Genomic DNA, 144,179 nt, shown 5'->3' with positions numbered 1-144,179 from the left:
ACTCTGGCAGCTCTGGACAGGAGGGAGACTCTGGCAGCATTAGACAGGCGGGAGAGACAGCCTGGTGCAGGGGCTGCCACCTGAGGGCTGGTGCGTGGAGGAGGCACCGGATAGACCTTACCGTGGAGGCGCACTGGAGGTCACGCACCGGGCTATGCCTGCGCACCAGGGACTCTCCACGGTAAGCACAGGGAGTTGGCTCAGATCTCCTACCTGACTTAGCCACATTCCCCGTGTGCCCCCCTAAGAAATATTTGGGGCTGCCTCTCGTGCCTTATGCGCTGCCGTGTACATGTAGCCAACTCCATTCTCCTGTAACCCTCCTCGCACTGCTCCAGAGAATCCCAGGTGGGCTCCGGCACTCTCCCTTGGTCATTTGGTGGTGCACTCTCCCTTGGTCATTTGGTGGTGAGTGATTCTGTAACGGTTGTTGTAGGTGGAAGAAGAGGAGGACCAATGCGCAGCGTAGTAAGTGTCCGTATTCTTTAATAAAATAATTGAACACTGAAACAAAACAAAACAAAAAAACGACGAACGAACAGTCCTGTATGGTGCTGAAAAAACACTGAACAGAAAATAATCTTCCACACCACACAGGTGTGAAAAGGCTACCTAAGTATGATTTTCAATCAGAGACAACTAACGACACCTGCCTCTGATTGAGAATCATACCAGGCTAAACACAAAAACACCACATAGACAACCCACCCAACTCATGCCCTGACCATACTAAAACAAAGACATAACAAAATAACTAAGGTCAGAACGTGACACTGCGTCGCTTCCTCTTGCAAATAATGGGGATGTTGGCCCTGCCGGGTGTTTGGAGAATGTCGTGTGCGTCTTGTTTGTTGAAGAAAAAAATCTTTGTCTAATCCATTACATTCTCAATCCATTACATTCTGTACCATTACATACTGCATCCATTACAATGTGTATCCATTACATTCTGCAACAGAAAATTCTGAACTGTATATTCTGCACCATTACATTCTGTATCCATTACATTCTGCACCATTACATTCTGCAATCTTACATTGTTTTTCCATTGCATTCTGCACCATTACATTCTGCACCATTACATTCTGTATCCATTACATTACGCACCACTACATTCTGCATCATTACACTATTTATCCATTACATTCTGCAAAATTACTTTCTGTATCCATTACATTCTGCACCATTACATTCTGCACCATTACATTCTGCACCATTATATTCTGCGACATCACAGTTTGTATCCATTACATTCTGTATCCATTACAATCTGTATCCATTAAATTATGCACTGTTACATTCTGTATCCATTACATTATGTATGCATTACTTTCTGCACCATTACATTCTGTATCCATTACATTCTGTATCCAATATATTCTCTATAAATTACATTCTGAACCATTACATTCTGCAACATTACACTCTGCACTATTACATTTTCTATCTATTATATTCTGTATCCATTACATTCTGTATCCATTACAATCTGCACCATTACATTCATTACAATCTGCACCATTACATTCTGTATCCATTACATTCTGAATCCATTACAGTCTGAACCAGTACATTCCTCACCAGTACATTCTGCAACATTACATTCTGCACCCATTATATTCTGCACCATTACCTTCTGTATCTATTACATTCTGTGTCCATTACATTCAGTATCCATTGCATTCTGCACCAATACATTTTGCACCATTGCATTTTGCACCATTACATTCTGTATCCATTATATTCTGTATCCGTTACATTCTGCACCATTACATTTTGCACCATTGCATTCTGCATCATTACATTCTGTATCTGTTACATTCTGCACCATTACATTTTGCACCATTACATTCTGTATCTGTTACATCCTGTATCCGTTACATTCTGCACCATTACATTTTGCACCATTGCATTCTGCATCATTACATTCTGTATCTGTTACATCCTGTATCCGTTACATTCCGCACCATTACATTTTGCATCATTACATACTGTATCTGTTACATTCTGTATCCGTTACATTCTGCACCATTACATTTTGCACCATTGCATTCTGCATCATTACATTCTGTATCCATTACATTCTGAACCATTACATTTTGCACCATTACATTCTGTGCTATTACATTCTGTATCCATAAAACTCTGTATCCACTTGCATGTAGAATAGGATATTTCTGGATATTTCAGATACATTAATGTGATTATCTTGTGATTTTCTTTGAGATAATATTGTAGCCAACAACCTTCAGTGTCTGACATACAGTAGCACAACATTACCAGTAGCCACTAGAGGGCACTAATAATTATGACCCATCCCTCTATTTACGACTAAATGCATATCTCTAAAAGTGTCAGATACTGAGATGATGTCTAACATAGGTGGAGATGACAGGGAGTTGTTTAATTTTAAGCCTCGAGTTATGTTGATTCAAAGTCAAGGCTATCATTATTTTCATAAGGATAGTTATTTATATCATTTTGGTCATGCCCCATGTCTCTTGATTGAGTCCTACTCACACAGTTCACAAGCAAGAGTTACATTTGAATCAATGAGGACAAAGGTTTAAAGAGAGCATGTAGAAATCACTCCCACAAACCCATGGCTATTGTGTTGGTGAGAGAGCTACATATCGATGAGAGGCCAAACCACACAGACAGTAAGATTTGCTGCAGCTGTTCTCTATGTCCCCATATTACTCTAGAATGAGCTGTGACTTCATAAACATATTACCTACTCTTAACTTTCATATCCTGAAGTAGGGATATATTTTAATAATGTCATATGCTGATGTATAATGTCACACGCACACGCACACGCACACACACACACACACACACACACATACACACACACACACACATACACACACATACACACACACAGACGGATAGACAAGCTGCTGTCTGCCCACCCTCATCCTCCTCCCTCTCCATACATCCCCTTCCTGGCCCCTGAGAAGTCAGACTGGACCACATTAATCTACCTAATCATGATTCCTGCTCCACAGGATAATGTATTAAAACATTGTGTAAGACATTCTGGTATCGCCTGTGATCAATATGAAACATGGTACATGGTATTAATTTCCCTGCCCTGACCTGGACAGCAGTTGGAATCCTGAGGCGTGAGCCGCAGTAGCCGGGAACTCCGGGAGACGGAGTCTCATGAAATGCACACACAGTCACACACAGACACACAAGCACACGCACACACACATATAACACCGAATGACTAGAATGATTAGATATCTATATTACAGAAATGTATGATTAGAATAAAGTGGTAATTTAAGTTTCCGAAGCCACTTCTTAGGTTTTGTGTCGAGGTAGTAACAGGAAACAGAATCAACAGTTTTAACTGTAATAGTATAGCAACTATTTAGCTTTGTCAAAACCAATGACAAATTAATGAAACGTTTGGCCCAAAAGGCTACACAGTTTGTTTATGTGATGTGTTATTAATATGTATTTTCAAATGTTTATTTGTGAGTGTGTATATTGTATTTCTATATGTTTGTGTTTGTATTTGTGTGTGTGTGTGTGTGTGTGTGTGTGTGTGTGTGTGTGTGTGTGTGTGTGTGTGTGTGTGTGTGTGTGAGTCACTCTTTCAGAGGGCTCATATGAGTGTGAGCCAGAGGGAGTTGGGGGTCAAGTGATTTGCTCTGGGGTCAACTGACTGCGGCTACTCTAAGTCCCAACCATTAGCCTGTATCCCATAGAGAGTCCTCCATGGCCCTCTCCCTGAGATCAGACGGCTCATTGTTAATACGATATGAAGACCCTCAAATTTGTTTGTTGTAGATGCTCCCCCATTTTAATGGGGATGTATCATCTGCCAAAGCAGCCAGCGTTTTGACCTCTTTATTGTGATTGGGGGCCTTTTTTCCCTCAATGGATTTTCTATCCACTTGTGTTTTTCTCGCTTAGACTGAAGGATTAATGAGCTCGTAGAGCTGAGTGGGAGCTATGAGGAAAATGAGCATTTTGCTTATGTTTACCAATGCATGTAAAATATAAGGATTATCTTCTCAGCTTTTGATTTCAGCTGTCACCTCAGAGAAGAAGGCTACAGTGATACACACCATTTGTGCTCCCTCCAGGGGAGTCATGAGGGGACACAAAGTATGTGAGGAGGGCTAGGGCCCACCGTCCGGAAGTTGGAGAATTAATTTTTTTCCTGAGCCACAGTCATTGTACTTACTTCTATGTAAAAAAAAAAAAAGTATGTTTTTCTGAATATCTAATCATACCCCATCAGTCTGTATCCTCCTGACTGGTAGTTCTTTTTTTAAAGAAACTAAATATGCTTCTCTGCATCTCCGCTCAAATCTGGGTAAAAGATTGAAAGGAATATGAGTCTTATTCAGTGCATTTAGATATTGCTTGCTTTGCCAACCTTACCAGCAGGCATGCCAGCTAAGCTACACTACATACAGTTGAAGTCAGAAGATTACATACACCTTAGCCAACTACTTTTAAACTCAGTTTTTCACAATTCCTGACATTTAATCTTGTAAAAATTCCCTGTTTTAGGCCAGTTACAAGCACCACTTTATTTTAAGAATGTGAAATGTCAGAATAATAGTAGAGACAATGATTTATTTCAGCTTTTATTTCTTTCATCACATTCCCAGTGGGTCAGAAGTTTACATGCACTCAATTAGTATTTGATAGCATTGCCTTTAAATTGTTTAACTTGGGTCAAACATTTTGGGTAGCCTTCCACAAGCTTCCCACAATCAGTTGGGTGAATTTTGGCCCATTCCTCCTGACAGAGCTGTTGTAACTGAGTCAAGTTTGTAGGCCTCCTTGCTCACAAACACTTTTTCAGTTCTGCCCAAAAATGTTCTATAGGATTGAGGTCAAGGATTTGTGATGGCCACTCCAATACCTTGACTTTGTTGTCCTTAAGCCATTTTGCCACAACTTTGGAAGTATGCTTCCATTTGGAAGACTTACTTGTGACCAAGCTTTATCTTCCTGACTGATGTCTCGAGTTGTTGCTTCAATATACACACATAATTTTCCTCCCTCATGATGCCATCTATTTTGTGAAGTGCAACAGTATCTCCTGCAGCAAAGCACCCCCACAACATGATGCTGCCACCCCCGTGCTTCACGGTTGGGATGGTGTTCATTGGCTTGCAAGCCTCCCCCTTTTTCCTCCAAACATAAGGATGGTCATTATGGCCAAACAGTTCTATTTTTGTTTCATCAGACCAGAGGACATTTCTTCAAAAAGTACGATCTTTGTCTCCATGTGCAGTTGCAAACCATAGTCTGGCTTTTTTATGGCGATTTTGAAGCAGTGGCTTCTTCCTTGCTGAGCGGCCTTTCAGGTTATGTCGATATAGGACTCGTTTTACTGTGGATATAGATACTTTTGTACCTGTTTCCTCCAGTATCTTCACAAGGTCCTTTGCTGTTGTTCTGGGATTGACTTGCACTTTTCGCACCAAAGTATGTTAATCTCTAGGAGACAGAACGCGTCTCCTTCCTGAGCGGTATGACGGCTGCGTGGTCCCATGGTGTTTATATTTGCGTGCTACTGTTTGTACAGATGAACGTGGTACCTTCAGGCTTTTGGAAATTGCTCCCAAGGATGAACCAGGGGTCTACAATTTTTTTCTGTTGTCTTGGCTGATTTCTTTAGATTTTCCCATGATGTCAAGCAAAGAGGCACTGAGTTTGAAGGTAGGCCTTGAAATACATCCACAAGTACACCTCCAAATGACACAAATTATGTCAATTAGCCTGTCAATCAGAAGCTTCTAAAGCCATGACATAATTTTCTGGAATTTTCCAAGCTATTTAAAGGCACAATCAATTTAGTGTATGTAAACTTCTGACCCACTGGAATTGTGATACAGTGAATTATAAGTGAAATAATCTGTCTGTAAACAATTGTTGGAAAAATGACTTGTGTCATGCACAAAGTACTTGTCCTAACCGACTTGCCAAAACTATAGTTTGTTGACAAGAAATTTATGGAGTGGTTGAAAAATGAGTTTTAATGACTCCAACCTAAGTGTATGTAAACTTCCGATTTCAACTGTATATGGATACCTGCTCGTAGAACATCTCATTACAAAATCATGAACATTAATATGGAGTTGGTTCCACTTTTGCTGGTCCAACTTTTGTTCCTCCACCAAACTTTACAGTTGGCACTATGCACTCGGGCAGGTAGCGTTCTCCTGACATCCGCCAAACCCAGATGGTGAGGTGTGATTTATCACTCCAGAGAACCAGTTCCACTGCTCCAGAGTCCAATGGCAGCGAGGTTTACACCACTCCAGCCGACGCTTGGCATTGTGCATGGTGATCTTAGGCTTGTGTGCAGCTGCATAGCCATGGAAAACCATTTCATGAAGCACCTGACGAACAGTTATTGTGTTGACGTTGCTTCCAGAGACAGTTTGGGACTCGGTAGTGAGTCTTGCAACAAAGGACAGGCGATTTTTACACGCTATGCACTTCAGCCCTCGGCGGTTCCGTTCTATGAGCTTGTGTGGCCTACCACTTCTCGGTTGAGCCACTGTTGCACATAGACGTTTCCACTTCACAAAAACGGCACTGACAGTTTACCGGGACAGCTCTAGCAGGGCAGAAATTTGACGAACTAACTTGTTGGAAAGGTGGCAATCCTATGAAGGTAACACAATGAAAGTCTCTGAGCCCTTCAGTAAGGCCATTCTTCTGCCAATGTTTGTCTATGGAGGTTGCATGTCTGTGTGCTCGATTAGCCAAATCCACTAATTTGAAGGGGTGTTCAGATACTTTTGTGTATATAATGTAGTTAGATAAGCTAGCTACTTTAACTTGATTTATAGGTTCCCTCCATATGTGAGTAGGACCTACAATTAATGTAATATGTAATATGTAATGTAATATATTGTAATGTAATGTACTGTAATGTAATATAATGTACTGTAATGTAATGTACTGTAATGTAATGTAATATACTGTAATGTACTGTAATATAATATACTGTAATGTAATGTAATATACTGTACTGTAATGTACTGTAATGTAATGTAATATGCTGTAATGTAATGTACTGTAATATAATGTACTGTAATGTAATGTAATGTACTGTTATGTAATGTAATATACTGTAATGTAATGTACTGTAATATAATATACTGTAATGTAATGTAATAACCTGAACTGTAATGTACTGTAATGTAATGTAATAGACTGTAATGCAATGTACTGTAATATAATATACTGTAATGTAATGTACTGTAATATAATATACTGTAATGTAATATACTGTAATGTAATGAACTGTAATGTACTGTAATTGCTCAAATTTAGATAATGTCAGATGCACACTTTTTTCAAAAATTTGTGCTACTGATAATTATAACAATAATAACAGTTAATGAATAGTATGTGTCTTGTAATCATAAGCAATTTGCAAAACTATGACTACAATGAAAATAAATACCCCCCCCCACACACACACACACACACACACACACACACACACACACACACACACACACACACACACACACATCGGCAGACACAAACAGCCCAGTGCTATATTACAAATACATAAATCATAATGTTTCAACAAAAGCAGAATTTCATTTTCCCTCTCAGCTGTTATCTTGGTTGGGTGGTATATAGCATGCATTGGCCTAGTAATTTATTACTCTAGCTGAATGGATAATGGCAGGCCCTAGTCTATCACCCAAAGCTTTGTTAGAGCCCTAAATGCATTCTGAGGATCTATAGTGGCCCAAATCTCTTAAAATCTCTAGTACTTACTTATACAACGCAGGTCATTATTAAATGCCACAACAAAATGTTATATTTTGGAGATATGACATTCCACGTTTCAATTATCTAATCTAACGGTTATTCTGATAAAAATGAGATCACAACAATTAGAATTACTTTTTTTTCCTAATTTAGGTTATAGAAGTCCCAACAATCAGAAAACATTGTTTTTCTGATCACGAGAGGAAATAAAATATGTCAAAAGTAGCATTGAAGAACTCTACACAGTAGAATGGAAGAAGTCAATGAATTTGACCAAAACCATTAGTTAAATCTCTTGTATTTTGTTTTAACTCTGCATTATAATTGTGTCAAGAGTTTAGAGCAATTGTTATTTACTGGATCCATATTACAATAAAACAATTTTGATAGCATCCAATGTATTTGACATTGATTTCAGTATGTCTTGGGTCAGGAGTCGGACAAGCATATGATTGGCTAGATGTACTGTCATTAGGATGAAGTCCATTAATGCATATTGGCATTCTGCTTTTGAATGAGTCCATTAATGTTTGATAACTGATGGATTTCAGAATTGCACCAATTTGATATGTGACATTGATTGTCTCATAGCAATCCTGCATGTTGATGATATAGCTGTTTAGTTTGCATTGTCCTGCTGATAACATTATACCTGTATATCTAATATGTTTTGCCTTTCTTAAATACTCTGTTCAGAACAATCGATGGTTATGATGTGTTATGATGTGTTATGATGCTCATAACATTTCGGTACTCGTCTTTGTTATCCTATCCTGTGAGCATTGTGGTGTATTCACAGTGTGTGTTCCACTATGAGCCATGTTGTGTCTCTGGGTAGTCTAAATCTGAGGAGCTCAGAGCAGGCCCAGGAGGAGGGTGATCACAGGGTAAGGCCAGGCCAGAGGTCCCTGCTGCAGCCACTGACCATGCCAATGAACTGGAAGCCTGGGATTTCTGTCATGTCTCCCTTTACAGTTCAGCAGCTACGCTAAAAGAAACCAGCCAAGCATGGCCTTTTATAGCAATATTGGAATAAAATGGCTGCGAGATTCAACTTTCATCCACTAAAAGAAAAAAGCTATTACATTGCTTTTCTTTTGTTGGTAATTTCAATGTGACATGCTCTGTATAGGGTTTTAAATTCCAAAGGTTGGCAATGTGGAGAAGAAATCTTTTTAAATGCAGATACGTAATTAATTCTTCATGTTTAGTGAATTAAACATATCTTGGAACGCAGACCATTGGGCAAAGGTTGTAATTTCATTATGTAGTAGATAAAAGGAGGAGTGTGACCCCCTCCCCTCCTGCCCTACACCATCACAAAACCTCACCACCCAGGCCATTTCATTTTGGAGGGAGAAAATGTAAAGTCTGTATGTTAATAGAAAACAATAAGGACTACTTACTTATTCTCCGAGGCACTGTCTGCAGTCAGCATTCTATGCCGTACCAGAGGAGTTAACTCAAAGCAATGCTTTGGAAACAAAGAGAGAGGACAGGGGTGTGTGGTGGCACTTATATTTCAAAGAGCATCTTATTAACCCCACATCTACACTGCTGTGTTCCTCTTCTGCACCTAGATAGGTGCACACTGAGGAGAGGAGGCAGTCTGGGAACAGCCGGGGACATTATATATTCATGTTATATTCAGGTTGTAATCATGTTATTAAAAGAACAAGAGGAGATTGAATGGGGAGAAAAACCCATTACAATAATTATTGCAGCATATCTTATGGAGGTGTACCACGAGCATTGTACTGTGTCCTTCGTGAGTTAATAAAGAGAAAATGAAAGTGTGAGGGTTTTCCCCGTCTACAAGGCTAATATGTTGTAATTGACTCTGCAATTTTCTAATTGTGATTGCCATTCTAATTTTACTCTTGACTGTGCAGCTAACAGTGTATAGTAATTAAAATGAATTGCTTATGTCGCACCTGTATGATTCAACCAACCTTGCACTTGAACCATAAGTTAGCAATCAGTACCCTGTATTTTGTGTAGTTTTGGAGTTCAGTATTTGATTGTGAAAGAATAAAGTTAGCGAGTACATACATAGGACAAATAATCAAAAATAGGGGTAGGGGTACTGTAAAGCAGTCGGCTACTGTAAAAATGTAGCACGTTTTGCATGCCATTTGTGCCCCATGCCACATTGTACAAGACGAACCAACTTAAAATAGACAGTGTGATATAATCATTGATGTATACTGAATTAAAGTGGCAACTAGTTAGACCTGTTCAGAATGAACTATTTGTAACCCTCAAAATGTCAATATTATACATTCAGCGTACAAAAAAAGAGTGCACTTGTCTTTTCCTACTAGCAGTGACTTTGCTGATATTTTTATTTAACTTGGCAAGTCAGTTAAGAACAAATTCTTATTTACAAATGACGGCCTAGGAACAGTGGGTTAACTGCCTTGTTCAGCGGCAGAACGACAGATTTGTCAGCTCAGGGATTTGATCTATTAACCTTTCAGTTACTGGCCCAAAACTATAACCACTAGGCTACCTGCCACCTACTTTGTTGAGGGAAAATGTACAGTACTTGCTATGATTGTGATATGTTGTGGTCTCAACTAGCTATCATAAGATGAATGTACTAATGTAAGTGGCTCTGGATAAGACCGTCTGCTAAATTACTCAAATGTAAATGTGACAGCTGTTTGACCCTACACAAGAGAACGATTCATAAACCTGATATAGCAGAAAAATCACTGAGCCTTCCACTGTCTAAAAGAGCAAAGCTGCTTTCCTTTTCTTCATTCTGCAAAGGCTTGTGGGCGTTTTGCACCGGACAACTGTGTTCTTCAATCATGAAAAAGGTTCCTCTCTTGATTTTAAGTGTTTGACCGAAGTGGGGTAGACACATTCTAATTTTCAGAAAATGGTTCCATTACCTTTTTTTCCGGGGTGTTGACTCATTTTGTCTGGTTCTGTGTTCTTGGCCCTCGAGTACAGACAAATGTGTGTCGTTTACAACCCAACTCTCGTAATTAGCTGATAGACATCGGCTGAGATAGCTGTAGGGCTGCAGTATTAGGACAGGGCAGCACATTCATCTTTCCAAAATTAAAATCTGTGCCACCACGTTTAGGATTGAGGCCACCATGGTGCCGAGCCACCTGACCGCCAGTTTTGATAAAACTGTTTAAGGAGAGGGGAGATTTAGATAAATTGCCAGTGGCCGTACTATAAGCACAGTGGAGAATGGGAGAGGGTGGGGGTTTGGAGGGGGTCTGTTAAGCACAGACACATGGATACAAGCAGGCTGTTTACATCAACCCTGTGGGGGGAGGGGGGTCAAGACCACACCACGATAACCTGCGGTTATTGATGTCAGGGACCACAAAGCTACACTATCTGAATGTGGTGCATATCCCCCTGGTTGGTTGGTTGCAATGATGCATGATACTATAAGTGCATGGGGTTGAATTCCTTTGCTTCCTCTCTGTGGCTGACTATGGATGGTGTGGTGGTGGTGGTGGGGTGGTGGTGGGGGTGGGGTGGTGTAGTGCTGGGGGTGGGGGTGATGAGGTGGTGGGGGTGGTGGTGTGGGGGTGGTGTTGTGATGTGATGTGGTGTTGTGGTGTGGTGGTGTCGGGATGGTTGTTGTGAGGTGGTGGTGGTGTGGTGAGGTGTGGTGGTGTGTGGTGGTGTGGTTACATGTGTGTGGTGGTGTGGTGGTCTGGTTAGATGTGTGTGGTGGTGTGGTTACATTTGTGTGGTGGTGGGGGTGGTGGTGTAGTGGTGGTGTGGTGTGGTGGTGTCAGGATGGTCGTTGTGAGGTGGTGGTGGTGTGGTGTGGTGAGGTGGTGTGGTTGTGGTGTGTGGTGGTCTGGTTAGATGTGTGTGGTGGTGTGGTTAGATGTGTGTGGTGGTGTGGTGGTGGTCGTGTGGTGGTGTGGTGTTGGTGGTGGGGGTGGTATGGTGGTAACCTTACAAGCACTTTACTTAACCAAAAAATGCAGTTTTAAGAAAATACCTTTTAAAAAAGTATGAGATAAGAATAACAAATCATTAAAGAGCATTAGTAAATAAGAATAGCAGAGCTATATACAGGGGGTACCGGTACAGAGTCAATGTGCGGGGACACCAGTGTCGAGGTAATTGAGGTAATATGTACACTACCGTTCAAAAGTTTGGAGTCACTTAGAAATGTCTTTGTTTTTGAATGAAAAGCAAACATTTTGTCCATTAAAATAACATCAAATTGATCAGAAACACACAGTAGACATTTTTAAAGTTATAAATGACTATTGTAGCTGGAAACGGAAGATTTTTAATGGAATGTCTACGTACATAGGCGTACAGAGGCCCATTATCATATATAATGGGAGGCAACCATCACTCCTGTGTTCCAATGACACATTGCGTTAGCTAATCCAAGTTGATAATTTTAAAAGGCTAATTGATCATTATCAAACCCTTTTGCAATTATGTTAGCACCGCTGAAAATGGTTGTGCTGATTAAAGGAGCAAAAAACTATCAAACTGGCCTTTAGACTAGTTGAGTATCTGGAGCATCAGCACTTGTGGTTTCGATTACAGGCTCAAAATGGCCAGAAACAAAGAACTTCCTTCTGAAACTCATCAGTTTACTCTTGTTCTGAGAAATGAAGGCTATTCCATGCGAGAAACTGGCAAGAAACTGAAGATCTCGTACAACGCTATGTACTACTCCTTTCACATAACAGTGCAAACTGGCTCTAACCAGAATAGAAAGAGGAATGGGAGGCCCCGGTGCACAACTGAGCAAGGGAACAAGTACATTAGAGTGTCTAGTTTGAGAAACAGACGCCTCACAAGTCCTCAACTGGCAGCTTCATTAAATAGTACCCCCAAAACACCAGTCTCAATGTCAACAGTGAAGAGGTGACTCCGGGATGCTGGCCTTCTAGGCAGAGTTCCTCTGTCCAGTGTCTGTGTTCTTTTGCCCATCTTAATGTTTTATTTTTATTGGCCAGTTTGTGATATGGCTTTTCTTTGCAAAAGGCCAGTTTTATTGTTTCTTTAATCAGAACAACACTTTTCAGCTGTGCTAACATAATTGCAAAATAGTTTTCTAATGATCAATTAGCCTTTTAAACTCTGCCAAATATTTTTAGTCTCCTGAGGGGCAATAGGTTTTGTCATGCCCTCTTCACGACTTTCTTGGTGTGCATGGACCATGTTAGTTTGTTGGTGATGTGGACGCCAAGGAACTTGAAACTCTTAACCTCCTCCAACCTGCTGGTGGTGTGTTGTGGTGTGTGGTTTGTGGCTTGGCTGTGTAGCAGTGTATAATTTCACTCCTGTGAGGATAGATGCAGTTCTGCTGAGAGTTAGCCTCCACAGCTGAAGGACCCCTGTACTCAGTCACTCAGGACAAAGCCGTGAAGCCTTTCACCCATGGTCTGACACATGAAGTGTGTGTGACCAATATACATGTCACTCAAACTGGATGACAATCTGACTGTAGCTTACAATGGGCTCCCTGATCCCCACTCACCTAGCTGGAACTACTCCCGTAAGCTGCTTAAACTCTAGTCTATCACACCTGTCATAGGCACTGAATGCCCTTACCCCTCCCAGACTGCTGGAGTCATTACACCTCCCAGGCTGCTGGAGTCATTACCCATCCCAGCCTGCTGGAGTCATTACCCCTCCTAGCCTGCTGAAGTAATTACCCCTCCCAGCCTGATGGAGTCATTATCTCTCCCAGCATGATGGAGTCATTATCTCTCACAACTTGCTAGAGTCATTACCATTCCCAGCCCGCTGGAGTCATTACCTCTCCCAGCCTGATGGAGTCATTATCTCTCCCAACTTGCTAGAGTCATTACCATTCCCAGCCCGATGGGGTCATTACCTCTCCCAGCCTGATGGAGTCATTATCTCTCCCAACTTGCTAGAGTCATTACCACTTCCAGCTCGCTTGAGTCATTACCTCTCCCAGCCTGATGGAGTCATTATCTCTCCCAACTTGCTAGAGTCCTTACCACTCCCAGCCCACTGGAGTCATTACCTCTCCCAGCCTGATGGAGTCATTATCTCTCCCAACTTGCTGGATTCATTACACCTCCCCGGCTGCTGAAGTAATGGATCACATGTATATCTCTTGACCATGTTGACAATGTTCACTTTCATATTTTGGTTTAATCATTTCTATCCATTAATATGACAGGTAAATATTCAGGCACAACAGTAGTGGTTACACTTGGCTAAGGCCCAAGTCTAGTTGCTCAACTCTGATTCAAAATGATGTCACCCACTGTGACTCTCCATGCTACACTGCCTCCCCCTCCCTTTCTCAGACCACACAGTGAGGGAGTGGGTCTCAACATCCATCTATGTCTGCCTTCCAACCCTTCCAACCCTCCATTGTGCTCAACACAGCCAACACACCCAACTATCCACAATTCTACAAAACAAGTATGGAGGATATTCTACCAAACACTCCTTGCTAATCTCCCCAATAGGCCGCCGTGAAATTGACATTTGAGAGTAATTGTGCACCAACAACTATCCAATTCCGCAAACTGCATTTCGGATCGGAGGGGCATAATACAGCTGGATTGTGTTCATTCGTTCCTGTGGGCCACAGCTGATCGGTGTGGCTTGGACGCCGCTGCCTAAAGGCTAAAGGAGGCAGATAACCGGCTGTCCCGGCCAGCAGAGAGATAGAGAGGAGCAGGCTCATCTGAATGTCTTATCTGGGATGGACAGAGCTGGAACAGCACCCTGCGACCATGACTGTCCCCACACCTAGTGACCTCTCCTCTCCTCTTGTCCCATAAATAACCAATTACCCAGCCAAACATCTGTCAGGGGCTATGATCAAATCATTTAGCTGGAGTGATGGGGCCTTATTACAGGTCAATGTCACTCTGTTCGGCATGGTGGTTAGGGGTTAGGGTTACGGTTAGGCATGGTGGCTGACTCAAACTGAAGGACAGTGCTTCAAGTTTTTTAGTTTTTTTAAAAGGGATGACATTGAGACCTAGGTTTCTTTTTAAAATGCGCCCTGTACATGTATATACAACATAAATAAACACATTATACCATTTTTTGTACAGTTGAGGTACAGCTGAAGTCGGAAGTTTACATACACCTTAGCCAAATACATTTAAACTCAGTTTTTCATAATTCCTGACATTTAACAATTCCCTTTCTTAAGTCAGTTAGGATCACCACTTTATTTTAAGAATGTGAAATGTCAGAATAATAGTAGAGACAATGATTTATTTCAGCTTTTATTTCTTTCATCACATTCCCAGTGGGTCAGAAGTTTACATGCACTCAATTAGTATTTGGTAGCATTGCCTTTAAATTGTTTAACTTGGGTCAAACGTTCCGGGTAGCCTTCCACAAGCTTCCCACAATAAGTTGGGTTAATTTTGGTCAATTCCTCCTGACAGAGCTGGTGTAACTAAGTCAGGTTTGGAGGCCTCCTTGCTCACACACACTTTTTTAGTTCTGCCCACAAATGTTCTATAGGATTGAGGTCAAGGATTTGTGATGGCCACTCCAATACCTTGACTTTGTTGTCCTTAAGCCATTTTGCCACAACTTTGAAACTATTCTTCCATTTGGAAGACCTACTGTCGACCAAGCTTTAACTTCCTGACTGATGTCTTGAGATGTTGCTTCAATATACACACATAATTTTCCTCCCTCATGATGTCATCTATTTTGTGAAGTGCAACAGTATCTCCAATTTTTTTTTTTTACAATTTTTTTTCTGAGGTCTTGGCTGATTTCTTTTGATTTTCCCAGGATGTCAAGCAAAGAGGCAGTGAGTTTGAAAGTAGGCCTTGATATTCATCCACAGGTACACCTTCAATTGACTCAAATGATGTCAATTAGCCTATCAGAAGCTTCTAATGCCATGACATCATTTTCTGGCTTCTTTAATGGCACAGTCAACTTAGTGTACTTCTGACCTAACTGAAATTGTGATACAGTGAATTATAAGTGAAATAATCTGTCTGTAAACAATTGAAAGTCATGCGTCCTCCGATACCCAACCTAGCCGCACCAATGTGTCGGAGGAAACACCGTGCACCTGGCAACCTTGGCTAGCGCGCACTGCACCCGGCCCGCCACAGGAGTCACTGGTGTGCGATGAGACAAGGACATCCCTAGCGACCAAGCCCTCCCTAACCCGGATGACGCTAGGCCAATTGTGCGTCGCCCAACGGACCCAATGGCACAGCTACCTGACACCTTAGACCCACTCCTTAACCACTGCGCCACCCGGGAGGCCCCAAAACTAGTTTGTTAACAAGAAGTTTGTGGAGTGCTTGAAAAACAAGTTTTAATGACTCCAACCTAAGTGTATGTAAACTCTCAACTTCAAATGTATATATACAGTAACAGTCAAAAGTTTGACACACCTACTCATTCAAGGGATTTTCTTTATTTTTACTATTTTCTACTTTGTAGAATAATAGTGAAGACATCAAAACTATGAAATAACACATATGGAATCATGTAGTAACCAAAAAGTGTTAAACAAATAAAAATATATTTTATATTTGAGATTATTCAAAGTATCTCTTGGCATTCTCTCAACCAACTTCACCTGGAATGCTTTTCCAACAGTCTTGAAGGAGTTCCCACATATGCTGAGCACTTGTTGGCTGCTTTTCCTTCACTCTATGGTCCAACTCATCCCAAATCATCTCAATTGAGTTGAGGTCGGGCGATTGTGGAGGCCAGGTCATCTGATGCAGCACTCCATCCCTCTCCTTCTTGGTCAAATAGCCCGTACACAGCCCGGAGGTGTGATGGGTCATTGTCCTTTTGAAAAATAAATGATAGTCCCACTAAGCGCAAATAAGATGGGAGGGCGTATCGCTGCAGAATGCTATTGGAGAACCATCTAATGAGTGAACATGATGTTCATCTGAAACAAAATTGCAAAAAGTTTAAAAACAACATGTACTTCGTTTTACTGGTATTAAGCACATGTTTTAAATCAGCAAGGGATTCCTGCATAGCTATAAAATCTGACTGTAGATTTGACACTGCCAGATCAACAGCCTGGGCAATTGCATACATAATAATATAATCCGCATATAGATGAAGTTGAACATTTTTAACAGATTGACCAATGGTGTTAATATAATAGTGAAGAGAACAGGTCCCAGAATTGACCCCTGTGGTACACCTTGATGTACTTCAAGAAACTCCATCAAACACAATGGCCTGAATTCTATCACTACGATAATCATGAAACCGTGAACAGGCGTCAGAGGTCAGGCCTATCGAGGGCAACTTATTCAATAAAATAGCATGATCAACAGTATCAAAAAGCTTTTGACAGGTCCACAAACAAAGCAGCACATTTCATTTTAGTGTTTAAAGCCATTGACAAGATCATTAACAACTGAAGTGGTTGCTGGCTTGAACCCTGACTAATTTGCATTCAAAATACATTCCTCAGATAAAAAAGAGCAAAGTTGTACATTTACCAAGGTTTCAAGAATCTTAGCTAGACAAGGAATCCTTGAAATGGGGTGATAATGATGAAGATCACTACTATCCCCGTCCTTATGGAGTAGCTGCACAAGAGCTGATTTACATACTTTTGGAATATTTTCTGTAAATAGATTATGAGAAACGCTTGGACTATTTCTCTGATTATTCAGTAAGTTTCCACTATCAGCATCCAGCCTAATATCATTGTGAATAGGCTTAGAGGTTCTTTCAAGGAAATAGCCCGCTGATATAAAATGGGGATTAAATTAATCAATGATGCCATTTTTTTCATACACATATAATATCAATATCGAGAATTCATCTGCAAAGTACAGATCTTGATTCAATCCAGTTTAGGAAGTAAGCTCCTAATGTTCAGCTGCATCAACCCAAGTCCTTTACAATGTTTTAATGTAACATGTAGTCTCAAACTCAAACAGGCTACGTTCAATCGGCGGTTGCAGACTGTGTGATATACAGTGCATTCGGAAAGTATTCAGGCCCCTTGACTTTTTCCACATTTAATTATGTTACAGCTTTATTCTAAGATGGATTAAATCGTTTTTTCCCCGCATCAATCTACACACAATACACCATAATGACAAAGCAAAAACAGGTTTTAGAAATGTTAGCAAATGTATTACAAATTTCACATTTAGGTAATAATTAAGACCCTTTACTCAGTACTTTGTTGAAGCACCTTTGGCAGGGATTACAGCCTCAAGACTCCTTGGGTATGACACTACAAGCTTGGCACATCTGTAATTGAGGAGTTTCTCTCATTGTTCTCTGCAGATCCTCTCAAGGTCTGTCAGGTTGGATGGGGAGCGTCGCTGCACAGCTATTTTCAGGTCTCTCCAAAGGTGTTAGATCGGGTTCAATTCCAGGCTCTGGCTCTGGAGCTCTGTCAGAGTGACCATCGGGTTCTTGGTCACCTCCCTGACCAAGGCCCTTCTCCCCCGTTTGCTCAGTTTGACCCAGGTGGCCAGATCTAGGAAGAGTCTTGGTGGTTCCAAACTTCTTCCATTTAAGAATGATGGAGGCCACTGTGTTCTTGGGGACCTTCAATGCTGCAGAAATATTTTGGTATCCTTCCCCAGATCTGTGCCTCGACACAATCCTGTCTCCGAGCTCTACGGACAATTCCTTCGACCTCGTGGCTTGGTTTATGCTTTGACATGCACTGTCAACTGTGGGACCTTATATAGACAGGTGTGTGCCTTTCCAGATCATGTCCAATCAATTGACTTTACCACAGGTAGACTCCAATCAAGTTGTGGAAATATCTTAAGGATGATCAAAGGGTCTGAATACATACATAGATACGTTTAAAAAAAAATATATATATACATTTGCAAAACTGTATAAAAACCTGTTTTCACTTTGTCATTGTGGGGTATTGTGTACTGATGAGGAAATAATTGAATTTAATACATTTTAGAATAAGGCTGTAACGTAACAAAATCTGGAAAAGGGGAAGGGGTCTGAATACTTTCCCAATGCACTGTATATTCCTCAATAAGCTAATTTCCACATTGGAAATTTGTCCGGACAATATTCATCCGGAACTGTGCAAAATAGGTACAGCTCCTACATGGGATGAAACGTTCACCGTATTCTCTGAAGATGGTAGCTGCCAATCTAGAAAAAGTCAGTTTTGTCTATGGAGGAAAGTGGGAGATGCCAATTTGACAAAATTATGTTAAAATCCACACAAATAGAATAGGTTGGTGAGGAATCATCTAAAAGTCAATCAATCCACACAGTGTGATAGTTAGTTAGATTGAATCACACAGTTTGTAGGATCACCACAGTTATAGGCAGGAAGCCAGGACCCAACCACAGACTAGAAGCCAGCCAGCACTAGGACCCACAATAAACACAGCCAAGGCACAAAACTCGCCAGCATAACAACAGCAAGGAGATAGCGGTGACTTACTCAATGTGATTAAATGCTGGGGCCCATCAAAACAGCAATGCAATGGAGGCCGTGTTACCAGTATGATAGCCAGGAGAGAAGCACCTTGGGGGGGATGTGGTTTCCAGTATAGGCCGGTAGAAGCCAAATCAAAGCAAATCAAATTTTATTAGTCACATGCGCCAAATACACAGGTGTAGACCTTACAGTGAAATGCTTACTTACGAGTCCCTAACCAACAATGCAGTTTCAAAAAAATACAAATCAGAGTAAGAGATAAAAGTAACAAGTACTTAAAGAGCAGCAGTGAAATAACAATAGGGAGACTATATACAGGGGGGTACTGATACAGAGTCAATGTGCAGGGACACCGGTTATTTGAGGTAATATGTACATGTAGGTAGAGTTATTAAAGTGAATATGCATAGATGACAACAGAGAGTAGCAGGGGTGTAAAGAGGAGGTGAGAGGGGGTGCACTGCAAATAGTCTGGGTAGCCATTTTACTAGATGTTCAGGAGTGTTATGGCTTGGGGGTAGAAGCTGTTTAGAAGCCTCTTGGACCTAGACTTTGCACTCTGGTACCGCTTGCCGTGCGGTAGCAGAGAGAACAATCTATGACTAGGTTGGCTGGAGTCTTTGACAATTTTTAGGGCCTTCCTCTGACACCGCCTGGTATAGAGGTCCTAGATGGCAGGAAGCTTGGCCCCAGTGATGTACTGGGTCGTTCGTATTACCCTCTGTAGTGCCTTGCAGTTGGAAGTCGAGCAGTTGCCATACCAGGCAGTGATGCAACCAGGATGCTCTCAATGGTGCAGCTGTAGAACCTGTGGAGGATCTGAGGACCCATGCTAAATCTTTTCAGTGGAGGGAGCCAGGAGACCAGGATGGAGGCAAGCACTACACCAGGCCACGGGAGAGTCAAAAATAGTCAATCCAAGTAGGCTAAACCAGGTGGAGTTCAAGTTTGTTAACAACAAGGCACAAATGTCAAATGGAAGGATGAAAGCAGCAGTAGGCAGTTGTCTGTTCTAATAATTCTCCAGGACAGGCCCCAATGCCTTCATTTTGCTGGACCCCAGGAAGAGTAGCTGCAGCAGCTAATGGGGATCCATAATAAATACAAATACAAATGCAGATTAGGATTCCCAGGTATATCCAAGTAGGTTCAAAAGTTTCAGCATACTTGTTTTGTATGACTCCTTAAAAACTATGCAATGTTTCACTATTGTCCAATTTGTTCACAGCCAGATGAAACAAAGCTAAATGTGGCATGATCAGGGATTCTGCCTGTGGTATGATCGGGATCCTGCCTGTGGTATGACCGGGGATCCTGCCTGTGGTATGATCGGGGATCCTGCCTGTGGTATGATCGAGGATCCTGCCTGTGGTATGATCGAGGATCCTGCCTGCGGTATGAATGGGGATCCTCCTTGTGGCATAATCGGGGATCCTGCCTGTGGTATAATCGGAGATCCTGCCTGTGGCATAATCGGGGATCCTCCCTGTGGCATGATCGGGGATCCTCCCTGTGGTATGAATGGGGATCCTCCCTGTGGCACAATCGGGGATCCTGCATCTGGCAAAATCGGGGATCCTGCCTGGGGTATAATCAGGGATCCTGCCTGTGGCATAATCGGGGATCCTCCCCGTGGTATGATCGGGATCCTGTCTGTGGTATGATCGGGGATCCTGCCTGTGGTATGATCGGGATTCTGCCTGTGGTGTGATCGGTGATCCTGCCTGTGGTATGTTCGGAGATCCTGCCTGTGGTATGATCGGGGATCCTGCTTGTGGTATGATCGGGGATCCTGCATGTAGTATGACCGGGGATCCTGCCTGTGGTATGATCGGGGATCCTGCCTGTGGCATGATCGGGGATCCTGCCTGTGGTATGATCGGGGATCCTGCCTGTGGTATGATCGAGGATCCTGCCTGTGGTATGATCGGGGATCCTGCCTGTGGTATGATCGAGGATCCTGCCTGTGGTATGAATGGGGATCCTCCTGTGGCATAATCGAGGATCCTGCCTGTGGTATGATCGGGGATCCTGCCTGTGGTATGATCGAGGATCCTGCCTGTGGTATGATCGAGGATCCTGCCTGTGGTATGATCGAGGATCCTGCCTGTGGCAAAATCGGGGATCCTGCCTGTGGTATAATTGGGGATCCTCCCTGTGGCATAATCGGGGATCCTGCCTGTGGTATAATCAGAGATCCTCCCTGTGGCATAATCGGGGATCCTGCCTGTGGCATAATCGGGGATCCTGCATGTGGTATGATCAGGATTCTGCCTGTGGTATGATCGGTGATCCTGCCTGCGGTATGATCGGTGATCCTGCCTGTGGTATGATCGGAGATCCTGCCTGTGGTATGATCGGGGATCCTGCCTGTGGTATGATCGGGATCCTGCCTGTGGTATGATCGGGGATCCTGCATAACAGAGAGGCTTTGTTGCTCTATCTTTAACCACATAGAGGATACCAAGACAATCAATTTTCTCTCGAGGATTACATGAGTTACTCTTGCACCCATGTTGTATAAGGTGAGAATTGCATTTCAAGTAAAGCTAGAAAATGTTATTGTTAGGAGTGAAATTATTCAAGTTCTAATGGAAAAACCCCAGCCATTAGGTATCCACAGTCTCACCAATTCAGCTAATCTCAAGAGTAAACACTCTCCCAGCCGTGATCTTTGCTGCCATCTAACCTTGGTCCAGGTGATGATCAGATCCTGATCTAATTGAACGTCCATGGCAGAACGCTTGTCTAGTCATAGGGCAAAGGAATCTTGATATACTCCTCAAGAGGCATCATTGACATGAGGTGTCAGTCACTGAGCTAGAATTGGTTTACGGTGTATCGGTTTATCTTCACCTTTTCAGCTCTACAGCTTCTAACAGCTGGACAGTATGTTGACATCCAAGGTCCAAGCTGCAGCAGAACCACAGATGTCTGTATTTGTTGATAACCGTTGGATCATTGTTGGGTTAGAAAACCAAGAGTGAAGAGTCCAGGCTGTGGTTTGGGAATTCTAGCATCACATGTCTTCCTTTTATTCTTACTTCTTGTCTTTTTGCCTTTAAATACAAAAGACAAGTGCCTCCAGCCAATCTCTACCTTATTATGGTAATAATTAGGGGCCTGATTTTTATCGTTGTCCCTACAATCACAGTCCGAGGCAATGGCTAAATAAATAGCCAAAGTCCTTTTGTCCCCATGGGCTGTTCTGTGTAATTAAAATCAATAGGTTCCTCTCAGGGCCTCTTTAACCCACTAAGCTAAGTCTCCTCTATTGTTAAATAGCTTGTCCGCTGCTCTCCTGGTGGCTTCCATCTAGGTACTGTAAAAATATATATTTAGTCTGGAATATGGAATATAAATGCCTGATGATTCTGCTCATTTGTGGTTCATCTATTCTAACACAAGTGACATGTTAGAAATGATGGTCTCCATGGTTATCTGTAGACCCAATCATCATGTCAACAAGGTCAGTGTGACCTTGGTGGTGGCTGTCCTCCTTGTTGTTGCGGAAAAGTCACAATACTCCATCCTACTGTACTCAGAGCTACTATGGGCAAAGAGGAAAACCGATGGATATCTTTTGGTCCAAGTGTATGTTTTGGCTATATCTTGTTATATTCCATCCATCAGCAATGGATCTTCATCCATCTACATCTCCAAAGTATATCGGCAAATGGGCACATTTATCAAACGAAGTCTGTGTTTTATGGCGGCACCAACCTTAGCAACAGAAGCTTGTTTCTGGCCTGGCAGGCGGATCACTTTGCAGATCCTCCTGTTGCACAGATGACAGCATTGCACCAACACGCACACAGAGATTCTAATAGGTCTGTGCTTGACATAGTCTGTCGTAATGAATCACAGAGCTTTTCTCAGCTTTTCAGACTTAATTTTCTGAAGATTGCTTGCCCATTCGAGAGGAGAGAGACCTGATTCTTGCTCCTCTCCTGGAGCCGCTGGCCATGATGAGATGTCAGTATTGTTCAGCAGATGCCCTGGCATGAGAGCTTAACTACTAGTGGCTGCTTTTAAGACATTGCCTCGAATTACTTGACTGGCGAAACTAAGCAGCAATTAGACAGCTCGCCCACCAAACGGAAATTAGAAATTTGCTGTTTGGTCTTAAGATAAGGCTGGGTTCTGTTCTCTCCATTGGAAGACTTTCAGGCCTCCCTACCTCTATCAAGACTCAGTCTTCCACTGCCTGCTGTCTCAAACATAATCTCTCTGGGCATTTTCAACAATGAGGCTTTATTGTTTCTGTCCCAGACAATCCCCTTGTAGCTCAGTGACTGTTATTTTAGTGGATTCCTGTTCATGCAGCCATAGCCACGGGAAGTTGTTTGGGGGTGGTGGTGCTGCAATTTTTTTGCGGAAGTAGTTTGGAGGGGGACGCAGAAAAAAAATTCCAGCGCTGAAAACATTTATATTGGTCCACCAATATAGGACTAGTAAAGGCCCAGTGCACTACTTTGTGAATCATTTTTTACTGAATGTATTTGAGTGTTTAACAGCATTTGTAGCTTGAGTCTGATAATTATCTGTACAAAACAGTTATTGTGATCATACTTGTCGAATATAAAAATACTTGCTTAATATGTTTTCCAATTTCTTGAAATACTTTGCAAATGCAATTTATTTCTATGTGAAAACTGAAATGGTCTACTCATTCCTTTTCCATAGACACTTCTTTCCAGAGCAACTTGTGCATACATTTTTTTACTGGTCTCCCATGGGAAATCAAACCCACAACCCTGGCATTGCTTAGGGGTGGCAGGTAGCCTAGTGGTTAGAGCGTTGGGCCAGTAACTGTAAAGGTTGCTAGATCAAATCCCTGTGCGAACAAGGTAAAAATCTGTCATTCTGCCTCTGAACAAGACACTTAACCTCCTGTTATTGTAAATAAGAAATTGTTCTTAACTGCCTTGCCTAGTTAAAAAGAAATAGCAAGCACCATGCTCTACTAACGGAGCCACATCATCACATCACAAACCACTTGATACCTCAATTACACTGTATTATGCATTGTTTCTCTTCATGGTGAAAGTCTACAGGTACAAATCTAGATGACCAGCCTATGTGCAATACAGTAATATACATTAAGTGGTTTGTTAGGATGGTAAATTAATACTGCACAAAAAGTGGCTGTTTTCCATATTATTTGATCAAGACATTTTATTTTATTTTATGTGGATGTTCTGTGTTTTTGCCCATAACTTTGCATCTTTTGATGACAATTAGAATGACAATCGCAGAGAAAGGGACAGGGCAACAACTCTTACAATTCCAACTATTGAATCCTGCAAGATACTGTAGTTAATTATATATCTATATTTTAAATAAGCAGAGATGCTGAAGACATGTTTTGCCCATGCTACAGACACCAATTTCGGTCCGCTTCTACTAATAAAGGCCCAGTGCACTAGTTTTGTGCAAAAACTATTTTTCTCACATTTTATATATATTTTTTAATTATTATGTTTTTTCAGTGGGTGCTACAGCACCTTCAGCACCCCTACTTCCCGCTCCTATGCATGCAGGCTGAGGATCCCTGGGTATTCTGAGAAGCCTTGCACTTCAAGAGCCCTTCAGCAATGATGTTTACTGACAGACGTCTTTATGATTTTGGCTGGATAAACAAATTCCCATGGAAACAGAGAGAACTCTTCTCCTTCTCATCATTGCATCTGTTGGCTGGCAGGATTTAGTTCTGTCCAAGCGTCTCTCGACTAATCACTGATTTGCTAAATGAGAAAAGGGTGAAAAGCGAATATGATCTTTTGTCACATCACATCTCTGTCTGTGTCACTCAGAAATCATAGTGGCGTTAGGGAGCTCTGCTGAGGACCTCATTGCACCTTTTTATCAGTATTAATTTAATGAATCATCACTTTCTTACTCTGGAAATATTCAGCAAGAAGCAAATCCCAGATTTGATCAGACCAGCCACATGTCTGTGAGGATCTTGTATGTAGTTAGAAGAATGAGGGACAGGTTCAACCTGTCAGAACCAATTAATTCTCCTTCTGATTCGCCTTCAGATGCATGTTAGTCTCAATCTCACTCTAAATGACCACATTTGCAAAAAGTTATGCATCTCAGTTCAATAAACAAGTTAATTAATATTATAGTTTGATTTAGCCAATTTATTTAATCTTGCTGATTATCTCCTTCCTCTGGATTCCATGTATGTTATACCTTTCCATTCACTCCAATCCAGCCATTATTATGAGTTGTCCCCCCTTCACCAGCCTCCTATGGTGTCTCCATACTGACTCCCTCACTCTTTCACACACACACACACACACACACACACACACACACACACACACACACACACACACACACACACACACACACACACACACACACACACACACACACACACACACACACACACTCACTGTGCAGTTCAGGAAAGCATTGTTATACTGTGTGACACTAACAACGGGACTGTGGATGGGTTGCTGCCTGGATGCAGAGCTCCATCCCTGTACAGTGTCTGTCTGACTGTCCCTGTCTCCCTGTGACAAGGTGCTGCCATTATGTAACTGTGACAGAATTCTTCCAAGGGCAATTTCAGAAAATATTGAAACAATGTAACAAGTGAAATGTCACTATTCACTAATTATGTTTATGCTAATTGTTAATTAGGCTCTTAATGGGGACGATCTTAATTAACAATGGCTGTGAAACTGTGCGCAGGGCAATATGACCATAAATGAGGCCAGTAATTGCCAACCTCCAGTGATTAACATGGATTTATTGGGCTTTTACTGCGTTTGCCCACTCTATGATGGATAGAATACATTCTCTCTATAAATATATTCAAATATAGAAGAGCCCCATGGCATAAGATCATTTATCCTGCAATTAAACCATTTTCTTTCTGTCTCCAACTGTTCGACAGCCATAAAGAAGTGAGTCCAAGAGAGTGGATGCATTGTGTTCGGGAGATGTTCATCGGAAGAAATCAAATATCAATAATCAATCATAAATAATCAAGAATCAATCATCAATCATCAATAATCAATCATGAATAAGCAATACCATATCTGTCTTCTAAATGGTTGCTACCACTATTTGGTGTGTTTTTCCTCTGCTCCATATGTTGGTCGCTGAATGTGCTTGGAGCCCTGATGTATTACATGGCTTCTGCCCATTGAATGGATTGCATGGAAGGTTGCATGGACACCACGGACTATCACAGTGAAGGTATCGATAGCTTTTTTGCTGAGGTGTATTTAGTTGCACATACACTAGACCAACTCTTAATACTGAACGTTCAATACATGAGCCAGTACAGATGGATAATATAACCTTTTGAAAATGTCACACGGAATACATCCGTGACAGACTAACCACCGTTGCCTTGACTGACACTGATATGCAGAACCCAACGGAGTCAGAATGTTGTATAATTGTTTCAGAGTGGAACATCTTGTATTAATTATCTGCGCTTAAGGACTTGTAATGTTGCTCTTGCCTGATTAAATTTGGCATGAACAAGAGGGCTGATCATTGCATGGGAGATGACAACTCCTCAGCGTTGATGCTTCTGCTCGCATCTGACTCCAAAAATAATCATCCACCCTAACCTCCCTGGCTGCATGTCTTAGTAGTCGTAGACAGTATTGGGTTGTTTTGTGGACTGAATATGACACGTCATCAGATGTACACTATGTAGATTTTTGCGCACAAAAAGGGGAACAAACCTATAACAACAAAAGCCTACTTGGTACAGGTTTTCCCTAAGCAATGTATCCCTCATTGACTTTTCCATATACTTTTGGAACTTTTAAGCAGGGCAGGGACGATACCACTATCACCATAGTATCGTTGCAGGGAAATAAAACATGAAGCGGATTTAACTTCTTTAGAAAAAAAGCACAAATGTTGGAAACAAACATAATTATGTTGTCTTCAAGTCACATTTATTTATTTTCCCAGCTATAGCACACAATATTTTACATAAAGCAGGTTTTAAATGATCAAATAATTAGCTCTACTTCATGTTTTCATCATTTCTGCCAAGGAAAAAATATTGCAATACTGGTATAGTCACGGCTGTGTAGCGGTATAGTCTCCCTGTGCAGGGTTATAGTCTCCCTGTGTAGAGTTATAGTCTCACTGTGTAGGGATATAGTCTCCCTGTGTAGAGTTATAGTCTCCCTGTGTAGAGTTATAGTCTCACTGTGTAGGGTTATAGTCTCCCTGTGTAGAGTTATAGTCTCACTGTGTAGGGTTATAGTCTCCCTGTGTAGGGTTATAGTCTCACTGTGTAGGATTATAGTCTCCCTGTGTAGGGTTATAGTCTCCCTGTGTAGAGTTATAGTCTCACTGTGTAGGGTATAGTCTCACTGTGTAGGGTTATAGTCTCCCTGTGTAGGGTTATAGTCTCCCTGTGTAGGGTTATAGTCTCACTCTGTAGGGTTATAGTCTCCTGTGTAGGGTTATAGTCTCCCTGTGTAGAGTTATAGTCTCACTGTGTAGGGTATAGTCTCACTGTGTAGGGTTATAGTCTCCCTGTGTAGGGTTATAGTCTCCCTGTGTAGGGTTATAGTCTCACTCTGTAGGGTTATAGTCTCACTCTGTAGGGTTATAGTCTCCCTGTGTAGGGTTATAGGCTCACTATGTAGGGTTATAGTCTCCCTGTGTAGGGTTATAGTCTCCCTGTGTAGGGTTATAGTCTCACTCTGTAGGGTTATAGTCTCACTCTGTAGGGTTATAGTCTCCCTGTGTAGGGTTATAGTCTCAATATGTAGGGTTATAGTCTCCCTGTGTAGGGTTATAGTCTCCCTGTGTAGGGTTATAGTCTCCCTGTGTAGGGTTATAGTCTCACTCTGTAGGGTTATAGTCTCACTGTGTAGGGTTAAAGTCTCCCTGTGTAGGGTTATAGTCTGCCTGTGTAGGGTTATAGTCTCACTGTGTAGGGTTATAGTCTCACTGTGTAGGGTTATAGTCTCACTGTGTATGGTTATAGTTTCCCTGTGTAGGGTTATAGTCTCACTGTGTAGGGTTATAGTCTCACTGTATAGGGTTATAGTCTCACTGTGTAGGGTTATAGCCTCACTGTGTAGGGTTATAGTCTCCCTGTCTAGGGTTATAGTCTCCCTGTGTAGGGTTATAGTCTCCCTGTCTAGGGTTATAGTCTCACTCTGTAGGTTTATAGTCTCCCTGTGTAGGGTTATAGTCTCCCTGTGTAGGGTTATAGTCTCACTGTGTAGGGTTATAGTCTCCTGTGTAGGGTTATAGTCTGCCTGTGTAGGGTTATAGTCTCACTGTGTAGGGTATAGTCTCACTGTGTAGGGTTATAGTCTCACTGTGTATGGTTATAGTCTCCCTGTGTAGGGTTATAGTCTCACTGTGTAGAGTTATAGTCTCACTGTGTAGGGTTAGAGTCTCACTGTATAGGGTTATAGACTCACTGTATAGGGTTATAGTCTCACTGTGTAGGGTTATAGCCTCACTGTGTAGGGTTATAGTCTCCCTGTCTAGGGTTATAGTCTCCCTGTGTAGAGTTATAGCCTCACTGTGTAGGGTTATAGTCTCCCTGTGTAGGGTTTTAGTCTCCCTTTGTAGGGTTATAGTCTCCATGTGTAGGGTTATAGTCTCGCTGTGTAGGGTTATAGTCTCCCTGTGTAAGGTTATAGCCTCACTGTGTAGAGTTATAGTCTCACTGTGTAGGGTTATAGCCTCACTGTGTAGGGTTATAGTCTCACTGTGTAGGGTTATAGCCTCACTGTGTAGGGTTATAGTCTCCCTGTGTAGGGTTATATTCTCCCTGTGTAGAGTTATAGTTTCACTGTGTAGGGTTATAGTCTCACTGTATAGGGTTATAGTCTCACTGTGTAGGGTTATAGCCTCACTGTGTAGGGTTATAGTCTCCCTGTGTAGGGTTATAGTCTCCCTGTGTAGAGTTATAGCCTCACTGTGTAGGGTTATAGTCTCCCTGTGTAGGGTTTTAGTCTCCCTGTGTAGGGTTATAGTCTCCATGTGTAGGGTTATAGTCTCGCTGTGTAGGGTTATAGTCTCCCTGTGTAAGGTTATAGCCTCACTGTGTAGAGTTATAGTCTCACTGTGTAGGGTTATAGCCTCACTGTGTAGGGTTATAGTCTCACTGTGTAGGGTTATAGCCTCACTGTGTAGGGTTATAGTCTCCTGTGTAGGGTTATAGTCTCACTGTGTAGAGTTATAGCCTCACTGTGTAGGGTTATAGTCTCCTATGTAGGGTTATAGTCTCCCTGTGTAGGGTTATAGTCTCCTGTGTAGAGTTATAGTCTCCCTGTGTAGAGTTATAGTCTCCTGTGTAGAGTTATAGTCTCACTGTGTAGGGTTATAGTCTCCTGTGTAGAGTTATAGTCTCACTGTGTAGGGTTATAGTCTCCTGTGTAGGGTTATAGTCTCACTGTGTAGGATTATAGTCTCCTGTGTAGGGTTATAGTCTCCCTGTGTAGAGTTATAGTCTCACTGTGTAGGGTTATAGTCTCCTGTGTAGAGTTATAGTCTCACTGTGTAGGGTTATAGTCTCCTGTGTAGGGTTATAGTCTCACTGTGTAGGATTATAGTCTCCTGTGTAGGGTTATAGTCTCCTGTGTAGAGTTATAGTCTCACTGTGTAGGGTATAGTCTCACTGTGTAGGGTTATAGTCTCCCTGTGTAGGGTTATAGTCTCCTGTGTAGGGTTATAGTCTCACTCTGTAGGGTTATAGTCTCCCTGTGTAGGGTTATAGTCTCCTGTGTAGAGTTATAGTCTCACTGTGTAGGGTATAGTCTCACTGTGTAGGGTTATAGTCTCCTGTGTAGGGTTATAGTCTCCCTGTGTAGGGTTATAGTCTCACTCTGTAGGGTTATAGTCTCACTCTGTAGGGTTATAGTCTCCCTGTGTAGGGTTATAGGCTCACTATGTAGGGTTATAGTCTCCCTGTGTAGGGTTATAGTCTCCCTGTGTAGGGTTATAGTCTCACTCTGTAGGGTTATAGTCTCACTCTGTAGGGTTATAGTCTCCTGTGTAGGGTTATAGTCTCAATATGTAGGGTTATAGTCTCCTGTGTAGGGTATAGTCTCACTGTGTAGGGTTATAGTCTCCCTGTGTAGGGTTATAGTCTCACTCTGTAGGGTTATAGTCTCACTGTGTAGGGTTAAAGTCTCCCTGTGTAGGGTTATAGTCTGCCTGTGTAGGGTTATAGTCTCACTGTGTAGGGTTATAGTCTCACTGTGTAGGGTTATAGTCTCACTGTGTAGGGTTATAGTCTCCCTGTGTAGAGTTATAGTCTCACTGTGTAGGGTATAGTCTCACTGTGTAGGGTTATAGTCTCACTGTGTAGGGTTATAGCCTCACTGTGTAGGGTTATAGTCTCCCTGTCTAGGGTTATAGTCTCCCTGTGTAGGGTTATAGTCTCCCTGTCTAGGGTTATAGTCTCACTCTGTAGGTTTATAGTCTCCCTGTGTAGGGTTATAGTCTCCCTGTGTAGGGTTATAGTCTCACTGTGTAGGGTTATAGTCTCCCTGTGTAGGGTTATAGTCTGCCTGTGTAGGGTTATAGTCTCACTGTGTAGGGTATAGTCTCACTGTGTAGGGTTATAGTCTCACTGTGTATGGTTATAGTCTCCCTGTGTAGGGTTATAGTCTCACTGTGTAGAGTTATAGTCTCACTGTGTAGGGTTAGAGTCTCACTGTATAGGGTTATAGTCTCACTGTATAGGGTTATAGTCTCACTGTGTAGGGTTATAGCCTCACTGTGTAGGGTTATAGTCTCCCTGTCTAGGGTTATAGTCTCCCTGTGTAGAGTTATAGCCTCACTGTGTAGGGTTATAGTCTCCCTGTGTAGGGTTTTAGTCTCCCTTTGTAGGGTTATAGTCTCCATGTGTAGGGTTATAGTCTCGCTGTGTAGGGTTATAGTCTCCCTGTGTAAGGTTATAGCCTCACTGTGTAGAGTTATAGTCTCACTGTGTAGGGTTATAGCCTCACTGTGTAGGGTTATAGTCTCACTGTGTAGGGTTATAGCCTCACTGTGTAGGGTTATAGTCTCCCTGTGTAGGGTTATATTCTCCCTGTGTAGAGTTATAGTTTCACTGTGTAGGGTTATAGTCTCACTGTATAGGGTTATAGTCTCACTGTGTAGGGTTATAGCCTCACTGTGTAGGGTTATAGTCTCCCTGTGTAGGGTTATAGTCTCCCTGTGTAGAGTTATAGCCTCACTGTGTAGGGTTATAGTCTCCCTGTGTAGGGTTTTAGTCTCCCTGTGTAGGGTTATAGTCTCCATGTGTAGGGTTATAGTCTCGCTGTGTAGGGTTATAGTCTCCCTGTGTAAGGTTATAGCCTCACTGTGTAGAGTTATAGTCTCACTGTGTAGGGTTATAGCCTCACTGTGTAGGGTTATAGTCTCACTGTGTAGGGTTATAGCCTCACTGTGTAGGGTTATAGTCTCCCTGTGTAGGGTTATAGTCTCACTGTGTAGAGTTATAGCCTCACTGTGTAGGGTTATAGTCTCCCTATGTAGGGTTATAGTCTCCTGTGTAGGGTTATAGTCTCCTGTGTAGAGTTATAGTCTCCTGTGTAGAGTTATAGTCTCCTGTGTAGAGTTATAGTCTCACTGTGTAGGGTTATAGTCTCCCTGTGTAGAGTTATAGTCTCACTGTGTAGGGTTATAGTCTCCTGTGTAGGGTTATAGTCTCACTGTGTAGGATTATAGTCTCCTGTGTAGGGTTATAGTCTCCTGTGTAGAGTTATAGTCTCACTGTGTAGGGTATAGTCTCACTGTGTAGGGTTATAGTCTCCCTGTGTAGGGTTATAGTCTCACTCTGTAGGGTTATAGTCTCCCTGTGTAGGGTTATAGTCTCCTGTGTAGAGTTATAGTCTCACTGTGTAGGGTATAGTCTCACTGTGTAGGGTTATAGTCTCCTGTGTAGGGTTATAGTCTCCTGTGTAGGGTTATAGTCTCACTCTGTAGGGTTATAGTCTCACTCTGTAGGGTTATAGTCTCCTGTGTAGGGTTATAGTCTCACTAGGGTTATAGTCTCACTGTGTAGGGTTATAGTCTCCTGTGTAGGGTTATAGTCTCCTGTGTAGGGTTATAGTCTCACTCTGTAGGGTTATAGTCTCACTGTGTAGGGTTATAGTCTCCTGTGTAGGGTTATAGTCTGCCTGTGTAGGGTTATAGTCTCACTGTGTAGGGTTATAGTCTCACTGTGTAGGGTTATAGTCTCACTGTGTATGGTTATAGTTTCCCTGTGTAGGGTTATAGTCTCACTGTGTAGGGTTATAGTCTCACTGTATAGGGTTATAGTCTCTGTGTAGGGTTATAGTCTCCTGTGTAGGGTTATAGCCTCACTGTGTAGGGTTATAGTCTCCCTGTCTAGGGTTATAGTCTCCCTGTGTAGGGTTATAGTCTCCTGTGTAGGGTTATAGTCTCACTCTGTAGGTTTATAGTCTCCTGTGTAGGGTTATAGTCTCCCTGTGTAGGGTTATAGTCTCACTGTGTAGGGTTATAGTCTCCTGTGTAGGGTTATAGTCTGCCTGTGTAGGGTTATAGTCTCACTGTGTAGGGTTATAGTCTCACTGTGTAGGGTTATAGTCTCACTGTGTATGGTTATAGTCTCCTGTGTAGGGTTATAGTCTCACTGTGTAGGGTTATAGTCTCACTGTGTAGGGTTAGAGTCTCACTGTATAGGGTTATAGTCTCACTGTATAGGGTTATAGTCTCACTGTGTAGGGTTATAGCCTCACTGTGTAGGGTTATAGTCTCCTGTCTAGGGTTATAGTCTCCCTGTGTAGAGTTATAGCCTCACTGTGTAGGGTTATAGTCTCCCTGTGTAGGGTTTTAGTCTCCTTTGTAGGGTTATAGTCTCCATGTGTAGGGTTATAGTCTCGCTGTGTAGGGTTATAGTCTCCTGTGTAAGGTTATAGCCTCACTGTGTAGAGTTATAGTCTCACTGTGTAGGGTTATAGCCTCACTGTGTAGGGTTATAGTCTCACTGTGTAGGGTTATAGCCTCACTGTGTAGGGTTATAGTCTCCTGTGTAGGGTTATATTCTCCCTGTGTAGAGTTATAGTTTCACTGTGTAGGGTTATAGTCTCACTGTATAGGGTTATAGTCTCACTGTGTAGGGTTATAGCCTCACTGTGTAGGGTTATAGTCTCCCTGTGTAGGGTTATAGTCTCCTGTGTAGAGTTATAGCCTCACTGTGTAGGGTTATAGTCTCCCTGTGTAGGGTTTTAGTCTCCTGTGTAGGGTTATAGTCTCCATGTGTAGGGTTATAGTCTCGCTGTGTAGGGTTATAGTCTCCTGTGTAAGGTTATAGCCTCACTGTGTAGAGTTATAGTCTCACTGTGTAGGGTTATAGCCTCACTGTGTAGGGTTATAGTCTCACTGTGTAGGGTTATAGCCTCACTGTGTAGGGTTATAGTCTCCCTGTGTAGGGTTATAGTCTCACTGTGTAGAGTTATAGCCTCACTGTGTAGGGTTATAGTCTCCCTATGTAGGGTTATAGTCTCCCTGTGTAGGGTTATAGTCTCCCTGTGTAGAGTTATAGTCTCCCTGTGTAGAGTTATAGTCTCCCTGTGTAGGGTTATAGTCTCCCTGTGTAGGGTTATAGGCTCACTATGTAGGGTTATAGTCTCCCTGTGTAGGGTTATAGTCTCCCTGTGTAGGGTTATAGTCTCACTCTGTAGGGTTATAGTCTCACTGTGTAGGGTTATAGTCTCAATGTGTATGGTTATAGTCTCCCTGTGTAGGGTTATAGTCTCACTGTGTAGAGTTATAGTCTCACTGTGTAGGGTTATAGTCTCACTGTATAGGGTTATAGTCTCACTGTATAGGGTTATAGTCTCACTGTGTAGGGTTATAGCCTCACTGTGTAGGGTTATAGTCTCCCTGTCTAGGGTTATAGTCTCCTGTGTAGAGTTATAGCCTCACTGTGTAGGGTTATAGTCTCCTGTGTAGGGTTTTAGTCTCCTGTGTAGGGTTATAGTCTCCATGTGTAGGGTTATAGTCTCGCTGTGTAGGGTTATAGTCTCCTGTGTAAGGTTATAGCCTCACTGTGTAGAGTTATAGTCTCACTGTTTAGGGTTATAGCCTCACTGTGTAGGGTTATAGTCTCACTGTGTAGGGTTATAGCCTCACTATGTAGGGTTATAGTCTCCCTGTGTAGGGTTATATTCTCCCTGTGTAGAGTTATAGTTTCACTGTGTAGGGTTATAGTCTCACTGTATAGGGTTATAGTCTCACTGTGTAGGGTTATAGCCTCACTGTGTAGGGTTATAGTCTCCTGTGTAGGGTTATAGTCTCCTGTGTAGAGTTATAGCCTCACTGTGTAGGGTTATAGTCTCCTGTGTAGGGTTTTAGTCTCCCTGTGTAGAGTTATAGTTTCACTGTGTAGGGTTATAGTCTCACTGTATAGGGTTATAGTCTCACTGTGTAGGGTTATAGCCTCACTGTGTAGGGTTATAGTCTCCTGTGTAGGGTTATAGTCTTCCTGTGTAGAGTTATAGCCTCACTGTGTAGGGTTATAGTCTCCTGTGTAGGGTTTTAGTCTCCCTGTGTAGGGTTATAGTCTCCCTGTGTAAGGTTATAGCCTCACTGTGTAGGGTTATAGTCTCACTGTGTAGGGTTATAGCCTCACTGTGTAGGGTTATAGTCTCCCTGTGTAGGGTTATAGTCTCACTGTGTAGAGTTATAGCCTCACTGTGTAGGGTTATAGTCTCCCTATGTAGGGTTATAGTCTCCCTGTGTAGGGTTATAGTCTCCTGTGTAGAGTTATAGTCTCCTGTGTAGGGTTATAGTCTCCTGTTAGGGTTATAGGCTCACTATGTAGGGTTATAGTCTCCTGTGTAGGGTTATAGTCTCCTGTGTAGGGTTATAGTCTCCTGTGTAGGGTTATAGTCTCACTGTGTAGGGTTATATTCTCCCTATGTAGGGTTATAGTCTCCCTGTGTAGGGTTATAGTCTCCCTGTGTAGGGTTATAGTCTCAATATGTAGGGTTATAGTCTCCCTGTGTAGGGTTATAGTCTCCCTGTGTAGGGTTATAGTCTCACTCTGTAGGGTCGAACAATGCTACCTTATATAATGTTACTTACCCTACATTATTCATCTCATATGCATACGTAGATACTGTACTCTATATCATCGACTGCATCCTTATGTAATACATGTATCACTAGCCACTTTAACTATGCCACTTGGTTTACATACTCATCTCATATGTATATACTGTACTCGATATCATCTACTGTATCTCGCCTATGCTGCTCTGTACCATCACTCATTCATATATCCTTATGTACATATTCTTTATCCCCTTACACTGTGTATAAGACAGTAGTTTTTTTTTGGAATTGTTAGTTAGATTACTTGTTCGTTATTACTGCATTGTCGGAACTAGAAGCACAAGCATTTCGCTACACTCGCATTAACATCTGCTAACTATGTGTATGTGACAAATAAAATTGGATTTGATTTGATTTGATTTGATTTGGTTATAGTCTCACTGTGTAGGGTTATAGTCTCCCTGTGTAGGGTTATAATCTCACTGTGTAGAGTTATAGCCTCACTGTGTAGGGTTATAGTCTCACTGTGTAGGGTTATAGTCTCACTGTGTAGGGTTACAGTCTCACTGTGTAGGGTTATAGTCTCACTGTGTAGGGTTATAGTCTCACTGTGTAGAGTTATAGCCTCACTGTGTAGGGTTATAGTCTCCTGTGTAGGGTTACAGTCTCACTGTGTAGGGTTATAGTCTCACTGTATAGGGTTATAGTTTCACTGTGTAGGGTTATAGTCTCCCTATGTAATTCAAGTTATAGTCTCACTGTGTAGGGTTATAGTCTCACTGTGTAGGGTTATAGTCTCACTGTGTAGGGTTATAGTCTCACTGTGTAGAGTTATAGTCTAACTGTGTAGAGTTATAGCCTCACTGTGTAGGGTTATAGTCTCCTGTGTAGGGTTACAGTCTCACTGTGTAGGGTTATAGTCTCACTGTATAGGGTTATAGTTTCACTGTGTAGGGTTATAGTCTCACTGTGTAGGGTTATAGTCTCACTGTGTAGGGTTATAGTCTCACTGTGTAGGGTTACAATCTCACTGTGTAGGGTTATAGTCTCACTGTGTAGGGTTATAGTCTCACTGTGTAGGGTTATAGTCTCACTGTGTAGAGTTATAGTCTAACTGTGTAGAGTTATAGTCTCACTGTGTAGAGTTATAGTCTCACTGTGTAGAGTTATAGTCTCACTGTGTAGGGTTATAGTCTCACTGTGTAGGGTTATAGTCTCACTGTGTAAGGTGCACTGTAATTTTCAGACAGGTATGATGAGAGCAAGGGATACATGATAATCCCCCTCTCCCCCCTCTTACGTTTAGTGTGAACTCTCATCAAGTTGAAGTTACATGGACTCATGCCTCGTTGCTGGCCTTGTCTCAGTTGTACTGGTTTGTCTGCTACCCCCAGACTACAGCTGAATAAGCTCTGAATAGTTCATGATTATTGGATATTACTAAAACAACAATCACTGAAAACCATTTCTCTACTTGAATATTCCAGGACTGCCATAATTGCTCCTTTGTATGTGAGGCAAATAAAAATGTATTGATTGATTAGTCGATCTTCATCCGGCGTGAATTTTACCCCCGAGCTCCACACCGTCCGCCTCTTCGCCATTAAAGTGTGTAAGCGGATTTATACCCAGCACTCTATCTGTTAATTAAGCTCATAGGGCCCTGGGTTCCAATGCATTTAAACTACTCTGCCTCTGGCACGTTACCACAATTTAAAGCCTGATCCACAAGTGCAGCGGAAGATACTATATCCCTGTGAGTAAATCCAGCCAATCTAGTCCCAGACGGGTGGAGGTGGAGGGATGGGGGCCCTGGCCACCCTGCACCACAGACAAAATAAACTCTCCCTGTCAGGAGCCAGAGAGAGGTGGGGGGGGGGTCCCTTTAACCCCACTGTCTGATGGGTAATGTTGATCTGTTGTCCAAACAGATGTATTGCATATTGATTGGGCTGCTGGGCAACATTAAAAAAGAACCTCTCTGACCAGACGAGTCAGGTGGAGGATCTGGAGAGCCCCATTTGAGACGTACTAGAGGGACATTGTTCATGTCCATGTAGGCTCTCAACCTGTCTCCTTTCCCTAATGTGTGTCTAGGGGTGATTCACGGCTTCCTGGAAGTGCATATTTAGATTATTTAAGCATGAAGTAAATGCTCTGTATTTTCTAAACTGTGTATTTTGGCTCTTGTTTTTCCATTTGAATCAAGAAAATGATTGAAAGTTATTTTCAGTGGAAGCTATTCAACAGTTAGTTATGCTGCTGTAAACTTCATCAGTAGAAGCTATTCAGCAGTTAGTTATGCTGCTGTAAACTTCATCAGTAGTAGCTATTCAACAGTTAGTTATGCTGCTGTAAACTTCATCAGTAGTAGCTATTCAGCAGTTAGTTATGCTGCTGTAAACTTCATCAGTAGTAGCTATTCAACAGTTAGTTATGCTGCTGTAAACTTCATCAGTAGTAGCTATTCAGCAGTTAGTTATGCTGCTGTAAACTTCATCAGTAGTAGCTATTCAGCAGTTAGTTATGCTGCTGTAAACTTCATCAGTAGTAGCTATTCAGCAGTTAGTTATGCTGCTGTAAACTTCATCAGTAGTAGCTATTCAGCAGTTAGTTATGCTGCTGTAAACTTCATCAGTAGTAGCTATTCAGCAGTTAGTTATGCTGCTGTAAACTTCATCAGTAGAAGCTATTCAACAGTTAGTTATGCTGCTGTAAACTTCATCAGTAGTAGCTATTCAGCAGTTAGTTATGCTGCTGTAAACTTCATCAGTAGTAGCTATTCAGCAGTTAGTTATGCTGCTGTAAACTTCATCAGTAGAAGCTATTCAACAGTTAGTTATGCTGCTGTAAACTTCATCAGTAGTAGCTATTCAGCAGTTAGTTATGCTGCTGTAAACTTCATCAGTAGTAGCTATTCAGCAGTTAGTTATGCTGCTGTAAACTTCATCAGTAGTAGCTATTCAACAGTTAGTTATGCTGCTGTAAACTTCATCAGTAGTAGCTATTCAGCAGTTAGTTATGCTGCTGTAAACTTCATCAGTAGTAGCTATTCAGCAGTTAGTTATGCTGCTGTAAACTTCATCAGTAGAAGCTATTCAGCAGTCAGTCCTACTGTTGTAAACTTCATCAGTAGTAGCTATTCAGCAGTCAGTCCTACTGTTGTAAACTTCATCAGTAGTAGCTATTCAGCAGTCAGTCCTACTGTTGTAAACTTCATCAGTAGTAGCTATTCAGCAGTCAGTCCTACTGTTGTAAACTTCATCAGTAGTAGCTATTCAGCAGTCAGTCCTACTGTTGTAAACTTTATCAGTAGTTGTTAGGGATTTCCTCCTCTTCATCTGAAGAGGAGAGGCGAGAAGGATCGGAGGACCAAAATGCGGCGTGGTAAGTGTCCATGGTTCTTTTAATATGTAAATGTACACATGAACACTACAAAACAATAAACATGGCAAACCTAAACAGTCCTATCTGGTGCAAAAACAGAGACAGGAACAATCACCCACAAACACACAGTGACACCCAGGCTACCTAAGTATGATTCTCAATCAGAGACAACTAATGACACCTGCCTCTGATTGAGAACCATACTAGGCCGAAACATAGAAATACCCAAATCATAGAAAAACAAACATAGACTGCCCACCCAACTCACGCCCTGACCATACTAAATAATGACAAAAACAAAGGGAATAAAGGTCAGAACGTGACAGTAGTAGCTATTCAGCAGTCAGTCCTACTGTTGTAAACTTCATCAGTAGTAGCTATTCAGCAGTCAGTCCTACTGTTGTAAACTTCATCAGTAGTAGCTATTCAGCAGTCAGTCCTACTGTTGTAAACTTCATCAGTAGTAGCTATTCAGCAGTCAGTTCTACTGTTCAAACTAGAAAAGTTAAGCAGTAGGCTTGACAGTATTACTTTTAAGTGTTTGTAGTGGCTACACTTATTAAGGAGGACTAAACTGTTGCTGAAATAGAGCAAACAGTCTGACTGCTGGTGTGTAACCCCTGCAAATCAGACATGATCTGGCTCCTGGCGGAGTGTCTCACCTCACGGCAGCCATGGGACGGCTGTAGTAACCCCCAATCAGCCTGCAGGGAACCGTGGATTCACCCTCTCCTTCACCCAGAACATCACAATACTGACCTACACACTGCAATCCATCACGGCCAATATGTGGAGAGCTCTCCCAGTAACAGGGGTTGTGCACCATAAGCTAGTATTGTCTGTCTAGCTGGGGAGCAAGGATTTAAGAAGATGACTTCAACGTTTAACTTTTCACTGTCTGTCTGTGATAAAAGCAGTGTTTCTAAAGAATATAGCATCTGTACTGTCTGTTATCCATTATTGGTTTAGTGGTATATTAAATATGAAGGAGTGTTTCAATAGCATATAGTATTATCTACTGTCTGTTATCCATTATTGGTTTAGTGGTATATTAAATATGAATCAGTGTTTCAATAGCATATAGTATTATCTACTGTCTGTTATCCATTATTGGTTTAGTGGTATATTAAATATGAAGGAGTGTTTCAATAGCATATAGCATTATCTACTGTCTGTTATCCATTATTGGTTTAGTAGTATATTAAATATGAATCAGTGTTTCAATAGCATATAGCATTATCTACTGTCTGTTATCCATTATTGGTTTAGTAGTATATTAAATATGAAGGAGTGTTTCAATAGCATATAGCATTATCTACTGTCTGTTATCCATTATTGGTTTAGTAGTATATTAAATATGAATCAGTGTTTCAATAGCATATAGCATTATCTACTGTCTGTTATCCATTATTGGTTTAGTAGTATATTAAATATGAATCAGTGTTTCAATAGCATATAGTATTATCTACTGTCTGTTATCCATTATTGGTTTAGTAGTATATTAAATATGAATCAGTGTTTCAATAGCATATAGTATTATCTACTGTCTGTTATCCATTATTGGTTTAGTAGTATATTAAATATGAATCAGTGTTTCAATAGCATATAGCATTATCTACTGTCTGTTATCCATTATTGGTTTAGTAGTATATTAAATATGAATCAGTGTTTCAATAGCATATAGCATTATCTACTGTCTGTTATTCATGATTGGTTTAGTAGTATATTAAATATGAATCAGTGTTTCAATAGCTTATAGCATTATCTACTGTCTGTTATCCATTATTGGTTTAGTGGTATATTAAATATGAATCAGTGTTTCAATAGCATATAGCATTATCTACTGTCTGTTATCCATTATTGGTTTAGTAGTATATTAAATATGAATCAGTGTTTCAATATATAGTATTATCTACTGTCTGTTATCCATTATTGGTTTAGTAGTATATTAAATATGAATCAGTGTTTCAATAGCATATAGTATTATCTACTGTCTGTTATCCATGATTGGTTTAGTAGTATATTAAATATGAAGTATATTAAATAGTGTTTCAATAGCATATAGCATTATCTACTGTTATTCATGATTGGTTTAGTCTGTTATTCATGATTGGTTTAGTAGTATATTAAATATGAATCAGTGTTTCAATAGCATATAGCATTATCTACTGTCTGTTATTCATGATTGGTTTAGTAGTATATTAAATATGAATCAGTGTTTCAATAGCTTATAGCATTATCTACTGTCTGTTATCCATTATTGGTTTAGTAGTATATTAAATATGAATCAGTGTTTCAATAGCATATAGCATTATCTACTGTCTGTTATTCATGATTGGTTTAGTAGTATATTAAATATGAATCAGTGTTTCAATAGCATATAGCATTATCTACTGTCTGTTAACCATGATTAGTTTAGTAGTATATTAAATATGACGCAGTGTTTCAATAGTATATAGCATTATCTACTGTCTGTTAACCATGATTGGTTTAGTAGTAAAATATGAAGGAGTGTTTTCTGATGCTCTCTTTGTTCCTCCTGATATCTTAAAGAGGTTTTAGCCCAGTTTATGGAAACATGTTGTGTATTAGGTACATGTGCATTCTTTCCCTCATTTTACTGGTCTTACTGGTAACTTCCATTTATTGTTTACTCCCCCTCCTTTCTCCCCTTACCTCCTCTCCCTCTCCTCTCCCTCTCTCCTCTCTAACTGAAGGAGGGAGGTGGTTGTATATTTGTTCCTTCACAGCTCCCCGTCCTTAGATTAGATTTCTCCTTTCTCATTACCAGCCTTAATAGACCCCTCCGATCTCATCCCAGCCTCAGATATTATCTGACCCGTATAATTAATTAATTATAGCCCAAATATTATATATTATTAAAAATAGCATAACTAATAGTGTAATATCTCAAGCTGTCAAGTTTAATAGTCAACATTGTCTTGGTCGGTCTTATCATTGTGAGACACCTGGTCAGAATATTGATTTCTGGTCATTTTAACTGTCATGTGCCATCGCGATGGGGAATTGTCAGGTTTTTACCACTCAGAGCTCATTTGAAATCGTTAAACTGCTGCCATCCTGTTCACAGTCATGGCTGACCCCCCCCCAAGCCTCCTCCCCACAAGCCCTATCCCTGGAACTACATGTCTCTAGAGAAATTGACCAGAAATCAGACAGTGTTTTGAGTTGCTTTCTTATGCAGTGTTTTTACACGATAAGGGACCCAAAGTCCTATTCAATCAAACCCTGAAACCAGGGCTCCAGGATAAAACAATGTTCATCATGCACTGTTTGCACTTGTGGGCGGAACCTTTCTACTGTAACGTATTGTTCTTGAACAAATCAAAATGGTCACTGTATGTCAAAAGTTTTTAGGCTAGCTGCTAGACGCACCAACCCTGGTGACATATTGTGACTGTTGTGAGGTGGCGCACTAGTACTTTTCCAACATTTCTACTTTTGTATTTTATTTGAACAGAATCCATTGTGGAGGCCAGGTCATCTGATGCAGCACTCCATCCCTCTCCTTCTTGGTCAAATAGCCCTTACACAGCCTGGAGGTGTGATGAGTCCTTTTGAAAAATAAATGATAGTCCCACTAAGCGCAAATAAGATGGGAGGGCGTATCGCTGCAGAATGCTATTGGAGAACCATCTAATGAGTGAACATGATGTTCATCTGAAACAAAATTGCAAAAAGTTTAAAAACAACATGTATTTCGTTTTACTGGCATTAAGCACATGTTTTAAATCAGCAAGGGATTCCTGCATAGCTATAAAATCTGACTGTAGATTTGACACTGCCAGATCAACAGCCTGGGCAATTGCATACATAAAAATGTAATCCGCATATAGATGAAGTTGAACATTTTTAAGAGATTGACCAATGGTGTTAATATAATAGTGAAGAGAACAGGTCCCAGAATTAACCCCTGTGGTACACCTTGATGTACTTCAAGAAACTCCATCAATTACGACGGCCTGAATTCTATCACTACGATAATCATGAAACCATGAACAGGCGTCAGAGCTCAGGCCTATCGAGGGCAATTTATTCAATAAAATAGCATGATCAACAGTATCAAAAGCTTTTGACAGGTCCACAAACAAAGCAGCACATTTCATTTGAGTGTTTAAAGCAATTGACAAGATCATTAACAAGTGAAGTGGCTGCTGGCCTAAACCCTGATTAATTTGCATTCAAAATACATTCCTCAGATAAAAAAGAGCAAAGTTGTACATTTACCAAGGTTTCAAGAATCTTAGCTAGACAAGGAATTCTTGAAATGGGGTGATAATGATGAAGATCATTACTATCCCCGTCCTTATGGAGTGGCTGCACAAGAGCTGATTTCCATACTTTTGGAATATTTCCTGATAACAATGTTAAATAAAAAATGTGGATTATTGAGCCAACAATGATAGGCACTGTACACTTAAGCAGACCAGGATCCAATTGGTCAGCATCTGTGGATCTCTTTTTTACCTCTGTTATATTTGAGATTCTTCAAATTGTCACCCTTTGCCTTGATGACAGCTTTGCACACTCTTGGCATTCTCTCAACCAGCTTTACCTGGAATGCTTTTTCAACAGTCTTGAAGGAGTTTCCACATATGCTGAGCAGTTGTTGGCTGCTTTTCCTTCACTCTGCGGTCCGACTCCTCCCAAACCATCTCAATTTGGTTGAGGTCGGGGGATTGTGGAGGCCAGGTCATCTGATGCAGTACTCCATCCCTCTCCTTCTTGGTCAAATAGACTTACACAGCCTGGAGGTGTGATGGGTTATTGTCCTGTTGAAAAACAAATGATAGTCCGACTAATTGCCAAACAGATGGGAGGGCTGCAGAATGCTGTGGCAGCCATGCTGGTTAAGTGCGCTTTGAATTCTAAATAAATCACTGACAGTGTCACCAGCAAAGCACCCCCACACCATCACACCTCTTCCTCCATGCTTTACGGTGGGAAATACACATGCAAAGATCATCCGTTCTCCAACATCACGTCTCACAAAGACACAGGGTTGGAACCAAAAATCTCAAATTTGGACTCCAGACCAAAGGTCAGATTTCCACCGGTCTAATGTCCATTGCTCGTGTTTCTTGGCCCAAGCAAGTTTCTTCTTATTATTGATGTCACTGAACTCTGTGAAACATTTATTTGGGCTGCAATTTCTGAGACAGGTAGTTCTAATGAACTTATCCTCTGCAGCAGTGGTAACTCAGGGTCTTCCATTCCTGTGGCGGTCCTCATGATAGCGCTTGAAGGTTTTTGCGACTGCACTTGAAGAAACTTCTGTATTGACTGACCTTCATGTCTTAAAGTAATGATGGATTGTTGTTTCTCTTTGCTTATTTGAGCTGTTCTTGCCAAAGTATGGACTTGGTATTTTACTAAATAGGGCTATCTTCTGAATACCCCTCCCCCTCTTTATTTTTTTACTATTGTCTACATTGTAGAATAATAGTGAAGACATCAAAACTATGAAATAACACATTGAATCATGTAGTAACCAAAAAAGTGTTAAACAAATCTAAATATATTTTATATTTAAGATCCTTCAAAGTAGCCACTAAAAACAGACACACACAAAAAAAAAAATATATATAAAAAAACCCCCACATTGATCAAAATACAACTATTTATATTAAAAAGAAAACAACGACTAATTTAACCCTTTGCCTTGATGACAACTTTGCACACTCTCAACCAGCTTCATGAGGTAGTCACCTGGAATGCAATTCAATTAACAGGTGTGCCTCGTTAAAAGTTAATTTGTGGAATTTCTTTCTTTCCTTCTTAATGCGTTTGAGCCAATCAGTTGTGTTGTGACAAGGTAGGGGTGGTATACAGCAAATAGCCCTATTTGGTAAAAGACCAAGTCCATATTATAGCAAGAACAGCTCAAATAAGCAAAGAGAAATGACAGTCCATCATTACTTTAAGACCTGAAAGTCAGTCAATCCGTTTCTTCATGTGCAGCCTCAAAAACCATCAAGCGCTATGATTAAACTGTCTCTCATGAGGACCACCACAGGAAAGGAAGACCCAGAGCTACCTCTGCTGCAGAGGAAAAGTTCATTATAGAGTTAACTGCACCTCAGATTTCGGCCCTAATAAAATAAAAACCCTTGGATGAGTAGGTGTGTCCAAACTTGACTGGAACTGTATATATACTCACTATAATTATTCTGGCTCCTATGTACCAAAAAACTGTTTCATCTGTAAAAAATGTTTAAGCTTATAATTGTACTAATTATGATTAATTCATATGATCAGATTAATTTAATAATCTAGAGGCAAAGCAGAGCTCATTAACCTTAATTAAGATCATTACTGAGTGAGATTCTTTCCCCCTCCATGGTGATTTAAATCTTTGTCACAGCGCTATCTCTCTATCATGCCAGTCTCTCTCTATCATGCCAGTCTCTCTCTCTATCATGCCAGTCTCTCTCTCTCTATCATGCCAGTCTCTCTCTCTATCATGCCAGTCTCTCTCTCTATCATGCCAGTCTCTCTCTCTATCATGCCAGTCTCTCTCTATCATGCCAGTCTCTCTTTATCATGCCAGTCTCTCTCTATCATGCCAGTCTATCTCTCTATCATGCCAGTATCTCTCTCTATCATGCCAGTCTCTCTCTCTCTATCATGCCAGTCTCTCTCTATCATGCCAGTCTCTCTCTATCATGCCAATCTCTCTAAATCATACCAGTCTCTCTCTATCATGCCAGTCTATCTCTCTATCATGCCAGTCTCTCTCTCTTCCATGCCAGTCTCTCTCTCTATCATGCTACGCTCTCTCGTTAATGCCAGTCTCTCCCTCTTCCATGCCAGCCTCTCTCGCTTCCATGCCAGTCCCTCTCCATCATGCCAGTCTCTCTCTCTTTTATGCCAGTCTCGCTCTCTTCCATGACAATCTCTCTTTTGATCATGCCAGTCTCTCTCTCCATCATGCTAGTCTCTCTCTCCATCATGCCAGTCTCTCTCTCTTTTATGCCAGTCTTGCTCTTTTCCATGCCAGTCTATCTCTCTATCATGTCAGTCTCTCTCTATCATGCCAGTCTCTCTCTCTATCATGCCAGACTCTCTCTCTTTAATTCCAGTCTCGCTATCTCCGATACAGGCTTTCTATCATGCCAGTCTCTCTCTCTATCATGCCAGCCTCTCTCTCCTCCATGCCAGCCTCTCTTTCTTCCAAGCCAGTTTCTCTCTCGTCCATGCCAGTCTCTCTCTATCATGCCAGTCTTTCTCTCTATCATGCCAGTCTCTCTCTCTCTATCATGCCAGTCACTCTCTCTATCATGCCAGTCTCTCTCTGTCTTGCCAGTCTCTCTCCCTCCATCATGCCAGTCTCTCTCTTTTATGCCAGTCTTGCTCTCTTCCATGCCAGTCTCTCTCTCTATCATGCCAGTATTTCTCTCTACCATGCCAGTCTCTCTCTCCATCATGCCAGTCTCTCTCTTTTATGCCAGTCTCTCTCTTCCATGCCAGTCTCTCTCTGTATCATGCCAGTATTTCTCTCTACCATGCCAGTCTCTCTCTCCATCATGCCAGTATTTCTCTCTACCATGCCAGTCTCTCTCTTCCATGGCAGTCTCTCTCTCTATCATGCCAGTATTTCTCTCTACCATGCCAGTCTCTCTCTCCATCATGCCAGTCTCTCTCTTTTATGCCAGTCTCTCTCTTCCATGCCAGTCTCTCTCTTCCATGCCAGTCTCTCTCTCCATCATGCCAGTCTCTCTCTTTTATGCCAGTCTCTCTCTTCCATGCCAGTCTCTCTCTGTATCATGGAGTAAAGTATATCTCTCTTTAATGCCAGTCTCTCTCTTCCATGCCAGTCTCTCTCTGTATCATGCCAGTCTCTCTCTTTTATGCCAGTCTCTCTCTTCCATGCCAGTCTCTCTCTGTATCATGGAGTAAAGTATATCTCTCTTTAATGCCAGTCTCTCTCTTCCATGCCAGTCTCTCTCTGTATCATGCCAGTCTCTCTCTTTTATGCCAGTCTCTCTCTTCCATGCCAGTCTCTCTCTGTATCATGGAGTAAAGTATATCTCTCTTTTATGCCAGTCTCTCTCTTCCATGCCAGTCTCTCTCTGTATCATGGAGTAAAGTATATCTCTCTTTAATGCCAGTCTCTCTCTTCCATGCCAGTCTCTCTCTGTATCATGCCAGTCTCTCTCTTTTATGCCAGTCTCTCTTCCATGCCAGTCTCTCTCTGTATCATGCCAGTCTCTCTACCATGCCAGTCTCTCTCTCCATCATGCCAGTCTCTCTCTTTTATGCCAGTCTCTCTCTTCCATGCCAGTCTCTCTCTTCCATGCCAGTCTCTCTCTGTATCATGGAGTAAAGTATATCTCTCTTTTATGCCAGTCTCTCTCTTCCATGCCAGTCTCTCTCTGTATCATGCCAGTCTCTCTCTACCATGCCAGTCTCTCTCTCCATCATGCCAGTCTCTCTCTTTTATGCCAGTCTCTCTTCCATGCCAGTCTCTCTCTTCCATGCCAGTCTCTCTGTATCATGGAGTAAAGTATATTCTCTTTTATGCCAGTCTCTCTCTTCCATGCCAGTCTCTCTCTGTATCATGGAGTAAAGTATATCTCTCTTTAATGCCAGTCTCTCTCTTTTATGCCAGTCTCTCTCTTCCATGCCAGTCTCTCTCTTCCATGCCAGTCTCTCTCTTCCATGCCAGTCTCTCTCTGTATCATGGAGTAAAGTATATCTCTCTTTTATGCCAGTCTCTCTCTTCCATGCCAGTCTCTCTCTTCCATGCCAGTCTCTCTCTGTATCATGGAGTAAAGTATATCTCTCTTTTATGCCAGTCTCTCTCTTCCATGCCAGTCTCTCTCTGTATCATGGAGTAAAGTATATCTCTCTTTTATGCCAGTCTCTCTCTTCCATGCCAGTCTCTCTCTGTATCATGGAGTAAAGTATATCTCTCTTTATGCCAGTCTCTCTCTTCCATGCCAGTCTCTCTCTTCCATGCCAGTCTCTCTCTTCCATGCCAGTCTCTCTCTTCCATGCCAGTCTCTCTCTTCCATGCCAGTCTCTCTCTTCCATGCCAGTCTCTCTCTTCCATGCCAGTATCTCTCTTCCATGCCAGTCTCTCTCTTCCATGCCAGTCTCTCTCTTCCATGCCAGTCTCTCTCTTCCATGCCAGTCTCTCTCTTCCATGCCAGTCTCTCTCTGTATCATGGAGTAAAGTATATCTCTCTTTTATGCCAGTCTCTCTCTTCCATGCCAGTCTCTCTCTGTATCATGGAGTAAAGTATATCTCTCTTTAATGCCAGTCTCTCTCTTTTATGCCAGTCTCTCTCTTCCATGCCAGTCTCTCTCTTCCATGCCAGTCTCTCTTTTCCATGCCAGTCTCTCTCTGTATCATGGAGTAAAGTATATCTCTCTTTTATGCCAGTCTCTCTCTTCCATGCCAGTCTCTCTCTGTATCATGGAGTAAAGTATATCTCTCTTTAATGCCAGTCTCTCTCTTCCATGCCAGTCTCTCTCTGTATCATGGAGTAAAGTATATCTCTCTTTAATGCCAGTCTTGCTCTCTTCCATACCAGTCTTTCTCTCTAACGTGCCAGTCTCTCTCTCGTTCATGCCAGTCTCTCTCTATTTTATGCCAGTCTCTCTGTCTTACATGCCAGTCTCTCTATATATCATGCCAACTCCCACCGGGAGCCATGCCAGTCTTTTTCTGTTCCATGCCAACTCCCACAGGGAGCCATGCCAGTCTCTCACACTGGTTATAAACCTGATATAAGGTTGGTGAATATAACTACAAAGCAGGTGATGCCATCACAAAAACTCATTTGGTTTAAAAAAAACTTTCTTACCTCAAAATCAGACTGTTATCAATAAATTCTGCAGTCTATCACAGGGTCTTGCTTCATCATGAAGGTTGAGGAATAAACTGAGCATGTGCAGAGTGAGTCACATAATTCTAGCTTGTTCCTGATTGGAGATATTGAGAGTGTTACAACTATCCCATGTTACAACCAGCCCCAGTCTCCCCTAATTTTATAATCAAATGTAAATGGATGTTTCTTACACAAAAATCAGATCCTGACCTGGACCTGAACATTTTGCCAGGGACATCCATAGATGGAAGAGCCCAGCCAGAGCCTGGTGCGTTGCGTGACCCTATTATTAATTCAGCTGTTATTGTAACATTGCAGCGGTTGGGGGTGTCTGTGGAAGGGTCAGACGGGTTTTTCATGTTGACAGATTACTAATTTTGCTGTTGAAGAAAGAGTCGTGAGATTGAATTTGGGTGATTAACGCGCGGATAATTGACAGGTAGCTGTCTGTAATTCACGCGACGTCATGGCCCTTCCATCTTCGAAAGTTCCGTGGCTGAACCGAGTAGGCTATATAAACTCGCGGGGTGTTGCAAAAGAGAGCTCTTGAAAGTCACTATTTACATGCAAATTATCGAGCGTTTATACGTCTAAATTTGGAGAATGGACACTGAGGCAACGTGGAAATTGTAATTATGGCACTACCTCCCCTCAATCTGTTTGACGGGACAACAGGACCCGCGGATGCTGCAATATAATAAATTGTGTAGGTTCAAGAGGTTGGACCACAGGGAAATATTAATGCGTGTCACAGGCCTACATGGGACTATGAAAATAGCCTATGTTTTCTGTTATAGGATCAAATAAACGACAAAATATTAAAGTAAAAACAAATGTTTTATAAATTGTTAGATATCAGTGGTGGCTGGCGTGCCACTGATGAAGATAATCTGGGTTAACTCGAGGTGACAGCATTGCGGGCAGCAGTTAAGATGAAACAGTGAATAAGCGCTGTCAAATGGGCCTATATGATGATGATGATTCTGCTTCATCATTATTAAGCTATCGTTTGTTATTCTGTTATCATCAACCTCATTATTAGAAAATCTGTTCAAAGAGATATCAGGGAGAAACGTTTTTTTTTGGTATACTACGTGTTTAGGTTAAACAGGCCTATCATCAGACTTTTAAAAAATACAATTACTGTAAGATATCACTTGTCCTATATTTATCCAATCAAGTCCTATATACGGCAACTGTGAGCATATTTTGCCATATAAACTTCGAAAACATAAAGACACGTCAAAGAAAGACTATTCAAACCACTGTTAGGACACAGCATAGATCAGATGAAAGAATATCTAACAGCTGTTCAATTACAGCTTGGCCGCAATACCCTGCACTGGAGTCTGCAGCAGCAGCCAGTCTCCTATAGCACCGGAGTGGAGGGCAGGGCTGGGTCCCAGCCAACTCCCCTGGGCTTGCCCTTTTGATAGGATAATCATGTTCATCCCTACCAAAATTACAGCTGATTGTTTTACCCATTATTTTCCCCAACTTTTAATTTCTACTTTCCAAAGGATCATTGCCCGCGGTAATTGCAAAGAAACTGACCTTGTATGTGTCATCAGCCCCCAGACGAAGGAAATCCAATTTTGTTAGGCTTGGCACACTTCTTTTTCTTTTTTCTCTTTACGATAAAGTCTGTCATAATATAGGCTACTGTTAAAGGAGTGCATAAAATGAAAGTAAATGGAATATTAAGTTCAAGATTAGAATAAACACGTAGTGTTTTAAATCAAAATCCAATTCTTTGGTCTAGGCCCATTATTGTTCTGGCATAATAATGACATCTCAGATTAGAAATCAATATTTCACTGAAAGGGCTATTACTGAGTTTATTCAATGCATAATTGAGTTTTGGAAAGTGCCCCTTAATTTGCATTAAAGATAACGAATCTTTCTCATCTGAACTTTCTCATCTAACAATAATCCCCTAATAGCAATAAGCCTAATAATAATAATAATAATAATAATAGCCTTCCCTAGACGTTGATTTTTTACCGATTTGACATTGTAAACCTTGCATTGGATCCCTCAATACTGAGGAAAAGTTAGATCATGGCATTATGATCTTGGAAATATTTATTAAAAGAATAATTCTCACAACCTCAAAGTGGCCCGTATAAGCGAGGGAGGAAATAAAAACAAGCCTATTTAGAGCCTTTCCATGCAGTTCAGGAGTTCAGATGAAATTGAGTATATCAGGAACCATATCATCCCTCACTCTCAGTGCGCCACTGTTACCCCTCACGCACGCAGACGGAGATAATAGGCTATTAGAGCCATGGGATTCATTTGTAGCCAATTACAACCCACAGTTGAATATGAATGCATAAATAAGGCGTAGCTTGTGTCCAAGTTTTGGCTACGACTGAACGAGGGTGGGAGGTGGCGCGAGAGCGAGGTGTGCGTGCATGACATAAACGTTGGAGGGTCCTGAGGGGATGGTTCAAACCCCAAAAAGTAGTTGAGCAAGGGAGACCAACATCCAACAGTGAACCATCACCTCCTGGCTGTCAGCCGTGAGTAACAAAGACCAGAGTAGTGCAGCTGTAAGAGGGGGTTTGGCAACGCAAGCTGTGCAGGAATATTGCACCAGACATTATAGCCTACTTTTCTCAAATTGCATGCGCTAGTATGTCTTCTTCGGTTGTAAGAGAAGCTTAAGTTGATTGTCTTGGTGCTAAAGCTCTGATAAGGAAGTCATGAACAGGGAAAAGGTTCAGGTGGGAGACGTCTCAGTTGCTGCTCCGCCGGCGTCCGGTGTGACTACCCAAACAGCTGTGATCGTCGTGGCCGCTCCGGAAAGCATGGACAATCACGGCGAGAAGCGGCTCTCTGCCAACGCACTGTCGGTGTTTTCCTGCCCCGGGGGTAGAGACATACTGCAAGCGGACAGTCGAAACAACTCTCCACGTCAAGAGCCGGCTCCGGTAGCAATGCCAATGCTTCACCGGACCACTTCATTTTCGGTTTTGGACATTTTGGACCCAAATAAATTTACGAGCAAAAAGCCAAATCCTAACCGGACAGGCAGCGAATTCGCCTTCGGGACAGAGAACCGTGGAGGTGATGACTCGAGTCATGATGTAGAGCAGAAGTCTTATGCAGATGACTATGACACATGTCAAAAATCTACAGGACTAAGTAAGTTTATTTTTGTAGCTTTAGTTTTTTGTATATTTGTATTGTATTTTCTAACAGTGTTGTTGTTATGTTGTAGGCCTATGCATATCTCTGAAAAATCCGATTTGAAATAGACATCTTAGGTAGCCTACATTTGGCTCTTGTTGGCTACACAGATGTCTTAGAAAGTTGCTCAATTGGCCTACTGACATTCTTGTAAAACCACGTCAAGCCTATTTGTGTCGATCATAACGAGACAGAGAACTTGATGAGTGTTTGCTTTATAGGCTAGCCCAGGGTTTCCCGAACTCTGTCCTCGGGACCCCAAGGAGTAAAGTGTATATTTCTTTTGCTCTAGCACTACACAGCTGATTCAAATAATCAACTAATCATCAAGCCTTGATAATCGAATCAGCTGTGTAATGTAAGGGCAAAAAAACAAAACGTGCACCCCTTGGGGTCCCGAGGACAGAGTTTGGGAAACACTGGGTTAGCCTATGTATTTGAAGCTAGAGGGACCTGCAAGTTGTTTCAGATCCAGGAGTTCCTCAGTTTGTATTTTTCACATCTAACTTTGTATTCTATATTCTGGAACGCTTTTTTCGCTCAGAAATTTTTACTCAGAAATAAATATGATCATATCTGAGGTAAAGGTTATATGTAATGGATATGTAATATTCCATCCATGCACCTAGTCCCTTAGGCTACCCCAGATAAAAAAGGTTTGTAATAACTAAAGAAAAAACAATTAAAACCCTTCGATTACGTTTAATTTAAGGTGCTTTGCGAGGTTAAAGATGCAGCAGGATAATGGCGAAAATCGCCCCAGAGTGGCATGCAGAACGAGGCTAGGTCGATATCCTATTATCGAATTGAGTATATCTCTTTCAGGCAGCTTGCCTGACTCCTTCAACAACTAAATTATAGGGTCAAAATTCGGATAATTACACGATTAAAACCTATTATACTTATTAGGGTAGATATTGATCCCAGAAAGAAGACACACGATTAAGATTGTCTCTGCTGCTATAAGATAAACACATCACCCCCACTGTCATTTTTCAACGAAAAAAAGGGAACAATTATTTCATTAATTAGATAGGTCTACATTGATCTCCGTAACCACATTAATGGCTATGCATTTAAATATAACCTAACCTAGTCAGAGGAGAGGACACTGCGGTTATCATGTTGTCCGGGTGATTTGTTATGTACTAACTACCTGGTTTAAAAAAACAGACATACTTAGCAAACCAACTGACAAAAAAAACATTGTTCTTAATATTATATAAAAATAATTGAACATGAAGACATGATGTGGATTAGTGAGATATTGTTTATGTTGCCAATATAAACATTAAAACCCTTTCCAACAGGGACATGGGCTATGGCTTTAAACGTAAAAGCCAACCGTAGACGATCACACAAACAGGCGTTAGCAAATGTACAAAATTGTGTCAACAAACAATGCTGAAGATGCGCAGACCTTGATGGGAAAATGTGAGTTTTGATTAAATAATTCAAAAGTAAGTAGGCTGATGCAAATATTCGTTTTATTTTATGTTGGTATTGCACTGTTTTGTCATAAGATGGTGCTTGTGCGTAAAAGTGGCCTGCATTTGAATGTTGTGGGGTACTCCTGAAAATAATTGACTTTGTTTATTTAACTTGTATCTCTTAAAATCAAACAAACCTTGAAGGTTTGACAAACAATATCCTTATTGAACAATTTAGGCCTAATGTAAATGGCTCGATAGATTAAATACCATGCATCCTCGAGGTCTAAACGATCATTTATCATTTAGGCCATACTTGTAGACTATATGGCTGCGCTGTCATTGGTATGTAGGCTATATTTTCCTACATTCAATCACAATCGTTCTATCCAGATGTCTATTTTTTTAGACCCCAAAGCATCTATTTTTGCAGGCTTTATTGTGCTGTAGGAAGTAAGGCCAAAATATCTCAAATTGTTCCTACATGTCATCATGATCCTAAAAAGCTATTTGTCGAATTAATTCTGCTGATCTGTGCATTTGAATATTTGTATGTGTAAAGGCCTATATATTGTAACAATTGTTTGTTGACTAATGTTTTGAATACCACTATGCAAACCGCCCTCACACAGGCGTGGAGCAATTATAGGCTAATTATCCCCTAGGCACTTGCATAAAAACAATGGCTTTGGCACGTCTCTTGATGCTATGATCAAGGCATAACTGCACGCATTAGCCTGAGGTGACGTTTGTGTCCCAACAAAAAAAAGTGTAATTCCACCTTTTACCAATGTTCTTGAACTTGGGATTTCATTGGAAGTCATTGTCTCATGTTTTTACCCAATAAATTACTGGGAGTGTATATATATATATATATATATATGAGTGTGCGACTCTCTATATTTGTATAGTTTACATATGGCACAGCACCCAGCTATTAAAGCGAGATAGCGCACCTGTTAACCACTCCACAATAACATAAATGGATTTTGAATATCTATTTAATGTTAGAATATTTAGCATATATGGCCTACTAAATTATGACATATTTTCCAAAATAATTAAGCTTCCTCAAGTATTTTTCTTAAAGGTGTCTGAAAGTAGACCATATCAAACGCAGTTTTCCCGATTTCATTGTTAGCCTAACATACAATTGTTAACATGAATTACGTTGTTTGTGTCCTTTTTCATTTTTACCCAGCATATTATTTAGGTTGACTGTAATAAATACTTAAACTATTGACACGGTATTAGGCTCGGCTACATAAATACACAACATGGACATAAAAACAACATTACACCTCCATCAATCACTTTGTAGGATGGCGAAAGGATAAAGGTTATCCATTAGCTGGCATTGTTTTTCATCACTTCATATTTTCTTGAGCAAATACTATGTTAATTAGGCTAGTCAATATAGTCTCTGTCAAGTTATTGAATATTGTCAGTCTAATTAACTTGAACTTAATGTGATTCTTATTTTGAAATGACTCAATGGCATGTGTCTTTTTTTCTTTCTAGAGGAGGGGTTCATGTGTGCCTACAGATCCGAAGAATGCGAGAATGATTTCAAAAGAGGCTCCCACTCTGACAGCGAGATGCAGGATGACGTGTGTAGTGAGGAGGGCAGCAGCGCACTAACTGGAAACGCGGAGGGGGAACTGGGACACCATGATGACGACGACCAGGCGAGCAAGAGCCCAAGAAGTCCTGGTGGACAGCAAACTCAACAGTCAGGGTCGAATGGACAAAGTAATCAAGGAAAGCCGAAGAGAAAGCGCTCTGGCTCCGATTCAAAGTCGGGTAAGCCCCGAAGGGCCCGGACAGCATTCACTTACGAACAACTTGTTGCACTGGAGAACAAATTCAAGTCCACCCGATACCTCTCTGTGTGTGAGAGGCTCAATTTGGCACTGTCACTCAGTTTGACTGAAACTCAAGTCAAAATCTGGTTCCAGAACCGACGGACCAAGTGGAAGAAACAAAACCCTGGCGCAGATACCAGCGCCCCGACGGGCGGTGGCCAGAACGGCCAGAGCAATGGACTAGGAAGCCTGAGTCCACTCAGCTCGTCTCCTCCCATGAGCCATCTGTCAATGCACACGGGCTACCCAGGTCACGGACCAGGCGGGCTAGTCTGCACCACCCAATTACCCTTTCTGCCAAGTCATGCGGTACTGTCACCTTTCATGTTAGGATCTCAGACTTACGGAGCGCCTGCGTTTTACACTTCTCACCTGTGAAGATATGGAGATACGTATAGAGTTTTGCGCCCAAACATCATGTTTTCGGAGGCGTCTAAAATTCACCGATATTATCAAAATAATTGACTCCAATGAGATATGAATTTAATAACCATATTAAACGTATGGTTTTAGAGAACTAAAGACATGCCCTTAACTAAAGACTTCTTAAATGCACTTGATGCTGTAGATGGGAAGAACTCTGAACATTTCATGTTGTTGTTTCGTCAAGGACAAGTGCTCGAAGAAAATCAACCTTTACCAAGGAAAGAAGATTTAGTTGTATTTGACTTTTGATTTCATTTTGATAGTATGTGAATACTCGGGGTCAAAATGTACATACAGATGTTGACAAATATATGTCTAGCTTTTAATTTTGAATGCAGTTCATACATATTAGAGTTGAAAAAAATAGGCCTACATGATGTATATAAATATCGTTCATTTACATCTGGAATGGCTTGACATATTGTAATTACTGTGTAACTAAACTGTGAAAGTTTAATATGATTATTTTCATAAGTTTTCCCTATTCATTTATTATATAGGCCTATAGTTAATCTACCTGAGAATATTTGGCTCCAATGAATGCTCATTTCATCTGGACTCGTCTTTTATAGTATAAGACAAAGTAAAATAAAACAATAGGCTATCATTTACTAACGAATAAGCTACTTTAATACGAATATTAAATAGATTAAATCTTTCTTAGTCGATTTTTTTCTCTCTCCCCTTTCCACCAAATTAAAGGACATTTTGGAACTGAAGACAGTATCTTTTCAACTTTTTTTAATTAAATGGTTAACTCCACTTATATATTTTTTGGGACAACCGATGTTATTAGGACCTAAGTTGCATTTTCGTCGGAAAAAAAAGCTACAACTTTATAACACTCTTGCGCGGAAAAAATATGAGATTTTGAAAATACCTAGCCCATAGGCCTCTTGATAAATCAGCCATTGCTAATATCTGTAGCATAACTTTTATTCATTGAATTAAATTACCTATAAATGGTGGGTTATTGGCTATTGTACCCGTTGCATATGCCTATGATGTTTAGGTCTACCATTTTTTTCAGCATTCGATTTATTGATTTATTTATAAGAAATTTGACAACGGCTCCCTGACTCGATTATTGATGAGGAAAAACAATCACTGGTAATTTAAACGCAAACTTGTTTCACAACATTATAGGCTAGACTGTCTTCTCGGACATACGCTTTCTAAGAAGTTTGACTTTAAAACATTGTGTAAGAACATCATGCCAAATTCCCGATAACCTAATGTGCTTGCGCGTAATTTAGGCTATGGAATATTTGAACGAATTAATTAGATTATTAGATGCCTAACAAAATACTATGTATTTCAGCAACTTTTTCAAATGTTTTTGCCGTCTGGGATAAGGAGGTGCATTTGAATAGGCCTAGGGCTACTTTAAAAGTGCAAAAACTATCCAGTCAATCAAATTGTATTTGTCACATCCGCCGAATACAACAGGTGCAGTAGACCTTACGGTGAAATGCTTACTACAAGCCTTTGTTTTGAAATGCATGACTCAAGCAGACACTCGCTCCGTCATAAAAAATATGACATTCCAGCCGCAATGGCGCAACTTTTGCGCTATCGATGCAAGTTAGGTCTATTCTACAATTTTTTAAAGTATAGTTTTGTCGAATTTGTGAGGACGAAAGTGACATGGATACAGCATTTATTTATATTATTTTAGACTGGATGACTACTTCGCTTCAAATAGGAATAGTCTGTCCTCTGTCCCTAACCAGCTCTCCAAAATGGTGATGAAATGGCACATGTCAGCCATGATGGAACGCGATCCTGGAATCGTTCTAGAATTTCACATGCAGGTATGGTCAAACGCAAAAGCATGAAACGACTTAGCCTAATATAGCCTTTGTAGAAAGTCTAAACAAATGTACAGATTGCGGAATTATTTAGTGCATGGGGTGCATTGAAATTGGGACGCACATACCCGACCGTTGCAGAAAGTAGCAGGGTATTTCTTGTTATCTGCCAGCTGTTTTCATTAAGTCCGAGTCTTGAAGCATTATGTTGGACAAAATGTCATTTTTAAAAGGTTAATTATGTAAATATTATATTCGACACGTTTTGCAGTCAAATCATTCAATTCATTTGTATTTCCCATTGCAGTGGACAGCGCACTGCGCGACATTTGTGCAGAAAAAAATACTTACTTTCGTTTGAATTGTTTCATAGGCAAGTGTAATTATCATCTAAATAATATTAACGAGAGGATAGATATCAGTTATTTAATTTAATATGACAATTAGCATAGATATATTAGTGAACGTAGACATAAGCTAAACAAAACATCTAAAAGAGTAAAACAATATCTATGAATTTGTAGATTATTATGATTTTTTTTACCAGGAAATTCTTGTTTTTAAATGCATGACTCAAGCAGACACTTGCTCGGTCATTAAAAATATGACATTCCAAACGCATGTTGAATCCCTGGGCAACTTTCCAGTGATGTAGGGAGCTAGAAGGTGATTCTTATTTTTAAACATTTTTATAAAGTAGATTTTCAGATGTTATGTAAACAATAATGCAAGCAAATTTGGCTGACATGCCCAAATAGAAACAAAGGCGCAAATTGGGGCTCATCAAATAATATTTGAGCAGCTGGCACAGTGGACTGAATGAGGTAAACTTTTATCCCAGGAATGTTAAATACATTTCAGTATTAATGAACGACAGCACATGTGCAAACAATTAGTTTAATGTGCTCCCAATGACTAGTAGACAGTACAGTTTTAATGCCTCCAACCAGACCTGCCCAAACCAAAACAGCCAACAACCGGGCCTGAAGATATCCCTCCTTGCAATCAACATTTACTAATCCAACACAAGCACTATCATCATACTACTACTACACAACAGAGAAAACATATAAAAAAAGAAGATATTTTTGTCAGGTGAATATTAAATTATTCATATTGATTCACAGGCTGTCTTTCTCTAACAGTCCAGAGAGGTCTGATGCAGGGCAGTTATTGGCAACCTATAAGCCCTTACAGTGCTTTCAAACTCAAGACACAGAACTGTATGGGAGTCAAGAGCAACACTTGTTAAAAGCTGCCTGTCACAACAGTTAGGTTACCACTTCCACATAATAGCATTGATACATTAAGCATTCAATGGTTGTGATAATTGTAAAAAGAGTTCTGCCATTGAAAATCCTAAGGGGGGACTACATTAAGTGTAAATAGCTAACTGGTGACAAAGATTGGCACTAAATTTTCCATTGTGTTACACATAAATCAATAAATAACATTACTTAACAAATTATTACCTAAAAACATTTTTTTTTTTTTTTAACATAATAGAAAGCATAAATGTGACGCAATTCAACATGTTGTTACATGGACATGAGATGTGAATGTAGTAGAAGTCTCCATTTAGAAGTCATTTCTACCAGTACAGTACATGAGGATTATAAATCCACTGGCCTCCTCAACTTCCTGTTAATTCAGTGCATAATTAAATTGGTTTGCAAACTTTGCGTGTTTCAATTTGTCCATTTTATTCATGACGTCTGTCACTCGCCTCATGGAGCTCCTGAAAAAGAAAGTAGGAAAGGTTTAGAATTACCGGTGTTTAAAAATGGTTACATCCTATCACGAACACCAGTTATCCTACAGTAAGTGTTAAGGTGAGGTTTGAATAATCATTAATCCTCTCAAATACACATTGGGAATTTGAAACTATACAGTACACGGACAAGTAAATAGTTACACATGGGACGTTTAAGCCAAGTGCAACAAGGTTACAGTATATATACAGTATATATATTTAAATAATACATCTATTAAACACCCAAAGTCTAGTGAGTGCAAGGTCATGTATCCATTGTGTTGGGGTAATACTTCCTTTAAGTTAAACACAAGAGACAGCCACTTGTTGCAGTACTTACGGGTTGAAAACCTTCTTCTCTAGTCTGGAGCGTGAAGTGTTAACACCCTTCTTCAGATCACTGAGGTTGGGGTACTTCTTCTTCTTGCCCTTCCCCTTGCCTTTCTTGCCCTTCCCAAAGGTTTTGGAGGACCCCAGGTCCTCCCCAGTGGCAAGCTCTATGTCCCTCATCAGCTCAGGGTCCCGCCAGTCTAAACAATCAAATAAACTTAGATTACCAGACCTAAATATGGCGTGTAGTCTGTAGACATCCAATCACACACGGTAGACACTCAGATTCAGAGGGGTTGGATTAAATGCAGAAGACACATTTCAGTTGAATACATTCAGTTGTACAACTGACTAGGTATCCCCCTTTCCCCAATCACACACGGTAGACACTGCAACCTAAACATGGTGTGTATCAGCAGACATCCAATCACACACTGTAGACCTAAACATGAACATCCATTTACTCCCAACACTTGGATGGACCAGAAGACGAGCATGTCCAAACATTCAAACACAGGACAAATTGAAAAGACAACCAAACACTGGATTATGGTTTTAAATAAAAGACAAAGTTAAAATGACTCTTACAGACAACACAGTGTTGAAGACCTGATGAGGCTGTAAGAGACCGAGTCAGAGACATACTGCCAGCCCAGGGCCCAGACAAACAGTATGTGTTCTAAGGTCCTACAGGAGGATGTTGATGGTATGGAGGATTAATCATGGCTGTGATGGCCCGCTCCAAAGCTACGCCTGACCTTGATGGAATAGGTTAACTGCACCATCAACTCAGCCTCATAACGACAACAAACGAGAAAATAATTGAAAAAATGTTTGGTATTTTGGGTCCAGCGTTAGGGCTCTCCTCAATCACCCCTGAGAGCGACATGTGAGAGCCTGTAAAAAAGGGGCACCAATTTTAGTTACAAATTAATTTGGAGTGGGGGGTGTTCGTCTCCCCTGGGGTGGCAGGCAGGGTCGGGTGGGGATGGTGAAAGCCCCCTATTACATGAGCCCTGTGATCCCTCTGTGGTTAAGTCCTGCCTTTTGTGTGCTTTCATTCCTATCCCCAGGATGAGAGAAGGAGAGAGAGAGCCCTTATTAAGTTAAGCTGTCTGAAGCCCCTGCAGCAGGGGCCTTTTCTCTGTCAACAGCCTCGCGTCCACTCCAGCTGTGTCCATCCACCCACCACAGACACTCCATACACACACCACACAGGCAGCTGGGAGCTTGGACTGACACTCCACACAGACATAGCCTCGGAAGCCTGGACTGACACTCCACACAGACAGCTGGGAGCCTGGACTGACACTCCACACAGACAGCTGGGAGCCTGGACTGACACTCCACACAGACAGAGCCTCGGGAGCCTGGACTGACACTCCACACAGACAGAGCATCGGAAGCCTGGACTGACACTCCACACAGACAGCTGGGAGCCTGGACTGACACTCCACACAGACAGCTGAGAGCCTGGACTGATGCTCCACACAGACAGTGCCTCGGGAGCCTGGACTGACACTCCACACAGACAGAGCCTCGGGAGCCTGGACTGACACTCCACACAGACAGAGCCTCGGGAGCCTGGACTGACACTCCACACAGACAGAGCCTCGGGAGCCTGGACTGACACTCCACACAGACAGAGCATCGGAAGCCTGGACTGACACGCCACACAGACAGCTGGGAGCCTGGACTGACACTCCACACAGACAGAGCCTCGGAAGCCTGGACTGACACTCCACACAGACAGCTGGGAGCCTGGACTGACACTCCACACAGACAGCTGGGAGCCTGGACTGACACTCCACACAGACAGCTGGGAGCCTGGACTGACACTCCACACAGACAGAGCCTCGGGAGCCTGGACTGACACTCCACACAGACAGAGCATCGGAAGCCTGGACTGACACGCCACACAGACAGCTGGGAGCCTGGACTGACACTCCACACAGACAGCTGGGAGCCTGGACTGACGCTCCACACAGACAGCTGGGAGCCTGGACTGACACTCCACACAGACAGAGCCTCGGAAGCCTGGACTGACACTCCACACAGACAGCTGGGAGCCTGGACTGACACTCCACACAGACAGAGCCTCGGAAGCCTGGACTGACACTCCACACAGACAGCTGGGAGCCTGGACTGACACTCCACACAGACAGAGCCTCGGGAGCCTGGACTGACACTCCACACAGACAGAGCCTCGGGAGCCTGGACTGACACTCCACACAGACAGAGCCTCGGGAGCCTGGACTGACACTCCACACAGACAGAGCCTCGGGAGCCTGGACTGACACTCCACACAGACAGAGCCTCGGGAGCCTGGACTGACACTCCACACAGACAGAGCCTCGGGAGCCTGGACTGACACTCCACACAGACAGCTGGGAGCCTGAACTGACACTCCACACAGACAGAGCCTCGGGAGCAGTCCTGGCCTGTGCCTACGGACTCTGCTGTTATCCAAAAATAAACATACACTTGTTGAGACTGAGATTTTTGAACAATTTCTCTAATGTAAATGTAATTTCAGGGGAATAACCTAGGAGTTTTGGAGTGTGGAAAATAGCTGCTATAATAACTGTGTTGAAATAACTCCTAAATACAAGCCTGGAGTATCATTAATCAAATATTCTGTCTAACTTTATTACTAAATTCAGTTTTAGCCATCGTGAGCCAAATAGCAAATTAACTAATTGCATTGGCTATAATTGGGAACTCTAATTAAAACCTACTTATACATTAATGTGCCAAAGACTGATCATGAACCTTAACTGTTTCTCTCAGACATTGAAGACATGCAATTTTAACAGCGTTAACTTGATCATCTATCACAGCCTGACCAAACCTATTTTGAGAGTATGGAATGGTTTGACAATGGAGTTAATATTTAGGATAGAATTGGCATCGAAAGATAAAAGTGCTGCAATGTCTACAAGCCAGGATATATATCTCTCTTTCTGCCTGACAACAGTCAGAGACCCTGACATCGGTTAGTTCATATAGAATCTAAAATACAACCTATGAGTGTGTGGGGCCACACTAAGAAACTATTTGAGGGCGTTAAGAGTAAAAATCAATAGTGCCCTATGAGAGTGAGTGGAGTGACCAGGCAGGCAGAGAGGATTGATGGATCTCTGCAGGTCCTTATAGGGCTGGTGTGGGTGGCCTGGCGGGTGGCCTGGTGGGCCGGCATGCTGCTGTGCTGAGCCACTGTGGCCATAGAGCCAGAGACACACTGTGTGGCAGCGTCTGGATGAGTCTACAGCGCTGATGGAGTGGGGGATCAATAGTGTAGTTAGTTACAAAAGATGCTATTTCACAAGCCAGTGGCCAGCGGCCGCCCGAGTCAGCTGGCCCCGATACCTGTTTGTTAACAAGTGACTGCAGGCAGAGAAAGCACATCCGACGCCCCGCTGGCAGCAGCCAACACACCCTTAATTGGCTTTTAGTGCGGCCTCCAGGATAGAGAAAGAGAGAGCCCAGAGCCAGAAACAGCAGTCCATTATCAGGGGTATTGATGATGACTGTGATTCCATCAGTTCATCTTTTCCTGAACTAAAAAGGCCCTCATCCCCGTGCTGTGGAAGAACCCCTGGCTCCCTGACTCTGGTGCTGTCTTGCTCCTGCCCTTTGTGTGATGGGATGGGAGTGATAAACAGTTCTGAGGGAGGCTGGGAGTGATGGATAGTTCTGAGAGAGACTGGGACTGATGGACATTTCTGAGGGAGGCTGGGACTGATGGACATTTCTGAGGGAGCCTGGGAGTGATGGACAGTTTTGAGGGAGCCTGGGAGTGATGGACAGTTTTGAGGGAGCCTGGGACTGGGAGTGACGGAGAGTTCTGGGGGAGGAGTCAGAAGCAGGAAGTGTTTCCATTATCTCTCTTTCTTTACCACAGACTAGACCAGAGAGAGCTGCCACTGCACAGGGCAGATATTGGTAAGACCTTTATGAAAGGGAACCTATCAACGCCATCAGATTTCCTTCAGAATATTACTTCCATTACTGTGTCTGCTGTGAGCTAGATAATTATACAAAGTTTTTTTTTTGGAATTGAAGTGTCTAATAGGAGCCCTCTTATGTCCCTCACCATGCTGGTCCTCTCTACGTTTCCATTCCTCTTTCTCCAGCCGCACAGCGTCCTCAGGGTTGGTGGGTTTTCCCAGCTCGTCTCGTGGGATGATCGGCCCATGGAAAGGACACTATGGGAATCAGACATTCCTGGCCTCATCAACAACGATCCTCTACATGTCACTTTCACTCTAATTCTGCCTAACTGCAAAGCCTCACTTACTGGTATCTAAACCTATTACCAGTAGAATATATACAAAAATAGAAATTACAATGACAGTTGTAATACTTTCACCAAAAACTTAAACGCTCACCTTGACTCGGTCCTGGCGTTCACAGAGGCCTCCGTTGGACATGGGGGTTTTGCACCTGTGCTTGACGGGCTGGAAGCGGCCAGCGAACGTGATGTACCTGGACTTCATCTGGGCAGCCAGCTCCTTATTCTCCACCTCTTCCTCTACCTCGTTGGGAACCCAGAACTGGTGCTGGGAGCTATTCCTGGACACCAGGATAGAGGGAGGGGTGTGAAGAACTGTCCATGCTCTTTACTAATATCAATCTGTAGCAATGGTATAGCTATTAGCTGAGAATTTAGTCAGAAGTATTATGGGAGAGTCTCTTTTCAGAACTCATAACACTGTTTATCTCTAATAACAGCTTTACAGTGACTCTGAACATACAATAGTGCTCTCTAGTGGCCATATCAAAACCAATGAAAACTTAGTGAAAAGTTCAGCTCCGTGCAGTAGTTCCATTTCAATGTATACTCAATAAAACATGCTAGTCATGGAGGAAGTTGGGAATCTGTATGTACTTGATGATTTTGCCTGCAGTGGGTTGCTCCTCTCCCCAGTAGTAGAGGTCCAAACCGAAGGGGATGACTGGAGCTTTGTCCCTGTCCTCACTAGCCTGGTATGTGGGGTCCACATGACCTCCTGCTGCAGAGCTAGAGAGAGATGGAAAACAGTAGTCACAAGTCATTGAGGCTGTGGTTCTTCTCTTTGGTCGAGACAGACATATTTCCAAAGCAGCCATCCCAAATTCCAATTCATGTGGAATAAACATCCAGAGCTATGAAGTGAAGCAGGGAGGGGTCACCTGGTGCTAGGTGGCTGGGGTAGGAGGCGCTGCTTGAAGAGGCGGAGTGTGGCGGCTGCACAGGTGGGGTCCTGCTCCTCGTCAGTGGCTCTCTTCCTGGGTCTGGAGAGGGTGTGAGAGGCTCCTGTTGCAGGACACTTCACTGTAGGCTGCACCGGCTTCTTACAGGCCACAGAGGTAGAGGGGGACGGCTCTAAACCTGGAATGACCAGCAGAGTAGTGTGTCCATACGTTACATATTACATCAAGAACTTCCAAATACTTTTTATATGTACGGATTTATCAAGCACATTCTACTGCTTTAGTGCTGTGTGCTCCCTGCTCAGCTCAGATAGATTGTTGTGGGACAGCTATTTATTTTCCTAGCCTCTTGGAAAACATACGACTCTCCTCTTAAACACACTGGCCCTCCGCTGAATGTCTAAATCTCCATCTGGCCCTGAAGCCTGGAGATGTTGCCCACCCTGCTGTAGGTAATGTTAACCCAGTTATGAAGTGAAGGCCAGGGCAGGGAGAGGTGGAGGAGATGCTCTGCCGCTGTGCGTTACCTCCTGGGTGGGCAGAGAGGGGCTGTAGAGGGGCTCTATGAGGGTCAGACTGAGCTTAAAGCTGGAAGAGAGATCACAGCTCTGCTCTAAGCTGCACCTGCCCCAGCCCCATACCAGGACAACTTAAACTTATTAAAACAAATAAATAAAACATGTTTAAAGAGCAGTTGTTACCTCACAGAGGACAAAGTGGGAGTTACCTTACAGCTACGCATGTAAGCATCTAACCTCATCTTCATCTCCTCTCCTAGTAACAGACCAGATACATTAGAAAATCCTTTGGAAATTAATAAACATTATTAATGACACAAATGTATTTGTGAAAATAATACACAAACAATTCCCCCCAACAAGAAAAAGGGGGAAAAGGACAATAAAAGAGAATGTAATGTTGGTCAGAGGCACAAGTCTTCTTCCTCATCAGAGCCCATTCCCTGCATGACGTAGGCCTATCCCTGGGTTAATCCAAGAGTCCTCCATCGCTCTGACTTACGGCATTGTTCTGTGCAAAGACCCCATCTGAGGAATTGTGAAATACTACCAAATCCTTTCTTTTTCTGTTCAAATTGACCAAAATGGTAGCTATTTGTCTGAAGCAATAAAGTTGCAGGTGTTAAAGAGATAAATCAATAATAGTACATAGAGAGGTCTAGCAGCAGGGAGACACGGCGCTGGGCTGCCAATGGTGGGTATATTGATTTTCCTGAGTTCAGCAGGCCTTGTAATTAAAATGTAAATTTGAGAAAGAGATAACGTCCTGACAGGACTGCTGGGATAAAGGGATAGATAAAAGAGCAGTGGAGAGAATGGAGAGAGAAAGAAAGGGAAAGGCCAAGCTCGTCCCTCTCTCTTTGGATCAAAGCTTGGTTTCTATAGGAAAATAAGAGTTGTTTTCTGAGAAACGGGTTGACGCATTTGATAGATTGGTCTGATAAGTTAAAATAAAAAAACAGTTCATATTCACAAAAATGTTCTCTGTAATTTTACTTTCTTAAAATATTTTTTCTAAAAGAGTAGGCTACCTTTTTTATTGTTGATTGCACCAGGGCTACAGATATTATTATTTTTGTCCTAAAACTGAATCTTGTATTTTGACTTGTTCCATTGGATTGGCTTCATGTGTACCAAATCCCTGAGGTATCTGAGAAAACATCTAAAGCAGCCAGGAGAAACATCTACAACGTGCCGTTAAAGTCCTCAAGCCAAAATCAATAGAGATCCAGTCAAAACACAGGTACTAAATACATCACATTTAGTACCACTAAAAACACTACTTTGCCAGATTCATTCTGGGACCAAATCATAATTATTTAGCCCCAGGAGGACTGCTTCCAATTTAATGAGGAAATATCCCTTATGTAAGTCACAAAGAATCTTGTGTGTGTGTGTGTGTGTGTGTGTGTGTGTGAGAGAGTTCACCTCAGCCTGGCTGTGGTAGGAAGCATGCACTCTCCCTCCCCACTCCCTGTGGTCTAACCCCCCTACAGAGACTAGGGAGCATTCTCTCTCCCTCCCCACTCCCTGTGGTCTAACCTCCCTACAGAGACTAGGGAGCATGCCCTCTCTCCCTCCCCACTCCCTGTGGTCTAACCTCCCTACAGAGACTAGGGAGCATTCTCTCTCCCTTCCCACTCCCTGTGGTCTACCCCCTACAGAGACTAGGGAGCATTCTCTCTCCCTTCCCACTCCCTGTGGTCTAACCTCCCTAGAGACTAGGGAGCATTCACTCTCCCTTCCCACTCCCTGTGGTCTAACCTCCCTACAGAGACTAGGGAGCATTCTCTCTCCCTCCCCACTCCCTGTGGTCTAACCTCCCTACAGAGACTAGGGAGCATTCGCTCTCCCTTCCCACTCCCTGTGGTCTAACCTCCCTACAGAGACTAGGGAGCATTCGCTCTCCCTTCCCACTCCCTGTGGTCTAACCTCCCTACAGAGACTAGGGAGCATTCGCTCTCCCTTCCCACTCCCTGTGGTCTAACCCCCCTACAGATACTAGGGAGCATTCTCTCTCCCTTCCCACTCCCTGTGGTCTAACCTCCCTAGAGACTAGGGAGCATTCTCTCTCCCTCCCAACTCCCTGTGGTCTAACCTCCCTACAGAGACTAGGGAGCATTCACTCTCCCTTCCCACTCCCTGTGGTCTAACCTCCCTACAGAGACTAGGGAGCATTCTCTCCCTTCCCACTCCCTGTGGTCTAACCTCCCTACAGAGACTAGGGAGCATTCTCTCTCCCTTCCCACTCCCTGTGGTCTAACCTCCCTACAGAGACTAGGGAGCATGCTCTCTCCCTTCCCACTCCCTGTTGTCTAACCTCCCTAGAGACTAGGGAGCATTCTCTCTCCCTCCCTACTCCCTGTGGTCTAACCTCCCTACAGAGACTAGGGAGCATTCACTCTCCCTCCCTACTCCCTGTGGTCTAACCTCCCTAGAGACTAGGGAGCATTCACTCTCCCTTCCCACTCCCTGTGGTCTAACCTCCCTACAGAGACTAGGGAGCATTCTCTCTCCCTCCCCACTCCCTGTGGTCTAACCTCCCTACAGAGACTAGGGAGCATTCTCTCTCCCTTCCCACTCCCTGTGGTCTAACCTCCCTACAGAGACTAGGGAGCATGCTCTCTCCCTTCCCACTCCCTGTGGTCTAACCTCCCTAGAGACTAGGGAGCATTCTCTCTCCCTCCCTACTCCCTGTGGTCTAACCTCCCTAGAGACTAGGGAGCATTCTCTCTCCCTTCCCACTCCCTGTGGTCTAACCTCCCTACAGAGACTAGGGAGCATTCGCTCTCCCTTCCCACTCCCTGTGGTCTAACCCCCCTACAGATACTAGGGAGCATTCTCTCTCCCTCCCCACTCCCTGTGGTCTAACCTCCCTACAGAGACTAGGGAGCATTCTCTCTCCCTTCCCACTCCCTGTGGTCTAACCTCCCTACAGAGACTAGGGAGCATGCTCTCTCCCTTCCCACTCCCTGTTGTCTAACCACCCTAGAGACTAGGGAGCATTCTCTCTCCCTCCCTACTCCCTGTGGTCTAACCTCCCTACAGAGACTAGGAGCATTCACTCTCCCTCCCTACTCCCTGTGGTCTAACCTCCCTAGAGACTAGGGAGCATTCACTCTCCCTTCCCACTCCCTGTGGTCTAACCTCCCTACAGAGACTAGGGAGCATTCTCTCTCCCTCCCCACTCCCTGTGGTCTAACCTCCCTACAGAGACTAGGGAGCATTCTCTCTCCCTTCCCACTCCCTGTGGTCTAACCTCCCTACAGAGACTAGGGAGCATGCTCTCTCCCTTCCCACTCCCTGTGGTCTAACCTCCCTAGAGACTAGGGAGCATTCTCTCTCCCTCCCTACTCCCTGTGGTCTAACCTCCCTAGAGACTAGGAGCATTCTCTCTCCCTTCCCACTCCCTGTGGTCTAACCTCCCTACAGAGACTAGGGAGCATTCGCTCTCCCTTCCCACTCCCTGTGGTCTAACCCCCCTACAGATACTAGGGAGCATTCACTCTCCCTTCCCACTCCCTGTGGTCTAACCTCCCTAGAGACTAGGGAGCATTCACTCTCCCTTCCCACTCCCTGTGGTCTAACCTCCCTAGAGACTAGGGAGCATTCTCTCTCCCTTCCCACTCCCTGTGGTCTAACCTCCCTACAGAGACTAGGGAGCATTCACTCTCCCTTCCCACTCCCTGTGGTCTAACCTCCCTACAGAGACTAGGGAGCATTCGCTCTCCCTTCCCACTCCCTGTGGTCTAACCTCCCTACAGAGACTAGGGAGCATTCGCTCTCCCTTCCCACTCCCTGTGGTCTAACCTCCCTTAAGACTCGGGAGCATTCTCTCTCCCTTCCCACTCCCTGTGGTCTAACCTCCCTACAGAGACTAGGGAGCATTCTCTCTCCCTTCCCACTCCCTGTGGTCTAACCTCCCTACAGAGACTAGGGAGCATTCTCTCTCCCTTCCCACTCCCTGTGGTCTAACCTCCCTACAGAGACTAGGAGCATTCTCTCTCCCTTCCCACTCCCTGTGGTCTAACCTCCCTACAGAGACTAGGGAGCATTCGCTCTCCCTTCCCACTCCCTGTGGTCTAACCTCCCTACAGAGACTAGGGAGCATTCGCTCTCCCTTCCCACTCCCTGTGGTCTAACCTCCCTACAGAGACTAGGGAGCATTCGCTCTCCCTTCCCACTCCCTGTGGTCTACCCCCCCTACAGAGAGACTGAGGCTAGATGGATGTTGTAAATTACAGCACTGGGCTAATAGGAGCTCATTAACAGCATTGCATTGTTAATTTTCCATGGCTTCCACAGATCACTTCATAGATCACTCATCAAAGTAGCCTGCCCGGCCATGCTACAGACTTTGTAGGCAGGTTCCTATTCACTTTAAGAACATTAAATAAACCAATCAAGCCACTGGACAACACACAAGGAGGACGGTTTTAGGGCTAATCAGATAACAAATCTAATTTAAGTGACATGGTCAGTTTCGTTTGAAAATGTGATGACAAGGAATTCGGTGGAAAATGTCATGTGAACCTAAAACATGCATTTATTTTTATTTAACTAGGCAAGCCAGTTATTATCAGTTTCTTATTTACAATGGCGACCTAGGAACAGTTGGTTAACTGCCTTGTTCAGGGCAGATTGACAGATTTTTACCTTGTCAGCTCGGTGTTTCAATCTAGCAACCTTTCGGTTACTGGCCCAACGCTCTAACCACTTGGCTCCCTTAAGGCTGAATCTGAGCACACAATGTATATTGAAACAAGATGTCTTTGATCACATGTCCAGAAAGGAATCAATTTGAACTTCATTAGCCAGCAGGTATAAAAGGAGAAATCTTCAGTTCAAACAACAACAAAGCGATCAGCCCCGCCTCTGTTTTGGTAAACAGCTGAGGGATGGAGCTGGAAAAACGTAACCACTCAAATTCATAGACAGAGCTTCGGATGCGAGGACTGACCATCCCATAGTACAAAATGACAGTTTTAACCATGTTTCGAGGCTATACAGTGTTTGCATTGCTTACAAAAAAAGACAACAAGTTTATATTTTGGGTTCTGATGGAGTATGACAATTGAACTAAGCATGAGGCATTTTTAAGTTATGTTCTTCAAGAATCAATTGGTGTGTATCGCTAATTTGAAAGTAAAAAAATGGATGTAGTAATTGCAGATTGCCCCTTTGTCAACTATTATGACAGTGTCAGTTGGACACAAGGCTGTTATAATCCACTTGCATTACAGACAACCTCTGATCTCTGTGCATGGCATGTTTTGTTACAGCCTTGCAACCATATATCAATATTGAGGCCATTAGCAATTACATAGACTGGGAAAATGAACTTCTGGCTATAGAACTGGAACAAACTGGTTTTCTGTCATTGATGGAAGACCTTTTATAGAACATTGGTCATAAATCATATAAGGGGATTTAGCACAGGTAAATTAGCAATTATGTTACTTACCATTGGTGAGCAGTTTGGATAATTGAGAACAATGCTGAAGTACTTTTGAACATCTGAAGTTAAAACCAGCCAGGAACGTGCCTGAGGCCTAACCTACGACCTTTACCAACACTGCACACGTTGGGCTTTAAACAATCACTCTACAAACAAACCAGCTTTTAGAGGCATTCTTTGGCACCTTCCTCATGTTTATCTGAACCAATCCAATCAATAGTATGTGATGTGTGTGTGTGGTGATATCCTGAGGCGAGAGCGAGAGCTTACTGGGATTACTCTTCATTATGCTCTTCTCAGATGCTGTTTGTATGGCTGTGACCCTGTTGTGTATGCACCTGCCCCTGGTCCTCTGCAGCTGAGCAAACTCACCGTACTCCTCCCGTAGATGGTCTGGAATGTGGGGTTCAAAACCCTCCTTCTCCGGAACCTCCTCAAAGTCATCATCGTCGTCATCGCTGCCCTCCGGCGCTTTCATCTAGTGGATGGGAAGAGGGTATCTTTGTAAGTACAGGGTCAGCTCAACATGGTTGACTGACTATGGAAAGGACCACTGCACCATTTGGGCTCCCGAGTGGCGCAGAGGTCTAAGGCACTGCATCTAGTGCGTCACTACAGACACCCTGGTTCGAATCCAGGCTGTACCACAACCGGCCATGATTGGGAGTCCCATAGGGCGGCATACGTTTGGCCGGTGTAGGCCGTCATTGTAAATAAGAATTTGTTCTTAACTGACTTGCCTAGTTAAATAAAGGTTAAAAATAAAATAAACTACTAAATGGTAATGCATTAGCAATGTAGCTAGTTAGACATTTTATTAGAAGCTAACAATACATGAGAAAGACTATCCTTACTTGCCTAACATAAAACTAGGCCTCTTCCTAGGACCACAATAATCAAACAGCACCGTCCGTATTCTCCATGCCCCTGCATCACTAGAAATAAACCGAGACACTCTTCTCTCCCAGTCTTCCTCAAGTCCCCAGTCTTCCTCAAGTCCCCTACCCCCTCTCCTCCCTGCTGTCTCTGTGTTTGTTTGCAGACAGGTTACAGAGGAATTAGGACCTCATCAGCAGTTCCCCGGTTGCTGATTATCACTCAAATGGTATCCCCCACGGCCCTCAGGGTGTTCACAAGATTTACAGCGCCCCGAACGGCTAACTCGGCAGTAACGTGGGACGTCTTCACATTTTAATTCAAATCCTTAATGGAATTTCCACTTGACCACATCCAATTTTTTCCCGCTTCCTTTTGACGTAGTGGTTTATTTGACCACTGTGCCATCTAATTGTCAGTGCATATAACAGCACTTGTTTAGTTAATTTTGTCATTGAGGTTAAGGGAGACAGAGAGGGAGATTTACATAAGAGTTTCTCCAGGAGGCAACTTAGTTATTTTTCACCAGTAACTGTAATTGATACAATATGATTGACTAAGGTAGTGATTTTCAAACAGACAACTTAAAAGTTTACAAATGATCTGAAAAGACAACATGTATTAGTTGTAAAGGTATCTAAAGGCTGTTGTTAACCTTTAGATACATTGGCTCAACCACCCCCCCTACCCCAGTTTGCACATAAGCACCTCTCTGTTCTGGCCAATCCACTCACCTAATACCCAAATCTTAGACTATCCTTTATTCCTGAAAGAAGAGGAAATAAAACTGTTGGAAGCAATAGGCTGTCCAACAGATGGAGCGATAAGTGTACTGTGGCCCTGATTCACAGGTGTGGGAGAGGTGTCTGTGTGCGGAGCTGATAAGGAACCCGAGACAGGCTAGTCAGAGAGAGTCCGGGTCACCAAGCGATATGGAGGGCTCTCACCTCTGAGCCAGCCAGCTGTATTTCCTCAACACAATCGCTTTCGGGAGATCTACTCAACAAGAGCTGAGAGGACTAGGTGGTAACCACCGGCCTAGGTATTAGGCTTCCAGCCATAATCACTACCAAATAAACCCCCCAAGTCTGATTACTCAGGCTGTGGACTTGACTATTTATTACGTCCCACTTCTCAGACAACAGCATGAGTTGGATAAAACTAAACTGATGCTGGCCACCGTGTCCATGGCCCCTGTCTACCTGTCTGTCTGTTAGAAGATGCTGCTGAGAACAAAGAAGGTGGTGTGCATGGTTCAGGACAGGAGGGGAGGTGATGGTCTCCTCCTCTCCTCTGCCTGGAGCCTCTACCTGCACATGCTCATCTATCACCCAGCCTGTACGTTTTGCTATCACTCTAACACTAATCAAAAGAGAAAACTGTCACCGGCGCTGACCTGTGGAACCTCCCAATTACGCTCTTCAGGAATGACAGGGGCACTTAACTCCCCAGGAGAGTAAATGACCACCATCAATCATGGCGGAATAACAATGAGCTGCCTTGGCCGCAAATTATTTTTGGGGTATAGAATCCGAGCAGGGGAATTTATGAAAAGTGAAAAGCAACCCAAGGCTTTTTTTCTCTCCTCCTCCTCCCCTCTCTAAGGGAGGCTGTTCTGTTCTGCTCTGCCTGGGGGATGAAGCGAAGCCAGCATCGCCGCTAAACAGAATTTATGCCTTTTAATTTACTCAAAAAGGTAGTTAACCATTCCCTGCGCTACAACGCATAACAGAATGCCATTTAAATATAGGGGTCATTTTCATAAAATATTACCCATAATTCTCATGTCCTTGGTTTGTCTAGGGCACGCCACGAATGAGCCACTGTTTCATGCACGCCTTTCCATTTATTCAGCTTAATTGCTTTCATGATTACCTTTATGTCAAGTAGTACAGGTAGATCAAAGCTTGCTTTTTATTTCTCTTATTGCCCCTCATTTTATTTTTCATTACCGCATGTGAGCGGTGTTGAATATGGCAGATTAGGGTCTAAACTGTCTTTGGATGAGGTCTAAATTACTCCCTGTTATCGCTTTCAACAGGGAGACGAGCCACAGTGGCACAGTAATGTACATGTTGCTCATAGAGCAGCCACAGTAATGTACCTGCTGCTCAGAGCAGCCACAGTAATGTACCTGCTGCTCAGAGAGGAGCCACAGTAATGTACCTGCTGCTCAGAGAGGAGCCACAGTAATGTACCTGCTGCTCAGAGAGCAGCCACAGTAATGTACATGCTTCTCAGAGAGGAGCCACAGTAATGTACATGTTGCTCAGAGAGCAGCCACAGTAATGTACCTGCTGCTCAGAGAGGAGCCACAGTAATGTACAAGCTGCTCAGAGAGCAGCCACTAATGTACATGCTGCTCAGAGAGGAGCCACAGTAATGTGCATGCTTCTCAGAGAGGAGCCACAGTAATGTACATGCTGCTCAGAGAGCAGCCACAGTAATGTACCTGCTGCTCAGAGAGGAGCCACAGTAATGTACCTGCTGCTCAGAGAGGAGCCACAGTAATGTACCTGCTGCTCAGAGAGGAGCCACAGTAATGTACCTGCTGCTCAGAGAGGAGCCACAGTAATGTACATGTTGCTCATAGAGCAGCCACAGTAATGTACCTGCTGCTCAGAGAGGAGCCACAGTAATGTACCTGCTGCTCAGAGAGCAGCCACAGTAATGTACCTGCTGCTCAGAGAGGAGCCACAGTAATGTACCTGCTGCTCAGAGAGCAGCCACAGTAATGTACCTGCTGCTCAGAGAGCAGCCAAAGTAATGTACATGCTTCTCAGAGAGGAGCCACAGTAATGTACATGCTGCTCAGAGAGCAGCCACAGTAATGTACCTGTTGCTCAGAGAGGAGCCACAGTAATGTACCTGCTGCTCAGAGAGGAGCCACAGTAATGTACCTGCTGCTCAGAGAGGAGCCACAGTCATGTACCTGCTGCCCAGAGAGGAGCCACAGTAATGTACATGTTGCTCAGAGAGGAGCCACAGTAATGTACCTTCTGCTCAGAGAGGAGCCACAGTAATGTACCTGCTGCTCAGAGAGGAGCCACAGTAATGTACCTGCTGCTCAGAGAGGAGCCACAGTAATGTACCTGCTGCTCAGAGAGGAGCCACAGTAATGTACCTGCTGCTCAGAGAGGAGCCACAGTAATGTACCTGCTGCTCAGAGACGAGCCACAGTAATGTGCCTGCTGCCCAGAGAGGAGCCACAGTAATGTACCTGCTGCTCAGAGAGGAGCCACAGTAATGTACCTGCTGCTCAGAGAGGAGCCACAGTAATGTACCTGCTGCTCAGAGAGGAGCCACAGTAATGTACCTGCTGCTCAGAGAGGAGCCACAGTAATGTACCCGCTGCTCAGAGAGGAGCCACAGTAATGTACATGTTTCTCAGAGAGGAGCCACAGTAATGTACCTGCTGCTCAGAAAGGAGCCACAGTAATGTACCTGCTGCTCAGAGAGGAGCCACAGTAATGTACCTGCTGCTCAGAGAGGAGCCACAGTAATGTACCTGTTGCTCAGAGAGGAGCCACAGTAATGTACCTGCTGCAGAGAGGAGCCACAGTAATGTACCTGCTGCTCAGAGGAGCCACAGTAATGTACCTGCTGCTCAGAGAGGAGCCACAGTAATGTACCTGCTGCTCAGAGAGGAGCCACAGTAATGTACATGCTGCTCAGAGAGGAGGCACAGTAATGTACCTGCTGCTCAGAGAGGAGGCACAGTAATGTACCTGCTGCTCAGAGGAGCCACAGTAATGTACCTGCTGCTCAGAGAGGAGCCACAGTAATGTACCTGCTGCTCAGAGAGGAGCCACAGTAATGTACCTGCTGCTCAGAGAGGAGCCACAGTAATGTACCTGCTGCTCAGAGAGGAGCCACAGTAATGTACCTGCTGCTCAGAGAGGAGCCACAGTAATGTACATGCTGCTCAGAGAGGAGCCAGAGTAATGTACATGCTGCTCAGGGAGGAGGCACAGTAATGTACCTGCTGCTCAGAGAGGAGCCACAGTAATGTACCTGCTGCTCAGAGAGGAGCCACAGTAATGTACCTGCTGCTCAGAGAGGAGCCACAGTGATGTACCTGCTGCTCAGAGAGGAGCCACAGTAATGTACCTGCTGCTCAGAGAGGAGCCACAGTAATGTACATGCTGCTCAGAGAGGCCAGCTAGATGGTGGTGAATAAGTGGCTCATCCTTTGCCCTGCACTTAATACAACAGACACCTGCGCTTATGAGACACGAAGACCAATTGAATTGTCCCACAATATTACAACAATATCAGATTAAATAGTAATTAACTCATAATTACTGATATTCGAGAGAGAGAAAGAAAGAAAGCAAAAGAGCACTATGATACTTGAAGAAATGAAGGATATTTTTCTCTATTTCATAGAATGTGATAATGGTTTCTAATATAATAATGGTTTCTAATATAATAATGGTTTTGGTAACACTTTATTTTGTGTTGCGTTGTGGATTGCACTCTCTCTCCCTTTCCCTGTTTGGGGGGCAGAATCCGCTAAATTAAAAAAGAATTATTAAAGCGATCATTTCTATGGTAAACAGTAGGTTGGGGGATTTGGCTATCTCATACCTTACCATTGTGGTAACACTTGACACTCAGTGTCATGACACGTTATAACACGGTCATAACCATGTAATAATATGCCATAACAGCTAACAACTTGTCATAATATGTTCATGACACATATTGAAACCTGTTGACATATATTGCGTTATTTTATGGCTGGTTATGACACCTACGGAAGAGTGTAAAAACCAGAGTGAGTGGTGAGTGTAAAAGAGTGTAAAAACCATGACAGTGTCATGAAGTGTATTATCTACAAGTTATTTAAAATATGACAACAAAGGATTTAAGAAACACACTTTCAAACAAGAGGAAACTTCTTGACAGGAAAAAAACTCATTTGAATAAATGTGGGTTTGACACTTATGTAGGTGTCATAACCAGCCATAATATGCAATATATGTCACAAAAGGTGTAAATATATGGGTCATGACCGTGGTAATACCATATTATTACAGGTTATGACAAGTTATGTCAGCTGTTATGGCATGGTTATGACCGTGTTATAATGTGTCAAGTGTTAACACAATGGTAAGGTACGAGATAGCCAAATCCCCCAACTTAATCTTTACCATAGAAATGGTCGCTTCAACAACTCTATTCTAATTTAGCGGATTCCACCCTCAAACTCAGGGAAAAGGAGACAAAGTGCAATCCACAACGCAACCCAAAAGTTCTACATTACTCCAGGCCCAGGTACAGTCTTTCATTCCCAGTAGCTAGCAATTGTGGAAAAGGAGATTGCTATTTTGTTTATACCAGTTGTCTTCTTTAATCCAAAGCAGTTATTTCTCCGTTGATAGATTAAAACCCCATGGAATAATAATACCAGCCCACTAGAAATTCCTGGTCGACAGACATTCTTTTAGTTTTAATTCTGCAGTGATAAAATCAGGACTGCAATCTTGAGATGACAGCGTTGTAACTCTTATAAAGGGGTGTGCATGGGGAGGAGAAACATTTTGCTGACACAAGCCTATCTAAAACATGGGCTCTATCCCTTATCCCCACCTTAGCATTTAAAAACAGACATTTTTCCTATCCTGTACAACGTATAAAGAAAATCACATTTTCTCTCTCTTACAAAATACTCCAGGACAGTTCCAAGATAATTTTTTTTATTTTAAGTTAACTATACGGATATCTTCCCCATGAATGGTCTACATAGCAAATACAGCAGCTTTAGGCTACAACTGCAGTGTTATTTGTTACTTATTTATTCCTTTGTATTTCAGAGACAATAATTGTATGTCATTCAATCAGGAAAATGTGTGTTCTTTTTTCATTTAAAAAAAAATCTAATTATACACATTTCCCTAATTAGGCTAATTAAAATTCTGCAAAAGGTTTCAATGATACATTTTAGAGACAGAAGCAGGCGCATTAAATAAGAATATGATCCATTCCTTCCCAGTGCTACTTGGCGTGTCATTCCTTCCCAGTGCGACTTGGCGTGCCATTCCTTCCCAGTCCTACTTGGGGTGCCATTCCTTCCCAGTGCTACTTGGCGTGTCATTCCTTCCCAGTGCTACTTGGGGTGCCATTCCTTCCCAGTGCTACTTGGCGTGCCATTGCTTCCCAGTGCTATTTGCAGTGTCATTCCTTCCAGTGCTACTTGGCTTTGAAACATCCAGGGTGAACTATGGATTGGCCATGTCCAGACCTCTGTCCCTTCCCCCAGTGAAAGGTGTAGGTGAGGTTCTGGTTATATATCCACCACTTACTGGGAAAAACACCCTTCAGGGGGCTAAAGTGCTCCCTGTGCCCTCCAATATATTTTCTATGGTCTAATTAATTGTGTAAGCAATCTCAATGACTTTGTGCCCTGGGAAGCGCCAGCTCCAGTGTACTCCTTAAGTCTGTTATCCTTTAAAAAAAATATCTTAGGAGGCAACGTCAGACAACTCAACTCAACTTCATTTGTCTTTTGGCAAGTTTGATGGCTATGCATTTAAAAACCCATTCAATCTTATAAACCAAAAATGTTATGTACTCAGCTGTGATGGTCCTTCGTTCATCTGCTATTTATATGCTAATATCCACTCTCACTGGAAGGTAATTATTACAGCAAACCAATAACTCAGGTGTATGGGCTGCTGGAGCAAGGCGGCTGGGCCAGGGGAATGCCCGGCCAGGGGAATGGAATTAAGCGCTGCGAGTCGGTCGGTCGGAGGACACACTCAAGACTGCTGGAGGTGAAAAACTCTTTAAGTTGTCCTCCATTGTCTCTGCAGACAATGTAATGCCCCTCACTGCCAGGCTGTCCCTTGTGGCTGTAAGACAGCATTCAGTCTCAGAAACACACAAGTCCACAGACAGACACCATCTCCTCAGCATAAAGGAGTATATTACATTATGCATTACTGTGGAGGGAGAATGTGTTCTGTGAAGATTGTAAAGGCTTTAATGCAAGAATCATTTAAATGCATTTACTTTCTTTACATAAGAAAATGTAGCCTAACGCAAAATGTGCTTTGGTCTTGGAAAGCATTTCCAGTCACATAGTGATTGATGTTAATGAGTATTTCCACCATGCATATATAGTCTAGCTACTATTCGATTGGTTCTGTGGTCAAGAGCCATGTCCAAATACTGTGTGGTACTTTGTAGCAGCATTTGATAAAAAGAGTTTCTGTCATAAAGTAATGAAGTGAGAAAAGGCCTATTGGGTAAATACGATTCAACGGGAGGGAGAGGATCTGACATGAAGACAAACAGAAGGGGGACTGAGGGATGCTTTGGGAGGTGGAGATAGGTACCAGCCAATAGTAATGGTCCATATTCCAGACCTACTACTGGACTGGGTGTCTGGAGGATACACTAATGAGGGCCCCTTAGGGGCCTCCCCTGGGACCTCATCCTAGAGGGGACCGCCAGGTCACCTGACAGATGAAGTTATATATGTCTACATCCTCCAAACGACACTGTCAGCTTTCCCAATGTCTTTATCCTGAACGTCTGGAACAGGCAGTGTGGGCCAACCAGCGACGTGACACGGCGCAATCATAGGATGATGAGACTATTACTTAGCCCATCTGATGAATATATTTGAACTATGTCTAGATAAATGCATGCTGAAAGTGGTTCACATTAAATAGGCCCAGTCTCTGAACATCATAAAGATAATGACATTCGGGGATATAACAACAGTTATCCTGCTTACTGATCTCAAATGAGTGATCATGTGCTTGACTGAACCCTGTACAGATCAGTGGTCAGTGTGGATCAGGAGTGCAGAGGGTGAAGACAGACTAGGCCTGCCAAGCCTCTACGTTAGCTCACAGACAGAGTGTGGAGTGGTGCTAACATTAATACCAGTCAGTCTGTAGATATTGTACACACGGCCTGATCAGGTGAGGATGAAGCACAGAACAGGCAGGGGGAAAGACTCTCTCTGTTTATCGCCAGTTTCCCAATGTGAAAAACAGAGAGACATCAATTACTGCTCTTCCTCCTGGTCCTGATAAGATGCCTTATCTGGGTAAACAACGCAATATTCATCCCATGCTGCATGTTCAATGTGTGGGGAGGGGGTTGAAAAGGTGCCTGCTTTACAAATACTCCCTTCTTTACCATAAACCTCAGTGACCAATAATTAAAGGTGCTTAAATGAGATCCAGCCAGCTGCAGAGTGCTGGTGTCAGACACATCCACCTCTTCCATTTATCAAATGGGTGCCACTGCCAGCAGACAGAGAGAGAGAGAGAGGAGGTGTACTGACTGCTAGAGAAAGAGGGATACTGCTGGAGGAAGAGGTATACTGCAGTACAGCAGGGCACTCAGTCTGGATGTGGGTTAAGGTTTGGCCCTTTTATTTACAATAGGACTAGGACAGAGAAGTGGGTCCTACATGGAGTATGGATTGCTCAATCAAATATCAAATTGATGTCAAGAGTACATTTGAATTAAAACAGTTTTCATGGATACGTTTAAAGCAAGCATACTTTGCTTTCTGTTGTACTCACTGAAGCCCGATAGAGAATTAACGCAACATAGAATTAAAACGTAACATAAATGATCCAAATCCATGATTGGATCTCAAATGTTTCTGTGCATGTTATGCAAATGTGAGGAGGTACAATGTAGTGTAGTCCTGCAGGCCGAAGGCATACAAATATACTAACTACAAGGCTATTAAGGGTTGAGTTGTTTTGGTAATTACTTTGTTCTTTGACTTCACGTCTATGTTTTTATGTCAGTGGAGTGAGAAGCAGCTAAACTACCATCTTTACCTTTTTGGATTTCTCAATTTTACTCCCAATCAGCACGGGTTTATTGAGTCGAAAAAGCAATCACATCCTTGTCAGAGCCCCGATAAAGCGAATACAGTAATGAAATGCTTTTAAGGGTAAAAAGGAAAAACTAATTATGATAAAGGACTTTAAGTTGTTGCTTTATCACACGGCATTGGAAATGTTGTCTGACAGTGATAAACCTTTACAGGTAGCAGTATGGCGCTCTGTCACTGTCACTTCCCCGCGTTCCCTCAAACGCAACGCTCTCTTGCTCTCCCTGCCCAGTTAAAAAGGGACATCAGGTGTCATAATGATGAGTCTCATAACTGCTAGGTATGCGTAGTATTCCAGAGAGGGGGAGAAATGGTTCTGTCTATTAATACCTGAAGCCCTGCCTCTCCATTCTCTCTCGCTGTGCTAATCTCAGCCTGATGCGTTCCATTTCAACACCGCTATCATACCTCGCACAAATGTCCAACTATTCATTTTTTAAATACAACTACTGTGGTTCTTCCATTTCCAGGCCCTAAAACAATTTAAAATAAAAGACATTACAGAAGTGCTGAACATGGAATTAGATTTGAGGGACTTTTGCCTTCAGGTATTAATGGTATTGAGGCCATGGACAACATGTCAATGATGCCGCTCACTTTTTCCAATGAGAAAATCAATAACAATAACATGTGGGATTTCACAGTTTTCAGAGAAGATCTGAACATAAATATGTAAAAGTGAAGAGGATAAATATGTCTGTATTAAAAACACAGCAATTGATGCATACTGCATTAGTGCAATCTATTTACTTGTATTTAAAAAATGATTTTACCTATGGATAATACAGACCACACACAGATATCTGCACACTGACGTTTGTTAAATGATCCTCAATACCGTACTGATAGTTGTCAACCCCTCGAGCCAGGCCGTTAACCCACTGTTCCCCGGGAGCCAAGACGTGGGTGGCGATTAAGCCACCTCTCTGATTCAGAGGGGTTGGGTTAAATGCAGAAGACACATTTCAGTTGAAGGCATTCAGTTGTACAACTGACTAGGTATCCCCCTTTCTCTACTCATATGGGGCGGCAGGTAGTCTAGTGGTTAGAGCGTTGCAAGATCGAATCCCCGAGCTGACAGGGTAAATTTTTTTGTCATTCTGCCCCTGAACAAGGCAGTTAACTCACTGTTCCTAGGCTGTCATTGAAAATAGGAATTTGTTATTTACTGACTTGCATAGTTAAAAAAAATAAAAGTATGGCAAGTGGTAAACCTCTTCCTCTCCGTGGGTAATACGTTGTGAAATAGTGCCCTCTGCTGGTAGAAATATATACTTGCAACCAGGCTGAGAAGTCACATGAACAACTGGACAATAAAAAGGAGGAATGCATGCAAAGAAAAATATGATCTGGATTTCTTGCAAATTATTATATTTCTCAACACCTGCCCTTCTTGCTAAATAATGTTTTCATTGTACTCACCACTCTGCGATGCCTGGCCTTGTAGTCAATGTGCAGGTCTTCATGTTTCTGCAGAGCTCTCTCCAGCGACGACTTCAAGTCTATGGCACGTTTGAGGAGCGGTTCTGGCACACCCGCCTTGGTGAAAACCTTGGGAGATAGTAATCAACTTTTTGCCTGTCCTGGAACATGTATACAGGTCCTAAATAGTATCAACATTACTATCAAGCAGACCTGGAGCCTGTCCTGCAACATGTACACAAGTCCTAAATAGTATCAACATTACTATCAATCTGTCCTGGAACATGTACACAGGTCTATCCAAGTTTATCTATGTTTGATGATTGAGAGCATCTTGGCTGGCTGCATCACTGTTTGGTACGGCAACTTCAAGGCTAATGCAAGGCGCTACAGAGGGTGGTGAGTTCGGCCCAGTACATCACAGAGGCAGAGCTCCCTGCCATCCAGGACCTCTATACCAGGTGGTGTCAGAGGAAGGGTCAAAAAGTTGTCAAAGACTCCAACAACCCAAGTCATAGACTGTTCACTCTGCTACCGCACAGCAAGTGGTACCAGTGCACCAAGTCTGGAACCAACAGGAACCACACACTCACACTGATACCCCAACACACACACACACATGTGCACACATGCATACTGATGCCACACACACACACACTTACATACATAGGCTAATGCTTCTGTCATTTATTTTTCCTGTTGCCTAGTCATTTTACCCCTACCTATATGTACATATCTGCCTCAATTACCTCATACCCCTGCACATCGACTAGATACTGGTACTCCCTGTATATAGCCATGTTACTACCTGGTACTCCCTGTATATAGCCATGTTACTACCTGATACTCCCTGTATATAGCCATGTTACTACCTGGTACTCCCTGTACATAGCCATGTTACTACCTGGTACTCCTTGTATATAGCCATGTTACTACCTGGTACTCCTTGTATAAGTCCATGTTACTACCTAGTACTCCTTGCATATAGCCATGTTACTACCTAGTACTCCCTGTATATAGCCATGTTACTACCTGGTACTCCTTGTATATAGCCATGTTACTACCTAGTACTCCTTGCATATAGCCATGTTACTACCTAGTACTCCCTGTATATAGCCATGTTACTACCTGGTACTCCTTGTATATAGCCATGTTACTACCTGGTACTCCTTGTATATAGCCATGTTACTACCTGGGACTCCCTGTATATAGCCATGTTACTACCTGGTTCTCCCTGTATATAGCCATGTTACTACCTGGTCCATGTTACTACCTGGTACTCCTTGTATAAGTCCATGTTACTACTCCTTGCATATAGCCATGTTACTACCTAGTACTCCCTGTATATAGCCATGTTACTACCTGGTACTCCTTGTATATAGCCATGTTACTACCTGGTACTCCTTGTATATAGCCATGTTACTACCTGGGACTCCCTGTATATAGCCATGTTACTACCTGGTTCTCCTGTATATAGCCATGTTACTACCTGGTACTCCCTGTATATAGCCATGTTACTACCTGGTACTCCTTGTATATAGCCATGTTACTACCTGGTACTCCTTGTATATAGCCATGTTACTACCTGGTACTCCTTGTATATAGCCATGTTACTACCTGGTACTCCTTGTATATAGCCATGTTACTACCTGGTACTCCCTGTATATAGCCATGTTACTACCTGGTACTCCTTGTATATAGCCATGTTACTACCTGGTACTCCTTGTATATAGCCATGTTACTACCTGGTACTCCTTGTATATAGCCATGTTACTACCAGGTACTCTTTGTATATAGCCATGTTACTACCAGGTACTCTTTGTATATAGCCATGTTACTACCAGGTACTCTTTGTATATAGCCATGTTAGTTTTTCTCTGTTTTGTTATTCACTGGGTATTTATTCCTCGTGTGACTATGATAATTATTTTAGCCCCTTTTTTATCCAAATTCGTGATATCCAATTGGTAGTTATAGTCTTGTCCTATCGCTGCAACTCCCGTACGGACTCAGGAGAGACGAAGGTCGAGAACCATGCATCCCCCGAAACACGACCCTGCCAATCCGCAATGTTTCTTGACACACTGCTCACTTAACCCGGAAGCCAGCCGCACCAATGTGACGGAGGAAACACCGTACACCTGGCAACTGTGTCAGCGTGCATGCGCCCGGCCCGCCACAAGGAGCCGCTAGACCGCGATAGGACAAGGATATCCCGGGCTAGCCAAATCCTCCCCTAACCTGGTCGACGCTGGGCCAATTGTGCGCCACCTCATGGGTCTCCCAGTCGCGGCCGGCTGAGAAACTGCCTGGGATCGAACCCGGATTCTTAAGTAAGCATTTCACTGTTAGTCTACACCTGTTGTGTACTAAGCATGTGACAAATACAATTTGATTTGAATGATGGGCACAGGCAACTGTTTTTGAAAATCAGTTGAATTTGAAGCCCTACCTGAACCCAGTACTGGACGACAGGCAGGTGTTTAGTGCTGAGCAGTTTGTGCAGGTCCTTCATGGTGTTCACCAATGCTTCATTTTCCTCTGTCTCCTTTAGCTTTAAATCTGTGGGGATTGAGGAAAACTACTGAAAGGTTACATTCCTTCCCTGTCTGGCACATTTAAAAAAAAAAACAGCACTTCTTATTCAGCGTGGTCTTTTGGAAGTGTTGATTATAACTCTTTCGAGAATTATGTTAAAGGTTACGTGGGTTCCTATAGGTCTAACTGTCCTGTGTGAGTGACTACTCACCTGTGGAGAGGTTAAAGGTTACGTGGGTTCCTATAGATGTAACTGTCCTGTGTGAGTGACTACTCACCTGTGGAGAGGTTCAGGTCCAGGCTGTATTTGTGAGATATGAGTCCTGTGTTGCGTATGAATGCATCTTCTACCAGAACATCCTCTATATCGCTGTCTTCATCACTAGGATCCTCTTCCTCCTTCTCCTCATTGGTTTTCGTTGCTGTTCTTGTCTCTGGATTCTTGGGTTCCCTCTGGAGCTCCAGGTCTTTACTACAACAGGGCTGTTCGTCTAGGTCACTGGAGGTGCTAGCCTTCTCATTAGGCACAGAAGAGACAGAAACGGTTGAATTATTGGCTGGAGTTGAGGTATCTAGGTCACTGAGGTCAAACTCTGCAGGCAGAAGCAACTTTATGCAGTTGTTTATCTCTGTAAGACACTCTTCAATCTCTTCTGAGGCATCTGAGAAGAAGCAACAACAACACATAGAAAAGTTATACATTAACTACACTCAATGCATGAAAACCCTGAACCTGGTGTATAAAGGAAGTGATATAATATAATGATTATAATGATAATAAAAACAATAGTAATAATATGTACGGTGTGCACCTTCCATTTCCTTGGTGGCCTTTTCAACTTTGTCTTTATAAATCCTCTCCAGTCTTTTCTGTCTCTCCTCCTCTCGTTTCCTCTCAGCTAGTGTTCTGGCCTGAACATCATGAAAGTCCACCTGAAAGGAACACAAACAAGCAAGATTATTGCAAAACAGCACTTAATTTACTTGTTTTACTGTGACCTTTAAAATGATATAATACGGGTAATCATCCTTCTTACCTTTTTAACCTGCTTGAGAAAGTGGTACCCCAAGGCCAGTTTCTTATAGGCTTCTCCATAAGTGGCCTGCCATTCTTGCACAGTTTTGATGGCAATGGTCTTCAGCTTTCGGGCCACCTCTTTGGGTGGTGGCAGAGGCTCATCTGAGTCCGTCTCCACTGTCAGGTCCAGAAACTCCTGGAAGTTGTCCACCAGCAGGACCCTGAAGTGGTGTGAGCGGGTGAAGAGTTCACTGACCATCTGGAAGGCTGACAGGCGGATCTCGGCATGCTCCTGGGCCAGCTGCGTCATGGTCAGGTGGTAGAAGTGCTCAATGTAGTCATTGGAAACTCTGTTAGAGGAGCAGTTGTGTTTGACAGAATTCAAATTGTACTCATTTTTATGTAAAGCTGAAGCAGAATAAGTAAATTAGCTATAGGAAAGAACGTCCTACTTGCATATCTTTTTCACTTCCTTCAGTTTATTTGGATTTAGTTGTGGTTCCCCAGATGTGGTCAACTCTTCCACAAGCTCTGACAACTTATCTCGTTGTGCGTGGTCCATCCTTTTACCTGAAGTGCTGGGAAATAAACCACGAATAGTAACGGTTGTATGCAAATTAGCACAAATGTAAAAAGCAATGTAGCTAACAAAGCCAACGGTGACACCCCTGGATATACTTGAATTAAAGTGGTAGCTAATGGCATTTAAAGAGACTAGATAAAATAAACTAGCTATATGCTAGCTGGCAAATACGTAGACAAAGACTACTTCACGAGCAAGACACATACTAACTCCAGTACAGTACGTCCACATAGATTTCCTTTCAAAATATTTTATGACGAATTCACGACAGTCGTATTTAATCATAATTCATAATTGTGAGCTTATGAAAGACTGCTGGCTGCTACAGTATCTGGTCTCCGAGCTACTGTAGAAAGGTCTGTAGCAAACACAGCTAGCTAGTTCTTCCTGAATGCCTGTCATGCTGAGCATGCGTCGCCCAGCCCTAGCCAATCAGCTGCTTCAAACAAAACACAGTGACTTCCGGTCAGGAATTTTCTGCGCCTTCAGTAGGACACAATATCCCGAGAGGATCACTATGATAGATGCTTCAGGTTGTTTTAGCGTTCATAACAATGGTTATCAACTGTACTGCAGGAATGGAACGTAATGGAACGTGGAGCAAAAACATTGTTATCAGATTAGATGCTTTTGAAAAACTAGATCATTACTTCGAGGATTACTTTTAAATTCAGAGAGGATGTTTGCGAAAAACAATCTTTGAAACTTCTTTGTTTTCTCAATTACATTCAAATCAACATTGAAAAAGGGCGCAAATTTAAGTTTGTTCCACCTGAGCGAGTCTGACCACAAGTCATTGACCACTATGATGACACACCAAATGTATTTGATGGATCGCGGGAAAAGAGCAGCAATAGGCTTTTGTAGGCTACAGTCCTAGCTAGGTCTTCCAATGTTGCGACTTCTGTCGGCTTCCAAAGACGATCAAATTTGAATAAACGTTTGGAGGTAAGGATGACAGCATGGTGTAGTCTTCGGCGATACGGATATCACAAATTATTAGTGGTGGGAAAAGTACTCAATTGTCATACTTGAGTAAAAGTAAAGATACCTTAATAGAAAATTACTCAAGTAAAAGTGCACCCAGTAAAGTACTACTTTTGTAAAAGTCTAAAAGTATTTGGTTTTAAATGTACTTAAGTATCAAAAGTAAAAGTATAAATCATTTAAACTTCCTTATATTAAACAAGCCAGATGGAACAATTTTCTTGTTTTTATTTTATTTACGGATAGCCAGGGGCACATTCCAACATAATCTACAAACAAAGCATTTGTGTTTAGTGAGTTCGCCAGATCAGAGGCAGTAGGGATGTTCTCTTGATAAGTGTGTGACGAGTACTTTTGGGTGTCAGGGAAATGTATGGAGTGGAAAGTACATAGTTTTATTTAGGAATGTAGTGAAGTAAAAGTTTCCAAAAATATAAATAGTAAAGTACAGATATCCACCTAAACTACTTAAGTAGTACTTTAAAGTATTGTTAAGTACATTACACCACTGCTTATTATTGATATCTACTTAGTGAATTTATACGAATCACACTGCTGCTCTCTCATTTAGCAATTAGCGCCTTACAGATTGTGGTTGTTGTGGACGGCTGTTCACAAATCTAAATGTGTATTTGAACCCAACAATGGTTCATTTCAAGAAGTTTAAGCTGCCTATCAATCATTGTTTTGTTTTTAAAAAAGCCCTCTTCATCTGCTGAATAATGTGGACCCAAGCCTATTGAATGGGGCGGCAGGGAGGCCTAGTGGTTAGAGCGTTGGACTAGTAACCGAAAGGTTGCAAGTTCAAATCCCCGAGCTGACAAGGTACAAGGTATCTGTTGTTCTGCCCCTGAACAGGCAGTTAACCCACTGTTCCTAGGCTGTCATTGAAAATAAGAATTTGTTCTTAACTGACTTGCCTAGTAAAATAAAGGTAAAATAAAAAAATTGATGCTGATAAAAAAAAAATCCATTGGCCTAATGGACACATGCTCAAACTTGCACACTTTTGATTTACTTAAAGGGACAATCTGTAGTTGTTACATTCATATTTGGTATACATATATATATATATATATATATATATATATATATATATATATACATTGATTCTTGAAGAATGTAACTTATAAATGCCTCATGAGTTGAGTTCAACTGTCACACTCCCAGAACCCAAAATATAAGCATGTACACTATACAGTGTAACAAACACTGTATAGCCTCATAACATGGTTAAAATTATCATGCTGATATCATGGATGGTCAGTCCTTGCATCCATAGCTCTGTCTATTAATCTGAGTGGTTACATTTCTCCAGGCCCATCAGTTTTTTACCAAAACAGACGCCGGGTTGGCGTTTTGTTATTATTATACCTGTGGATTTGCCTTTTAAACAGCTGCATATTTTTAAGGTATCAAAGTGTCGACAACTAAAAGGTAAACAATAGGCCTATAGCAAATGTAGCATATGGCATTCATTTTACACATGTAAATAGCACTTTTCAGTAGTGCTCAAAACATGCCATTCCATGAGCGCAGCATTGATTTTTCAACTTGAATCAATGAGCCCAATCAGTCGTCCATGACAACAAAATGGCGAATAAGTCCGTAGTTTTGGGGTCATGCTCAGGTAAAACAATTTGGCTAATCTATACTTCCATATTCTCAAATCCTATTCTTGAAGATCATCTTATAACTTTTATTGGAATGACTGGAGTTCTGACTTCAGAAGTTATAGGGTGTGTTGAGTGGTGGTGTCCGTTTGCCTGGTGTAGGACCATAACGGGTTAATATTAGTGGAATAGGGTGGAGGATTTTTAATAAGGGTAGGGTAAGTTTCTTCCTCATTTTGTGTCACAAAGTATAATGGATTTATACACCAGTCCAGTTGGTGGCGGTAAAATGCAACATATTGGATGCCATCCGCCACAAAATATCATTGAAGAAAAGAAGGACACACCCAAATACAGTACGTATGAACACAGATTGAACAATGAGACAGATATTTGACCGGAAGTATAAATGTGAAGCATCGGCTTCGCGTTTACACTGCGTTTAGTAAGTTTTGTTGACTACCCTTTGCAAAAGTTTAGGAGTACAAAGGCGAATTGCACACGCGCCCTTGACAAAGGAGGCGTTCCCTAACGGAAATATGCAGATATAGGCTAAAACGCGCCAATAGGATCTCGCTAGCTCGTGCTTGGCTCTGGCAACCTTGCTTGTTCTGTTCTATGACTAATTTGTTCCCATTGGTTTAGTTATACAAATGATTTGGTATGAAGATAGGCAGAAACTGTTTTTCCAATAGATATCCCCGATCACAGTTGTATGCGATGTGATGGCGACGTTGGCTTCCTTCGATATACTTGATTTGACGAAAATGAAAACGTGTCAGTTTGTCACTTTCACCTGGTTGGAGTAATACAATGTTCAACTACTTACGACTTTGGCTCGAATCTAGGTTTTGCTTCAGATTGAGAGAAAATTGACAAATAAGGAAGAATGTTCCACTTTCTCTCATTGACTTCTCAAACCCCAAACTCTGGCTTGGGTGTGTTTAGCAAGCGTTCACGGATGTCTCGCGATGTTGCGCCTCTGGGTGTAGAAGCTCTGTAACACGTTTTGGAACGTTCAGATAGAAATGTATTATGTATAGCAAACATGCCTCTATACAAGAAATCCTGTAGGCTCTAATTATGGCTTTACTATCTGCAACGTTCGAGAACGTTTTGGCAACTTAATGTGTTCATTCCATAATCTATTACTTTCAATGGTTCAACCCGTTGACATTACGTTTCCATGTGGTTCGTTAAACAGTCAACCCAATTGTCATAAATGACCATTCTTTAATAGTAGGAATATTAATACTATAAGGACAATCAATGTCCGTGCTCCATTCTCAGACTACATATATTCCATGGATCAAACAACTTACTCACCACTCACTATCATATTCAGTCTGATAAAGTAGCACACCAATGTTTATGGAGATGTGTTGGGTGGAAAGAAAGACCGGAACCAATTTGAGTTCTTTTATCAGCAATCGTTTTTGAACAATCAATCTATCCTACCAATATAAACATGCATGCTCAGTTTCTAAACGGTCTCTCCACAATAACAATACTAAACAGTTCAGAAGCAACCAGCCAAGATGAAAAAAAGGTGGGATAGATGGTAGGTACTGAAACATATGTTAAGATTACCCTCTGTAATCTCAAGGAACAATTTGGACCAACTGTAGCCCCTTGTGAAATCTGCAGCAATTTGCGTTAGTCATACAAAATGTCTTAAAAATCAGCACTAGATCATAAAAAATGAAGAGCAAAAAAAATTATAATTATCCTCTTTAATTACAATGCACAATGTTCATCATTGAAAAATATGAAACTAAAGATAGAATAATTGAGTATTTTGGATTGGCTATATCAGAGTTGTATAACTAAATCAATATAAAAAGTGATGAATCAACCCATCCATTTGTGGGTGCGGAAATGATTATGCATCTCCAATCTTCACACACACAAACTAGGAAGACCACTGGTTATTACAAAACACTGGAAAAGATAAGTATTTTGTAAGCTCTATGTTGGACCACTTGTCAAGTCTTCTTCAGGTGGTGAGAAGACCTGGCATGTTCCCTTGCAAGACACAAATCCACTATGCTCCTCAAAAGTGTACGGAGTATACTTTAGGTCAGTGTACAAGGTTGCCATGAAGTACCTGAAGCAACAACAGTGTGCTTGTTCACACCTGATCAGTGGAAGGTCTATGGAGTTCTTAAAATGTTTCTCATTAACATTTTGAGAGACCTGAATCTATACACAAATGATCAATTCTCTAGTATTTACAAGATGGAGTGTATCGTCCCAGATCTGCAATCACAGATTTCACAGGGGGACAAACACAAGATGACCAATTTCAAAGTATTTATATTTATTCCCCCAACATGGCTACATAGAAATGATGTAACTTGTGCGCATCATAAAATTAGTGCCATTATGACGCAAACACCAATGTGGTCAGCCTGTAAATCTGAAGTAAGTCTGGTTTAACTAAGGTAAAGGGCAGATGCTCCTGTTATGATATTGGAGCAATACAGAGTTTTAACGTGCCACACTACCGGTTGGACTCTAGGTTAAAATAAAAGTCAAAACATCAACACTTTAAAAACAAAAGTTTGTTAATTAGTCTAATTTCACAAATCTGCCCAAGGTGATTTGGGACTATTCTCCATAGTGAGAGGCAGTTCGGGCAGGTCGAGAGGTCGGTAGCTGGGCTGTGGGGTGATTTCGGCTCAGTCACATGGTGGAGCATTGCCATTGGGGCAGTGGCTAGAGGTTCTGCTGGGGGATCCACTGCACTCAGACTGGACCCGCTGGTCATAGTCAAGGTGTATCCATCACATCACATGATGTACACCTTCTCAGCTTGGGAGAAGCTGAAGACTTCTTTGGTTCTGGGGCAGATCACCTTGTCATCTTGACGAATGGATAGAAGAGACTAGAGGAAGGAGAAATGATTAACATGAATAATAACAATTACTCCATTGCCATTGTAAAGATGAAATGTGTGGGATGTAGAGACTCACGTTGTATCCGTAAACATAGCCGTTGGGCAGCATCATGGGTGGGTTGTTCTCATTCATCACCTCCCCAGAGATTTTGCACACCAGACGGGAGTTGGCACAGTGTGCCATGGGCAGGGGCTGGGCCAGTTTGTTCAGGGACTTGCTGCACACGGGGCAGTCAGGGTTTTTAGAGGTGCCATCCTCCTTATAACACTGACTGGAAGCAGAAAGGTTAAGGGCTTAAACTTTATCTTTCACTTTACATTCCAGTACTTAACAGCTGGAGGTCTTTGGCAGAACACATTGAGCCAAATATTTTGAAGACCTTGAATTTGATGTGCAGTTTTAGATAAGTAATTATAGAGAGACCTGGCCATCACAACCAAAAGGAGACAATGTGCATCACCAAAACAAGCAGATGACAGAGCACCACATGTTACTGGTTGAAACAGCTAAACTAAGGAGCACAGAGCGGTGACCAGAAAAGATACGGAGTTTTGATAGCAGACAGGCCAGCCTGGAGTGTGATGGTAAACACAGAGTTGTTGCCCAGTTGATGTAATCTGTAGTTGTCATATCTGAACTGTTGGATCAGCATTTTCCAGCGGGCAGGGTCCAGGAGATCCTGCAAGGGTTGACGGACAAAGAGACGATCAGACCTGATAACAGGCCTACACTATTTGACATACACACAGGAATATGCACACTACAGGCTAAGGCATTACTATGGTATTACCTTATAAGGGGAGATATGGGTGTCTGAGGGGAACGCCAGCATACCCATCACCTGCCGCACCTCATCCAGCTGACCCCCCTCTGCTTGGCTGAAGTGCTTCCGCGCATGTCTGTGAAAAACATGTATCATGATTGTTCTCATTTGAACTTTAAATATGTCTCAATGTTAACCTAAATATTTTATTACAGGATATGCAATGTCAGCAGAAACGGTTTCCTACCTGACGGCGTCCATGCGCTTGTTCTGTCGGATGAGCTCGATAAATTCCTGGATTCGCAGACTAAACTCCAAACAGCTCTGGAAGGAGAAGCATCAATGAGTTAATATGTACATATAATGTACGAGACATCCTGATCTACTAACAGACATGGCATAATCTCCTGCCTTACCTTCATCTTGCGGAGGCGTGATTTGTTGTCATGACACCAGGCCAAACAGGTGGCGGTTTCCTGTCGCTCTAGCGACTCCTCCACCTCTTTGGCTGTGAGGAACATCTCAATGTTGACCAGGTCCTGAAGGACAGGGAGAAAGAGGGGTCATGTGAAATAGAGACAGCACAGAAAATGTAGTTCTCTAAACAATTACAATACTAGCAGCCATTGGAGATACTACCAAAGTCTTTTACTGTAAAGGATAAGAAACTATAAGTAGTATCCACGTAATCTTGTATGCATATTGACGAAGAGAAGTGGGACGCACCTCAATGCCACTTTGCCGTGCCAGTTTGACCGCTGTGTTGTAATAGCCACACCGCAGCAAGTGTTCTACCATCATGCGGTCCATTCGTTTCTTCTTCCAGACATTGACGCCCACTGGCTGGTCGCTGCTGTGTTCCTTCAGGTGTTCAATCCTCCGTTTACACAGCTTAGCACTCTCATCCTCCGCCTGGATGGACTCAGCAGCCTATCCAATATTCACATGTTCTATACTTACTGCATGTAGTACTTGAGCTCTGCTGGATCCTCTTCATTTTACTGCTTTGATTAACTTATGTTGAGAAATCATTGTTTTTGAAATCGCTCAATAAACATGTACAAGATTTAACAAGTGCTTAAGAAATTTGCAAATGTGAAGCTGGCTGAAATATTGGTAGCTAAGCTATCTGGGGTTGATCGAGGAGTACTGTAAATACATTACAAATCTCTGCACAGCAACATTTCAATGCTAACTGTTCAGAGGGCAACTGTTTGAACCTACCTTCCTCTTCAGGGCACTGAGCTTCTCCACCACCCCATCCAGAAGGGACACCACAGAATCCACCACTGGGAAACTGCTGAGGGTCTTCTCCAGCTCTGCCACCACCATGGTTACGTGACTCGTCTCCCGGTCAATGTTCTTCTGTGCAGCTCTGAAGCGCTTGTTCAGAGTTTCATATGGTACCTGTACATATGATCAATGCAAAAGCTACATGAGGTGGTTTCAGTCATCCATTCTGACCATTTAGGGTTCATTATTTGGCTGAAGTTTCCAAATATTTGATCCATAACTTGCTGAGATCATAACCTCTAGTTGAGTGTACAAAACATTTTGAACATCTGCTTTTTCCTTGACAGACTGACCAGATGAGAACTACACTATATATATACAGAAGTATGTGTACATCCCTTCGAATTAGTGGATTCGGCTATCTCAGCCACACCCGTTGCTGACAGGTGTATAATGTCAAGCACACAGCCATGCAATCTTCAGACATACATTCAACGTGGCAGTCATACGATACCACTTTTCAAACAAGTCAGTTCATCAAATTCCTGCCCTGCTAGAGCTGCCCCGGTCAACTGTAAGTACTGTTATAAATGGGTTTCCATGGCCGAGCAGCCGCACACAAGCCTAAGATCACCATGCGCAATGCCAAGAATCAGCTGGAGTGGTGTAAAGCTTGCCGCCATTGGACTCTGGAGCAGTGGAAACGTGTTCTCTGGAGTGATGAATCAAGCTTCACCATCTGGCAGTACGACAGACGAATCTGAGTTTGGCGGATTCCAGGAGAAAGCTACCTGCCCAAATGCATAGTGCCCTAGGGCTGTTGCGTTGACCATATTACAGCCACACTGGCGGTCACGAGTCATAAAGGCAGTCAAATTCCACATGACCATTTAGTCAAGGTAATTAGGCTTCTCCAAGCTCTGATGCTGCTGGTCATTAGTAGCCTACCAAACTTGCTAACGGCCTGGTACTCAGCACTCTATTGTCCCTCTAATCACCCCATCATCAATGCAAATGTTTTCGAAAATCGAATCAAAACGCTTTTGCGCAACATTTTTATAAGCTATGCAATTGCGGGAGAAAACAGAGTGATGGCCGCTAATATTATTTCTCAACGTTCCTAATATTAAGAACATTGCTTATATTTACAACAGGAGTATAGACTACCTCGCTGGCATGAAAATGAACCACGGGTAAAAGCATCCTCCAGTCTCTATTTAAGTGCATAGATGACATGTATTTTGTTCCCCGCTGCCCGTTTCAATACAGGTGAATAATAAGGGTTCATTCTAAATCATAACAAAATGTCACACATATATTATTTAGTATATGTAAAGACAAGATTAAATCAAGAATAGTCTAATGGGTGACAATATTAGCCTATCACTTGTGAATGATATATTATCACTTGTGAATGATGCCCAGCCAAGGAACAATGCCTTTTTTTGCAACTTGTTCGAATCATAATCGCACACCTCATGTTTTAATAAGGTTTGTATCACACCTCATGTAGCCTAGCCCACAGGCTTATGTTTTAATAAGGTTTGTATCACAACTAAAGTGGCCAAATAACTTCTTAAAATTAAGCACATTAACCTGCTTTACAAGGGGTGTATTGCCTAACTGGCATATATAAGCAGCGCGTGAGTTTCAAATTTGGGAAATATCATTTTCACCATTAAAAATGCACCTTTATAATAAAAGCATTACATGCATAAATGTATTTGCGGTCACTTTTGATAATGGTGTTTTCCGCTAATGGAATATTCATGCTTACTACCATGTGAAGAAATAGCCTAACCCTATGTTCGGAATATTTATTTATTGCACAGAATAGGTCGACTTCAGTGCTATGTGGGATAGTAGATTGACATAGGCTAGTGCTTTTGCTGTTTGTTAGGCCTACTCATCTTGTTGGCTGATAAAGTAAATGTGGACAGTTCTTCCAATATCTTCAATGTGCACCTTTGAATTGGATAAGGACACACGCAGTTGCGCGCCCCTGATGTTTCGGTCTTCACTTGTAGCCTGTGATAAAGACCTGATCACATGACTGAAAGCCATGCGAGTGAGAGACGCTTCGGATTGCGCAGCACACTCAGGGAGAAGGGCACAACACAGCAAATCAAATCAAATTTTATTTGTCACATACACATGGTTAGCAGATGTTAATGCGAGTGTAGCGAAATGCTTGTGCTTCTAGTTCCGACAATGCAGTAATAACGAGCAAGTAATCTAACTAACAATTCCAAAAAAAACTACTGTCATACACAGTGTAAGGGGATAAAGAATATGTACATAAGGATATATGAATGAGTGATGGTACAGAGCAGCATAGGCAAGATACAGTAGATGATATCGAGTACAGTATATACATATGAGATAAGTATGTAAACCAAGTGGCATAGTTAAAGTGGCTAGTGATATGTATTACATAAGGATGCAGTCGATGATATAGAGTACAGTATCAACGTATGCATATGAGATGAACAATGTAGGGTAAGTAACATTATATAAGGTAGCATTGTTTAAAGTGGCTAGCGATACATTTACATCATTTCCCATCAATTCCCATGATTAAAGTGGCTGGAGTAGAGTCAGTGTCATTGACAGTGTGTTGGCAGTAGCCACTCAATGTTAGTGGTGGCTGTTTAACAGTCTGATGGCCTTGAGATAGAAGCTGTTTTTCAGTCTCTCGGTCCCAGCTTTGATGCACCTGTACTGACCTCGCCTTCTGGATGGCAGCGGGGTGAACAGGCAGTGGCTCGGGTGGTTGATGTCCTTGATGATCTTTATGGCCTTCCTGTAGCATCGGGTGGTGTAGGTGTCCTGGAGGGCAGGTAGTTTGCCCCCGGTGATGCGTTGTGCAGACCTCATTACCCTCTGGAGAGCCTTACGGTTGAGGGCGGTGCAGTTGCCATACCAGGCGGTGATACAGCCCGCCAGGATGCTCTCGATTGTGCATCTGTAGAAGTTTGTGAGTGCTTTTGGTGACAAGCCGAATTTCTTCAGCCTCCTGAGGTTGAAGAGGCGCTGCTGCGCCTTCCTCACGATGCTGTCTGTGTGAGTGGACCAATTCAGTTTGTCTGTGATGTGTATGCCGAGGAACTTAAAACTTGCTACCCTCTCCACTACTGTTCCATCGATGTGGGTGGGGGTGTTCCCTCTGCTGTTTCCTGAAGTCCACAATCATCTCCTTAGTTTTGTTGACGTTGAGTGTGAGGTTATTTTCCTGACACCACACTCCGAGGGCCCTCACCTCCTCCCTGTAGGCCGTCTCGTCGTTGTTGGTAATCAAGCCTACCACTGTTGTGTCGTCCGCAAACTTGATGATTGAGTTGGAGGCGTGCATGGCCACGCAGTCGTGGGTGAACAGGGAGTACAGGAGAGGGCTCAGAACGCACCCTTGTGGGGCCCCAGTGTTGAGGATCAGCGGGGAGGAGATGTTGTTGCCTACCCTCACCACCTGGGGGCGGCCCGTCAGGAAGTCCAGTACCCAGTTGCACAGGGCGGGGTCGAGACCCAGGGTCTCGAGCTTGATGACGAGCTTGGAGGGTACTATGGTGTTGAATGCCGGGCTGTAGTCGATGAACAGCATTCTCACATAGGTATTCCTCTTGTCCAGATGGGTTAGGGCAGTGTGCAGTGTGGTTGAGATTGCATCGTCTGTGGACCTATTTGGGCGGTAAGCAAATTGGAGTGGGTCAAGGGTGTCAGGTAGGGTGGAGGTGATATGGTCCTTGACTAGTCTCTCAAAGCACTTCATGATGACGGATGTGAGTGCTACGGGGCGGTAGTCGTTTAGCTCAGTTACCTTAGCTTTCTTGGAACAGGAACAATGGTGGCCCTCTTGAAGCATGTGGGAACAGCAGACTGGTATAGGGATTGATTGAATATGTCCGTAAACACACCGGCCAGCTGGTCTGCGCATGCTCTGAGGGCGCGGCTGGGGATGCCGTCTGGGCCTGCAGCCTTGCGAGGGTTAACACGTTTAAATGTCTTACTCACTTCGGCTGCAGTGAAGGAGAGACCGCATGTTTCCGTTGCAGGCCGTGTCAGTGGCACTGTATTGTCCTCAAAGCGGGCAAAAAGTTATTTAGTCTGCCTGGGAGCAAGACATCCTGGTCCGTGACTGGGCTGGGTTTCTTCCTGTAGTCCGTGATTGACTGTAGACCCTGCCACATACCTCTTGTGTCTGAGCCGTTGAATTGAGATTCTACTTTGTCTCTGTACTGGCGCTTAGCTTGTTTGATAGCCTTGCGGAGGGAATAGCTGCACTGTTTGTATTCAGTCATGTTACCAGACACCTTGCCCTGATTAAAAGCAGTGGTTCGTGCCTTTAGTTTCACACGAATGCTGCCATCAATCCACGGTTTCTGGTTAGGGAATGTTTTAATCGTTGCTATGGGAACGACATCTTCAACGCACGTTCTAATGAACTCGCACACCGTATCAGCGTATTCGTCAATGTTGTTGTCTGACGCAATACGAAACATCTCCCAGTCCACGTGATGGAAGCAGTCTTGGAGTGTGGAGTCAGCTTGGTCGGACCAGCGTTGGACAGACCTCAGCGTGGGAGCTTCTTGTTTTAGTTTCTGTCTGTAGGCAGGGATCAACAAAATGGAGTCGTGGTCAGCTTTTCCGAAAGGGGGGCGGGGCAGGGCCTTATATGCGTCGCGGAAGTTAGAGTAACAATGATCCAGGGTCTTTCCACCCCTGGTTGCGCAATCGATATGCTGATAAAATTCGGCCCGCAGAGTATGCTATCTGTTTCTTCTGAAATAGACTACATTTTCTTCATATCATGTGTCTTCAGACCTGTCTAAAATAAATAATGGATTTATTATGAAGGTGTAGGCTATATTACATGGATTTATTAGACTTTTTAAAATGGCTTGTAGGCAGTGTGTGGAAGCCAGGAGATGCTAAATGTGTTTATGTTAATTAACGGTCAATTACCATGAGACCTACAGTTATTTGCTTGACAATCACCGGCTGATGAAGTTGTGTGATCTCCACAGCCCTAATAGTGCCAACTGTAAAGGTCTGGGGCTGTTTTTCATGGTTTGGGTCAGGCCCCTTAGTTTCAGTGAAGGGGAATCTTAATGCTACAGCATACAATTACATTTTAGACAATTCTGTGATTCCAACTTTGTGGCAACAGTTTGGGGAAGGCCCTTTCAGCATGATAATGCCCCTGTGCACAAAGCGAGGTTCATACAGAAATGGTTTGTCAAGATCGGTCGAATACCCATCGAATACCTTTGGGATGAATTGGTACGCCGACAGCGAGCCAGGCCTAATCGCCCAACATCAGTGCCCGATCTCACTAATACTTAGTGGCTGAATGGAAGCAAGTCCCCGCAGCAATGTTCCAACATCTAGTGGAAAGCCTTCCCAGAAGAGTGGAGGCTGTTATAGCCGAAAAGGGGGGACCAATTCCATATTAATGCCCATGGTGGTTTTAGAATGATGTTCGACAAGCAGGTGTCCACATACTTCTGGTAATGTAGTTTATGATCCCTTATTGATGTCACCTGTTAAATCCACTCAACTGTTTCCTGTGTTTATCAAGAATGGTTCACCAACCAAAGGACATCCAGCCAAGTCAACATGGACCAGCATCCATGTGGAACACTAGACACCTTGTAGAGTCCATGCGCCGACGAATTGAGGGTGTTCTGATATGCAATATTAGGAAGGTGTTCTTAATGTATAACAGATTCCAACCAACCACCTAAGGCCTTAGTTTTGGGACATCTGGAGTCTATATTGGTTGGACTCCCTGAGTTGTGCATTGTTCTGGTGGCTGGCAATGGTAAATAACCCTACCACAATATAGCCGGATTCACCAAAGAAGCATTTCCTTTCAACAAAAGCATTTGTATAATCTCTAGGACCTCTATTTACCAGATGTAAAGTGAAATATGTCCCTCGCTATTAAATAAAAGTCTGAATCCAACTTTTGTCCTTACAGCACCATATTCCCGTTGAGTTAGAAGGCTGCCATTAGACCACGCACTTCACGCGAGACTTCCTACAGCTAAATCTGGCGTGGGTCGGACAAAAGTTGGATTCAGACGTTTATTTCATAGCAAGGGTCAAATTTCACCTGGTAAGTAGAGTTCCAAGAGATTATACAAATGCTTTTGTTGAAAGGAAATGTTTATTTGGTTAAACCGGTTATATTGTGGTAGGGTTATTTTCCGTTGCCACCCACCAGAATGATTCACAACTCAGGGGATCCAACCAGTACACAGACTCCCGACAGTGTGTCCCAAAGCTACTAAGGCCTCAGCTCTGATAATATCAATCATCACAGTCCTATTATGCGAATTAACGTAACAACCACTCAAATGGTGTACAAGTACTCTTTCAATCCAAATGTAATTCAACGACTATTCAGATAAAATGGCGACTAAGAAAGCAAACATACAGCCGTCTAGCAGCAGCCACATAACAATAAGTGTCGCAGTGTGATATTGCCGCAAACTCGAATCTTCTCAGCCATATTGTCGAGGTAGTAAATTTGAGGACACTGCGCTTGTTAGCTAGCTTTAAAAAAAACATTAGCAATAGCTACGAACTAGTCAACTGACCGTAAATACCACAATTATACAGTTTTCTAAACGATCAACTGACTAGCATTCATGCCGCTTTGGATTTGCGACTAACTTGAATATTTTTGTGACGCTGTACTTCACACAGCTGGTGAGGAACCATCCTTGTCATGGCATGTTGATTTCATAGGGACACAATACTAGCTAACAGCTAGTGAATTTGGAAACAAACGTGAATAACTAGTTAAATTGATCTAAGCTAGAAATGTGTTAGCTTTCAAATCTGCGTCAGTGACAGAACGTATTTACACACGAGCTGGCCATCCAATTCCAAGTAATGTTAACGTTATCACGTGCAGTGTGATGAATTGCTGACTTCACACGCCACGGAATATGGACAGAGAACCAGCTAAAGCTAGCTAGCCGACACGACAAGTATCAGCTGGCTAGCTAGCATAAGATACGTGGCAAATGTGTATATTTTTAGCTAACCACGTTTGCGAATAACCACCAATCTTCTCGATAATTGACAATCAACTACTGGATTGGGATGTTGTATCTGACCAAGTCTTTTCATAACCTCAATCTAACATTTGCCCCGTTGTTTTGAACCAACTTGCCCCTGCCTGACGTCGTTAACGTTAGTTAGCTTTATAGCTAATGGCCAGCCAAATTATAGGAATTAGCGCCTAGTTTGTCAAATCTTAAACTCATGCCTCCATCACGATCGGTTAGTCTTGATTTTCATTCAAATAAACCATTTCAAACCTTCAAAGTGGGATACTCTTGAACCTTCAGCGCCATGGATAGTTGGGCAGCTGTCTCTTGCACCGCCATCTTCATTTGTGAATTTCTAGGATTTTACTTGCAGTGCAAAAAATACGTATGCTCACTACAGCCATCTAGTGTGCTGGTGTCGTCAGTAATAATATTTTGGTGGAGATGGTGTGTAGAAAAATGTCTGATAGAGGGTGATACTATCCCAAAAAGTCTGTTTAATGAAATTGGGCCCAAGCAAGCTTCTTTTTTAAAACTTATTTTCGAATACGTGGTTGTACATGCGGCAGGGGTTTTACGAACAACAGAGGTCAGCGAGAGGTGAGAGAGCTAGCTGTTGGTGGCGTACAGGAATGACACTGTTGACAAAACACAAGCCTAGTAGGTACAATCTGTAAGATATCTTGATGTTAAATGGTCATTTAAAAATGCCTTTAAAGTTGCTCAAGATGTATTAAGTAAGTGAAGTCACATCTTTTTATTGAATAATGGACTTTACATGACCTGTAAGTCATGACCTGAAGCTCAAATGTTATCTGTCTAAAGTTGAAATTCTTTGTAAACAACAGGTGTAGACTAACAGTGAAATGCTTACTTACAGGTCCTTTTCCAACAATGCAGAGTTAAAAATAAAAAACAGAAACACCTTATTTACATAAGTATTCAGACTCTTTGCTATGAGACTCGAAATTGAGCTCAGGTGCATCCTGTTTCCGTTGATCATCCTTGAGATGTTTCTACAACTTGATCGTAGTCCATCTGTGGTAAATTCAATTGATTGGACATGATTTGGAAAGTCTCACACCAGTCTATATAAGGTCCCACAGTTGATAGTGCATGTCAGAGAAAAAAACAAGCCATGAGAGGTTTAATAAATTGTCCGTAGAGCACCGAGACAGGATTGTGTGGAGCCACAGATCAGGGGAAGGGTACAAAACAGATTAAGTTTGGAACCACCAAGACTCTTCCTAGAGCTGGCCGCTCAACCAAACCGAGCAATCGGGGGAGAAAGGCCTTGGTCAGGGAGGTGACCAAGAACCCAATGGTCACCCTGACAGAGCTCCAGAGTTCCTCTGTGGAGATGGGAGAACATTCCAGAAGGACAACCATCTCTGCAGCACCACCAATCAGGCCTTTATGGTAGAGTGGCCAGATGAAAGCCACTCCCCAGTAAAAGGCTTGCTTGGAGTTTGCCAAAAGGCACCTAGAGGACTTTCAGACCATGAGAAGCAAGATTCTCTGGTTTGATGAAATCAAGACTGAACTCTTTGGCCTGAATGCCAAGCGTCATGTCTGGAGAAAACCTGGCACCATCCCTATGGTGAAGCATGGTGGTGGCAGCATCATGCTATGGGAATGTTTTTCAGTGGCAGGAACTGAGAGACTAGTCAGGTTTGAGGGAAAGATGAATGGAGCAAAGTAGAGCAAGATCCTTGATGAAAACCGTCTCCAGTGCACTCAGGACCTCAGACTGGGGTGAAGGTTCACCTTCCAACAGGACAACGACCTTAAGCACACAGCCAAGACAACGCAGAAGTGGCTTTGGGGAGAAATGTCTGAATGTCCTTGAGTGGCCCAGACAGAGCCCGGACTTGAACCCGATCGAACATATTTGGAGAGACCTGAAAATAGCTGTGCAGCCAGCGCCGCTCCCTATCCAACCTGACAGAGTTTGAGAGGATCTGCAGAGAAGAATGGAAGAAACTCCCCAAATACAGGTGTGCCAAGCTTGTAGCGTCACACCCAAGAAGACTCGAGGCTGTAATCGCTGCCGAAGGTGCTTCAACAAAGTACTGAGTAAAGGGTCTGAAAATGTATGTAAATGCAATATTTCAGTTCTTTTTTTCTTTAAAAAAAAAATACATTTTCCCCCCCAAAAATGTAAAACTGTTTTTTCTTTGTCATTATGGGGTCTTGTGTGTAGATTGATGAATCGGGGAAGAAACAACCAATTTTAGAATAAGGCTGTAACATAACAAAATGTGGAAAAAGTCAAGCGGTCTGAATACTTTCTGAATGCACTGTAAGTATGTGTGGGTAGAGTCCAATGTAGTGTATGTGCATGAAAGTTAGTGTAAAAAAGGGTCAATGAAGGTAGTCCAGAGTGGCCATTTGATTAGCTATTTAGTCTTATGGCTTGGGGGTAGAAACTGTATAGGGTCCTGTTGGTTGCAGACTTGGTGCACTGGTACCGCTTGCCATGCGGGAGCAAAGGGAACAGTCTATGGCTTGGGTGGCTGAAGTTTTTGACAATTTTTCCAAGCGGTCCTTCTCAGAACCTATTATCAATGATGATCACAATCCACTCAGACTCAGTTTGTTTTCACTATGCCATTCTTTCACAGTGATACAATCACATGACAATGGCAACAGATGCTGATGATCAGAAATGATTTATTTTCCAGAGCTAAAAAGAAGACCAAATCTACCTGAACATGTAAGTATATGTAATTGGTTTCAATGGCAAATCTACAAAGATACACATTACTTTAAGCAGTGCACTGTCAATGTCTAAAGATATAAGAATTAACAGTAGACCACCTCTTTATGTATATGATCTATATTCTGAATATGCATGAAACATGAAGAATTCCTTTCTGCAAAAGGTTCTATTGTCTGATCCAACGTGCCATTTGAAAAATATTTCACTCAGCCATTACTGACTCTTGTTCCCCATACACCCTCTCCTTTTTCTCTTTCCCCCTCCCCCTCTCTCCACTGCATGCTCAGATTTATTTTCCTGTAGGAGCCCTCCCCAAGCCTGTCTAGTTGAGTAATGAGCCATATTGTGATTGGCTACTATCCAGAGGCAGTCAACCTTGATTGGCTGTCACATAGCGCCTATGATTGGCCAATGCTCTGCCGCATGTTTTAGCAAGCTCAAGCACAGTCTGGATTTGAGACACAGAAGAGGGTGATGCAAGGTTTGTGATCGTCCACCCCCATGTTGTGGTTCCTTTGTATCCGTGTGTAGGTCACTAGGTCAGGATACAGGGCAGCGTTGTGTTCACTCAGCGAGGGGGAGTATGCTGAGTGGCACGGAGAGGGGAGGGGCAGTATGGAGATGAGAAGTTGTAGATACTGTAGTATGGTGTTTTTGTGTGTTTATCAGTGGTCTAATACTGTGAACTGTATTGCGATGCCATTCCCAGCCCTCTTTACTGAGAGATAATGTGTGTGGGAGATTTTTCGGTGTTATTACTAGGAGTCAATAGTGCATTTTACACTGATACGCCTGTGCTTTTTCAAGAACAAGGAGCAAATAACTTTGAAGCAATCAACACTGAGTCCTTCACCACAGGTTTCTGATTTTCCACACACCTTTAAATTCTCCTAATCGAAAAGAAAGGTCTGTTGGACCCCCCAATTCAAAGGGCTTTATTGACTCTCTCTCTCAGAAAAGCATAACCAATCCAATTATACATTTGGCTAGTTCCACAAATATAACCAGCATCTGCTATTTACAGTATAACATTAAAATAGGTCCGTTGCAACTTAAAAGACGACATTGGACTTGCTGTCAGTCATCACACTAAATGTGGCCAGTGCTTTGTTTGGCCTGTGCATCTCTCTGGTTGTTGGTGGAATCCGATGTGAAGGAGCAGAACCATTAGCTACGCTGCAGTGAGTGCTGAGGAGATGGCTGCAGTCTGTGCTCAGTCCATTGGCTCAGACAGCGTAATCTTTCTCTGGGGCATCTTCCTCTCCCCTCCTCCCCTCCTTTCCTCTGTCCTTCTCTCTTTACCCTTCACATCTTCTTCTCTCCCCTCTACTGCATGTCTTATTTCATGTACAGTTCTGTGATATAACAGTGGATGCCATATTGTCATCCAAGATATTTGTGTTTGTGTTTTCTGTGTTCCGTGTTCAATGAGTCACTGTTTCATGTGTTATGTGGCGGTTCCAGATTGTATCACACTCTGTGTTTATAGTCAGTTGTTGTTCCATTCTCTCCCAGCTCTGCTCGTGTTTAGATGTTACTTTGCTAAATGATCCACAAAGGAATATTTGTATCTGGGGCTTTTTAATTGGCAGATGCAATGTGCCAACATGCCAGTACACTGAACTAAAATAGAAACACAACAATTACAAAGACTTTACTGAGTTACAGTTCATATGAGGAAATTAGTACATTTTTCACTTGACTGGGAATACAATTATATGATATGCATCTGATATGATATGGGACCAACAGATATGCATCTGTTGGTCCCAGATACCATACGGCGAGCACGAAGAAGAGCTTCCCAGAGACTGGTTGTGCAAACCTATAGTTTCATCAGCAAACCCATCAGTTTCATCAGGGTGGCTGGTATCAGACGATCCTGCAACTGAAGAAGCCGGAGGTGGAGGTCCTGGGCTGGCATGGTTACATGTGCTCTGCGTTTGTGAGGCCCATAGTACCTACTGCCAAATTCTCTAAAACAACGTTGGAGGCGGCATATGTTAGAGAAATTAACATTCAATTACTGGCAACAGCTCTGGTGGACATTCCTGCAGTCCTTCTAAACTTGAGACATCTGTGGCATTGTGTTGTGTGACACAACTGCCCATTTTAGAGTGGCCTTTTTATTGTCCCCAGCACAAGTTGCAACTGTGTAATGATCATCCTGTTTATTCAGCTTCTTGATATGCCACACCTGTCAGGTGGATGGATTATCTTGGCAAAGGAGAAATGCTTACTGACAGGGATGTAAACAAATTTGTGCACAACCTTTTGAGAGAAACAAGCTATTTGTGCGTATGAAACATTTCTGGCATATTTGAATTAAGCTCATATGAGTTATCTATCCCTATGATACAGCGATGCAGCCTGGATGGGACACATGTTAGAGTACATGCTGTGCTAGATCTGCTGGAATGAAGTCGCAAAACAAAAGTCTCCCACTTAAGTCTTTTCCACTCAAGCACAAGTGGAGATCTGTTTACCTTCCAGCATTCGCTTGTAAGAAGTTGTGCAGAAAAAAACACTTGCTTTGCAGTGGCCAGGTGAATAGCTCTTTAAAAAATGGCAACATAAGAACTATCACTGGCCAGGGTGTGAACCAGCATAGAGAGCCTTGGGACACAGTATTTGTTTGATAATAGAATGTGCTATCAAATTAACCTTGTGGTTTTTAATCCCAAAGTATTTACCTCGTTATTTTTACCATAAAGACTCAGACTTTTGTGACTCTGGATAATCACCGGTGACACACTGGAGCTGTCATTTAAATAAGAGTTTTTTTTTGTGTTTATCACATGTAGTTACTGACCATCTCAGGAGCATGAATTACAATGACACCTTAGGTACACCATGTACTGTACACACAGTAGAGTCATTAACAGTGAGTCAAGATATATATGGTTTTAAACATACTTACTAAGAAACCATATGGTAACTTATTTCAAATATGTAATCACAATTGATAATTAAAGATGTGTAGGTTTTATAATGCTTGTTTTAAATCTTAAAGACAAACAAATCAATCATGTTATTATTATGTTATTACACATCTTTGTGTTGATATGCAGCAAATGTACACCAATCACTGTAAACTGAAACTCAGCAAAGTTATCATGTATCACATTTGAAGTTACACGTTTTATTTTAGGGCGTTTGTTTTTCTTCTGTTGCCTGTTGCCTATAACCTATCTTCTGTTATTGCATAACACTTTACATTTGGCCTTCTTTCGGAAAACAAAAGATACATTTCGTGTGGCCTTAGCTCCACCCCATTTCTTTTCTCATTTTCTTTCAGCCACCTCACTCACGCGGCTGCTTTCTCTCTCTCTCTCTCGATCTCCCACTCCCATAAATGCAGTGACACTTGCATTCTGTGTGCACGCGCGTGTGACAGAGAGCGATAGTCGAAATAGAAAGTGAGGAAGGAAGGGAGAGTGAGGGAGCATAAGGGAAGTTAAAAAAAGGGGGAGCATATGTATGTTTGTCACTGAGGGGGAAAAGGAAGAAGAACATTCAAGTATCCGCCATATGCTGTGGATTTATGATGTCTTGCTGAAGTGAATGTCCTTTTTTGGGGAAAAAGATGGGAAGCTCGCATTTGCTGAACAAAGGCTTGCCTTTAGGTAAACATTTACCTTTCCTTTTGTGCATGGGACCAAATGTTAACTGTGATTGCGTTGTGTGGTGTGGACACAGATCTGTGTGTTCAGTGTGCTGTACAGTATTCTACCTTCCCCTCCCCCTCTTCCTTCCCTCCTCCCCTCTCTCTCTTTTTCTCTCCATTATCTTTCATCTCTCCCATTCAGCCACTTACAATGCTGTAATAACTTGCTTTCCACTCCCGAATATGTTTCTGTTTAGCTGTTTTGGACCTGGTCAGAGGAGATGTGTGTGAGGGGTTAGAGCCTTTCTGTGTTGATCCAGGGAACGATTAGCCTCCTGTGGGATGAAGGACAGTACTATTTCCCCCTAAAAATGTGAGGCAAGGACACACACAGCACATATTTCCTGTTCATTGTGCAGTGGGGAACGGTATTTCCAGTTCCGGCCTTGACTTGCTTCCTCATTCTCCTTTTCAGGGGAGAAGGAAACTTTGATTCTAGAACAGTCTACTAGGGGAATACTTCAGGTTCAGGAAGTACAGAAAACAGCTTTGTAGGTGCTTAGTACTGATGCTGCTATTGTGAATGTTTTCATACTGGTGTCTGTTACTTGGACATTTTGTTTACTTGTATTCACAACAGCAGCATATTGTCTACATTGGAGGTATTGTTTGATCTTCATGATTGATCTTTGTATGATTATTCATGTCTGAGCTCGTAGGGGTCTTTGATTCTGTGATCAAAGGATCGTGTCTTATCTCATTAAAATTGACACACCAATTCACCCCTGGGGTGCTCAAATTGGCCGAATTACCACAATACAAAGCTCTCATATCATTATGGCCATGGATTGTCATGATAGTGGTGATAAAACATGCATGGTTTGTTCTTCTTTTTGGGGGGGGGCATTTTTGTCATCTTTGAAGAACATGACTGAAAAATGTGTCTGTGTATGTGAGAGAGTGCTTGTGTGATAGAGTTTGCCTGTGTGTGTGTACGCACACGTGCGCATCGGTGTATGAGCAGGTGTGCGTGTGTGTGTGCACTGGTAGCTGATGAGGGAGTGAGCTGAAGGAGAGGGGTGTGTCTACACTCCCCTGGCTCATCTGGGAGGGAGATCTCCTGTGGGAACAACAGTGGGTAGAGACGGTCACGCCATGTTTGTGCCAGATTGGCTCTGATCATAAATCACACAGCTCGAGCTGCTCACAGGTGCACTATTTTCCCTCTCCCTATGGTGGTTACAGTTACAATGCTACATTTAATATGAATGCAAATATAGATTTTATTATGCTGTATTGAAATCGAATGGGTTGATTCCTGGCATGCTCACTAAAAAAATGGTCTAATAAATAAAATGGCTCTGTTTGAAACATTTCACATGTGCATGTTAGAGGACAGCTCTGATATCCTTGTAGAACACAACTGGGGCTTTCTGAGGTGCTGACCTTATTTTCAGGAAGTAGCTTTGACTGTATGAGCATAGATGACAGTTCACTGTAGCAGACGAAGGAGGGATAACCCTTAGGTCCACGAGAGACACTGTTTAGAATATTGGACCCAAGGGTCGTTCCTCCTGATTCTCACAAGGTCATATCCTCCAGTGGAATGAAAGATATTTCCTTCCAGTTAGAACGGGGTCTGTAAATGTGTCAGTAAAGTGATGATGGGGATCTATTTCTCCCCGTTGATGTGTTCACATGAATCCCTCATTAGAGCAGGTGGAATACCATGTAGAACTGGTGCTCATATTGGGACTAACACCCGTGTTAATCCAGAAGACTGAATTGTGTAGGAGAGTAACAAGTCCCCTTGTTACTGTTATCTTCCAAAACAAGTGGATGTACAGTTAAAACACAGATTATTTGGGACAATGAGTAGCATCAGTGTAGAAAATGTGACATTCTAACAATTTGATGCACAGAGGATTTCCTGTTGCATTATTCTGTGCGTGAACCGTAGTGCAATTGACCCACACAGTTGCTCTTTTATATTGGTTTCACACTGAAGTGATTTAGTCATTTTATAGTTGATACGAGCATGGCAGTTGGGTAAATGTCATGTAAAGTTTAGTTACCGCTCTCACCATAGTTTGAATGGCTAATTTGATGAATTGCACCATCAGGGGGTGTTTCTCATTTAGTGACTAATTTTCTATGAAAGGCAATTGTCTGCTCCTAGCTGCTTTTCAAAAACATGCATGAAGATGACCTATGACATTTTAAATGGCTTTCCAGTCATGGATGCAATATTGACTTATTAAAAACCGCAAATAATTCTGAAACCCAAATAAAGTATGAGACCCCTTTTGGGATTTTTGTTTACTCGCATGTGAATCATTAACATACCAACTGACTACTGGATTTGTTGTGGTTTTAGGTGGAAAATAGTAAGCAAGATCATAAACACAGCTGCAATTTTCCCACACTGCCATGTCATATCACAACCCATACTGTAGACATACCTCTTTCCAGACTTACTGTCTGTGAGCGGTCCTTTACAGTAGACTATGATGTCAAATATAGTTTGTTTACCCATCCTCTCTGTCTACAGGCATCCGGCCCCCAATTATGAATGGGCCCATGCATCCCCGGCCCCTGGTGGCCCTGCTGGATGGACGTGACTGCACCATAGAGATGCCCATCCTGAAAGACGTGGCCACTGTGGCCTTCTGTGATGCCCAGTCCACCCAGGAGATCCATGAGAAGGTCCTGCCATGCTCTACATGTTATCTGTCTGCTCAGCCTCATTTACATGCTACCAGTTTCAAGTTAATTGGACTTAAAAAAGACACCCTGGCCTAAAAACAGTATTTGTTTACCATATTATATGCAAGACCCTGTGCTGTTAAACAAGTTTGTTCAAACACTGTAATCAACAATGTCCTAAAAACAATGACATAAACAACTCATTTACAATGACAGAAATGAGCCTGACAAGTATACATTTTTCAGTTAAAATAAATGGAATCTTCCTAATTAACAGAACAGTACAATAGACTTTATCTTTTTTATTTTAATTTATGTTGCCTTTTGGTAGGCAGCCATTTGTAAATAAGAATTTGTTCTTAATTGACTTGCCTAGATAAATAAAGGTGAAAAATAATAGTAATATAATAAGACTTGATTATATCCAGTGTTTTTCCCACAGTGCAACAAAGCAAAATGAAACATCAGAGGAAAACTGGCCATCTATACTTCCTGTAGTACTGATTCCCAGTGTGTGTTTTCTCCTGCTCTGGTTCTGAATGTATGGCAGGCTGAATCTTTGAGCTCTCCCTGGCCCTGCAGAAACAGATGGCACCCACATTCTCTCCTCATTCCCTTTCACAGGCCCATAACCACCCAGCTCCTTGCCTAATTAAAATATCCCCTTTCAGTTTAATTGAGCTACATGGTGGCTTTACACAGCGTATAAAGGGAGAAGTGGCAGAGCGTATGGTGCTAGCTGCAGTTGGGCTGATCATGAAATGGAACATCAAACGTGGTGAGAATAGCTGGGCTACCACTACAAGAGCCCAATGGAGAGCCCATGTCAAATCAAGTCAAATTTATTTATATAGCCCTTCTTACATCAGCTGATATCTCAAAGTGCTGTACAGAAAACCAGCCTAAAACCCGAAACGGCAAGCAATGCAGGTGTAGAAGCACGGTGGCCTGGAAAAACTCCCTAGAAAGGCCAAAACCTAGGAAGAAACCTAGAGAGGAACCAGGCTATGAGGGGTGGCCAGTCCTCTTTTTATTTTTATTTTATTTCACCTTTATTTAACCAGGTAGGCAAGTTGAGAACAAGTTCTCATTTACAATTGCAACCTGGCCAAGATAAAGCAAAGCAGTTCGACACACAACGACACAGAGTTACACATGGAGTAAAACAATCATACAGTATAAACAAGTCTATATACGATGTGAGCAAATGAGGTGAGATAAGGGAGGTAAAGGCAAAAAAAGGCCATGGTGGCAAAGTAAATACAATATAGCAAGTAAAACACTGGAATGGTAGATTTGCAATGGAAGAATGTGCAAAGTAGAAATAAAAATAATGGGAAAATAATGGGGTGCAAAGGAGCAAAATAAATAAATAAAAAACAGTAGGGAAAGAGGTAGTTGTTTGGGCTCTTCTGGCTGTTCCGGGTGGATATTATAACAGAACATGGCCAAGATGTTCATAAATGACCAGCATGGTCAAATAATAGTAGGGCCTATGGAACAACAACACCGCTATGGTTAATGAATTGCTATGCATTCGGATGACACATTACTTTAGTTCTATTTCTTTTATTGAAGAGTGCTGTATAACTGTCATCTGATGTACTAAACTTGAGAGCGTTGAGTTTGCAGGTATTGAACGAGGCTGTAGGAGCTCTGATGTACTAAACCTCATAGCGTTGTGTTGGCAGGTATTGAACGAGGCTGTAGGAGCTCTGATGTACTAAACCTCATAGCGTTGTGTTGGCAGGTACTGAACGAGGCTGTAGGAGCTCTGATGTACTAAACCTCATAGCGTTGTGTTGGCAGGTACTGAACGAGGCTGTAGGAGCTCTGATGTACTAAACCTCATAGCGTTGTGTTGGCAGGTACTGAACGAGGCTGTAGGAGCTCTGATGTACTAAACCTCATAGCGTTGTGTTGGCAGGTACTGAACGAGGCTGTAGGAGCTCTGATGTACTAAACCTCATAGCGTTGTGTTGGCAGGTACTGAACGAGGCTGTAGGAGCTCTGATGTACTAAACCTCATAGCGTTGTGTTGGCAGGTACTGAACGAGGCTGTAGGAGCTCTGATGTACTAAACCTCATAGCGTTGTGTTGGCAGGTACTGAACGAGGCTGTAGGAGCTCTGATGTACTAAACCTCATAGCGTTGTGTTGGCAGGTACTGAACGAGGCTGTAAGAGCTCTGATGTACTAAACCTCATAGCGTTGTGTTGGCAGGTACTGAACGAGGCTGTAGGAGCTCTGATGTACTAAACCTCATAGCGTTGTGTTGGCAGGTACTGAACGAGGCTGTAGGAGCTCTGATGTACTAAACCTCATAGCGTTGTGTTGGCAGGTACTGAACGAGGCTGTAGGAGCTCTGATGTACTAAACCTCATAGCGTTGTGTTGGCAGGTACTGAACGAGGCTGTAGGAGCTCTGATGTACTAAACCTCATAGCGTTGTGTTGGCAGGTACTGAACGAGGCTGTAGGAGCTCTGATGTACTAAACCTCATAGCGTTGTGTTGGCAGGTACTGAACGAGGCTGTAGGAGCTCTGATGTACTAAACCTCATAGCGTTGTGTTGGCAGGTACTGAACGAGGCTGTAGGAGCTCTGATGTACTAAACCTCATAGCGTTGTGTTGGCAGGTACTGAACGAGGCTGTAGGAGCTCTGATGTACTAAACCTCATAGCGTTGTGTTGGCAGGTACTGAACGAGGCTGTAGGAGCTCTGATGTACTAAACCTCATAGCGTTGTGTTGGCAGGTACTGAACGAGGCTGTAGGAGCTCTGATGTACTAAACCTCATAGCGTTGTGTTGGCAGGTACTGAACGAGGCTGTAGGAGCTCTGATGTACTAAACCTCATAGCGTTGTGTTGGCAGGTACTGAACGAGGCTGTAGGAGCTCTGATGTACTAAACCTCATAGCGTTGTGTTGGCAGGTACTGAACGAGGCTGTAGGAGCTCTGATGTACTAAACCTCATAGCGTTGTGTTGGCAGGTACTGAACGAGGCTGTAGGAGCTCTGATGGCGTTGTGTTGGCAGGTACTGAACGAGGCTGTAGGAGCTCTGATGTACTAAACCTCATAGCGTTGTGTTGGCAGGTACTGAACGAGGCTGTAGGAGCTCTGATGTACTAAACCTCATAGCGTTGTGTTGGCAGGTACTGAACGAGGCTGTAGGAGCTCTGATGTACTAAACCTCATAGCGTTGTGTTGGCAGGTACTGAACGAGGCTGTAGGAGCTCTGATGTACTAAACCTCATAGCGTTGTGTTGGCAGGTACTGAACGAGGCTGTAGGAGCTCTGATGTACTAAACCTCATAGCGTTGTGTTGGCAGGTACTGAACGAGGCTGTAGGAGCTCTGATGTACTAAACCTCATAGCGTTGTGTTGGCAGGTACTGAACGAGGCTGTAGGAGCTCTGATGTACTAAACCTCATAGCGTTGTGTTGGCAGGTACTGAACGAGGCTGTAGGAGCTCTGATGTACTAAACCTCATAGCGTTGTGTTGGCAGGTACTGAACGAGGCTGTAGGAGCTCTGATGGCGTTGTGTTGGCAGGTACTGAACGAGGCTGTAGGAGCTCTGATGTACTAAACCTCATAGCGTTGTGTTGGCAGGTACTGAACGAGGCTGTAGGAGCTCTGATGTACTAAACCTCATAGCGTTGTGTTGGCAGGTACTGAACGAGGCTGTAGGAGCTCTGATGTACTAAACCTCATAGCGTTGTGTTGGCAGGTACTGAACAAGGCTGTGGGAGCTCTGATGTACTAAACCTCATAGCGTTGTGTTGGCAGGTACTGAACGAGGCTGTAGGAGCTCTGGTGTACCACACCATCACACTAATGAGGGAGGACCTTGACAAATTCAAGGCACTGCGGATCATTGTCCGCATAGGCAGCGGCTTTGACAACATCGATATCAAGTCGGCTGGAGATTTAGGTGAGATCCTGCTGTGCTCTCTCTCAACTATGGATGTCCACCTAAAGACTTACAGGCTGTGAACTGATCACTAGGTGAAATCTTCTATTATTTTCTGCAAGTTATGATATTCTATTTAAATAAAGTGCAATTGCTCAGATCTGCATAATAAAAAGTACCAGTCAAAAGTTTGGACACATACTCATTCAAGGGTTTTTCTTTATTTGTATTAGTTTCTACATTGTAGAATAATAGTGAAGACATCAAAACTATGAAATAACACATGAAATCATGTAGTAACCAAAAAAGATTGAAGCTGCCTTGATGACAGCTCTGCAAATGCTTGGCATTCTCTCAACCAGCTTCATGAGGTAGTCACCTGGAATGGATTTCAGTAAACAGGTGTGCCTTTTTAAAAGTGAATTTGTGTAATTTCTATCCTTCTTAATGCGTTTGAGCCAATCAGTTGTGTTGTGACAAGGTAGTGGTGGTATACAGAAGATTATGGCAAGAACAGCTCAAATAAGCAATGAGAAACAGCATGAAGATCAGTAAATCTGGAAAATTTCAAGTACTTTGAAAGTTGCTTCAAGTGCAGTTGCAAAAACCATCAAGCGCTACGATGAAACTGGCTCTCATGAGGACCGCCACAGGACAGGAAGACCCAGAGTTACCTCTGCTGCAGAGGATAAGTTCATTAGCTACCAGCCTCAGAAATTGCAGCCAAAATAAATGCTTCACAGAGTTCAAGTAACAGACACATCTCAACATTAACTGCTCAGAGGAGACTGCGTGAATCAGGCCTTCATGGTTGAATTACTGAAAAGAAACAACTACTAAAGGACATCGATAAGAAGAAGACTTGCTTGGACCAAGAAACACGAGCAATGGACATTAAACCGGTGGAAATGTGTCCTTTTGGTCTGAGTCCAAATTTGAGATTTTTGGTTCCAACCCCCGTGCCTTTGTGAGATGCAGAGTAGGTGAACGGATGATCTCTGCATGTGTGGTTCCCACCGTGAAGCATGGAGGAGGAGATGTGATGGTGCTTTGCTGGTGACACTGTCTGATTTGTTTAGAATTAATTCAAGGCACACTTAACCAGCATGGCTACAACAGCATTCTGCAGCGATACGCCATCCCGTCTGGTTTGTTCTTAGTCCCACTATCAGACCCAAAACACACCTCCAGGCTGTGTATGGGCTATTTACCGTGATGGAGTGCTGCATCAGATGACCTGGCTTCCCCAATCACCCGATCTCAACCCAATTGAGATGGTTTGGGAGGAGTTGGACCGCAGAGTGAAGGAAAAGCAGCCAACAAGTGTTCAGCATATGTGGGAACTCCTTTAAGACTGTTGGAAAAGCATTCCAGGTGTTGCTGGTTGAGAGAATGCCAAGAGTGCAAAGCTGTCATCAAGGCAAAGGGTGGCTCTTTATAATCCATTTATAAAATAAATATATTTTGATTTGTTTAAAAACTTTTTGGGTTACTACATGATTCCATATGTGTTATTACATAGTTTTGATGTCTTCACTATTATTCTACTGTGTAGAAACTAGTAAAAATAAAGAAAAACACTTGAATGAGTAGGTGTGTTGTAACTTTTGACTGGTACTGTAGCTGTTTACATTCGTCCTGTCCTCTAATAGGGATAGCAGTGTGTAACATGCCAGCAGCATCGGTGGAGGAGACAGCAGACTCTACACTGTGTCACATCCTTAACCTGTACAGACGGACCACGTGGCTCCACCAGGCGCTGCGCGAGGGCACCCGGGTCCAGAGTGTGGAGCAGATCAGGGAGGTGGCGTCTGGGGCGGCGCGGATCCGTGGGGAGACACTTGGCATTATTGGCCTCGGTTAGTGTGAGATATTACAGTACAATGTTATATTATAGATGTAGGATCTTCATATGATCACCCCGTTGCAGGATAATTTTCCTCCAATGCAGGACATTTAAAACTTGAAGTGTATTTGAGGTTTAAAAAGGCTTTCCATGTTGACATTTCAGACTTGATTTTCCCTTACGAAAAATGTATCAACCCCTACAAACATTTCCATTAATTACACTGCTCAAAAAAATTAAGGGAACACTAAAATAACACATGGTAGATCTGAATGAATGAAATATTCTTATTAAATACTTTTTTCTTTACATAGTTGAATGTGCTGACAACAAAATCACGCAAAAATGATCAATGGAAATCAAATTTATCAACCCATGGAGGTCTGGATTTGGAGTCACACTCAAAATTATAGTGGAAAACCACACTACAGGCTGATCCAACATTGATGTAATGTCCGTAAAACAAGTAAAAATGAGGCTCAGTAGTGTGTGTGGCCTCCACGTGCCTGTATGACCTCCCTACAACGCCTGGGCATGCTCCTGATGAGGTGGCGGATGGTCTCCTGAGGGATCTCCTCCCAGACCTGGACTAAAGCATCTGCCAACTCCTGGACAGTCTGTGGTGCAACATGGCGTTGGTGGATGGAGCGAGACATGATGTCCCAGATGTGCTCAATTGGATTCAGGTCTGTGGAACGGGCGGGCCAGTCCATAGCATCAATGCCTTCCTCTTGCAGGAACTGCTGACACACTCCGGCCACATGAGGTCTAGCATTGTCTTGCATTAGGAGGAACCCAGGGCCAACCGCACCAGCATATGGTCTCACAAGGGGTCTGAGGATCTCATCTCGGTACCTAATGGCAGTCAGGCTACCTCTGGCGGGCACATGGAGGGCTGTGCTGCCCCCCAAAGAAATGCCACCCCACACCATGACTGACCCACTGCCAAACCGGTCATGCTGGAGGATGTTGCAGGCAGCAGAACATTCTCCACGGCGTCTCCAGACTGTCACGTCTGTCACATGTGCTCAGTGTGAACCTGCTTTCATCTGTGAAGAGCACAGGGCGCCAGTGGCGAATTTGCCAATCTTGGTGTTCTCTGGCAAATGCCAAACGTCCTGCACGGTGTTGGGCTGTAAGCACAACCCCCACCTGTGGACGTCGGGCCCTCATACCACCCTCATGGAGTCTGTTTCTGACCGTTTGAGCAGACACATGCACATTTGTGGCCTGCTGGAGGTCATTTTGCAGGGCTCTGGCAGTGTTCCTCCTTGCACAAAGGTGGAGGTAGCGGTCCTGCTGGTGGGTTGTTGCCCTCCTACGGCCTCCTCCACGTCTCCTGATGTACTGGCCTGTCTCCTGGTAGCGCCTCCATGCTCTGGACACTACGCTGACAGACACAGCGAACCTTCTTGCCACAGCTCGCATTGATGTGCCATCCTGGATGAGCTGCACTACCTGAGCCACTTGTGTGGGTTGTAGACTCCGTCTCATGCTACCACTAGAGTGAAAGCACCGCCAGCATTCAAAAGTGACCAAAACATCAGCCAGGAAGCATAGGAACTGAGAAGTGGTCTGTGGTACCACCTGCAGAACCACTCCTTTTATTGGGGGTGTCTTGCTAATTGCCTATAATTTCCACCTGTTGTCTATTCCTTTTGCACAACAGCATGTGACATTTATTGTCAATCAGTGTTGCTTCCTAAGTGGACAGTTTGATTTCACAGAAGTGTGATTGACTTGGAGTTACATTGTGTTGTTTAAGTGTTCCCTTTATTTTTTTGAGCAGTGTATAATCCACATAATAATTCACATTTCTTGTTGCTGCAGGATTATTTTCCTGCTGTAGTAAACTGGCTCAAATTAAGATCCTGCACCTGTACATTGTATTACACTGCCCAACTGGCTGTTAGCTGAAGATAACATGGTCGGTATAATGAATAAGAAATTGGTTCTTTAAATATGGGCTTGTTTAGTAGAGTTCGATGGCCTTTCTGTATGCCATTTTGAGCTGTGATGTGTTACAAAACATGCATAGTGAATGTGTAAGGAATGAATCTTTATTGTATCTCTTTGTTGTAACTATTTACTTGTCTGGGTATTACTCAAATGTCCATGTTATTGTCTGTCCTCAGGTCGTGTTGGCCAGGCTGTAGCACTGAGAGCCAAAGCCTTTGGGTTTAATGTGATATTCTACGATCCGTACCTGTCTGACGGGGTGGAGCGAGCCCTGGGCCTGCAGCGCGTCAACACCCTCCAGGACCTGCTCTTCCACAGCGACTGTGTCACCCTCCACTGCAGCCTCAACGAGCACAACCACCACCTCATCAACGACTTTACCATCAAACAGGTCGGGGCCGTGACACGCAAATGCACGTACACAGACAGAAATATATAGACACTCACGCACGGAAGCCTACTGGATCCATGTCACTGCACTGGGGGATTTAAATCTACTAAGAAGACCAATGTAGCATGTCCTTTACAGTTGTGTTCTGCACGGTCTACATATTTTATATGGTGTGTTGTAGATGCGCCAGGGTGCGTTCCTGGTTAACACAGCCCGAGGGGGGCTGGTGGAGGAGAAAGCCCTGGCACAGGCCCTGAAAGAGGGGAGGATCCGAGGAGCGGCCCTGGACGTCCACGAGACAGAGCCCTTCGGGTGAGCTAACTTTAAATTATTCTACTGTCTTCATTCTACTGCTATTTATATGATACTGTGTTGAAGTGATGTTAACAATAAATTCCCATGTTCCTTCTGTCTCAGTTTCAACCAGGGCCCTCTGAAAGATGCTCCAAACCTCATCTGTACTCCCCACGCTGCCTGGTACAGTGAACAGGCTTCTATTGAGATGAGAGAGGAGGCAGCCAGGGAGATCCGCCGAGCCATTTCAGGTAACACCATAACACTAAGCATGGGTATTCTCGGGTGGATTCTTGTCAGGCTCCCCTCTCACTAATAAACAACAGCAAAGCCACAATAACAACTCCCCAATAAGCACATTGTGCTTCATCAGTGACTGTTTCCTGCTTCCAGGTCGTATTCCAGACAGCCTGAAGAACTGTGTGAATAAAGAGTTCCTAAGCCAGACTAGTCACTGGGCCAGTATGACCCCTGCTGTCAGTCACCCTGAGGTCAATGGGGCATACAGGTAATACATCCACTGTTGGTACAGAATAACATGTAGATACAGGCACTGTATGCATATTTTGCACAGGCCAAAATAAAATGTTGGGTGTTATTTGTTGATGCTGGTGACTCATTTTCTGGGCATCCTCTCCTCCCAGATACCCTCCTGGTGTTGTGAGTTTGGCCTCTGGGGGGCTCCCTCCGCCTGTAGAGGGGATCGTTCCTAGTGCCGTGCCCATCACACACAGCCTGTCCAGTGCCGCCCACCCCCCTCGCGCCCCCTCGCCGGGCCAGCCAGGCAAATCAGAGTTGGACAGGGATCAGCACCCCAACGACCAGTTGTAGCCCCGCCCCACAGAGCTCTCTGTCCAACCATAGAACTCTCCTGGTCTTCATCACCCCAAAGAGGAATGGAACTGAAGCATCATGGGTTCTAAACAGCTGCCATGAAACAGACAGACTCACAGAGGTCCATTACAGTTCATCTGGTCCAACCATAGTGGAGTCGGTCGTCTTTTTGAAACTTTTTTTTGTGTAGAAAAAAAACCCAAATAATATTGTGGATTCGAAAAGAGAAAAATATCCTTTAAAGCCCATCCTACTGTTTAGACTATAGTTTGTCCAAGTAACGTGGGCGAATGTCTGTTTGTGTCCTATGGGTTCTTGTTAAAGCAAAAGTAGTTGATTATAACATGATTGTAACTGTTTGTGTACAGTTTTTAGAAATATGAAAACAATTATTTGTAGTGCAGTCTAAAAGAAAAACAAGGGTGAAAACTAACCAACCGATTTTAAAAAGACAATAGAATATTTGTTTTATATGTTTCCCAACAAGCCCCAAAAGAGGCAGCTTTTGCACAGGTTCTCAGGAAATGGAGTTTCCCTAGTTCTTTTTCTTCTACACCACATAGTGCTTTGTTTTTCTACCCACCTGCCTCTGGTCTATATATTAGCAAAAATACTTTAAGTTCCATTTGTTCTTTCAGTTTAAGGGGCATGTTGTTCTGTAGTCTTCAGCCTCTGTATAAATGTTAAAACTGTGCATTTTGGGAGAGAAGACCCCCCCCTGTCTTGTGCATACCTGACGTACTGCTTGCCTGTGTCAGTGTGACTTGATTGTAACGTGTCTGAGAAGAGAAGCAGCTCCCAGCTGCACAATTAGTAGCAGACATACATTGCCTCTCTTCTGGTGAAGTAGTAGGTTAGCAATATACAGTATACATACTATATATTACAAAATATCATTATTTTTGGTTAATCAATATCCAAAAAGAGATGTTTGTGACTGTATGCATTTGTATGAATTATTTTAAAAATAAATAAAAGTCCCTGTTGAAAGGTCAAATTTGATGTCTTTGCCCGTTGGCATCCTGTCCAAGTTCTGATATGATCAGTCTTGTGTGCCAGGCTTCTAGGCTCTCCTATACAGTGTGATTAGATTACTAAAATTAGATATGACAGGCTTTTTCAAATAGGAGGAAAATGGATGCATTACCAAATACCTCCACTAGATGGGACAATAGATGCAAGGTTCAAGGCCATTGTAACTGTCTGAATTTCCACTGGATTATTCTGAAGATTTTCAAAAAACGTATTTGGTCTCAAGGATACAGAAATGAAATCATATTCATCTTGTTTAAAAAGCCATGTTGCATGAACACCTCTGATCTTGATTAATTCCATGTGTATCTGTTGGATCGTAGAAAGATATGCACTGAATTATATTGAACAAAAGTAGAAACGCAACAATTTCAGACTTTACTGAGTTACAGTTCATATCTGGAAATCAGTCAATTTAAATACATTCATTAGGCGCTAATCTATTGATTTCACATGACTGGGAATACAGATATGCATCTGTTGGTCACAGACACCATAAAAAAAGTAGGGGTGTGACCACCATTTGCCTCATGCGGCACGCCACAGCTCCTTGGCATAGAGTTAATCAGGCTGTTGATTGTGGTCTGTGGAATGCTGTCCCACTCTTCAATGGCTGTGCGAAGTTGCTGGATATTGACCGGAACTGGAACAAGCTGTTGTACAAGTTGATCCAGAGCATCCCAAACTTGCTCAATGGGTGACATGTCTGGTATGCAGTATGCAGGCCATGGAAGAACTGAGACATTTTCAGCTTCCAGGAATTGTGTACAGATTCTTGCGACAGTGGTGTAAAGTACTTAAGTAGTACTTTAAAGTATTTTTACTTAAGTAGTTTTTTTTGTAATCTATACTTTACTATTAATATTTTTGACTACTTTTACTTTTACTTCACTACATTCCTAAAGAAAATAATGTCATTTTTACTTCATACATTTTCCGTGACACTCAAAAGTACTCGCTACATTTTGAATGCTTAGCAGGATAGGACAAGGGTCCAATTCACACACTTATCAAGAGAGCATCCCTGGTCATCTAATGCCTCTGATCTAGCGGACTCGCTAAACATAAATGCTTCATTTGTAAATTATGTCTAAATGTTGGAGTGCCCCTGGCTATCCGTAAATTAACAAAAACAAGAAAATGGTGCTGTCTGCTTTGCTTAATATAAGGAATTTGAAATGATTTATGCTTTTTACTTTTGATACTTAAATATATTTTAGGAATTACATTTACTTTTGATACTTAAGTATATTTAAAACTAAATTATTTTAGGCCTTTACCACAGTAGTATTTTACTGGGGGACTCACTTCTCCTTGAGTCATTTTATGTGAAGGTATCTTTATTTTTACTGAAGTATGACAATTGCATACTTTTTCCACCACTGGCGACTTGGGGCTGTGCATTATCATGCTGAAAGATGATGGCGGCGGGTGAATGGCACGACAATGGGCCTCAGGATCTCGTCACGGTATCTCTGTTCATTCAAAATGCAATCAATAAAATGCAATTGAGTTTGTTGTCCGTAGCTTATGACAGCCCATACCATAACCACACCCCCACCATGGGGCACTCTGCTCACAACGTTGACATTAGCAAACTTCTCGCCCACACAACGCCATATACATGGTCTGCGGTTGTGAGACTGGTTTAGACAGACTGCACATTTTTCTAAAATGACGAAGACAGTTTATGGTAGAGAAATTTAAATGAAGTTCTGATGGACATTCCTGCATTCAGCATGCCAATTGCACACTCCCTCAAAACTTAAGACATCTGTGGCATTGTGTTTTGACAAAACTGAACATTTTAGAGTGGCCTTTTATTGCTCCGCAGCACAAGTTGCACTTGTGCAATGATTATGCTGTTTATTCAGCTTCTTGATATGCCACACCTGTCATGTGGATGGATCATCTTGGCAAAAGAGAAATGATCACTAACAGGGATGGAAACACATTTGTGCACAACCTTTTAGAGAAATAATATTTTGTGTGTAAACATTCTGGGATCTTTTATTTCAGCTCATGAAACATGGCACCAACAGTTTACATGTTGTTATATTTTTATTCAGTGTATAAGAGGCATGTTGAGTAGCATACTCAATCAACTCAGTTGTTATATTTTTATTCAGTGTATAAGAGGCATGTTGAGTAGCATACTCAATCAACTCAGTTGTTATATTTTTATTCAGTTTATAAGAGGCATGTTGAGTAGCATACTCAATCAACTCAGTTGTTATATTTTTATTCAGTGTATAAGAGGCATGTTGAGTAGCATACTCAATCAACTCAGTTGTTATATTTTTATTCAGTGTATAAGAGGCATGTTGAGTAGCATACTCAATCAACTCAGTTGTTAGATTTTTATTCAGTGTATAAGAGGCATGTTGAGTAGCATACTCAATCAACTCAGTTGTTAGATTTTTATTCAGTGTATAAGAGGCATGTTGAGTAGCATACTCAATCAACTCACTTGTTAGATTTTTGTTCAGTGTATAAGAGGCATGTTGAGTAGCATACTCAATCAACTCAGTTGTTAGATTTTTGTTCAGTGTATAAGAGGCATGTTGAGTAGCATACTCAATCAACTCAGTTGTTAGATTTTTGTTCAGTGTATAAGAGGCATGTTGAGTAGCATACTCAATCAACTCAGTTGTTATATTTTTATTCAGTGTATAAGAGGCATGTTGAGTAGCATACTCAATCAACTCACTTGTTAGATTTTTGTTCAGTGTATAAGAGGCATGTTGAGTAGCATACTCAATCAACTCACTTGTTAGATTTTTGTTCAGTGTATAAGAGGCATGTTGAGTAGCATACTCAATCAACTCACTTGTTAGATTTTTGTTCAGTGTATAAGAGGCATGTTGAGTAGCATACTCAATCAACTCACTTGTTAGATTTTTGTTCAGTGTATAAGAGGCATGTTGAGTAGCATACTCAATCAACTCAGTTGTTAGATTTTTGTTCAGTGTATAAGAGGCATGTTGAGTAGCATACTCAATCAACTCAGTTGTTAGATTTTTGTTCAGTGTATAAGAGGCATGTTGAGTAGCATACTCAATCAACTCAGTTGTTATATTTTTATTCAGTGTATAAGAGGCATGTTGAGTAGCATACTCAATCAACTCAGTTGTTATATTTTTATTCAGTGTATAAGAGGCATGTTGAGTAGCATACTCAATCAACTCAGTTGTTATATTTTTATTCAGTGTATAAGAGGCATGTTGAGTAGCATACTCAATCAACTCAGTTGTTATATTTTTATTCAGTGTATAAGAGGCATGTTGAGTAGCATACTCAATCAACTCAGTTGTTAGATTTTTATTCAGTGTATAAGAGGCATGTTGAGTAGCATACTCAATCAACTCAGTTGTTAGATTTTTATTCAGTGTATAAGAGGCATGTTGAGTAGCATACTCAATCAACTCACTTGTTAGATTTTTGTTCAGTGTATAAGAGGCATGTTGAGTAGCATACTCAATCAACTCAGTTGTTAGATTTTTATTCAGTGTATAAGAGGCATGTTGAGTAGCATACTCAATCAACTCACTTGTTAGATTTTTGTTCAGTGTATAAGAGGCATGTTGAGTAGCATACTCAATCAACTCAGTTGTTAGATTTTTGTTCAGTGTATAAGAGGCATGTTGAGTAGCATACTCAATCAACTCAGTTGTTAGATCAACTTTTTTATTCAGTGTATAAGAGGCATGTTGAGTAGCATACTCAATCAACTCAGTTGTTATATTTTTATTCAGTGTATAAGAGGCATGTTGAGTAGCATACTCAATCAACTCAGTTGTTAGATTTTTGTTCAGTGTATAAGAGGCATTTTGCATACTCAATCAGTTGATTTTTATTCAGTGTATAAGAGGCATGTTTAGCATACTCAATCAACTCAGTTGTTAGATTTTTATTCAGTGTATAAGAGGCATGTTGAGTAGCATACTCAATCAACTCAGTTGTTAGATTTTTGTTCAGTGTATAAGAGGCATGTTGAGTAGCATGGACAACGGAAAGAGCTGTGCATACTCAATCAACTCAGTTGTTAGATTTTTGTTCAGTGTATAAGAGGCATGTTGAGTAGCATACTCAATCAACTCAGTTGTTAGATTTTTGTTCAGTGTATAAGAGGCATGTTGAGTAGCATACTCAATCAACTCAGTTGTTAGATTTTTATTCAGTGTATAAGAGGCATGTTGAGTAGCATACTCAATCAACTCAGTTGTTAGATTTTTGTTCAGTGTATAAGAGGCATGTTGAGTAGCATACTCAATCAACTCAGTTGTTAGATTTTTGTTCAGTGTATAAGAGGCATGTTGAGTAGCATACTCAATCAACTCAGTTGTTATATTTTTATTCAGTGTATAAGAGGCATGTTGAGTAGCATACTCAATCAACTCACTTGTTAGATTTTTGTTCAGTGTATAAGAGGCATGTTGAGTAGCATACTCAATCAACTCACTTGTTAGATTTTTGTTCAGTGTATAAGAGGCATGTTGAGTAGCATACTCAATCAACTCAGTTGTTAGATTTTCTTTGAGGCAACACGAATTACATGTGAATGTCAATATAAATTACAAAGAAATCTGACAAATTTCTCACTTATGGCTAACAATTTACACTACTAAGAATCATGGTATATTCTGTAAGACATGGCAACAGTTGCCAGTTATATTATCTAGTTATATTATGCCAGTTATATTATTCCCCCCCTCCCCCAACAGACATGGGTTGGGCTGCTGGCATGGACAACGGAAAGAGCTGTGAGTTTTTTTCACTCTAAATTACAATCCCTGGAAAAGGCTGAAGAGCAGCTGGAAGATGTTTCTCTCAGAGCATTAAAAGCAGATGGAGTCCAGGCTTGATTGGTTTCCTACCTTGACGTTCTTCCTCTTTAATGTCAAGCCGTCCAACAAACATTTGGCTCCTCTCAACACTTAAATCACAATGTGTTATTTATATGGTGCTTGTAACATATGGATTTGTTCGCTGCCTGCGTGGTAGGCACAGCCTTCACAGATGAGTTCAGAGGTGACTGAGACGCTGCCTGCGTGGTAGGCACAGCCTTCACAGATGAGTTCAGAGGTGACTGAGACGCTGCCTGCGTGGTAGGCCCAGCCTTCACAGATGAGTTCAGAGGTGACTGAGACGCTGCCTGCGTGGTAGGCCCAGCCTTCACAGATGAGTTCAGAGGTGACTGAGACGCTGCCTGCGTGGTAGGCACAGCCTTCACAGATGAGTTCAGAGGTGACTGAGACGCTGCCTGCGTGGTAGGCACAGCCTTCACAGATGAGTTCAGAGGTGACTGAGACGCTGCCTGCGTGGTAGGCACAGCCTTCACAGATGAGTTCAGAGGTGACTGAGACGCTGCCTGCGTGGTAGGCACAGCCTTCACAGATGAGTTCAGAGGTGACTGAGACGCTGCCTGCGTGGTAGGCCCAGCCTTCACAGATGAGTTCAGAGGTGACTGAGACGCTGCCTGCGTGGTAGGCCCAGCCTTCACAGATGAGTTCAGAGGTGACTGAGACGCTGCCTGCGTGGTAGGCCCAGCCTTCACAGATGAGTTCAGAGGTGACTGAGACGCTGCCTGCGTGGTAGGCCCAGCCTTCACAGATGAGTTCAGAGGTGACTTAGACGCTGCCTGCGTGGTAGGCCCAGCCTTCACAGATGAGTTCAGAGGTGACTGAGACGCTGCCTGCGTGGTAGGCCCAGCCTTCACAGATGAGTTCAGAGGTGACTGACAGGATTCCCAGACTTCCTCCCAGCTCTCTCTGAACAGATCTGCAGTTGGTTGGGGCAGAGAGAAAGAGAAATATACATTAGACATGAAATGGAATGTGTTCTCTTCACACTGGGTTACAGATCCATATGCAGTGTTGGGTTTTTGCATGCCAAAGTGGGTTGTGGCATTATTACAAGTATAACCAAAAGTATTGTGAGAAGTGGTTTAGTTTAGCCGGCACATTGTACAGGAGCAGGAGAATATGCTCACTTGCAGAGGCGTCAAGCCCATAGGGGGAACAGAGGCACGTGCCGCCTCAGACTGGTCCAGTAAACATTTTTCCCCAAAAAATGTCTTTGCTTTTTTTGTTGTCCACTTATCAAATTTATGAAGTTGGCCTTAGCAGCCCAGATAGGTTCCCAATCTCACAACCTCACAACTAAACTCAACTAAACGTCCCTATTTCTGGACCCTGTCTTTCAAAGATAATTCGTAAAACTCCAAATAACTTAACAGATCTTCATTGTAAAGGGTTTAAACACTGTTTCTCATGCTTGTTCAATGAACCATAAACAATTAATGAACATGCACCTGTGGAACGGTCGTTAAGACACTAACAGCTTACAGACGGAAGGAAATTAAGGTCAAAGTTATGAAAACTTAGGACACGAAAGAGGCTTTTCTACTGACTCTGAAAAACACCAAAAGAAAGATGCCCAGGGTCCCTGCTCATCCCTGTTAGACGCCTAAGACACGCTACAGGGAGACAGGACGGACAGCTGAACGTCATCACAGTGGCAGACCACGTGTAACAACACCTTCGCAGGATCGGTACATCCGAACGTCACACCTGTGGGACAGGTACAGGATGGCAACAACAACTGCCCGAGTTACACCAGGAACGCACAATCCCTCCATCAGTGCTTAGACTGTCCGGAATAGGCTGAGAGAGGCTGGACTGAGGGCTTGTAGGCCTGTTGTAAGGCAGGTCTTCACCAGACATCACTGGCAACAACATCGCCTATGGGCACTAACCCATCGTCTCTGGACCAGACAGGACTGGCAAAAAGTGCTCTTCACTGACGAGTTGCGGTTTTGTCTCACCAGGGGTGATGGTCGGATTCACGTTTATCATCAAAGGAATGAGTGTTACACCGAGGCCTGTACTCTGGAGCGGGATCGATTTGGAGGTGGAGGTCCGTCATCAAATCAAATGTATTTATATAGCCCTTCTTACATCAGCTGATATATCAAAGTGCTGTACAGAAACCCAACCTAGGGTGGCTAGTCCTCTTCTGGCTGTGCCAGGTGGAGATTATAACAGAACATGGCCAAGATGTTCAAATGTTCATAAATGACCAGCATGGTCAAATAATATTAATCACAGTAGTTGTAGATGGTGCAACAAGTCAGCCCCAAGTCATGGTCTGGGGCGGTGTGTCACAGCATCATCGGGACTGAGCTTGTTGTCATTGCAGGCAATCTCAACGCTGTACGTTACAGGGAAGACGTGCTCATCCCTCATGTGGTACCCTTCTTGCAGGCTCATTCTGACATGACCCTCCAGCATGACAATGCCACCAGCCATATTGCTCGTTCTGTACGTGTCAGTGTTCTGCCATGGCCAGCAAAGAGCCCGAATCTCAATCCCTTTGAGCATGTCTGGGACCTGTTGGATCGGAGGGTGAGGGCAAGGGTCATTCCCCCCCAGTAATGTCCGGGAACTTGCAGGTGCCTTGGTGGAAGAGTGGGGTAACATCTCACAGCAAGAACTGGCAAATCTGGTGCAGTCCATGAGGGGGAGATGCACTGCAGTACTTGGAGGCCACAGCAAATACTGACTGCTACTTTTGATTTTGACTCCCCCTTTGTTCAGGGACACATTATTCCATTTCTGTTAGTCACATGTCTGTGGAACTTGTTCAGTTTATGTCTCAGTTGTTGAATCTGGTTATGTTCATACAAATATTTACACATATACCAAGAAGCCATTTCAGGCTATCAATCAAGTTAGAGTAGCTAGCTTGTCTAACTGTCTTAGCTGGCATGGCTAATGGTAAGGTTGGTAGACTTTGAAAAGCAAGCAATATCTAAATGTACTGAATAAGACTCACATTCCTTTCAATTTTAACCCAGATTTTAACAGAGTTGCAGAGAAGCATATTTAGTTTCTTAAAAAACAAGAAGAAACATCGGTTAGAGGTATGCTTAGATAGGCAGAAAAATAAACATATTTTTTACATAGAATTAAGCATAACGACTATGTTTTTAGAATGCAGGAAAAAGGTCTTTCAGGTGTTTGAAAAATGAAAAATGATCCAACTTATGGACAGTGGTGTAAAGTACTTAAGTAAAAAATACTTTAAAGTACTATTTAAGTAGTTTTTTGGGGTATCTTTACTTTCCTATTTATATTTTACTGACACATTTTACTTTACTACATTCCTAAATAAAATATGTACTTTTTAATCCCTACATTTTTCCTGTCCTTCATTACGCACACCTGTCACCATCATTCCGCGCAGCAGCACTCATTGGACTCACCTGGATTCCTTCCCTTTGTTGATGGCCATGTCTTTAACTGTCTGCTCCCGTTTGTTCCCTGTGTCAGCATTAATGTCATTATGTGTTCATGTCCAGACGCTGTCCTGACCTGTTCCATGTCCGTTGCTATGTGGGTACTGTCACGCCTGCTCCCGGTCTCCCAATCGTGCCATCTGGTAATATAAGCAATATAAGGAATTTGATGTATAGAATTTAATTTTACTTTTACTCAAATAACATTATGACATTTGAGTACTTTTTCTACCACTGTACCAGTAAAAGTAAAGATAACTTTGAAAATTACTTAAGTAAAAGTAACAGTCACCGGGTAAAATTCTACTTGAGTAAAAGTCTAAAAGTATCTGGTTTTAAATATACTTAGAACTTTTCCCACCACTGCTTACAGACCCTCCCATCCTACTTTGTGCCCCCTCAGATATTTTGGGTGCATGACACCCTTGGCAACTTGAATGCCGCCTCTCAGCTCACAATAAAACCACTGTGCTCCACGTTGAAAAGAAGGGTACTGTCTTAAACCTAGTTTCAACAGCTACATAGCAAAAATGGCTACAGAAGTCAATTGTCTACATTTGAACTAAATTAAACTTAAAAAGGTTGAATGCTTTGATATTTTTTTTTAACCAAGACAAGCCTATAACTGGGTAATTCGCTCAATAACACTTACATCAATCATTACTTTATGTGCAATTGTTTTTGTAAACCCATATAATACTGAGCAACCGTTGGAATGTAAGGTAAACAGACAATTGGTCAAAGAGTGTTCAACTTGAACATTGGAAAGGAGGGGAATGGGGCCTAAAAATGGTTGGTTACTACTGTACTGTTAGAGCTAGGAACACAAGCATTTCGCTACACCCACAATAACATCTGCTAAATATGTGTATGTGACCAATAAAATGTGATTTTAAAAAGACTACTAAAACAGAGGAAGGATTTTTATGTGTCGATTAAGAACAGTCCGGTTTGGCTATGCAAACATTTAGGCCATTTTATTTTCATCGTTAACGGTCACGTTTTGAGAAACGAGACTGTGAGAGGAGATTGACCCACTTTCTGTTATCCACCTGTGATTTGAATGGGAGATTTTGTGTGCCATGTGGTTTCCATCAACATTGTGGCTAATAGGACCTCGGTGGTACCTTTACGAGCTTATCTACAGAAATGGTTTGAGAGATTCCCTCAGAAAGACACTGGTCTTTTATTGACGGAAGAGTTTAAATGCCTGCTAACATCCTTTCTTTTAGTTCTAGCCCTCACAATACTCAATTTAGATTTTCTTTGCTATAATCTGAATGATGACGTGTCAGCACCGATGGGCTTGCACCTAGACTACATGTGAATCATGCCTTTTGTATTAAATTAACTGTTTTGATTCCCATGTAGGCTAGTTGCAATTCCCAAGCTTTTCCAAAGCAAAAACACCATTATTTCCCCTTAAAATTGACTCATGATTCCAAGAACCTATTCAAACATCTGGAGAGCAGTGTTGTTTGAGAAAATCTAAGTAGTTTCAAGCAATAACAAAAGAATAAATTCAGATGGTACTTGCTTTAATCCATCATAAACATATTAATGTCAGATATTTTTCCGACTATTTGGTCCAAGGGGATTTTGGCAAGGACTTTCATCACTTCCATGACTGCATATGACTTCCAGAGTGGAGGGCAGCTGTGTTTGCAGTGACTCCCCTGACCAGAAGAAGATTTCTGGAGGCCTGCAATTGGGCTCACCTTGACCCCAACATCAAGTGTATTTCTTAAGACACAATCTGGGCATCCTCAGATTATTCTGCTTGCTCTCTAAGGGAAGTGATGCTTAATCACATCCTTCCTTGCCTTTCAGAAGACATGCTAAAGCAATGCATTGCCTCTCTGACATAAGTAAAGTTTTCCCGTCCATATTTGGACCTGCTGAATGTCCAACGAACTGAGGTCTTGATTCAATATGACAGCTAGGTTCCCCCGAGTCCACCTGGGCCTTCGTTGTCCATTCCCAATGTGGCTGCTTTCATCATTTACAAATGAACATTAATGACCAAAGTGGAGTGGAAATCTTTGGCATCAACCAATGGTCAGTCGATTGTTCTCCTTCCCAACATGTTCCTTCCCAGTCCATTGACCTTACACTTCAGTCAAATTGACTTAAAATCCTCTGTAAGTCCAATGGAAATGCAGTAATGCTATTGGAAACACCAGGCTTAACTTTATTATTGCGTATATTACATTAGATAGACTTTTTAAACAAAACATTCTTTTCTAGTGACCTGAGGATGAAATATGTCTCTGCTATAACTCAAACTTAATTGTTTGTTAATTGCATTGGCATTTGTTTACACACACAAAGCTCAGGGCAAACAGTTTCAAATTAAGTTTTAAAATCCTTTGCAATACTTTAATAACATCCTATATAAGGATCTATTTCAACGTCTTTTGTAGACTGTTAGTTGATTGGCCTCGATGAGGGAAGGCAATGAAACTGTCTCTATGATAATCTTTCCATCTGCTCTCATAAATATTTAGACCTGAGAATGCCAGCGACTGCACTGACAGCACGGAAAACACCAAGAGTCATCTTTCTCAACCATCTAAGCCCCTTCCACTGTCAACAAATGAGAAATTGTCTCTATTGCAATAACCTGTGAGAAAACAAGGCATTGTAGTCCATTGAGAGTGTTTTGTAAAACGCTGGCACCTATCAAAACAAAATGAACCCCTTTTAGAGTTACCCACTAAAAACAGAGTGCTTCAAAGATCCTTGAAGAGAGCTAGCTTTGGGTTTTGAGCAAAGACTTTAAGGACCTGACATTGAAAGACCACACCAAAAGACCCATATTCTTGCCAGCATTGCGTGTCAGAGAGTACACCACACTGAACGCTGTCTGTGTTTACTTAGTGAATGGTATACTGTCTGTGTTTACCGAGGAATGGTATACTGTATGTGTTTACAGAGGAATGGTATACTGTATGTGTTTACAGAGGAATGGTATACTGTCTGTGTTTACCGAGGAATGGTATACTGTATGTGTTTACAGAGGAATGGTATACTGTATGTGTTTACAGAGGAATGGTATACTGTATGTGTTTACAGAGGAATGGTATACTGTATGTGTTTACCGAGTGAATGGTATACTGTATGTGTTTATCGAGTGAATGGTATAATGTATGTGTTTACCTAGTGAATGGTATACTGTATGTGTTTATCGAGTGAATGGTATACTGTCTGTGTTTATCTAGTGAATGGTATAATGTATGTGTTTACCTAGTGAATGGTATACTGTATGTGTTTACCTAGTGAATGGTATACTGTCTGTGTTTATCTAGTGAATGGTATAATGTATGTGTTTACCTAGTGAATGGTATACGGTATGTGTTTACCTAGTGAATGGTATACTGTATGTGTTTACCTAGTGAATGGTATAATGTATGTGTTTACCTAGTGAATGGTATACTGTATGTGTTTACCTAGTGAATGGTATACTGTATGTGTTTACCTAGTGAATGGTATAATGTATGTGTTTACCAAGTGAATGGTATACTGTATGTGTTTACCTAGTGAATGGTATAATGTATGTGTTTACCTAGTGAATGGTATACTGTATGTGTTTACCTAGTGAATGGTATACTGTCTGTGTTTACCGAGTGAATGGTATACTGTATTTGTTTACCGAGTGAATGGTATACTGTATGTGTTTACCGAGTGAATGGTATACTGTATGTGTTCACCTAGTGAATAGTATACTGTATGTGTTTAGCTAGTAAATGGTATAATGTCTGTGTTTAGCTAGTGAATAGTATACTGTATGTGTTTAGCTAGTGAATGGTATAATGTATGTGTTTAGCGAGTGAGTGGTATAATGTATGTGTTTAGCTAGTGAATGGTATAATGTATGTGTTTGGCTAGTGAATGGTATACTGTCTGTGTTAACCTTGTGAATGGTATAATGTATGTGTTTAGCTAGTGAACGGTATAATGTATGTGTTTAGCTAGTGAATGGTATAATGTATTTGTTTAGCTAGTGATTGGTATAATGTATGTGTTAACCTAGTGAATGGTATAATGTATGTGTTTAGCGAGTGAGTGGTCTAATGTATGTGTTTACCTAGTGAATGGTATACTGTATGTGTTTACCAAGTGAATGGTATAATGTATGTGTTTACCAAGTGAATGGTATAATGTATGTGTTTACCTAGTGAATAGTATACTGTATGTGTTTAGCTAGTGAATGGTATACTGTATGTGTTTATCGAGTGAATGGTATAATGTATGTGTTTACCTAGTGAATGGTATACTGTATGTGTTTACCGAGTGAATGGTATACTGTATGTGTTTACCTAGTGAATTGTATACTGTATGTGTTTACCTAGTGAATGGTATAATGTATGTGTTTAGCTAGTGAATGGTATAATGTATTTGTTTAGCTAGTGAATGGTATAATGTATGTGTTTAGCTAGTGAATGGTATAATGTATGTGTTTACCTAGTGAATAGTATACTGTATGTGTTTAGCTAGTGAATGGTATAATGTATGTGTTTAGCTAGTGAATGGTATAATGTATTTGTTTAGCTAGTGAATGGTATAATGTATGTGTTTAGCTAGTGAATGGTATAATGTATTTGTTTAGCTAGTGAATGGTATACTGTATGTGTTTACCAAGTGAATGGTATAATGTATGTGTTTACCAAGTGAATGGTATAATGTATGTGTTTACCTAGTGAATAGTATACTGTATGTGTTTAGCTAGTGAAAGGTATAATGTATTTGTTTAGCTAGTGAATGGTATAATGTATTTGTTTAGCTAGTGAATGGTATACTGTATGCTTGTGAACCAGGTCAACCTTTCTCTTAAAGCCAATATAATTTCCGAAATGTACGGGAACGTTTTAATTTTATAGATTGGAAAAGAGATTTTTTGGGGGGCAAAGACACATCTGTAATTTTTCTAAAGGTGTGTTATGAGAAATGTGCCAGAGCCTTCTTCCTGAAATACCCCAACACCAAACTCCAGCACCATCATGCTGAACACAACGACACAGACAAATCCCATAGACTCCATATCCTGTTATCTAATAGTTTTGGACTTAGGGACAGTGTACATCTGTACACCTGGAGGCAAGGACAGGTAGAAACACATTCGGGGAAACTGCAGGTTGCTAGAGGACCAACAGTCAACAAACCACTAATATCCTGGCAAATTGTCTCATCCATTACTGTACCCAATCAGGGAGGAGAGTCAGTAGAAAGTAAATCCCACATTAACCAGGCGCTATGTAATTTAGTGGTTCCGATTATAAGTCAAGTGGGATGTGACTGAAACGCGGCGGCAAGTGAAGATCTTACTATCCAAATATTATTACATCATTTAATTTCCACCTCTCATTCTCCATACGGCTATGAACTCATCTGTATCAATGTGAGTATTTCATTATGGAGGCCGGTCGACAGAGATTTAAGTAACAGGCTTAGAGGGCCAGCCAAAAATCACAGGTACCTATCAGAACACATGCAGTGCATTCGGAAAGTATTCAGACCCCATTACTTTTTCCACATTTTGTTACGCTACAGCCTTATTCTATTTTTAAAAAAATACTCAGCAATCTACACACAATACCAAATAATGACAAAGCGAAAATAGGTTTTTACAATGTATTTTTGCAAACGTATTTAAAATTAAAAACAGAAATACCTTCATAAGACCCTTTGCTATGAGACTCGAAATTGATCTCAGGTGCATCCTGTTTCCTTTGATCATCTTTGAGATGTTTCTAGAACTTGATTGGAGTCCACCTGTGGTAAATTCAATTGATTGGACATGATTTGGAAAGGCACACACCTGAAAGGTCCCACAGTTGACAGTGCATGTCAGAGCAAAAACCAAGCCATGAGGTCGAAAGGAATTGTCCGTAGAGCTCCGAGACAGGATTGTGTCAAGGCACAGATTTGGGGAAGGTTACCAAAACATTTCTGCAGCATTGAAGGTCCCCAAGAACACAGTGGCCTCCATCATTCTTAACTGGAAGAAGTTTGGAACCACCAAGATTTTTCCTAGAGCTGCCCGCAGGCCAAACTGAGCAGTCGGGGGAGAAGGGCCTTGGTCAGGGAGGTGACCAAGAACCCGATGGTCACTCTGACAGAGCTCTACAGTTCCTCTGTTGAGATAGGAGAACCTTCCAGAAGGACAACCATCTCCGCAGCACTCCACCAATTAAGCCTTTATGGTAGATTGGCCAGACAGAAGCCACTCCTCAGTAAAAGTCACATGACAGTCCGCTTGGAGTTTGCCAAAAGGCACCTAAAGTCTCTCAGACCATGAGAAACCAGATTCTCTGGTCTGATGGAACCAAGATTGAAATCTTTAGAGGCCTCCCGGGTGGCGCAGTGGTCTAAGGCACTGCATTGCAGTGCTAGTTGTGCCTCTAGAGATTCTGGGTTCGAGCCCAGTCTCTGTCGCAGCCGGCCGCGACCGGGAGGCCCGTGGGGCGGCGCACAATTGGCCCAGCGTTGTCCGGATTAGGCTGGCAGGGATATCCTTGTCTCATCGTTCACTAGCGACTCCTGTGGCGGGCCGGGCACGCTGACCAGGTCGCTAGGTGTACGGTGTTTCCTCCGACACATTCGTGCGGCTGGCTTCCGGATTGGATGTGCATTGTGTCAAGAAGTTGGGTTGTGTTTCGGGGGACGCATGGCTCTCAACCTTTGCCACTCCCTTGTCCGTAAGGGAGTTGCAGCGATGAGACAAAACAGTAACTACTACCAATTGGATACCACGAAAAAGGGGGGAAAAAAGATTGAACTCTTTGGCCTGACTGCCAAGTGTCACGTCTGGAGGAAACCTGGCACCATCCCTATGGTAAAGCGCGGCGGTGACAGCATCATGCTGTGGGGATGTTTTTCAGCGACAGGGACTGGGAGACTAGTCAGGATCAAGGGAAAGATAAACGGAGCAAAGTACAGCGAGATCCTTGATGAAAACCTGCTCCAGAGTGCTCAGGACCTCAGACTGGGGCGAAGGTTCACCTTCCAACAGGACAACGCAGCAGTTGCTTCAGGAGAAGTCTCTGAATGTCCTTGAGTGGCCCAGCCAGAGCCTGTGCTTCAACAAAGTACTGAGTAAAGGGTGTGAATACTTATGTAAATGTAATATTTCAGTTTCTATATTTTTTTTATAAATTAGCAAACATCTGTTTTGTCTTTGTCATTGTGGGGTATTGTGTGATGGATGATGGAACAAAATGATGATGGAACAAAATGATTTAATTAATTTTAGAATAAGGCTGTAACGTAACAAATTCTGGAAAAAGTCAAGGGGTCTGAATATTTTCCGAATGCACTGTAAGTGCAACTCTCACTCAAATTGAAACGGATCATTTTTATTGATTTATTTCTATTAAAAACATGAATGTATAACAGACATGGGGATGTGTCTGGCAAGGAACCACTGTTACCTTCTATCTGCATGGCCCCCTAGCTGATAGGCATCTATTAACTGAATCCAGGTCACAGCACTAATGTAATCAGCTGAGTTATCTGAGCACCACAGGACTATGTTAGCCTGCATCACGTTCTATCTCACCACTGTCTATAATACTACAGTACCTTTACATTGAGTCATACTTCATGCTTGGTGCATGTGGTTCCCACATGTGATCATGCCATCTGGTTCTGTAGATTGTCCAGGTCCATCTGGGAAGCGGCCTGTAAACAAAACACAGGTGACTACGCCAAATAGGGTTTACTGTTTTCAAATCCTGCTGAGGAAATGGATTTTGCACTTTCACAAAATGAAATTTAACCGCATTGTGTCAGTGCCAAAGGCCTATATATCAAACTAACATTTGAGAGGGTGAAGTTCCCTGTAAAAAGCGCTACCCATGCTGGAAAACAAATCTCTCTTATTTTGGAGAGGCCCTGTAAATCATGTTCTTTATACCTCCGGCCGAAGTCAGACGACTCCCACGGTGGGAGAGGTGGATGATTGAAATACCAGCGGGCTCTCACTTAGTGGGTCAATAGAGGAGAACCTGTGTTCAACGGGAGAAACAGAGCCTGAGAGAGCAACCTGGTCTCAGAGCATTTTGCATAATTCCACTCCATTCAGTGCGGATTTTCAAAATGTACAATATTTGACTAATTTGCAAAACGTACGATATGTTACGAATTCCAATTTGTTGTGGCTAACGTTAGCTAGGTGACTAATGCTAAGATTAGCTAGCTGGCTAACTTTAGCTAGGCTAGGGTTTAGGATTAAGGTTAGGTGTTGGGTTAAATAGTTAATTGAGTTTTGGCACTGATCTAGCTTTGTATTCAGTATCCTACATTATTATAACCTTAATTTCTATTCCTAAATTAAATGTGTTGGTGCATGAAAATCAGAATATCAGACCTGTCTCTATGTATCTCTAATTCTTCTCCCACTTGTACGTCTGTGAGAATCCCCTCTCATCCTCCCATGATGTATGTCTCTCTCTAGCCTGGTCTCGTAGACTAGACGCAACATAGTTAACATCAATCCAGTACACTCAAATTAGTACGATATGTTAGGTTTGGTATGGTTACATAAGACAGAAGGTTTACTTAAGGCAAATTGAATTAAGGCAAATTGAAAGGAGGGTGGTTGGTCGGGGTAGAAGGGTAGAAGGGTAGGTGTATAATGCAAACATCTAGCAACCCATAGGTCGAATCTCATCAGGACCAACTTTAGTATATTAGCTAATTAGCACATTTTCAACTACTTACTACTTTGCAACTACTTAGCATGTTATCTAACCCTTCCCCTAACCCTTTTATATCCCTAACCCTAATAAATCTTTGACATTGGCTCAATTAATGCAAAAAGCTTGAAGAAACTTAATGACAAACTTGATCTTATAACTGCTGTTCTAAATACACAGAGCAACACTGGAACAGATGCTTATTCAAACATAGATTGAAAAGAATATGTGTAGGCACAGTAGAGCTTTCACAGACGTCGAGAGTCTCATTAAGCAAGTTGTATAAGATTTTACAACTTTGGCAGATGTCTCCGATAAAAGGGTCCAACATGTATAGCATATCCCCACATTGGCATATATCCCACCTGCTGCCTGTCTGCAGCTTCCATTACCGTCAAGCTATGGTTTGATATTTTGATGGAAGTGACATAACAAGGAAATTACACTCGGAAATTGGAGGTGATTATTGCCTAACAAGCGCTAAGGGCAATGTTTGGTGCCGTAGAGAAAATGAGAAAAGTGCCAGAGAAGTCAGCCAATATTTTGCCCAGGTGTGGTTGTGGGGAGACCCCTCTAAACGTTTCTCCACCACTCTCACAGTCAGAGGGCCATGGCGCCATGTTTATGGCTGCAACAACACTTTGTTTGTTTCCTCTCCTTTCTTTCAGTAGACATTTCATGTGCCTCGGCCACTCCTGACCTACACCTGCAGTCATGCTCCTGACCTACACCTGCAGTCATGCTCCTGACCTACACCTGCAGTCATGCTCCTGACCTACACCTGCAGTCATGCTCCTGACCTACACCTGTAGTCATGCTCCTGACCTACACCTGCAGTCATGCTCCTGACCTACACCTGCAGTCATGCTCCTGACCTACACCTGCAGTCATGCTCCTGACCTACACCTGCAGTCATGCTCCTGACCTACACCTGCAGTCATGCTCCTGACCTACACCTGCAGTCATGCTCCTGACCTACACCTGCAGTCATGCTCCTGACCTACACCTGCAGTCATGCTCCTGACCTACACCTGCAGTCATGCTCCTGACCTACACCTGCAGTCATGCTCCTGACCTACACCTGCAGTCATGCTCCTGACCTACACCTGCAGTCATGCTCCTGACCTACACCTGCAGTCATGCTCCTGACCTACACCTGCAGTCATGCTCCTGACCTACACCTGCAGTCATGCTCCTGACCTACACCTGCAGTCATGCTCCTGATCTACACCTGCAGTCATGCTCCTGACCTACACCTGCAGTCATGCTCCTGACCTACACCTGCAGTCATGCTCCTGACCTACACCTGCAGTCATGCTCCTGACCTACACCTGCAGTCATGCTCCTGACCTACACCTGCAGTCATGCTCCTGACCTACACCTGCAGTCATGCTCCTGACCTACACCTGCAGTCATGCTCCTGACCTACACCTGCAGTCATGCTCCTGACCTACACCTGCAGTCATGCTCCTGACCTACACCTGTAGTCATGCTCCTGACCTACACCTGCAGTCATGCTCCTGACCTACACCTGCAGTCATGCTCCTGATCTACACCTGCAGTCATGCTCCTGACCTACACCTGCAGTCATGCTCCTGATCTACACCTGCAGTCATGCTCCTGATCTACACCTGCAGTCATGCTCCTGATCTACACCTGCAGTCATGCTCCTGATCTACACCTGCAGTCATGCTCCTGATCTACACCTGCAGTCATGCTCCTGACCTACACCTGCAGTCATGCTCCTGATCTACACCTGCAGTCATGCTCCTGACCTACACCTGCAGTCATGCTCCTGATCTACACCTGCAGTCATGCTCCTGATCTACACCTGCAGTCATGCTCCTGACCTACACCTGCAGTCATGCTCCTGATCTACACCTGCAGTCATGCTCCTGACCTACACCTGCAGTCATGCTCCTGACCTACACCTGCAGTCATGCTCCTGACCTACACCTGCAGTCATGCTCCTGACCTACACCTGCAGTCATGCCATGTTTTGACTGGTATTTATTACGTCCTAACATAATAAGGTTACAGATGTTTCATCAGTTTTACAGAGTTTTAGCAGACAATGCACATTACCTTGAGCCCTTACCATCATTAAATACAGTGTGCATATGGTACAATCAAATATCAACACATTGAATATTGATAATCAGTTAAATTAGATCATTGATAATCAATTAACTTACCTCACTCACATTGATGTGAAATAAATTGCTTGCTTGCAAGATTTTACGACAGAATGTATACTGAATGTGCACTTCTGATTGAACTTCTGGAACTTAATCAACATAATCTCACAAATAACCCTAGTCTCGGCGTTAAAGAGCAAGGAGTGGGAGTGGGAGGCCAGCAGCGGCAGCGGCAGCAGCAGCGGCAGAAGGAGCAGTGGAGGTGAAACATGAGCATGTGAAAGCAATTACAGCAGCAGGCTGGAGCTGTTAGCCTGAATGTGGGCTAGAAGGGGTGCCGGCTCAGGCTGTCTCTCCATCCCTATCCCATCGCCAAGTTGTCCGCCGGCCAAGCCACTTCCCCACAACTCTGCTGGCCTAAAAATCAAGAGGCCCTGCACAGGCAGGCGTGGTCCATCCTCCAGCTCCACTCACACTGTAGACTAGACCCTTTTATGAAAAAACTATAAGCCCTTGTTTCCAACTATGATCTATTAACTCACCCTGGGAGGACTAGGAGGGAGGGAGAGAGGGAGGGAAGGAAGGAAGGAAAAAAGGAGGGAAGGAGAGAGCGTTAATGTGGAGCATGCATCAGTGAAGCTGGGAGGGGTCAGGGCAGGGGTTATTGATATTGTTTTACTGAGGAGACCTCTGGAAGGCATAAATAGCTGAAGGAAGCGTTCAGGTCTCGCAGTCCCTCCTCAAGACAGCCCAGGCACAGGTTTCACTCCTCAACTTCAACGATAACCACATCTGTATCTGCAAACTCAGTAAGTACCCACTCCTCTGTCATCTCAAGCCCTGCCTTAATGAATGTCAAGTGGACCTTTGTGTAGAGCGGATCTGACAAGCATGCGTGCAATGAGCACTGTAGGTGTTATGTGTGGAAAGCAAAAGCTATTTGTCACTCATCTAAATGTTCTATGAATGCATGATGTTCCTAATGGCATAAGCTTATTTATATTCATGAATGCGTACACGTGAATTGTCAGACTTAATGTCGCCGCTGTTACATTCCTAGGCTTTCATTGTCAGTAGGTTAGCTGTGAATGTTCATACTCATGTAGCCTAATGCCTACAGGTACATTTCAAACGCAATAATAATGAATGAAGACATATTATCCTGTATAGACTGTAAACACCTTGGAATTCTATCAGTGCAGACATTAATATAAACATCTACGTTGATGTTAAGCCTGCATCTGACCTGCTTCTGTTTCCCATTTCACTTTCACACTCATTGTTGCACTGTGTTTAGGCTAAGCGAGTGTTTGAGTCTGGAACTGTGGAAATGTTTTAAGGCCAAAATTCTTTCCTCCTCAGTCATATGGACCACGTACTTTAAACCAACACAGAAGGAATGTGGTTGGTTGCCCAGTCAAGTGGCGCAGAACCTGAAATGCCCCTCATTCCCCTATCTCTTTTCCAGCTCAGTAACAAGCATGGAAAGAGACATGAACGTGAGCAGCACTAGCAGTGTGGTGCACTGGCTAGCCAGCCTGACCCTAACCCTGCTTGGGAGTGTCCACCCCATGCCTGTGACCATAGACCCGGTGTGCACGGCAGACACCACTGCCAAGTACAGCCTGACATTTACAGGGATGTGGAGCCAAACCTCCTTCCCTAAGCAGTACCCAATCTACCGCCCCCCTGCCCAGTGGTCCCCTCTCATTGGTAAGTGAAATACTTTTTGGGCGGAAGGCAACATAGCAGTTAAGAGCGTTGGGCTAGTAACCGAAAGGTCGCTGGTTCAAATCCTCGAGCTGACTAGGTGAGAAATCTGTCGATGTGCCCTTGAGTAAAGCATTTAACCCTAATTGATATTTTAAGTCACTTTGGATAAAAGCGTCTGCTTAATGACAAAAATATATAAAATAAAATGTACTGTTATTAGCCTGTGATCTGACTCCCTTTGTTTATACTGTAATAGTAAACATATACTGTAGATTCCTATATTCATGAATAAAACATAGACATCAGGTAAATACTATAGACATCTGGTATATGTATATGTAGCCATGCATTGCAGATTTCCACATTTTCCCTATAATTAAAAACTCTTTGAGCACCTGGAAAAGCGGTATATGCATCCAATCCATTACTATTAGTTTACAGTGTGCCTGAAAAGCAGACATTTTAAACACATTCTGAGCTGCTAGTTAAGATCTACACAAACTGGGGGAAACAATCCATGAAATTCTTCCATTCCAGGGGTGACCCACAGTTCAGACTATCATATCTGGCAGCGAAATGAGTTTGCAAGCAACGGGGTGAGGGAGTTCTCTGAGAAAGGCGAGGCCTGGACTCTGATGAAGGAGGTGGAGGCGGCTGGGGAACGCATCCAGAGTGTCTACGGGCTGTTCTCTGCTCCAGCCTTGGTTGGGGGAACGGGTCAGATGACCTCAGAGTTCGAGGTCTTTGCAAGGCACTCTTTCGTAAGTTTCTCAATCTTCACAGAGCATTCAATATCTATCTAAAATACATGTCTCAATTTATGTCTATCTTATAACCTCTCTGAATGTCCATCTATCTTATGAATGTGCACCTATTTACTTGAAGAACCTTTCTAAAAGGTATGTCTTTTTGAGACTACGCCAGAAATCAAGTATATTGTCATGGAGAGATAACTATGTAAAACCTACACCACATATTCTGAACCTTGTACCAACTTTTAACATAAAAGGTTTTTATGAGTATCCCAGTAGGTATAGATTAGTAGATTAATATATTTGCTGTTCAGTTGCCAACTCTCATTTATATGGCCCAAAGCTAAAAACCGTTAAAAAAAATATATATTATATATACAGTGGGGCAAAAAAGTATTTAGTCAGCCACCAATTGTGCATGTTCTCCCACTTAAAAAGATGAGAGAGGCCTGTAATTTTCATCATAGGTACACTTCAACTATGACAGACAAAATGAGGAAAAGAAATCCAGAAAATCACATTGTAGGATTTTTAATGAATTTATTTGCAAATTATGGTGGAAAATAAGTATTTGGTCAATAACAAAAGTTTATCTCAATACTTTGTTATATACCCTTTGTTGGCAATGACAGAGGTCAAACGTTTTCTGTAAGTCTTCACAAGGTTTTCACACTGTTGTTGGTATTTTGGCCCATTCCTCCATGCAGATCTCCTCTAGAGCAGTGATGTTTTGGGGCTGTTGCTGGGCAACACGGACTTTCAACTCCCTCCAAAGATTTTCTATGGGGTTGAGATCTGGAGACTGGCTAGGCCACTCCAGGACCTTGAAATGCTTCTTACGAAGCCACTCTTTCGTTGCCCGGGCGGTGTGTTTGGGATCATTGTCATGCTGAAAGACCCAGCCACGTTTCATCTTCAATGCTCTAGCTGATGGAAGGAGGTTTTCACTCAAAATCTCACGATACATGGCACCAAACATTCTTTCCTTTACACGGATCAGTCGTCCTGGTCCCTTTGCAGAAAAACAGCCCCAAAGCATGATGTTTCCACCCCCATGCTTCACAGTAGGTATGGTGTTCTTTGGATGCAACTCAGCATTCTTTGTCCTCTAAACACGACGAGTTGAGTTTTTACCAAAACGTTATATTTTGGTTTCATCTGACCATATGACATTCTCCCAATCTTCTTCTGGATCATTCAAATGCTCTCTAGCAAACTTCAGATGGGCCTGGACATGTACTGGCTTAAGCAGGGGGACACGTCTGGCACTGCAGGATTTGAGTCCCTGGCGGCGTAGTGTGTTACTGATGGTAGGCTTTGTTACTTTGGTCCCAGCTCTCTGCAGGTCATTCACTAGGTCCCCCCGTGTGGTTCTAGGATTTTTGCTCACTTGTGATCATTTTGACCCCACAGGGTGAGATCTTGCGTGGAGCCCCAGATCGAGGAAAATTATCAGTGGTCTTGTATGTCTTCCATTTCCTAATAATTGCTCCCACAGTTGATTTCTTCAAACCAAGCTGCTTACCTATTGCAGATTCAGTCTTCCCAGCCTGGTGCAGGTCTACAATTTTGTTTCTGGTGTCCTTTGACAGCTCTTTGGTCTTGGCCATAGTGGAGTTTGGAGTGTGACTGTTTGAGGTTGTGGACAGGTGTCTTTTATACTGATAACAAGTTCAAACAGGTGCCATTAATACAGGTAATGAGTGGAGGACAGAGGAGCCTCTTAAAGAAGAAGTTACAGGTCTGTGAGAGCCAGAAATCTTGCTTGTTTGTAGGTGACCAAATACTTATTTTCCACCATAATTTGCAAATAAATTCATAAAAAATCCTACAATGTGATTTTCTGTTTTTTTTTCTCATTTTGTCTGTCATAGTTGAAGTGTACCAGTGATGAAAATTACAGGCCTCTCTCATCTTTTTAAGAGGGAGAACTTGCACAATTGGTGGGTGACTAAATACTTTTTTGCCCAGCTGTATATATACACACAAGACCGTTCAAATGTTTGGGGTCACTTAGCAATTTCCTTGTTTTTGAAAGAAAATCACATTTTTGTCCATTAAAATAACATCAACCTGATCAGAAATACAGTGTAGACATTGTTCATGTTGTAAATGACTATTGTAGCTGGAAACGGCAGATTTTTTTGGGAATATCTACCTAGGCGTACAGAGGCCCATTATCAGCAACCATCACTCCTGTGTTCCAATGGCAAGTTGTGTTAGCTAATCCAAGTTTATCATTTTAAAAGGCTACTTGATTATTAGAAAACCCTGTTGCAATTATGTTAGCACAACTGAAAATGGTTGTGCTAATTAAAGGAGCAATTAAACTGGCCTTCTTTAGACTAGTTGAGTATCTGGAGCATCAGCATTTGTGGGTTCGATTACAGGCTCAAAATGGCCAAAAACAAATATCTTTCTTCTGAAACTCGTCAGTCTATTCTTGTTCTGAGAAATGAGGCGAGAAATTGCCAAAAAACTGAAGATCTCGTATAACTCTGTGTACTACTCCCTTCACAGAACAGCACAAACGGTCTCTAACCAGAATAGAAAGAGGTGTGGAAGGCCCGGGTGAACAACTGAGCAGGAGGACAAGTACATTAGTCTAGTTTGAGAAACAGACGCCTCACAAGTCCTCAACTGGCAGCTTCATTAAATAGAACCCGCAAAACACCAGTCTCAAAGTCAACAGTGAAGAGGCGACTCCGGGATTCTGGCATTCTAGGCAGAGTTGCAGAGAAAAAGCCATATCTCAGACTGGCCAATAAAAATAAAAGATTAAGATGGACCAAAGAACACAGACACTGGAGAGAGGAAGGCCAGCATCTTGTCCTCTTGCTCAGTTGTGCACCAGGGCCTCCTACTAATTTTTCTATTCTGGTTAGAGACAGTTTGAGCTGTTCTGTGAAGGGAGTAGTACACAGTGTTGTATGCGATCTTCAGTTTCTTGGCAATTTCTTGCC

At 42.5% G+C, this 144,179-nt stretch overlaps 5 protein-coding genes and 1 long non-coding RNA gene across 12 annotated transcripts in view; 4 read left to right on the top strand and 2 right to left on the bottom strand.

Moving 5' to 3' along the window:
• Positions 1-50,901: 50,901 nt before the first annotated feature.
• Positions 50,902-58,701, top strand: nkx1.2lb (NK1 transcription factor related 2-like,b). The gene is made up of 2 exons (XM_024430652.2): positions 50,902-51,621; positions 54,618-58,701. The coding sequence occupies exons 1-2, from the start codon at positions 51,180-51,182 to the stop codon at positions 55,337-55,339; spliced, it is 1,164 nt and encodes a 387-aa protein (XP_024286420.1). The 5' UTR covers positions 50,902-51,179; the 3' UTR covers positions 55,340-58,701.
• uvssa (UV-stimulated scaffold protein A) lies at positions 58,082-89,297 on the bottom strand. Of its 4 annotated transcripts, none has more exons than XM_042325894.1 (14): positions 89,192-89,297; positions 85,632-85,757; positions 85,199-85,529; positions 84,974-85,094; positions 84,440-84,823; positions 84,076-84,185; positions 81,624-81,752; positions 70,826-70,931; positions 64,457-64,655; positions 64,173-64,304; positions 63,673-63,856; positions 63,378-63,489; positions 59,292-59,481; positions 58,082-58,936 (listed from the first exon to the last, which is right to left on the bottom strand). In XM_042325894.1, exons 2-14 carry the CDS (start codon positions 85,739-85,741, stop codon positions 58,843-58,845), a joined length of 2,202 nt encoding a protein of 733 aa, XP_042181828.1. In that variant the 5' UTR covers positions 85,742-85,757; positions 89,192-89,297; the 3' UTR covers positions 58,082-58,842. The 4 variants fall into 4 exon arrangements, with proteins under 4 accessions (XP_042181828.1, XP_024284698.1, XP_024284695.1 ...); XM_024428930.2 differs by lacking the exon at positions 89,192-89,297 and adding an exon at positions 85,969-86,159 and having other exon boundaries at positions 81,624-81,740; XM_024428927.2 differs by lacking the exon at positions 89,192-89,297 and adding an exon at positions 85,969-86,158.
• A 470-nt stretch (positions 89,298-89,767) lies between these two features.
• LOC112256012 (macrophage erythroblast attacher, E3 ubiquitin ligase) lies at positions 89,768-100,740 on the bottom strand. Its single transcript, XM_024428936.2, has 9 exons — positions 100,587-100,740; positions 93,250-93,432; positions 92,752-92,955; positions 92,442-92,564; positions 92,273-92,349; positions 92,053-92,161; positions 91,808-91,941; positions 91,338-91,533; positions 89,768-91,249 (listed from the first exon to the last, which is right to left on the bottom strand). Exons 1-9 carry the CDS (start codon positions 100,659-100,661, stop codon positions 91,154-91,156), a joined length of 1,197 nt encoding a protein of 398 aa, XP_024284704.1. The 5' UTR covers positions 100,662-100,740; the 3' UTR covers positions 89,768-91,153.
• LOC112256011 (C-terminal-binding protein 1) lies at positions 99,305-119,583 on the top strand. Of its 3 annotated transcripts, none has more exons than XM_024428933.2 (10): positions 99,305-99,373; positions 103,001-103,032; positions 109,197-109,351; positions 113,139-113,283; positions 114,915-115,121; positions 117,244-117,458; positions 117,640-117,770; positions 117,876-118,003; positions 118,146-118,260; positions 118,397-119,583. In XM_024428933.2, exons 3-10 carry the CDS (start codon positions 109,214-109,216, stop codon positions 118,581-118,583), a joined length of 1,266 nt encoding a protein of 421 aa, XP_024284701.1. In that variant the 5' UTR covers positions 99,305-99,373; positions 103,001-103,032; positions 109,197-109,213; the 3' UTR covers positions 118,584-119,583. The 3 variants fall into 3 exon arrangements, with proteins under 3 accessions (XP_024284701.1, XP_042181829.1, XP_024284699.1); XM_042325895.1 differs by lacking the exon at positions 99,305-99,373 and adding an exon at positions 103,326-103,519 and having other exon boundaries at positions 102,993-103,032; XM_024428931.2 differs by lacking the exons at positions 99,305-99,373; positions 103,001-103,032 and adding an exon at positions 106,321-106,664.
• Positions 110,749-113,132, top strand: LOC121846927. The gene is made up of 3 exons (XR_006083928.1): positions 110,749-111,042; positions 112,386-112,857; positions 112,903-113,132. It is a non-coding gene; the product is annotated as an uncharacterized LOC121846927 (long non-coding RNA).
• Positions 119,584-139,395: 19,812 nt separating the features above from the next.
• spon2b (spondin 2b, extracellular matrix protein) overlaps positions 139,396-144,179 on the top strand; it is an 8,361-nt gene continuing 3,577 nt past the window's right edge. The window contains exons 1-3 of one of the 2 annotated variants that reach the window (XM_042325893.1): positions 139,396-139,560; positions 140,114-140,464; positions 141,002-141,225. In XM_042325893.1, the coding sequence (XP_042181827.1) occupies positions 140,233-140,464; positions 141,002-141,225 (456 nt within the window). In that variant the 5' untranslated portion in view covers positions 139,396-139,560; positions 140,114-140,232. The remainder of the gene's footprint in view (positions 139,561-140,113; positions 140,465-141,001; positions 141,226-144,179) is intronic. The other variant, XM_024428937.2, reaches the window with a different exon arrangement.

The sequence above is a fragment of the Oncorhynchus tshawytscha genome, linkage group LG08 (assembly GCF_018296145.1).
Source record: "Oncorhynchus tshawytscha isolate Ot180627B linkage group LG08, Otsh_v2.0, whole genome shotgun sequence".
Taxonomy (NCBI): Eukaryota; Metazoa; Chordata; class Actinopteri; order Salmoniformes; family Salmonidae; genus Oncorhynchus; species Oncorhynchus tshawytscha.
This window is presented reverse-complemented; position numbering and strand designations above follow the sequence as displayed.

What these genes read in the sequence shown, in the direction of transcription:
- uvssa (XM_042325894.1), bottom strand. Translation starts at nt 85,741, where the DNA reads ATGGACCACGCACAACGAGATAAGTTGTCAGAGCTTGTGGAAGAGTTG. An exon ending in TTCTCAAGCAGGTTAAAAAG is followed by an intron (nt 85,095 to 85,198) that starts GTAAGAAGGATG and finishes TGTTCCTTTCAG; the next exon opens with GTGGACTTTCATGATGTTCA. An exon ending in GGCCACCAAGGAAATGGAAG is followed by an intron (nt 84,824 to 84,973) that starts GTGCACACCGTA and finishes GCTTCTTCTCAG; the next exon opens with ATGCCTCAGAAGAGATTGAA.
- nkx1.2lb (XM_024430652.2), top strand. Translation starts at nt 51,180, where the DNA reads ATGAACAGGGAAAAGGTTCAGGTGGGAGACGTCTCAGTTGCTGCTCCG. An exon ending in TCAAAAATCTACAGGACTAA is followed by an intron (nt 51,622 to 54,617) that starts GTAAGTTTATTT and finishes TTTTCTTTCTAG; the next exon opens with AGGAGGGGTTCATGTGTGCC.
- LOC112256012 (XM_024428936.2), bottom strand. Translation starts at nt 100,661, where the DNA reads ATGAAGATGGCGGTGCAAGAGACAGCTGCCCAACTATCCATGGCGCTG. An exon ending in TCAGTGCCCTGAAGAGGAAG is followed by an intron (nt 92,956 to 93,249) that starts GTAGGTTCAAAC and finishes AATATTGGATAG; the next exon opens with GCTGCTGAGTCCATCCAGGC. An exon ending in CCCATATCTCCCCTTATAAG is followed by an intron (nt 91,942 to 92,052) that starts GTAATACCATAG and finishes CAACCCTTGCAG; the next exon opens with GATCTCCTGGACCCTGCCCG.
- LOC112256011 (XM_024428931.2), top strand. Translation starts at nt 106,625, where the DNA reads ATGGGAAGCTCGCATTTGCTGAACAAAGGCTTGCCTTTAG. An exon ending in CCCAGGAGATCCATGAGAAG is followed by an intron (nt 109,352 to 113,138) that starts GTCCTGCCATGC and finishes TTGTGTTGGCAG; the next exon opens with GTACTGAACGAGGCTGTAGG. An exon ending in ACGACTTTACCATCAAACAG is followed by an intron (nt 117,459 to 117,639) that starts GTCGGGGCCGTG and finishes GGTGTGTTGTAG; the next exon opens with ATGCGCCAGGGTGCGTTCCT.